General features: G+C 36.5%; 6 protein-coding genes and 1 non-coding gene across 14 annotated transcripts; 3 read left to right on the forward strand and 4 right to left on the reverse strand.

Annotated features, from left to right (window-relative positions):
- The first annotated feature begins 6,921 nt into the window (after positions 1 to 6,921).
- LOC136217873 (pentatricopeptide repeat-containing protein At1g33350-like) lies at positions 6,922 to 11,934 on the forward strand. Of its 3 annotated transcripts, XM_066004552.1 has the most exons (4): positions 6,922 to 8,652; positions 9,155 to 9,449; positions 10,398 to 10,486; positions 10,593 to 11,934. In XM_066004552.1, the coding sequence occupies exon 1, from the start codon at positions 7,215 to 7,217 to the stop codon at positions 8,511 to 8,513; it is 1,299 nt and encodes a 432-aa protein (XP_065860624.1). In that variant the 5' UTR covers positions 6,922 to 7,214; the 3' UTR covers positions 8,514 to 8,652; positions 9,155 to 9,449; positions 10,398 to 10,486; positions 10,593 to 11,934. The 3 variants fall into 3 exon arrangements, with proteins under 3 accessions (XP_065860624.1, XP_065860623.1, XP_065860625.1); XM_066004551.1 differs by having other exon boundaries at positions 10,398 to 11,934; XM_066004553.1 differs by lacking the exon at positions 10,398 to 10,486.
- A 1,344-nt stretch (positions 11,935 to 13,278) lies between these two features.
- LOC136217874 (ACT domain-containing protein ACR4-like) lies at positions 13,279 to 16,252 on the reverse strand. Of its 3 annotated transcripts, none has more exons than XM_066004556.1 (8): positions 15,860 to 16,252; positions 15,331 to 15,395; positions 15,193 to 15,238; positions 14,991 to 15,105; positions 14,829 to 14,896; positions 14,137 to 14,727; positions 13,940 to 14,044; positions 13,279 to 13,817 (listed from the first exon to the last, which is right to left on the reverse strand). In XM_066004556.1, exons 2-8 carry the CDS (start codon positions 15,384 to 15,386, stop codon positions 13,476 to 13,478), a joined length of 1,323 nt encoding a protein of 440 aa, XP_065860628.1. In that variant the 5' UTR covers positions 15,387 to 15,395; positions 15,860 to 16,252; the 3' UTR covers positions 13,279 to 13,475. The 3 variants fall into 3 exon arrangements, with proteins under 3 accessions (XP_065860628.1, XP_065860627.1, XP_065860626.1); XM_066004555.1 differs by having other exon boundaries at positions 15,331 to 15,398; XM_066004554.1 differs by lacking the exon at positions 15,860 to 16,252 and adding an exon at positions 15,609 to 15,816 and having other exon boundaries at positions 15,331 to 15,398.
- A 26,146-nt stretch (positions 16,253 to 42,398) lies between these two features.
- Positions 42,399 to 47,777, reverse strand: LOC136217875 (uncharacterized). Of its 3 annotated transcripts, XM_066004557.1 has the most exons (8): positions 47,619 to 47,777; positions 47,400 to 47,500; positions 44,477 to 44,556; positions 44,163 to 44,304; positions 43,939 to 44,088; positions 43,424 to 43,625; positions 42,739 to 42,851; positions 42,399 to 42,649 (listed from the first exon to the last, which is right to left on the reverse strand). In XM_066004557.1, exons 1-7 carry the CDS (start codon positions 47,680 to 47,682, stop codon positions 42,751 to 42,753), a joined length of 840 nt encoding a protein of 279 aa, XP_065860629.1. In that variant the 5' UTR covers positions 47,683 to 47,777; the 3' UTR covers positions 42,399 to 42,649; positions 42,739 to 42,750. The 3 variants fall into 3 exon arrangements, with proteins under 3 accessions (XP_065860629.1, XP_065860630.1, XP_065860631.1); XM_066004558.1 differs by lacking the exons at positions 47,400 to 47,500; positions 47,619 to 47,777 and adding an exon at positions 46,146 to 46,321; XM_066004559.1 differs by lacking the exons at positions 47,400 to 47,500; positions 47,619 to 47,777 and adding an exon at positions 44,712 to 45,911.
- Positions 47,778 to 47,811: 34 nt separating this feature from the next.
- TRNAV-UAC (transfer RNA valine (anticodon UAC)) lies at positions 47,812 to 47,881 on the forward strand. Its single transcript has one exon. It is a non-coding gene; the product is annotated as a tRNA-Val (tRNA).
- Positions 47,882 to 82,998: 35,117 nt separating this feature from the next.
- Positions 82,999 to 87,672, forward strand: LOC136217876 (D-aminoacyl-tRNA deacylase). The gene is made up of 9 exons (XM_066004560.1): positions 82,999 to 83,277; positions 83,347 to 83,527; positions 83,623 to 83,765; positions 83,872 to 83,935; positions 84,596 to 84,648; positions 85,137 to 85,192; positions 85,596 to 85,670; positions 86,080 to 86,253; positions 87,189 to 87,672. The coding sequence occupies exons 1-9, from the start codon at positions 83,176 to 83,178 to the stop codon at positions 87,274 to 87,276; spliced, it is 936 nt and encodes a 311-aa protein (XP_065860632.1). The 5' UTR covers positions 82,999 to 83,175; the 3' UTR covers positions 87,277 to 87,672.
- Positions 87,673 to 88,011: 339 nt separating this feature from the next.
- LOC136217877 (pentatricopeptide repeat-containing protein At1g18485) lies at positions 88,012 to 91,401 on the reverse strand. 2 transcript variants are annotated; one of them, XR_010683562.1, is made up of 2 exons: positions 88,346 to 91,230; positions 88,012 to 88,096 (listed from the first exon to the last, which is right to left on the reverse strand). XR_010683562.1 is itself a non-coding variant. In XM_066004561.1 (1 exon), exon 1 carries the CDS (start codon positions 91,102 to 91,104, stop codon positions 88,459 to 88,461), a length of 2,646 nt encoding a protein of 881 aa, XP_065860633.1. In that variant the 5' UTR covers positions 91,105 to 91,401; the 3' UTR covers positions 88,216 to 88,458. The 2 variants fall into 2 exon arrangements, 1 of the variants encoding a protein (XP_065860633.1); XM_066004561.1 differs by lacking the exon at positions 88,012 to 88,096 and having other exon boundaries at positions 88,216 to 91,401.
- A 4,068-nt stretch (positions 91,402 to 95,469) lies between these two features.
- Positions 95,470 to 105,766, reverse strand: LOC136217879 (serine protease SPPA, chloroplastic). The gene is made up of 13 exons (XM_066004562.1): positions 105,177 to 105,766; positions 104,881 to 105,064; positions 104,453 to 104,590; positions 103,580 to 103,750; positions 103,401 to 103,504; positions 101,858 to 101,925; positions 100,138 to 100,304; positions 98,724 to 98,793; positions 98,064 to 98,218; positions 97,495 to 97,600; positions 97,141 to 97,228; positions 96,882 to 97,025; positions 95,470 to 96,236 (listed from the first exon to the last, which is right to left on the reverse strand). The coding sequence occupies exons 1-13, from the start codon at positions 105,627 to 105,629 to the stop codon at positions 96,006 to 96,008; spliced, it is 2,079 nt and encodes a 692-aa protein (XP_065860634.1). The 5' UTR covers positions 105,630 to 105,766; the 3' UTR covers positions 95,470 to 96,005.
- Between the last annotated feature and the right edge of the window lie 38,413 nt (positions 105,767 to 144,179).

A 144,179-nucleotide genomic window follows, 5' to 3' on the forward strand; every position in this document is an offset into this window, starting at 1 on the left:
CAGCTCGCTGAGCTGGGCGAGTCAGCTCGCCGAACTGGCCTCCAGCTCGCCGAACTGGCTTAAAAAGGCCAGTTTTCAACGAGCGACATGCCCTGATGCCCTACGTGACTGTCGGGTGTTCCCGCGATGCGATTTTCGCCAGAACTTGTTCCTATTTTGATCTACACATGCACACAAACTCCAAATGACATTAGTTTTGGGGCTAAATTGACCCACCAATCGCTTGTTTTGAGTAAATACTCCATTTGGTGCGACTTTTGGCGGATCAATTAGCCATAAAAGATAATCGAAAGTTTACGTACATGCTATTTTGGCCATATTTGCCTAAAAATGATCAAAAAACGAGTCTAAACCACAAAAGTAAATAGAACATATACAAATTCTAACTAACACACACAAATGCATATAAATGCGAGAATTGCTCGCTTATTAGCAGAAAGTAAACTAAAAACCGTCCTAAAACCGTACCCAAAGATAGGGGTTTTTGACCCCCTATCAGTGGGTCGCCTACAGTTCTTCAAGACATCCTCCTTGTTGATATGAGTGGTACGAGTCTCCCTCATCGAGTTAGAGTTTAGTTTCAGTTTCTTTCTGTTCTGTTTGATTAGCCTAGTTTGTTGTTTTTTTGTTCCTTGGGGTTTAGCCTTTTCTCTGTTACAAAAAAAAAACTATATTAATCGGCTAAATTTTACCAAAAATCTTTATAAAAATAGTTAGTTAAATCTACCATACAAAAAGCTAATATAATTAACTCATAATGTAATTCGTTAACTGCTAAATTCTAAACTCTATTAACTAAATATCTAATAATAATATAACTTGCTAATGGCTCAATTCTAAACTCTATTGGTTATGTGTTTACCATCTTTTAAATCATCTGGACTTCTTTTCAAAATCCTAAAACACTAACCTTTTGTTTGGGAGTTGGGACGTTAATGAAGGTGAGAGTTAGAGGAGATAATGAAAGGAGAGCGGAAGTGAAGGAAATGAAGGTTAAAGGTTTATCTTGTTTTAGAGTTGATGAAATGTAAATGAGAGTTAAAAAAAGGTTAATCTACATTAAATAAATTCATTACTCTTATTAACCTCATTTGGGAGGTTAAGATATAGAGTTAATGAGAGTTAAATCTTCATTTCTTCTCAATAAAAAGCCGCAAACAAAATTAATTTAAAAGTTTACCGTTCCATTACCTCCATTAATTTCCATTCACCTACTTCCCAACAACAACAACTAAGGTTTAAGCATTCAATAGAGAGAGAGAGGGGGGGAGAAGAGGAGGAGGAGGGAAAACTCTAAAAAAGGAAGTTTGTCTTTCTTCTCTTCCTCTCATCTATGTTGTAATTTTAGATCATACGTGGTTTTGTCTTGTTTCTAATAACAAGTTTTGTTTTCTCTTGTTTCCGATAACAAGTTTTGTTTTGCTACATGGCATTGTCAAGTAGTATCAAGACTATGTATACCAATTTGAGTCTGGAGGAAGAGGAAGATAGAGGTATTCTAATTGATGATAGAGATCTCAATTCTGAGCAGGTGGATCTAAGATGGTGTCTGTTTGGTAGATTCCTTTATGATGTCCAAAAATCGCTTATGAGGAGAATAAGACGACCAACTAGAGATGGGTTCTAGGCAGAATTTCGCTACGAGAGAATCAAAAAATTTTGTTTTGTGTGTGGTTTTTTAGACCATACAGATTTCTCATGTCCAAAAGTTTATGATTCGATTGATGGAGAAGTTGAAAAGCTCTATGGCTCTCATATGCTTGTTTAGACCGGAAGGAAGCAATCCAACAAAGGTGCAAAATGGTTGGTTATTGAGGTTCGGTCAGACATCAGCGGCGATGATCAGGGAGTGGTGGTGGAGCGTGGTGGTAAGATCCAAAAGAAAGCTCTCATATTTAGTGGCATTAATAATGGGACTAATGGCGACATTAGCAGAATAATTAATATGGCAATTTATTATGAAGGATGAGTAAATCATGGATCAGTTAGTATGGAAAATGTTGAACAAACTCTCATATTTAGTGGCATTAATCGTGAGACTAATGGCAACATTAATGGAATAATTAATAGGGTAGTTAATTATGAAGGAAGTGTAATTCATGAATCGGTTACTAGGGAAAGGACCAAACGGTTTGACAAACTCCCATATTTAATGGCATTAATCGTGGGACTAATGGAAATGGTAATGGAATAATTAATATGACAGTTGCTTATGAATGAGGCATAAATCATGAGTCAAAGTTTGAGAAGATATTATGGTTATAGAAGTAAAACATAGAAGGAAAGAAGATGTTTTAAATGAGGGGGAGGAGGCAGTTTCAAATAATAGTCTAATTATAGATCCAAAAAACAGGTTTCAGGTGGGCTCTGTTGGACAAGCCCACCCATCATCATGAGTCTATTAGCCTGGAACTGTCGTGGACTGGGCAACCCACGAGCAGTTGGCATTTTAATGGATCTTGTCCAAAATTATAAACCATTTATTATTTTTCGTTCTCGTATTGCTGGAAACTTTTTGGTTAGGGAAGGTGAAGCTATTGGTATTCGAGAGGCTCTTAGGTGGATCAAACTCAAGGGTTTAGGTGGTGTGGAGGTGGGTTCAGATGCGCTGTTAGTGGTGGAGTATATTCATCAAGCATACTTTTGTTCTTCTTATGGTTCAATTATAGATGATTATAAAAGTCTTATTTCTAGTATCAATGACATTTCTGTCAGATTTATAGGTCGTTCTGCGAATAGGGTGGCTCATGTTTTAGCTAGGCCTTCTCATTCCTTGTTAGAACTTGTAGAGTGGGGTATTGTCCCTCCAGATTTTATTTTACATTCCTTGTATATTGATTCTGTTTAATGAAAAAAAAGCATTCAACCAATTATTGTCGATGGAATACGTGTTAGAAATCTGGGATAACAAATAGAAAATAGGGACGTGACTAATCACTGTCCTTAAGGAAATATTAGCCCCCACTATCATTTGCTATTTGGTTTCTGACTAAGTTTCCTCTAGGATTTCCCTAACATTAAATTAATGATAGCAATTCCATTAATACCTCTATGAACGTATTTGAATAATTAAAACACAGTAGTTGAAGAAATATGAAAGATTAAGGATATTTATAACCAAAAAGTTGATTGCCAAAACAATTAAAAACTTGTTTAATCTTATCCAAAAATTAACAATTATTGAAACTAACAAATGATCCCAGACAATATAAACTACACAATTTTCCTTCTTATTCTTTCCATGTGGAATTCCCACAACACCAATATTAAAGACTAATACCCAACAATCCCCCACTTAGGCTTTACATATTGGTGTTTAAACAAATATCAATAGAGTTATGCATAAATGTATATATCCTACGATTTGGACCTCCACTTGGTGTAATTCTTCAAGGAAAAACGAAATTAATGGCGGCTTGCCGCTTTTGAGCCATAATCCCTTTTGTTATACCGGAAGTATCACACACATAAATTCTATATAAATGTACGTTCATAGCAATGATAACACTATTATGGCCATGCACTCATCATAGACTTCATGGACACTTATAAAAGTAGACCACACATTCATTAAGAGCGACACCACTCCTTATATCCATATAGGTGAAGTTCAAATACTACACATGAAGCTTCATTAAGAGTCTAAGACTCACCCTAATAATAATATACTAGCTAAACTATTATAACCGTTAGTATATCAATGTTTTTACCATATTGAACCTTTACATAGTGGTAATGCTATATATAGGTTGGGTTTCTATTTTTGCTGATTTAATCGTATAGGTCTTAAACCAAGCTCATTGGACATTTTAGATACTATGTCCCTTGAAAGTCCATTTGTGAAAGGATCTGCCAAATTATTACAAGACTTAACATATACAAATGTTATAATCCTGTCTGATATTAAGTGTCATACATACGAATGTCTTAAGCTAATATGTCTATGCTTTCCATTATATATCTTGTTATAAGCTCTAGACAAAGTAGCTTCACTATCGCAGTTCAAAGAAATGGGTGACATCAGTTATGGCCAAAACTTAATATCTAATAGCATATTTTTCAGCCATTCAGCTTCTTTTCCTACTGCTGACAATGCCAAAATTCAGCCTCCATTGTGGAATGAGTAATATAAGTTTGTTTCTTTGAAGAACAACTCCTCGACCAAACATAAAAATCCAACCACTTGTGGACTTATTATCACCGATATTAGTTATCCAACTAGCATCTGAATAATCCTCAAGAACTGCTGGAAATTTATTATAATATAACCCAAGGTTTTTTGTTCTTTTTAAGTAACCTAACACCCTACCAATTGCTTTCCAATGTTCACGATCAGGATTACTCGTAAATCTAGAAAGTTTGCAAACAGCAAGTGTAATGTCTGGTCTAGTACTATGTGATGCATACATCATACTTCCTATCGCATTTGCATACTCAAGTTGAGCAACAACTCTTCCTTCAATGGGAGTTATCCTCTTTAAACTTTAAATGCTGATTTTTTTTTTTTTGATTGAAAGTGGGGGACAAAGGAAGAAGATCCAGTAATAGATGCTGAAATTTATTAAGCACCTTTTCAATATAATGAGATTGACTTAACATAAAACCCCCACTATGTTTTATAGCCTTGATATCTAAGATAGTATCAACTTTATTTAAATCTTTCATTTTAAAACATAAAGTCAAATATTTCTTAGTCTCATCAATTCCTTTCATATTGGTTCCAATAACATGCCATCAACATATAAACATATGATGACACCATAATCTTTTGTAAACTTAGAGTCAATTCACATATCGCCTGAGTTATAAGTAAAACCATATGACAAAATAACAGAATCAAATTTTTCATGCCACTATTTAGGCGCTTGGTTTAATCCATATAAATATTTAACCAATTTGTAAACTCTTTTTTTCCATTCCTAGGAAGAACAAAACCCTGAAGTTGTTTCATGTACACTTCTTCTTCTAAATCCCCATTTAGAAAAGTCGTATTTACATCCATTTGATGTGCGTGTAGACCAAAATTAGAGGCTAAAGCCATAAGTAATCTAATGGATGTAATTCTAGCCACGAGTGCATAAGTGTCAAAATAATCCACCCCCTCTTTTGAGTAAAGCCTTGTACTACTAATCTAGCTTTGAAAGAATTCATAGATCCATATGTATTATACTTAATCCAAAATGCCCATTTGCATCCAACAGTTTTAGACCCCGAAGGCAAATCCATAATATACCAAGTATTGTTTGATATCAATGAATCCATTTCATCATTGATTGCCTCTTTCCAAAAAGCTGAATTTCTAGAAGTCATTGCTTCTTGAAAAGTTTTTGGATCATCTTCTACAGAAAGTATAATGGGTATTTTTATTAGTAACCTCATTTCTATTTCCCTCTACAAGAAAAAGAATAGCTTGAGAATTAATAAAATCTAGACCTAAATTCTTCTATTTTCTAGCTCTTTCACTTCTTCTAGGTTCATTAGAAGAATCAGACACAACTCTTTTCCCATTTAGGTTTGAAGAAATTTGTGGTGCTATTGAGGTTTTCGTTCTTATGGAATCCCCACAAAATCTACTTTCAAAGAATACAACATCTCGTGATTCCACTATAACATTAGAATCCAAATCAAAAAACCTATAGACTTTTCAATTTTCAGCATATATAGCCCACATAAACACTTTTCAAAGCCATTGGTCTTAAGTTTTCTTAGGATATGGGATCTTGTAATATGCAAGACAACCCCCAAACTCTAAAGTAACTTATATTAGACTTTCTTCCCTTCTAAATTTCATAAGGTGAAACTTCAAATTTCTTAGAATGTATTCTATTGTGTAGATGACATGTGGTTAGCAAATCTTTTGATGTGTCCTTTGTCACCACAATTATAACAAACAACACCAAACAAATTCTTCTTAAACATTTTTTTTTGTTATTGTTGGGGTTATTCAGATAATTTTCTTTTCTTTTTTTGTGCCCCTTCTGATTATTACTAACATAATTAACTTTGGAACTATAAGCAACATCATGTTTTTTTATCACGAATTTGAGTTTCCTCTTCAATTCGTAAATGATTCTGAATATATTCCAAATTAAAATTCTCAAAAGTGTGTAACAGTTTCTTCGTATATTTATTCCAATTTGGAGATATTTGGTTGCGGTTGCCCCCACAAGTAACAAACAACACCAGACAAATTCTTTTTAAACTTTTTTTTTTGTTATTGTTGGGGTTATTCTGATAATTTTCTTTTCTTTTTTTGCGCCCCTTCTGATTATTACTAACATAATTAACTTTGGAACTATAAGCAACATTATGTTTCTTATCACGAATTAGAGTTTTCTCTTCAATTCGTAAATGATTCTGAATCTATTCCAAATTAAAATCCTCAGAAGTGTGTAACAGTTTCTTCCTGTATTTATTCCAATTTGGAGGTATTTGGTTGTGATTGCCCCCACAAGTAATTTCTCTGAAATGTCTATAGTAAGATCCTTAAATTTAGAGGCCTGGATAAGAAATTCGTAGACTTGATTAAGTACAGATGCAGAATTATTCATAGTAAATTCAAAAATTTCATAGTAATAAAATTATTTGCCCTTACTTAAAGATCCAAATATCCTTTGCCTTTGGACAAGAATGTACAAATCATAAAGATGATCACTGAGATGGTTCAAAATGTATTATCTACATAAAACCTCGTCTTCTTCTCGCTTCTTACGTTCAGCTACGAGCGCATCAATATCTTTACCATTCGATTCAAGAATAAAATGCAGATCAATGTTCATAATGTAAAAAAATTTCATAGTGATAAAAAAAAACTTAATAGTATCATTCCAACCAATAAAACTCGTCCCATCAAATCGATCAAGTTTACAAATATCACCGTCATTCTTTTGCATTCTCCATAATATTTCGTTAAAATTGTTAGAAATTCAGGATAACAAACAGAAAATAGATATGTAATTAATCACTCTACTGAAGAAAATATTAACCTTCATTATCCATTGTTATTGGAATTCCACAGGAGCAATGCTAAAGACTAATATCCAACAATAGGCTCCGTCCACTGAAATTTGCAGACTTGATTGATGGTTGCTTATGCTTACATGGAAATCAACCCAATACTAACTTAGCTTCCACACATATTTTGTCAAGAAATTCCTGCCAAAAGCTCTCACTTTTACAGGTGATGTGAGCTAGAACCAAGCAAATTATAGGCCATGCTAGTTCCTCTTTTACCCGCAAAAACCCTGGGCATTAAATGCTTTTCCTCATGGGCTTCCGCCATCAAGAATGCATCTTCTCCACATGTAGCCTTGGGCCTTTTCTCCCAAATGCACCGCCAGGCCATTCCTCTCGATAGCTTCTCTATTGTCTTCACCCTCAAATCATGTCTCCCTTTGCATAACTCCTCTATTTCTATCATTCGCCATTTGCATTCCCATATTATCAAAGCAGGAATCCATACTAACATCTATGTTGCCACTTCTCTCCTTCATTGTTACGTTTCCACTTCCTTTCTTGATGCGTGTCTTCTGTTTGATAAAATGCCCGAGAGAAATACTATTACATGGAATACAATGATTACTGGGTATGCAAGATCAGGGAATATCAATAAAGCACGTGCCATTTTTGAAGAAATGCCGACGAGGAACGTGCCTTCTTGGTCTTCTATGATCTCGACCTACATTGACAGTAGGAATTGGGATGAAGGGTTCTCTCTGTTTCGAGAAATGATGACGACTGGGGAGCTAAAACCGGACAGAGTGACAATAGGCACTGTTTTATCAGGTTGCACTCAATTGGGTACTCTTGGATTGCTGGTTGGGAAATCGGTTCACGGGTATTCAATGAAGAATGGGTTGGAGATGGACGTGAAAATTGGCACAATTTTGGTTGACATGTATGCAAAATGTGGGTACTTGAAGAATGCTAGGCAGGTTTTTGACCTGATGCAAGAAAAGAATGTTGTGACTTGGACTGCGGTAATTTGTGGGATGGCACAACATGGCTTTAGTCAAGAAGCATTAACCTTGTTTAAGATGATGGAAGAGGCTAATGTAAGACCTAATGAGCTTACTTTCACTGGAATTCTTAATGCATGTGCTCATTCAGGGTTACTTGAAGAGGGTCGCAAGTATTTCAGGATGATTGAAGAGTATGGTTTGGAACATAGAATTCAACATTATGGATGCATGATTGATCTGTTTTGTAAGGCAGGGTTGTTAGAAAAAGCTTATGAGGTTATTGAAGCTAAAAAATTGGAGAATGATGTCGTTATTTGGGGTTCATTTTTGTCAGCCTGCAAGGAGCACAAACAGTTTGACATGGCTGAAAGAGTGATTGAAAAGGTGTTGAGAGTAATTAAACCGGAGATTAATGGAGGCGTGTACACTCTCATATCCGATTTGTATGCTCTAAATGGGAAATGGGATGATGCAGAAAGAGTGAGGAAATTAATGCTTAGCAGAAGTGTGAGGAAATCCAGAGGATCTAGTTTTATCAGAAGTGGATTATAGGATATCTCAGTTTCAACTGTCCTTGGGGAACTTGTGAAGAATGAAAAACTAGTTCACTGATGATTAATCAGCTTCCGATTGGTGAAGCTATAGCTCTTAGTAGATGATAACTGCCTATTCATATGGCTCAATAGCTTTGGTACTATGAAATTCTCAATCTTCTTTGTTTAACAAAACATAACAAGATATAGAACATATTCCCCTGTACCAACAGCTAGCTTTTCGTAAACTGTTAAACTATAGTTAATACTTTCTGTTGATAACTACTGTTTTAATTGAAGCTCAATTATCTTGGCATGTTTCTTACACAATCAAGGTGTGGTCTTGTTTTATTTTCTAATCATAATTTGAAATAAAGGAATGAAACACTTTGAGGTTTCATTGAGCAATGAGCATTCATGTTGAGCAATATCTCATTGTTGAATATCATCTCTAAAGGTGTCTTGCTAAATGGAGGGATAGGAAAAACAGTAACAGCATCGGCATACTAATTTATGAAAGTTTCAACAAAGATGGTTCATATACAAAGCCAAATGGGAATGTAGTGTAGAACATATTAACTAACTCTACTGTAAAATAGAGCATTAAGTTAAGTATTTAGCACTGAGATTTTGCAGTATTCCCTTCTTGAATGTATGCAGGCTGGACCAAAGAAGGCGAACCGAGAGGTGAAAGCAATGGAATAGGATCTTTACTATGGTAAAACGAGTTTATTGAAGATACTGGTGTTGATGATGAAGCTGATGATGTTGAAGTGATGTTGCATCCAATTGCTTGAGGTGCACCGTGTTGGCTTCCAAGAATGTCATTTGGCTTAATCTGCAGAGGCACCGGAGCTCGCCTTTGCAACCGACTTAACGGCTTTCTGAACTCAAAATCATCTTTATGAATACATGTTTGGAAACCAGGAAAATCCATGCCAGAACCCTCCATTCTGTAAGCCTCTCTATAATCTCTTAGATGTCCTTATTATGTATATGCAAGTAAGGTTTTTTCTTGGATATAGTTATCCAATAAAACTTGTCTTATGACTACAACTACAAACAAGGAATAAAAAAAGCATCTTGATACATGTTGTAGCCCTGTACAATATCTTTCCTGCAATTAGCTGATGTGGATCTCTGGTCCAATAGAAGAACGACACGTCTTAAGTAGATTTTGAAATCTGAATTACCTTAAACTAATTACTATTTAAGCAATAGAATATTAAACAAGTTTCCCAATTCATGTGATGGGATGCGGTTGTTTCAGTTTTTGTCTGTGGAAGAAACTTGCAGTCCATATCATCCTCCATGTGAGGGAGGAATCAGTAGGAACATTTTAAAAGCTCCAAGTTTTCAGTGACAAAGAACCCACAAGGCACATGACACTTTATTAATTTCCCTATGCATCAGGATCATTTTTTTAAATGTTCTTCATTTATTATTCACAACTTGAAGGTTATCTTATTCCAAGAAAATAGACATGATTTTGCCATGATTTGTCATACCAATCAAGCTTCTTCTATAAAATCTGATCTGATAAGTGTTTCATTATCTTTATATGCCTGATATCACACAGACCAACTCTGAATTCTCTACATTATTTTAAGACCATTGACTGTTGACCAGTCCAGTGTATATTAAAAAAACAAAAATCACTACTAATTGTGGTTATTTTTTCCTTTTCTTTGCGAGATTCATGCCTATAAAATCTGAAATTGTTAAAAGTCATGAGAGCTCATATATCAATGAAAATTACTTCACTATTTCCGAGATAATAACCTAACAGTAAAAACCAAGTGTCATATTTAAATCATAAGAGAACAAAATTAGAATCTTGGTTTTGGGTCAGTAAAATTTAGGAGAAGTAAGAGAATTACCCAACCCAAAGATGTGTTTGCAGGAAAACTATGAAACAAAATGATGAGATGTTGTGGGCTAACACACGACAGGAAGTGACATAGAGATAACAAATGACCCAGTTCCTAAAAAGTAGGTAAAAAAGCTGGCTTTGATTGATGCAGAAACGTATCCAGTTGTTTCATTGCTAAGATGCTCTGCATATTATTGATATGTTCCCCAACCACTTGCTTTTCAGGACGCCCATGGAACCCGATGCTCCAGGAACTGTTGTTTTACTTTCCCTTACTTCAGTATGTTTGAAAATTTTCTTCAAAGGTAGGATGGGACATCTACAGGTGAATTACTCTGGTAACATTTTGAAATACTTGAGTGTAACTTCATCGCCAACAAGATAACTTTGAATCACATGCATAGATGGTTCTTTGCCTCTCCAGAGGGATCTTGATGTAGACAAGGGTTAGAAAGAAGGTTGTGAAGCTTTTAACCCTAAATCAACAAATAAATCCTCAAACTTACCCTGAAGGAATTGAAAAATCCTCGGCTGTAATGACCCGGTTCGGGAAGGCGGCTCCAGGATAGAAAGCCTGAGCAATAATCGTCCTTAAGGGATGACAATAGGCAGGAATAAACTGAATCTCATATCGAAAATAAAGAGAAAGTGACCAGACTTATTAGTAAGTTGAATTTCTAATATATGTAGATGTGTTTTAAAACTGTAAGGTCCAAAATGTTGGATTTGGGTCAAAGTGGATAATATATATATGATATTGAGCCAAGCTGATACAATAATTCCCCCCGTGTATTGACTTGGTGAGTCATGCTCTAACTCAGCAATTCAGGGCGTAATTAGGCTTCTTCGGTTTGTTTTCGACCCTCCGATGTTCCGTTTTGTGTCCCTCTTGATATGGTTGCTCCCAACAGTGTTTTATCATTTTCGTTTTTCATTCAATTAATTTAGACTGTAATATGGCTTAAACCAAGCAAAAAATCTAAGCTCTCACTTTGCAAAAAGAATTGTATTGAAGTGGGGAGTATTGGTGAATGGAATTCATAGTTTTTTACACACTTGAATTTCAATGGAGCATTAGGATGCATAGTGAATGGCATATAGGGTTTGGATGGAGACTTTTTAGAATTTGGGTTAGAGTCACATGAATCCAAAATTGACCAACTGAGGTGGAATCACTTCAAGACAGTGATAGCAGCCACGTGGTGCTGCCCCCTGCTATTGTCTATTTACTTACAGTGAAATTTTTAGAATACAACAAAGCAGACGCATTCTTTTCTTTTCTCTAATGTTTTTTCTCTATTCAATACTTTTAAGCTTTCACACCCTTCTTTTTAGTGATTTTTTGGTCAAAAAAGGAAGATTCCTATCACTTTCCATTGGATCACAAGTATTTCAATGGACTTTTCCAGTCGAATACATATCAAGAAAATACATCAATTCTATGGTTTGCCCTGTTTCCGCACTAGTCTATCATATAAATGCAAGAAAAACGATCGTCATGTTGTGTTAATGGGATTGTTTATGTGAATCGCGTTTATCGTGTATTTATGTAGATTGTATTATTGTATCAAAAAACTCTACTACTACTAAGCATGAGGAGTCGGCTGTGCGAAAAAAATAAAATACAATTTAGCACCTAATAGAATTCAATTCAATCATTAAATCATCTCTTTTTTTTTTTTTTTTTTTTAGTTCTCATACTTTACCTTATATTATTCTTTCACTTGATTCATAGTTGTTAAAGTTTTCCTTTACGCAAGCCTCAGGGGATTGGGCGAGGCTCAGTTTAACAAGCGCACATCTTGTACGTCTTGTTTGGGCTTCGGAGGCTCCTCTCAGGCATTGCCTCACTGGCACTAGTCTTTTGATTAGATCAATGTAAGCATTGCTGCTACAATTTAACTTGATGTTTTTTACATTTAATATTATATTTATGTAATATTATATTTATATAATTTTATTTTATTTGCGTGGTTATAAGTATGTTTTTAGTTTATCGTATTTTATATTTTAACTAGTAATAGAGTATTAGGGAGGTGTTTGGTTAGACAAATTTATGATAGGGAATGAGAATGATAATGGTTAATTTCTTTGTTAATGTTTGGATTTACAATTTTGATCTAGGAATAGGAATCACATTCCTTTATCTATGGAATCAACGCTTCCATCCTTCGTTTATACGATCAAAATAACTATCTTTGAAAAAAGATAAACTACCTACGTATATATTATAAGTTCTTAGTTTTTATACAATTATTCTTTTATTAGTTTATGGTTAATGATTTTGATATTTTAATACCTATTAAATGTATTATTTTATCTAATAAATTTTGATTTGATCCCGTTTTGCTTCTGATTCCAAAATTTGAACCAAACATGTCTAAAGTAATTGGATTCCGATTCCGTATTAAACCAAACAAAAGAAATAAATAATTATTTTGATTCTGATTCCCTAACATTCCGATTTCAATTCCAATTCCGAAGTTTAAACCAAACACTCCTTTTTCATCAGACGCATGCTATGGGTGAAATTAAATTCAAGTGACTTTAACATTAACAATATTTATTCTATTCCCATTAGTGTACACACTCGTCGGTGGATCTAAGTACATTCCAAATAGTGTTATTAGAAACAACATATTAGCCAAATTTAGAAACAGTGTTATAAATTACAAGTCATAATAACAACCTAACCTAACATATTAGCCGCCACCAAACAGCTGTTTTAGTTTGGTAACCTCCTCCACCTATCTATCTATATCATACTATATATTATTCAATCTTGTGCATTTGACCCTCTTCTTTTTCTTTTCTCTTCTCTTCTTTTCCCTTCTATCAATCAATATTTCCTATTAAATTAGTGTACAAGCATCCAAAACTAGAGTCAAATGTTGAAATTTCAGTCTTCCAATCAACTAAACAATTCAAACATCAATTGCTTCTTTTAGAAACTAACATTTTGATAGAATAATACTACCAAATTTCACATAACAGAAAGGGATGGAATTTACAGGCACCTCTACTTCTCCCTATGGCAGTTTTTTTCTTTCTTTTGCTCCTAAAACTTAAAACCCTATTGATTTACAATGCAAGTCAGCCAAACTCTGTTCATGAATAGGACCTGACCAATCCGAAATTAACAAAAGATCTTGACTTGAACAGACCGGAGAAGAGGAAACGGGTCGGTGATTCCTCTGACGCTGGTTTTGAGTCTTCAGGATTTCCTTTCACTTTCAGTATGGTCTGCCCGATTACTTTCCTGATTGAATCAATGGTCTTTGCATCCACGGGATACCCTGATGCATCTTGAACGTAAAATGTATTAACCGCTTTCCCATCTCTCGTTGTCACTTCCGCCCTTGTTACTGAAAGGCTATTTTCTCGAAAGATTCGTGTAATTTCAGATAGCAGCCCAACTCTGTCCGTTGTGCATAGCTCTAGCTTCAAACCCTGAATCACAAAATCAATATATAATCTCATATGAGACTTTCTGTATTTCATATACTAAAATCAACCATCACAAGTTTGGATTATAACATAGAGACAACTACGGATTACAAAAATAAAATCACCTCAGATACTCGTCTCTCAATAGCTGCTTCAAGACATTGTATCACCCTTTGTCTTTCTGCATCAGATTTCACAGGAGATCCATCTATGTGTCTGATGTAGTATTCCTACAAAATAGATACATACAACAAATTAGGCAACAATGAGATATTCAACTACTTAATATATATAAAAACATTGATGTAAAATGATGGAGCACCTGATAAGCTTCTGGCCTCTCTGCATCAATATTAGCATGAAAAACAACATATTCCATGTCCGTCAAAGTACAGACGGTGTCAAAGAGAAGTTTTGGCCTATCTTTACATTTTATAGTTACCACTGAGTAATCCTTGTCGTACCAATTAACAACAGTCACATTAGGCCTTTGCTTCTCGTCTAAGCCGTCATCATCGCCCCGTTCATAATCCCTATCAGCAAACATCATTTGGTGAAGCCTTCTTTCCTTATGGGTCAATCCGTGAGACACCACAGTCTTTGCTGCCCTAGACTTGTTACTACCCTTGAGTACATTACAGAGAAGTTGCTTAATCAAAGAAAGCCGTTTAGGGTCTGTAATTGCAGACCCAGTTTCGTCATCAGTTACTTGCATCACGGCTGCAGCCCGTGTATTATGTGTCCAGACCTCTGCATTAACCACATTGCATTTTAGGTCAGTGAGCACAGCACTCACTTCAGAGAGTAAACCTGGTCTGTCACTTCCTGTTAACTCAATTGCAGTGTGGTCCATTGAAGGTATAACCCCAACAGATCTCATTGAAGATGCAAAGCACGATTCCGGCCCCAACGACTGAAATGTTTAGATCTATTAGTATCTTGACATAGCAGCTAAGCAACTAAAGTAGAAAGAAAAGGTAAAAAGGCAGCATCAAAATACAACTCAGCACTCACCTTTTGGATATAATCTAGAATAACTTCATCAGTAATCTTATTTCCATCTTGATCCTTAACATTAAAAACTGATAAAGACACAGAAAGTAAAAGATCAACAAACATTACACTTCAAAAACTATAGGATTAATAAAATTAGACCCAAAAAATAAAAGTTCATACCATCCATGAACCAACCCCCATCAGAAGATATGTAAGCTTTAGTTATGATAAGGTTAAGATCAGTAAGGACTTGTACAACATCAAGAAGTATTCCATGTTTGTTTGCACTGTCTACCTGCATCACAAAGTGGACAAATTATTAAAATTCTGTGCAATAAGTACAAAAGATAAAGATAGAGAGAGACAGAGAAGAAAAGAATACCCTTATAACAGTTGCATTCTTACAGGATTCATTATCAATCACAACCCTGTCAGTCAGAAAGTAACAAAATTATCAAAAAATGCAATGATTGTTTCCAATTTGGAGTAAATTTCAATGGAATTTGAAGAAATTAGAAACCTGGGTGGATTCAATCTGCGAAATAGTTTCTCATACTCATCATTAGAAAAGCTCATGTTTGATATCTGCTGCAGAAGTTAAAAAAAAACAAAAGTATGAAATAAAAACATAACAACCATGACCAATGAGAAAACAGATACTGAAACTCAAGAAGAATGGACAATCAAATCCATCGAATTAGTTATAAAAACACCTCCAAAACAAGGCAGGAAAGAGATTAACAGAGGACAACCCCTTTTATTATATATATTTTAAAAGAGAAAAATGAATAACCATACCCACATAGCCATTGAAACACGAGCTAAAGCAGGCAGAGAGAGAGAGAGAGATTGTGGGTAAAATCAAGCACAAATTCCAGAGCAAAGAGGAAAAGTAATCAATTAAAATCACACTAATCCCATCATCATTGGCCGTAACAAATTAATAAAACCCCAAACGGTATCACTGCCAACCAAAACAAGAAACAACTCCACAATCCAAAAGGCGCGACAATCAAAAAGGGAAAAAAATAAAATCAGTACATACATACCCAAAGAAATTCTTGATGAACTGTGATCTCCTAAAAGCCCAACTTCTCTTCTCTTGGTTAACTGAATATAGTATGTATGTACATACACTCACTACATACATATATATATATAAACATGAAAGGAAAGGAAAAGAGAGAGATCATACCACTCTCTACCAAAAATTAAATTTTAATTATAAAACCCACAATTTACCATAAACAAAAAAAGAAATGATTTTTTTGCATTTCAAAATAGGGAAAAAATCAGACAAAACCCCGACACGATAATCCAAAAACCTGCAATTTCATGAAAAACAAATACCCATTCTTTCTTTCTTTCTTTCTCTCTCTCTCTAACTCCCTCCTTCTTATGGCACGCTCTGTTTTCCACTTGTGTTTCCCTGTATTTATCTGTAATAACTACTTTTTTTTATACTCTACTTAAAAAAGGGTGAGTCAGGTAAAAAACGAGGAGGGAAGGAGGGAGGGAGGGAGGGTGTGCGTTAACTGCCGGATGCGTATTTTAGTTAGTGGAGAGTGTTGGTGCTAGAATGAGCAGCTATGAGATTTGAGGTAAGTAGGGGTGGAATTATATAATATAAGCACGTGCTTTATAATGAAAAGGTAAAAAGGTTGTAGTAATAAATTTCCGACGTTTGTGGAGGTAGATTAGATGGACCATTTTATGTATTGGACGTGGTCTCTGTTATGGGCTCTGTCTGGTCCAATCCATGGGTATAGGATTATAGCCTTACAACTCGTGATTTGGGGGTTAGGATTCCCCCAAATCTTTTGTATCCATTTCTCAATTCTCTTACCCGATACATAATTATCTTGCTTTAATCATAGCGAAAAGAAACGAGAAGAAAAGATAGGAATCTCGATTTGGAGGTTAGGATTTCTCCAACGAGGTGTAGGAGGTTAGGATTTACCCGTGATTTGGAGGTTAGGATTTCTCCAACGAGGTGCAGAATCGATAAGTTGCTCCACCAATTTAACGAAAACTGGGAGAATTTACATCGGAGAACAGACCAATGGCCCAAAACAAACGAGAAGTAAAGATAGGAATCTCGATTTATTAATTGTCCAGCCTTTATGTCTCAAAACTTAATAATGAATTTATACTTTAACTATGTACTGTGTTGAGCGATTTCCGCAAGTGCACGGTATACGCTTGTAGTAATAAAAGATATCGATCCCACAGAGAACGTTTTTTTAACAAAAACTTATTTTGGATTGGTTAAATTTACTTTTAAGGTTTATAATATGGGAAATCGTTAAATTGGATTTGGTTTTGAAATTGCTAGAATAAGAATTAGATTAGAGTATAACAAATGTTAGAAATCACTTCTGATTTAGGGATAAATTTACAAAACAAAAATGTTTAGTTCTTTAGAAAAGTAAACAAATGTATTCGTTTGCATTAAGCAAAGAAAACAACTTCAAACTTTGTATAAATTATAACAATGAAATAAACGTCGATTCCTCTAATTTTAGGGCTTTGAACTGCAGTCAATCCTCCTACAGTCGGGTTAGATCGCTACCTTAACCAAATTGATACTCTACTGATGATATCAATTTGCCTAAGTGTTCAACAAAGTTTCCTTGTAAAGATTTTGAATTTAACTACGTTTTAATGAAAACACCAGAACTCACTTCGGATCATTTACCAAAGTGCTACATAAAAATCTATCGAATAGAATGAACTTTATTAGATGAAATATGAATTTGATACAAGTTTACAGAGAACAAGAAGCATGAAAACTTTCGACGGCTTGCAAGTGAACGGGTTGTCAATCATTTCCTTGGGTTTCGTTAGAGTTTGTCAGGCTCAGGGGCGGATCCTCTACTAAATCTTCTCGCTGTAACTTCGTAATAGAGATACGGTCGGCTACGACCAAAATGTAAACTAATATGAACAAATCTAAACGCTATTGTGTTTGTAATTATTGAATAAACAATGTGTGTACATCATATTGCTTTTTACAAAAATGAACTCTAAATTCTGAATCGCTTGACTCGGAATTCCTGCATTAATTCTATACTAATCTTCTCTTTTTTCTATATCTCCAACTCTCCATCAACTTTTTATTTATAGATGTTGAAGAGTCGTGATTGAAGTGTCGTGTCCGTTGTGAAGGGTCGTATCCTCTGCGAAAAGATGTTTTTATCCACCCGAATGAACGCGTTTCGTCGAAAACGAATGTGTACAAATGGCTCTCCAGGAATTTCTGAACTTGCCGAGAATGCAAATTCTCGGCAGAGAATGGGGGAGCAAATATTTGGTCTTCGAAATCGTCAAGGGAAAAAGCTGGTGACGCGTGTCGCGACCGAGAATGGAGGATTCTCGGTCACGACACGGAGTATTTTCCGTTTCTTCGACCTTTGTCCTCGTCCTCGTTTTGGCGTGTTTGATTTCCGTCGTCTTTGACTCCTTTTGTAGGGTTTTTCTTCTGTTTTTAACCTCTTTTCGTTCCTATTTGGATTTTACCAAATATTTTAGGTACCTTGCAAGAAAGAAACATATTTGAAAGTAAAAGTATTCTAAACAGGTATAAATAGTATGAATTCAAAGCAAAAACTGATGTAATTATTGATGATATTTTAGGTATATTTTGGGCTTAACATACTGCAACATAGTTTAACATATTGATCGTCCTGATACTTTAACCGCTAGTCAATTAATAACGTTAATCTGAAAAGAAAATTCTCAAGACGTATAAATTCTCTCTTGTATCAAGACGCATAAATGAGTTTACCTGAGCTCAGCTCCATACCAGAATGTCTACTATCTAGCCAATTCATCAAGATAGTTACCGACATACGGTAGTTCAGCTCCAGTTTGAGGCATACAAACGCCTAAAATGTGGAGTTGTAAATGATCTATTCAGCACATTGAAAAGAAAGATGGACATTTAGGCTTGTCCTAGACCACCAGCAAAAATGCACTTTTGCATCAGGTTCTTCATCTTGATCACATGACGCAGAATTGCATCAGCAACATCCCATCAGACGTAGCGAGTCATCTTGCATTTTTTTATCTCCTTTTGTAATCTTCTCAGCTTTGTGAATTGAGCAGGAGTCTGAGGAACCACTGGTGTTGTTTTGGTGGAAATCATTACTGCCAAAAAAGTAATGAAAACATTAAAAAAGTTTAAAGCACATATACACGAATGTCCTTTTTAATTCAAAATGCATTTCGATTGAGCCAAAAATGGTAAAAAATATATTTCTAACTTGTAGTATTTTTATGAATATTTTTGTCATTTTCTGGAAATATAAAAAATGTTTTTTGTAATTTATAAATGATTTTATAACACAAAATAAATAAAAAATAAATATTCTCGATATATAAAAAATTACAAAAAATATACCATAAAATCAGAAAAAATCCAAATCAGTCCCTGGAAAAAATGGGTTCGAGAAGGCTTCCCACGCACACCACGTGGCGCGATGTGGTTGGGAGTGATCGACCACCTATCATAGCATGATTGGCGTGTGCACTACATGCACGACATGTGACAATGCTTAAGGACATGCGCATCGCATCCGTAGGTGGCACATGGGGGCTACACGTCGCCTTCCCATCATCAGTTCATCTCGGAGTTCATTCCGATTTAAGATTTTCGGGGTCCCTCGTCACGATGGTGAGGTATGTTTGTCCGTACGATGAACGAAAACTAGAATCTGAGACTCAAACACTCTCGGTTGAGATTGGAATTTGCTTTAATTCTTAAACAATATACCCTAAAATACAAATAACATAATTTTTTGCGATTTTACAACCGTTTTACGCCAAAAACTGTTCGAAAAAATACGTATACATGCCAAAAAAAAATATAGATCTAATATAAATATTAATTCTAGTATGCAAAAGCTATGTTTTTCTTTATTTGCGGGGATCAAAATTGACAAAACACGAGATTTTTGGCTCTAGTACCAATGAATGGTTTATTCATTAAATAATATGAATATAAACTTGAGTTTATAGAGTAGAACCCGTTGAGTTCTTTAGCAATAGAAGAGTCAAATCTACCATGATATCGTATCACCGATCACGAATCACCCACATAGATATTAGCTCCGAGGTGAAAAAGGTGGATCCAATAACTAAAGCGGATGTTGAAGACGGAGTGAGTGAGTGGCGCAGGAGGAAGGATATGCACAGAAGAATTGTGTATTCTACCATTGGTTACCCTTTATTAGTCTTGATTAGGATTAGTGGCTAACTATTATAGCGTAGGTTTAGCTTATAATCTTAACCCTAATCCTCCATCTTTTTGGATGGGTTTGACCTGTTTCATTTATGGACGGATAAATATTTAGCCCATAACCCGAATATTTCTAAAAGAGATATTTACATGTTCACAAGTTAAGCTTTCGTTTTGTTTTTAAAATTTATCTATTTATTTTTTTAGGATATTTATTGATCTAATCTTGAGAAATACATACTAATATATTATTTAGGTTTCAGAATGATGCTAATGTATTATTTGAGCTATACCTTTATGAGATTGAAATTAGTTTACGTATAAAAAGAGTATAACAAATGAAATGAAGTACCAGGCCGATTAGTAGTGAAAAAAAAAAAATCATTCATTTTCAAGTTTTTTTTATCGAAGAATGCAAAAAGTATCCTGAGATCCCTAATCTTTTATTGGTGTATTAAACCCTCAATTTTTCATTTAGACATATTGAGCTCATGATCTTTTATTGTTTGGTACATTAAGCCCTCGATCTTTCATTTAGACACATTGAGCTCTTGATCTTTCATATATGGGTGTATTAGGTCATTCCTTAAATCAATTCATATATGGGTGTATTAAGGGTCTGTTTGGTTCAACTATTAGCTAATAGATGTTGTTGTTGATGTTAGTTGTTTGCGGTTGTAGTAAGTTGTTTGTTGTTGCTGTTGATTGTTTGTTATTAGTTGTTTAATTATTAGTATTTGATAAAATTACACCGAACTATTGTTGTTAGTATTTATTTCTAGGCTTAATACATACCCAGCCCCCTAAAGTTGTCCATTTTATTCATTTAACCCCCTTAACTTAAGGGACATCCTTTTAACCCTCTAAACTCCAAAAAAAACGCTACTTTTAACCCCATATCGTCCGACGTGGCATTGACCTAGTCAACGTTTGTGTCTCAAACACAGGAGGTGCGTGGGAGGATTTTGTTCTTGCCTCCAACGGTAAAAAAAATGCATACAGCCCCCTAAAGTTGTCCATTTTGTTCATTTAACCCCCTCACCTCACGGGACAACCCTTTAACCCCCTAAACTACAAAAAAATCCTAGTTCTAACCCAAGTACGGGCATTGGAGATAAAGAAGATTTAATTGGTGTCTTTCTAATTTTTAATTGGTGCTTTTTTTGGTCTCAATCCACGTTGGAATTGTAAAAAATGCTTTAACTTTGTATGAATTATGACCACAGTGTATATAGATACAGTGGAAGGCAATACAAAGAAAGAGTTAAAATCTGATTTGACATGAAGTATAGAATACAGTGGAAGAGAAGTGATGACTAAATGATATTTATAGCAATTTTTCAATATTAAGGACTTTCAAAAGAAGAAAGTAGGAAAGAAAAGAGCAAATCAAGTTTATTTCATCATATTAAAAAAAGGTAGTCATTACACAATATAATGCATACAAGAAATGTAGCTATTACACAAGATAATGCATAGGCCAGATAAGAACAACAGCAAAAAAGAAAGGTAGCCATTACACAATATAATGCATACAAGAAAGGTAGCTCTTGCTCGCCGAGCAGAAGTCCTAATTCGCTTGGTCGATGCCCTGAGTGCCTGATGAAGTTATACACACGGACAATATTATATCTCGACAGTCTAAAATATGGGGTTAAAAGTAGCGTTTTTTTGGAGTTTAGGGGGTTAAAGGGTTGTCCCGTGAGGTGAGGGGGTTAAATGAACAAAATGGACAACTTTAGGGGGCTGGGTAAATCGGAATACACACGTGTCACGCGCGTGATACACACATACAACATTATATCTCGGCAGTCTAAAATATGGGGTTAAAAGTAGCGTTTTTTTGGAGTTTAGGGGGTTAAAAGGATGTCCCTTAAGTTGAGGGGGTTAAATGAATAAAATGGACAACTTTAGGGGGTTGGGTATGTATTAAGCCTTATTTCTAATATGAACATGTTTTAAATTAATCAATAAATAAATTATAAAATAAAAAACATATTATACAAATTAATAAAAATAATTTATATAAAAAATAAAAAAATTATTGAACGCAGTAAAACCTTAAGCACCTCCCGAAAATGTGTTTTATTTAACCGAAGCGAGATTCGTTCATGGACCTCACTAAGAATAGACTCCAAGTGTTGACTTCGGCATAAAATTAGAACTCTTTGACTTACGGTCCAATTAAACGATACCATATCAATAGTTAATCATTTAAAAGAAAAATGTTACTCTTTATTATTTTCTTGATGCATTCACTATTTTCATCTAATAGGATGAGCTAAGCATTTTTATATACAATATATATATATATTTTTTTTTTTTTTTTTTTTCGTGAAAAGCTATTTTTTTTCCTTTTAGGTACGTATTTCTTTTTATATTTTAAGTAGTATCATAGTCTTTTGTGTGTTACATTTTATTTTCTAATTATAATCCATAAGATTAGTCCAACATAGGTCATAGACGAAGACTGTTGACTCTTATTTAATCTAATACTATTATTCTTTTAAAATAAAAATAAAAAATTAGAGTAAGAAAAAAGGGCTAAAAAGTGGGAAATGGTGAAGAAAAGCTTGGCATCCATTTCTGATATTTGGAAATGTAAGGAAAGTGGTGGGCATATAAGTATGTTTAGGTGGAACCGCCATATACGCGTGTCTTCCGGCCCATGCCTCCCTCTCACTCTCACGTGCTCCTTCCTTCCCTATTTAATTTAATTTTCTTCTTTTTTTCTTTCAAGAACCCTCAATTTAATATTCATTCCATTGCAAAAATAGTTTACAACCATACAAAACTAGAGAAAAAAAGTGATTCCAATCAAATTTAAAGGCTTGATACATCTTTTTATCCTTTTATATTAGTTGTACCGCAAAATAAATTTTATTTTTGGGAAGTATATTGTAAATTTTATGCTAAAGTATATAAAAAAAAGTCACTCCAGTATTCATTGGCCTCTAGTTTTTTCACCAGGTCCAAAATTTCTAGATATCCCGAAAAATTCAGGATATATTCGTGAGCTTAATTCAGATCTATATGGAGGGAGAAATAAATTTTGAAAGTTAGAGAACATGGATAGTTTTTAGTTAAGTTAGTTGTTATCTCTACTCTAACTCTAACTCTAACTACCGACTTTCCTAGCAACTATAAACTGAAAATAAGGGAAGTTATTAGTTAGTGGATGGAAATTAGGGGGTAGTTGCAACTAAACACGTCATCTTTAACTATAAATAGAGGCCACACTCCTCAATTCAACACAACCAACATCAAATAAAATCATGTATTTTTAACTTCTTGAGTCTTTTCCTTTGGCTTTTTGCTTTGATTTTCGAGTTTCCCCAGCTCTAAGTACGTAATTTTTAGTTTTCTTTCTTTAGTTCGTCTATTCCAAGTCCGGTTTTAGAGTTTTCTTTGCACAAAGTTCATAATTTTCGCTTTTTGTTTTTCTTTTACACATTCTACTCAGCCGTCTCTATGGCCTTATTTCGATCCTTTCAAGTCCATTTAGTCCTAAATTTGGCCTTATTCTTGTTCCTAACATCCTGAATTTCATTTTAGGTCGTTCCACTCAATTCTGTGTCCGAAAACCCATTTTATACATATTTTTTCATCTTGATTTTCTGTTTCAGCTTTAAAAAATCTGCTTTTTAGTTTTTACGACACCAAGTCAATTCAATCTAGAGCCGTCCCTCTTGATTTATTTAACATCGTTTAGGTTCTCATACACTTGATATCAATTCAAAAACATTTGTCAATCCTGATTCTTAAGCTTTCGCATTCAAGGCGTTCATATCAACAATCGTTCATTCAAGCTGCTCTCACACTCGTGGAATCAATGCCAACTTCAATTCAAGAATTGTCGAAGCTAGCCATTTAGGGGATCCAAATTTGTCGTTTCAAATTACTTTTGATTCAACATTTCAATTCCGATATTTCATTTTCACATTCAATTTGCTGTATTATTCATATTTTATTTTATAATCAAGATCTTCAATTGATTTACCTATTTTTATAGACATAAATTTGATTGTAACTGCTTTTATTTCATCGATTTCTTGTAATTAAATCATTCCTTATCAATAAAATTGATTTTTCCTCAAAATCATTGTGTCAATTTCGCATTTTATTTTTGGTAGCTATTATCATTCTAGTAAAGCTTCTATAGCGGCACTAGGATCCCAAGAGGGAGATTTTCTCAATCTTTGTGTCCCTCACCAATCGTTTCACTTAGAAAAATCAAGTTATTTACGCATTTATTATGTAACCGTCCAGATTAATTGGAAATTAATTTTCCTGGTGTACCTATACTCAAATCCACAAGTGACAAGGTTGAAAATGGAAATATTATGAAAATATCGCTAACAATATTTTTCTAAAACATTCAACTTCCCTCTATATTAAAAAAATTTCTATTTATCTCGTAAACTTGTTTAAAGTTGTTGGTTCCTTGTGAGATAGAATTAGTTCCAAATGAGGGTGAATGGAACTATTGGTTAATTTAGCCCTTTATAATTTTTTCTCACTTTTAGTTCAATAGCACAGCACAGAAGCAAGTTCAGAATTAGAGGCAAGTTCTATTTACTGAGTTAATCAGTCAACATAGCTTGATTCTGTTTCTGACCTTTTTACACAAAAGATAACTCACACAGAGGGGCTTCTGTAAAGACTTAAGGTTTACGACCTATTGATGCACAATAGTCGGAAGCTGTATTTATGAGATAATGATCTCAGAGCAAGCAAATATCAGAAGTAAGTAAAAGAAGGGTTAGAAAGAAGTTAATCATCGATTTATACTGGTTCAGCCTCCTGCCTACCTCCAGTCGCCAGAATACCTTATTCTGGGTTTTAATCCACTATTGAACTCTTTTAACGGCAGATCACAAACCTTTACAATAGATACAAATGTTCTGTAAAGTACTGTTCTTTACGCTCCACACTCAGCTATCTATCTGTTGTAAATATTTACATAAAACCGAAATAAACAGAAGAATTTCTGATCTTTTTACAATTGATGATTTTGTTCTAAACTAGAATACAAATTAAGAACTCTTTCAAATGAATTACACAAGTATGAACAATGAATTGTGTATCTCTTGCTTTTGCTCTTTTTCACTTGAATGCTTTTAAATCTCTATTTGCGTTTTTGGATCAACACCGAAAATGAGCTGTATGTTTGCCTTTTATAGTGAAAGCTTGATCTAGAGACGTTTGAATTTGAACTTTGCTGTGGGAGGAAAAGCTTCAAATGGCTTCTTCCTTTCAAAGGTCATAATGCACAAATCAGGAAAGGACTACAACGAAATGCTGATTCAAACTTTTCTGATATACACTTTATCCCTAAAATAAAATAATAAAAATAAATCTAAATCCAACAACCTGATTGAAAAATGCAACAAAGAAGAGAATTGAAAGAAGTAGGAAGGAGAGGTAAGGTTGTGGTGGATGTATCCCAATCCCATCCATCCCATTAAATGAGAAAAGACAAAACAAGTTGTAGTTGTGTATCCAAAGAAGTTGGAAATTAAAAGAGGTGAAAGTGGTTTCCACAAAGAAAGAGTTAATCTTAATAATGGAATCCTGCAACTTGAATTTGGGTGCTTCATTTATGCGAGTGAGTGCATCCCACCATTTTCAACTTATTCCTACATCCAATCCAATACCTTTATTTTCTTAATATTTTGAATTTGATGAAGCAAAGATCATTTGTGAATTAGGTGACTTTAATGATTATGATCAGATGATGGAAGTCTTAAAAATAGAATTAATGATAGCCTCTACTGTTAATACCCTCAATGCCAGGGAAGGATTAACCTCACCTCCATGCTAGGTATTAATACTCTCATTCATACTGGAACTATTTCTCCCTTTCTTTTATGTGAAAGTCTATAGATTTTATAATCCTTTCTAAAAACGATTGTAACGAAGTTACAAGGATTAAAAGCTTAGAGGATGTTCGGTATTGGATGGGGATAAGAATGAATGTTTGGATAAGGATAAAATATGGATGTAACATAAAACTAAGATTGTTGGGGATTATCATTTCATATTTGCAGAAATTAGAGATAAAATAATATATTTTACTATATTACCCTTACTTAAAACTACATAACACTGATTTGAGACATAAGAAAAACTTTTACGTCTCATTAAAATTGTAGGAGTTTATCACACCCCTTTATACCACCTTCTCAGGTATAAGAAGTGAGAAATGGCTTTGAGATTAAGCTTATAGTATATATATATAAGTTTTTTTCTATCCCACATAGAAAACTTACAAAAATTTCAAAGTGTTTATATTGATTTGTGCCTTACGAACCTTTAAATTGTGTTTAGTGAGTTTTGGTAAATATACCACTTGAATAATGAATTTTCTGTAACCTAATTTTCTTTCCATACATAACATTCGAGATTTATATCCAACCCCATGATAAACACCCTCTTAAAGTTTTGCAATTGTTCTATATAAATGAAATTAGTTAAACGAATTGTCAAAAAGTAATAAATGATGAATGGGCTAAAATTAAATGAGTAAATTGAATCAAATTTAATTGAAATTGCATGAAAAACTTGTATTGCGAACTGATATTTATGAAAAGAGCTTACTCTCAATTGATTTTGCTAATCCTCTCTCCGTACGTCCCAGTCTCTTTGCCCTGGAATTAATTGCTGAGTGGTCTATTGATCGTTAAGCTATTAGGGAAGATTAGTGGATACGTTGCACTTCAAAATAGGGTTGTGCAATTATTCAAGCCTAAAGGGCTGTGAGCAAGGATTTTTGCCTAGTTTTTATGATGAATTCGATTACACCTTAGCAGCTGATTTTATCAAACGAGCCAAAATACGAGCTCTATGCGATGTTTCATCCTCGAAATCCATCGCGAAGGAAATTTTAATATTTTATCCATTTTATTTTGAGGAGATATCACTTCATATCAAGGTGGGAAGGATTTCGGAACTTTTTGATTCATTTTTCAAAAAACCAAGTTATCACCCTCTTTAATTCATCGTGAAATGAATTTACAATTTATTTTAGATTTATTTCGGCATATGTGGCTCTATTTAAGTGAATTTTTTTCCTATAAATAGGACTTGAATTCACAGTCCAAAGGCCCCTCTCAGTAGAGAAAAATAATGTTTTTAAAAACCAAAAACATTTTTTTTGTGACGTCGGTGTCTTTAAGTATTAGTCATTATACATAATATTAAAGTATTAGTCATTATACATAATATTAAATTATATCATATCTTTTAGATAATTAATGAATTAATTAGATATGCTGGATATAGTTTTGAGGATAATTTCATGTTTTTATAAGTAATTAAAAGTTTAGGGTAAATTTAAAAAAAAAATAGATTTTAAGAGATCAAAATGGATATCTTCCATAATTAGAAAGACAAATGCCATATTTGAGAGCTGATTCTGCTGCTCATTCCACGAGATTCTCTCTATCTTCATGTCCTTCACCATTTTCTTCTTCATTCATCTTAACCTACTCAGCTGCAATAATATTATGATTTTGGACAAGAAATTGAATCATTAGTGTGTTCTTTTTTATGTGCAAGAGTAACTAGCAACTACCTTTTAGTTTTTATGTATATATAACTTTAGTTTGAGTTTAAACTTGTATTTATATATATATATAATTTAGATTTTGTTTTGATAAACTTTAGTATATTTGATTAATATAGTTGTGTAAGAATTGATATTTTGAAGGATAAAATTGAAGAAAAGTAATAACAACTATGATGTTGATTTATGAATAAATGATATATATAAATTAGGGTAAATTTCAAATAAAACCCATGTGGTTTCACTAATTTTCAGATAAAGGATTGTGGTTTACTTTTTTGTCAAAACGAGGATTGAGGTTTCACACTTGGATTAATGCTATTAAAACCATCTTTAACGACCTGAAAATGAAAATTTTCAATAACTAAAGCTGTTCAATGTCATATTTTTTATGGAACTACATTTTCAATTTTCGAAAATCATCTTTTTTAGAATTTTCTCTCTCTAAACATTAATTTTATCTCTCTTTACCAAACATCATCTAAATAATCTCAAAATAAAAAAGTTGAAGAATTAAAGTTGTTAATATTAGTAGTTCTTAAAATATGTCATTTTTGAAGTCGTCAATGGTGATTTTAATAGTATCAATCGAAAAAATCCTTATTTTGCTAAAGTTGAAAACTTCAATCCCCTTTTTGACAAAAAGTAAACCACAGTCCTTTATCTGAAAATTAGTGAAACCACATGGGTTTTATTTGAAATTTACCCTGTAAATTAAGATGTTTTTGGTATCAATCAGATGTAATTCGGACAGATGGTTTTTTTATTAAAGACCGTATTTAGTTAGAGATACGATATGTGTACACAATTGAAAGATTTATCGGGTATGGCAAAGAGGTGTCGGTAAGACCATGCGAGATTAGGCAAAATTATAAGATATCTTGATTTTATTGTGATGAATTGATATATACAAGGATTAGCTCTCGGATGGATACGGTTTACAAAGTATTTATTGATTTATGGTTGATTTGATTAAATGGTTAATTTGCAATCCTATAGCTTTATATAGTTGAGATTTTGAGCAAATAAATATGTATATATCTATTTTGAATATATTTGCTTTATATAGTTGATAATTGTCTTAGGAGCGGCCTCTTGCCAATTAAATTGATAAGGGAAGGCTTGCCCCCAATACACCCTTGTGGTGGGACCCCTCCCCAGACCCTCGCTCAGTGGGGACGCGTAATGCGACCGGACCGCTCTTTATAGTTGATAATTGTCTATTGAGATTTTTGTCTCGTACTTTCAAATGTTGTAATGTCTTTAGTCAAAAAAGTACAAGGTGCGAAGGAGGTGCTCAATGTTAGGACGATGATCGGATACCGCCACGAGCTCTCAAAGTCGTCTCTAGAGTATTGGATTTTATATTATGCACATTCATGAAGTGAATAAAAATGGAATTTTAGTTTTCTTTGTAGAAGTGTGTTTTAGCTAATATGTGACCATATGAATCACATTTAGAGTAGTGTTGTGTGTGTTGTTGATAATTGCATATTTAAATGCATTTGGGTTTAACTTGATGTTAGTGTAACCTTGTATGGTTATTTGTGTATTCTTAAGATGGGATATTGAATTCTGACCTTACTGTGTGAATTAAGGCAATCACAAACTTAAATTTTGGAGTTTGATGATTTTGTTATAGTTTAAGGGACAAAATGGGGGGAAATACGACGTTATAAAAGGTTAGAAATGAGGGCAAAGTTAGAATTTAGTTAATGAAATTTGTTAGTTTTGGTGAGTTTTTCAAAAGGTGTTAGAAAAGAAAACTAACCCCTTAAAAGGTGCTAGTTTTATAATTATCCCTTAGTTTAATTGTCACTGACTTTAATATCAGAGTTTATAGATAAAGCCCACTACACTCAACAATTAATTAAGGCCCAAGTAGTTTTTTTAAAATAAACGTAATTAATTTAAATTTTAAATGTGAAGAGTTTACAATGGATTTGAAATAGATTATTTTACATGGGAAGAAAAAAAATCTTTTCTTTTCTAAACCATGTTACGAAGAAAGAAATTAAGTGAAATTAGATTAATCTATGAAAACATTTTGTAGAATCTTAAGATTATTTATTCAAAATAAATAGTAAGTATTTTCCCCTTAAATCACGGTTGCAAGAGGCCATAAAATAAGATGAGATTGATAAAAAAAATCTTAGATAGATTTGAAAATTTAGAGTAGCAAATATTCTTAAAATGAAATAAGAAAAGGTCAAATCAAATGAAAGTGGTCAATCAAAGTATGGAAAATAGAAACCTATCATTCTACCCACGTGACTTCTATCCTCAATTTCCTCGACCCTATTCTAACTGTCACCCCCAAACTAACTCCAATTCTATTTCGGATTTTTCTCAAAAAATTTAAAAAATTCTAAAAAAATAAATATTTTAAAAACTGATTTTTTTTTTGTACGTTAAGGTGTAAAAATATCTCTAACGTTTGAAGCCAAAAGCAATTTTACTCCTAACGTTGATAAATTGGATCGATTCGAGAAATAATTCATCAAACTGTCTTCTCGGTCATGAATTTTATAGTTTACACTTCACACGTGCGTCATTTTATCAGTAACAAATGTGAAAAAGAAAAATATACTGTCTTTTATACAAATTGGACAAAAAAAATTCAAAAAATTCACTGAATTATAAATATTAATTTCTATTTTTTTTTTTTTGATAAAAATGTCATATTTCATTCCATAGAATCACAAATTACAAATACAGCACGATAAAACTTCTCATCCATACAGGCTATAGCCAGTATAAGAACCACAAAAGAAAGAAAATAGACTACAAATAGCAAGAAAAAGACTACAAAGAGCAGTAAAAAGACTATAAAGAGCAATAAAAACCCATAAAGGGTACAAATACAACAAAATAGAAATCATATACTTCTCGGAAGTCGAATCCAATCGAAAAACAGCTGTAATCCATTCTTCATCATCTAGCCTCTTCCGGACATTCGGATCTGAGTCCTTTCTTTTTTTGCAACCACGCAGATCTATAGATCTGCAGACAATATGAACCTTTTCCGCTCTTGCTAAGACCGAAAAAAGAATAAACGATAAAAGTATAGCTAATAGGTGTAGATCTGACGGAAAAGAGATTCGAGAAAGAATATAAACTTCAAACTAGGAAGAAAACACAAAACCGGAGCTAAAAAAACAAAGATTAAAACATAAATGGGATGAGGAAGAAGGAAGACAAGCTTCCTTCTTCCTCCTCTAAGGGAACCTGAACAAAAGAAGAAAACGAGACGGTGACGGTAGCGGAAAGCTGAAGAAGAAGAGAAAAGGAGAAGAAGAAAGCTTTAGAAATTTAGATCAGGAGAAAGACGAGGGAGAATTTCTAATTCTATTATTAAATTATTAAAAATGAAATTTTTTTGTAGAACAAATTGATATGTAATTGGTGCAAAATAAGGAACAAAAACATTTTTGTTTTATAATAGGGGTAAAATTGACCCAAAATATCAATATTAGAGGTATAATTGCTCTTGGCTACCAATGTTGGAAGTAAAATTGTATCATTTTAGATATTAGAGGTAAAATTGCTCCAGACCCAAAATCTTAGGATATTTTTGCATCTTAACTCTTTTTTTAAAATAAAAGTACATACATAGAAAACACCAGGTACAACAAGAAAAGTAAGGAATAAAATCTTGCATAAATATAGGCTATACCTAATACAAAATCCATAAAGGTAAAAAATGACTACAAATAGCAAAATAAACCATTAAAGGTACAAATAAAACAAAAAAATAGATGAAATATATATTTCCTTGAACTCCAAATTTGCAAAAAAAAAAAAAAAAAAAAAACACTTGTAATCTCATCTTCGGTATTTAAGCTCTTTTGAATCTTCGGATCTGAGTCATTTCTTTTGCAATCACATAGATGTAGTAATTTACGTATAAGATCTATCATTTTTACTCTTGCTAAAACAGAAAAAGTTGCAAATGAAAAAAATAATAAATAACATATGAAATTCAAGCATAATAAGAGATTTGGTGAAATATATGCAATCCAACTATAATTTATTGAACAAAGAAGAAAGAAAAATAAAACAACAAAACCGTGCAAGGACGAAAAAGGAAGACAATATTCCTTCTTAAATAGAAGACTGCAACTCGAAAAAGAAAAAAAAATTAAATATAAAACATTAGGTGATTTAATTATCGGGTTAAATATAAATGTTATGTTGTCGGATTGAATATTTATCACTGTATCAAATATATCAAATATCAGATTGCATTTGATATCTGAGATCATTTAATTTTTTAAATGATTGGAACCTTTTTTTTTTTTGAAGAAAAGATGCATTCATTAAGCCAGCTCAGAACAAATAATTTCCTGCAACCAGAACGGAGCAGAAAATGATACAAACTCGTTAGCGCTGGACAGGGCATGTCGTGCAACGGCATGGGCCCCCCTGTTTGCCTGACGTGGAGAAAAAGACATTGTATAATCGTGTCGGTTACTTAAAAGTAGCTTACAATCCTGGATAATTGAACCAAAAACTGAGAAATCTAAAGCAATAGAAGCAATACTGTTAACCACAATCAAGGAATCACTTTCAAAGCAGACATTGATACAGTTCAAGTGAAGACACCATAAAATAGCTTCGCGTAAGGCTAGTGCTTCACTTTCTCTAATACCTTCAATTAAGGGGAGGAGACGGCTACGGCATGCCATAAAAGAGCCATCGGAGGAGCGGAGTAAAGCCCCAACCCCACTGCGAGACTCAGAACTGAATAGAGCAGCGTCACAATTGCATTTTACTGTACCTGGCGGAGGGCGAGTGTAACATCCCTAAAACCCTAACATATACATCTTCTCACATTCATATATGTTTTCATGATTGAATACATACATTTTAGATTCATCTAATTGGCATTGGAAGTTTCGTATGCATAATGCGATTATCATGCGATTAGTAGACGATTAGTGTATCGTTAAGATGTAACGATTGGTTAATTGAGTTATGACTTAAATGAATGAATTAATATGTCCTTAATTGATCAAATTAGACTTGTGGAGGGCTGGAAATGAGTTTTGTGAGCAAGCACCTCACTTAAGCATGAGGTGTCATCCAAGATTGAGACAAAATGCACCTCTTCATTTCAAATGGATGTACACAACTCATTCTTTATGATTTCCAGCCACAATTTCGACAAAAGCTTCATCAAACCTTCCGTTTTCATACCCTAACATCCTCCAAAGAAAACTCTTCCAATTTCTTCCATTTTCAAGTCAAACAAGTCAAGTTAGGAAGCATACTAGGTGATAGACACAAGTTGAAGGTTAGTATGCTGTTTTAGCTTGTTTTCTATGAGTTTGAGATTCTGAAATATCTAGGTATGAGTATATGATTTGTTGTGGATGAGTTGTGATTGAGTTTGTTGAGTTTTGGTGTTGTTTAAAGTGGTTATAGGCTGTCCAAATAAAAGATATGTATCAAGTGCCCTAAACAGAAATCTAGGGTACTGCTTTCAGTCATATTGGAGCATGTTTTTCATCTTGATATTGTTCGAATTTGAAGATACATAAAGAATAAACTATGTTCCTATATGTGTTATGAAACCCTCTGTAAAATATGGGACTTTAATTCCATATGTAGAGGAAGAAAGCCTAGATGGAACATGATTGCCTCGAAATTGAATGTCATGTGAGGCATCCATGTTGATGTAGCATTTTGAGGACCTTAGAGTCCGAATTTGAGAAAGTTTCTTTATACAAAAGTGTTCCTAACTACTTGAAATATATGTCTGTAAAAGGATTTGGCAATCCATTGTGTTTAGTGTGATCTATGTTGAGTAAATTATGGTAGATGCAAATCTGGATAGTCTGTTTCTTGGCTGGAAACAGGACAGAATCATTTTGCATGCCATAAATTGTGTAGAAGTGATCTTAATATTAATTTTGGATATGTTATACCCATATATGTCTAGTTTCAGTAGGTTCAAGAAACATGGCATTTGGATTCATATAGAGAAAGTTATGGCAGAATGTGTGCAAGTAGGTCACGTGATGATCTAAGACAAAAGGATTAGATTGCATGAACTTTGTGGAGTTAGTGTCTTGTAAATCATATAGCATTCATTAGTTTATATTTTCATTAAGTTTATATTAAGGCTAATTGTATAAATTTTATGTGACATTAGGAGGGCAATGTGCAATTGAACGCACACCCGATCGTGTTGAATAGATCGAACCAAGTGCGACGGTAAGCATATTGCTTATATATGTGTATGACTGTATTGTGCCTTGTGACTTGTTGAGTGTGAGATGTGGTTGAATCTGATTGTGAATGGTGTGAATAATGTTTGAGTGTTTGCGATACGTTGTGATAGATATGAAAGTGGTATGATTGAGTATGTTGCAGTGTTATGAGTAAATACGGCATGTTAAGCCTTGTGCACATACTGGAACTGGATAATGGTTGGATTATAAATGAATATGAGCTTGCTTAGATGGATATGTGAAATGGTCCAAGTTGAGAGTGCTATCCGAATATTGTGAGCCGGAAGCACATGTGTTGAGATATATGAGTACGTGAGTTGAGTTTAACTCCTCCGTAGCGCAGATGATTGTATTCCGAATTTAGTGAGCCGGAATACAGATTGGGCCCAAGGACCATTTTATATATAGTGTCTAAGTATAGCAAGGCCTTTCTAAAATAAGTATTACTATAACAAGTGAAACAGGTGAATAAATTCTAACTTGGTATTGATGATATATTTTGATTTGTGCTATTTACATTACTTTTGTATATACATATATGCGTAATATGTTTATTGAGTAGGCAGCTCACCCCTTGCCAACAGATTTTACAGGTTAGGTGGAGTTCTTCTTGCTTAAGGTCGCACCAGAAGTGTCAGTCCATTCTCATCTAGGCATTTTGGAGTCTTGTGATGTACTTTTGTTTTGTAAATCCTCTATATAGGATAATGACTTAAACGTGTATTGTAAATGCTTTCTCTTATGTATAATATGTAAAGTTTATATGAGATTGAAGTTTATATGATTGAGAATTGAAAGCATGTCTATAACTGATATTGTGTGAGATATCATATGATCCAAGTGAGGGGGTTACAGCGAGTCCACCTTCTTCCAAGCATCTGTGCAGCCGGTGCAAATTTGACGTTGGGCTGGGAAGTGACGGGAAGAGGGCGGGTAGGAGCCGCGGTCTGGGGTAGTAGCGACGATGACGCCTGAGCGCTAGGGGGCAGGAGTGTCAGTGTCGGAGGAGCAGCAGGGGGCAGTATCATTGCCGGCGGTGCTGAGGTGGCAGGTGCATCGTGACGGGAGAGGACCGTCGTCGGGATGTCATGGTGGCCTTGGTTGTTGCTTCGGATCGGTGCCTTAACTTGGGATTGACGCCAAGTTGCCAGGTAAGTGGTCGAGAGCGGGATCGCTATCTCCGGTAGCTGTATCTTGCTTTCCCACACCATTTGATTCCTTTGATTCCAAATAACCCATAGGGTCATTGCCACCTTCGTTAAAAAGTCATCATCGTTAGACGACAAAACCTGCAAAATAGAAGACGTTAAATAATCAAGTTGGAAAACATCCGTATTAATCCCGGATAGGTTCCAACACTCTTGGGCATAGAGGCATTCCACAAAGAGATGGTAGTCATGTTCGACATCGGTGTGACAGAGTGGGCAATGGGTTGGTATAGTCATTCCCCGTCCAGCCAGCCTATGCCGCGTGGCTAAGCAGCCCGAGGCTAGCTTCCAAACGAACATCTTAACTTTCGGTGGAATATTCAATTCCCAAATTCTACTCCATCCCCCCATCAGGGACGGTTCCACTGTATCCACCACACTGCACTCTATAGCCTGATTTACTCGAATACAAACCATCCTTGGTGAAACTCCACATAATCCCATCCTCTACATCTCTGATGGGCAGAATCATCCTGTTAACCATACACGCATTAGCAGTGGTAAAAATGGCCCCGATCTTACCTCTATCCCAGATCTTCCTCCCCTGGACAAAAAGGTCAACAACCATTATCTCCCTCTGTTGCACCCCAACATTCCCCTGTACCATAAACGGAGCCACAGTATTCAACCACGGGTCCTTCCACACTGATATGGACTTACCATCCCCAATCCTCCATCTTACCCCACTCTTCAACACTTCAATAGCTCTCCAAACACTCCCCCAAACAAAAATAGGATTATTGCCCAATTTGGAGGATAGGAAGGGCTCCCTAGGAAAATATCTAGCTTTAAACAACTTCCCTACCAAAGAGTTTGGAGTAACCAATAACTTCCATGCTTGTTTACCTAGCAGTGCTAGGTTGAATTTCTGGAGGCTCCTAAATCCCATGCCTCCCTCACTCTTACTTCTACAAAGGCGATCCCAACTCTGCCAATGGATCGATCTCCTTCCTTCCGGTTTCATACCCCACCAAAAGGAATTCATTATTTTCTCAAGGTCCAGGCACAGGGACTTAGGCAGTTTAAATATACTCATACAAAAAGTAGGCAAAGCATGTGCGATAGATTTAATCAGAATCTCCTTACCTGCAGCTGAAAAGGAACCTGAACGTCCAATTGCTCAATCTTTTCTGCAGCCTATCTTTGAGAATACTAAAAATTGCCAGTTTAGACTTCCCAATTAGCGAAGGCAGCCCCAAATATCGACCCGTGTCCAATGGATTAGAGACCTGAAGAGACGTGCAGACATCCCTGTGCAGCCCATGGTCGAAGTTCGGACTAAAGAAAATCCCAGATTTCTGCAAGTAACAGCCTGACCCGATGCTAACTCATATTCAGACAGAATTGTTTCAATTTTTGTGCATTCATCCATATCCGCCTTGAAAAACAAAAAGCTGTCATCTGCAAAGAACAAATGAGTGATGATGGGAGCACCCCTGGCAATTTGACAACCATGGATGGAGCCCTCAATCGCCGCTCTATTAATTAGTTTAGATAAGACTTCAGCACATAGTATAAAAAGGTATGGGGACAGAGGGTCACCCTGCCTCAGACCCCTCTTAGGCTTAATTGGACCCACAAACTTTCCATTAAGTGAAACAGAATACACCACAGAGGATATACACAGCATAATCCACTCAACCCATGTCGCAGGGAATCCCAATTTCAGCATAACCAGTTTTAGGAAGGTCCAGTCAACTCTATCATAGGCCTTGCTAATATCAAGCTTCAGGGCAATCTCTCCCAATCTGCCCCTATTCTTCCTTTTCATAAAGTGTAATGACTCAAAGGCTACCATGATGCTGTCAGAGATAGACCTTCCAGGGATAAAAGTCGATTGATTTTCAGAAATCAGAGCTGGTAATACACTCTTGAGCCTATTGGCAAGAACCTTCGCAATCAATTTATAAAGGACATTGCACAGTGAGATAGGCCGAAAATCCTTCATTCCTTCAGGCTTATCAATTTTGGGGATTAAAACGATAATTGTATCATTCAGATGGGCCGGGAATTCCTTCCTTTCCAGATAACCTATACATGCTCGAACAACCTCCACGCCAATAACATCCCAGAAGTGCTGGAAAAAAACCCGGATGTAAACCATCAGGACCTGGGGATTTGTCCGGATGCATTTGGAACATGGCAACTTTAAACTCTCCATGAGTGAATTGGGAGCACAACTCACTCTGCATGTCAATTGTAACTAGCGGATTCAAAACATTAACCGATTCATAACAAGGGCTATCAGGGCTAGCAAACAGATCAGAGAAGTGCACACTAGCCAGGGACCCAAGGTCCTGCATACCCTGCACCTATAGGTCGTTGTTATCCTTGAGGCGCCTAATGGTATTTCTCTGTTTCCTAGCTTTGACACAAGCATGGAAAAATTTAGTATTCTGGTCCCCCTCTTTCAGCCAGAAGTTCTTAGCCCTTTGTTGCCAATGAATAGCTTCAGTTTTAAGGAGGGTGTTCAGCTCCTGCCTAGCCTGAAGGAAACTGACTACGTCGGTAGGTGCATGGCTGTCAACAAGGCGGTCCAATCTACTCTTGCACCCCTCAATCTGCTTTCTGAACCGCATGCGGTACTTGTTCCCCCATTGTTCCATACTACTAGCACAAGCCGATAACTTGTCTTCCAGATTGTAACATCTACTTCTCAGCCACCCTGTACGAACAAATTCTCTGAAATCCGAATCCTGGAGCCACTCTTGTACGAATCTAAAGTGTCGCTGACCCCCATCCCTCACCGGATTTGCGAAGTTCAGGAAAATCGGTGAGTGATCCGAATAAGGTGAGATCAAAGTCCGCAGCCTATGATTGGGGAATCTGTCTGCCCGGATAGAATTGACCAATGCCATGTCCAGTCTCTCTCTAACCCACAATCTCGTACCTCGGCTTCTTTCCCAAGTGAATTGACTACCCTGAGTCAGGATATCAAGAAGCATATTTTCTTCAACGGCTTCCTGAAATTTCTTCATCAACCCCCTAGGGTAAGGAAGCCCACCCATTTTCTCTGAATTCGAAAGAATATAGTTAAAATCCCCAATGACTAGTAGGGGTAGAATCGAACTGGAGCATAACTGAGCTAATAAACTCCATGAGCCTCCATGATTAGCCCGGTTAGCGTGACCATAAAATCCCACCAGCCTCTAATCACCTCTCTCAATATCATGCATCTGAACTTCAATGTGGTGATCCGAGAAGGAAACCACCGAAGCCATGTGCGGCTTCCTCCAAATGAGGGCAAGGCCCCCACTTCTAGTGATGAGGAAGGATTAGAGCTGGGGGGAGTGGGGGTGCGAGTTTGTCGAGTACTCAGGTGGGGGTGGTAGATAACATGGTAGTGGATAGTGATGAGGAAGGATTAGAGCTGGCAGATGATCGTAAACGTAGACGAGCGGGTCCGGATTCAATCTCAGTCCAAGCAATAGTGAGTAAATTACAGGGCAACGGATCCGAAGTAAGTTTGAACATTCCGAAGGTGACAGTTTCTTCCTCTCCGGTAGATTCTTCCACCTCTATTGACACAGAAACGGCGCGACCTGGGGAGCAGGTCCGCCGAGGATTATGAATTGTCTTAGCTGGAACTGCAGGGGGTTAGGGAACTCTCGGGCAGTTCGGTCATTCGGGGAGCTCGTTAAAACAAACAAACCGGATTTGATATTTCTGATTGAAACTCTGGTGACTAGTTTTGTTATAGATGGTTTGAAAAGTAAGTTTGGTTTCGAAGGCTCGTTCTCTGTTGACTGTAAATGATTGGAACCTAAGTTCAAAAATGCCAGTTTTTTACATTTTCAATCCAATTAAAAATAGCATTACAATGAAAAAAAAAAGTTTAACTAAGCATTATCTTCAGAATATGCATTATTCTGAGGGAAAATGCTTTTTTTTTATCTAAAAATTGCATAATTTTATTAAATGAATAATAATAATAATAATAATAATCTCTTATTTTCAAATAATAATAATAATAATAATAATAATAAGTTTTGACTCTTATTTGGTAAAATGAATTCTCAAGTCCATCATTCTTTATTTTTATTCATTGAAAATCTATCATTTTTCAAGTTATCACTAGATTATTTATGGTTATATATATAATCATGCAGCAGATTATACACTTTTAAATTTAACAAGTTTTATTTTTATTTGCAGCTGAACTTTTTAAAATAACATATTCCATTCAGCTATGCAAAGGATTTAAAACCAGTTCCGAAACTATCTAAAGACTATTTCTAAGGCATAGACGAATCAACACATCCCTCTATGTATGAGGAATCTACAGCCTTATCTCTCCATGGATCTGAATCCTTAAGTTTTGCAAGTCGTGCTCCCTTTTTGGGATAATTTCGCACACATGTTTACATTCACTACTCACGAGCTTTGTCCCACTTATAAGGAGTTATGTGTTATGCTGGAGGTTCCTTCTACCCGTTCTAGCCCTCTAGCTCTGCCTAACTCAAATTAAATTTATTAATGGGTTAAGGTGCAAAAATACCCCTAACATTTTGGGTCAGTAACAATTTTACCTCTAACATCTAAAATGGTGCAATTTTACCCATAATGTTTGTAGCCAAGAGCAATTTTACCCCTAACATTGATAAATTTGATCAATTTCAGACACTATTATAAAATACAGTCATTTTTTTCTTTATTTTGCACCAATTGCATATCAATTTCTTCTAAAAAAATATATAATGTTTTTTGTAATTTAATAATAAAATTAGAGATTAATATTTATAAATTCGGTGAATTTTTTGAATTTTTTTGTCTAGTTCGTACAAAAGACAATATATTTTTAATATTTTTTTCATATCCCAACATATGTTTGTGATTTGTTACTGATAAAATAATGCATGTGTGAAGTGTAAATGACAAGATTCATGACCGAGAAAACAGTTTGATGAATTATTTCTCAAATTGACCCAATTTATCAACGTTAGAGGTAAAATTGCTCTTGGCTTCCAACATTAGGGGTAAAATTGCACCATTTTGGATGTTAGAGGTAAAATTGCTCCTGACCCAAAACGTTAGGGGTATTTTTGCACCTTAACCCTTTATTAATCATTAGTTATCTATTCTTAAGTATTTGATGATTAAGACTCCTAAGGCAATGAACTGTTCAATTATGTATTTTCATTGTACTAAAACATAATATTTTATGATAATATTATGATAAAATATATACTGTAAGTAATTACTTGATAATGTTGCTGAACTAATCTAATATTTAAAATATATAGAGTATTAGATTATACTGTACGAGTGGTTTTTTTAGTTTAGTATCATGAAATTTTAATGTACATAATTTAATAATATAATATAAACTAATAGATAATTAATAATTAGCAATTTATTTAATAAATAATGAAACCCAGTACCGAACCGAACTGAATCAAATTGAAATATTCGGTTCGATTCAGTTTGCTAATATAAATCGGTTAGGTTCAGTTTTTATTTTAGGTATTATTCGGTTCGGTTTTCAAACCGAACCGACCGTTGAACACCCTATTATAAAGATTAAATTTGATCCCAACGTTTACAGAAAAGTGTAGATTCGATTCTAATATACGAAATAATACATATTTATTGCTAACGATTCTAAGCAATATTAATTTTACTCTTACATTACTGAAAATTTGAACATCCTGGTTTAACTGTTATTTAAATGTTACATCGAACCTTCTAAACTTTAATTATGTTTATGATATATAGTGCGTTACAAACATATTACAAAAAAAAAACTTGTTAAAGTTTTAATAACTAAGTTTGTTACATATAACCAAATTAACGTTGACTTGAGCGGTTAAAGGCCTCAAGTAGAGAAAGAAACACATAAAAAAAATTAGGAATTCAAAGTAATAAAATGTATAGTTTTTAGTTGCAACGTAATAAAAAGAGTCTCCTAGTTTTTTTCAAAACTCTACTTTGTTTTTTTACCCATTTAAAATTCTAAACACATTTTTTAATGGAGTACATGAATCGGCAGAATCGGTGGACTCGCCGGATTCACCATCGATTCGAGTGTCATGTCCGATTCAGGTATGATTTTTTCCGTTTTAGATATTTTTTATTGTTATTGTTTTCTCAATTCTCCGGTTTTACAATTTTCATTTTCTCAGTTTAAAAAATATCAAATTATGAATAACCACATTTTTTTAAAATTTAAATGAGATAAATAAAAAACAAAGTAAAAATATAGAGAATTATACGGGTTGAGTGGATTAGACGGGTTATTAAGATGGATTATGATAAACCATCAAATATAAGATTTATAACCCATCTAACCCATTGTAACCCACTTAACACTACAGTCCATGGATTGAATGGGTTGAAATTTGGTGGGTTATAATAACCCAACCAATTTTGAACACCCCGCAAGTTCATTCATTCAATTCAACTATTATTCAAATATCATTAAGTGACTAACATATATCTTTTTTAACAACCATTTTATTTTGTTAACAATTTAACAACTAATAAATAACAAAATCATAATAAATACACATAGGCTTGGACGGACGGATTTGAAATTCATATTTTAGACCTCGCCAAGCCCAAGCCAAACCCAACTCAATTTATTACAGGCTGGACTGGCTTGGACTCATCAAGTTTTATTAAAAGTCCGACAGGCCTGGCCCAACCCGACCCATGCCCAGATCTACTACTTAGCACGAACAGAGAGAATAAAAAAAAAAAAAAATCCCAGTCATCATTTGCCTCTTCCAATTTATCACTATCATTTTTACAATCGTAAGCTCTTTCTTCTCCATATCATTTTTCAATGATCTACAGGATGGAAATAATGAAGGGGTCTGCCATTGATATAATTTTTTTTAACACTGTTATACACATCTAACTTTCCTGTCAATGTTTCCATCAAAAAAAAAAAAAAAAAAACTTTCCTGTCAATGAGGGCTTGATCAACTAAAACTCAAAAGATCAAAAGTTTGATGTGTTTAAATAAATGATCAAGTGCTTTAACACACCAAAATTTGAAAGATCAAGACCTAGGATAACATTTTGCATTATAATTACTACTATAAGTAATCAGAATATACAATTTTAATCACATGGACCTTAATGACTATGTACTATTTGATCCATATGAACACTGTTGTCAATACCATGTAAGGGAAGTAACGAAATAACTTGCCAGTGTCGGATGCATAAATGATCCTTGAGAAAAGAAGGCTTTAGAGCATATATCCAGGAGAATAAGACATGTTGATTGACCTGTTTTGCAATTTCAATTTAGCTTTACTGCTAAGATGTCACCATAACTCATCTCGGACTGACCTAGTTCTGAATCCCTTCATTTCCCAGATGGCATATCAATAAAGCGAGAATGGAAATAAATTTAGGAGCATAAAGGGTATATTCGTAGCATGTTTCACATCACTACAGATTCATTATATATGACCCTCAAGAGAATTCACTTTTATAAATTCTGCTTTTCTCATGAACACATCTTACAAAATATTGCCAAAAAGAAACCAGCATGAATGAACATGAGGGAGGCATGCGACTTTTGTTGAGACGAGTTTGTGTGGCTCTCCAAGTATTTGGAACACCCTGCCGGCGCTTTTCTGCAGTGGAGAACAAATCGCAAAACCACCATATCAGTAACCATTGAACAGCAGGAGAAAAACAATAAGTGGAGATCAGATTTACTAACCTGAGATGAAATTCATAATTCAATGTCAGATACACCCAACAAAAATGAACTTGGCTCACTGGATCCAAGAAGTGGCATGTATTCTGATCCTCTTACATGGACATTAAAGCAAGCTGCAGCAATCATTCGATTAAAAGATAGCAAAATAAGGAAATCCATGGGTAAAATGCTATTCCCATAAACACAGAATTGTTTAATTTTCAAAATATGGTCACAAAGATATTCTATCGACTTCTTCCTTCAATTTATCTGAGAAAAAAATAATATTCCCCCATATATAAGTGCGGGCTATTAGTGTGAATATAATCAGCAGTTTGGGAAAACAACAGTTTATGCAGAAATCAACAAGCATGAACTCGAGGAAATCCAAACAAAGGCCACTCATACAAGGACACTATCATATCACTTTCCAGTAATAGTGTGACTGGATACACACATGCAGGCACAAATGACCAGCGTTATAGCACGAGAGGAATAGGAAAATTTTGAGAACTTGTTATCTATATCCCTTGTAAGGAATCATTTTGCATATCCTGTTTACACCATCAACACATGTAATCCAGAAGCAACTCCAGTTTCATAAATTCATATCAAAGTTCTAATAATATCCCACTAATAGATTGTGTGTAAGAGAGAGAAAGAGAGGGCATTCACAACTTCGTATAGAAAAATTTCAATAAAATACCAGTTTCTATTTTCTGCACGCTTTGAAGCATTGTGTCCATCTTGGATTTCATATCAGGACTATCATCCATGTGCGGCACAATCAGGGTCAATTCCCTGTAGATTTCACGTGCAAACCCACATATTCTCTCAGCAAATTCAGGTTCGCCATCTGAAATTCGACCAATTGCCAGCCGCATCAGTTCTCCTGTTAAATCTGCAAGCTGTGCAAGCATACTAAGCACCATCCTCCATTGCAGTTAAACTAGAGAGTGTTATGTAGAACAAAAAGGAGAAATATACAAGCACTCCAGCCACGATATTCTGCTACTCATAAGAGCAACTAATGGGATTATGTTAGTTTTAACAGAGCTTAAACAGCATATTCAAAATTAGTGCCCTTTCATGCATATATAAATTGCCTTGTTACACACATTATGCACTAAATCAAAGTAAACAGACAGAACAATGCCTCAACAATTCAACTTTACAATAGAAGAAAGCGTTCTGTATCAGTATAAAAGTTCAGACAATTACCCCCAAAAGGTAGTCAAGGATGTTTATTTGCAAAGGTTCATGAGATGGATCACTGAGTGGCAAAAGAATTGCATTTATCTCGTTTAGATGCAAAAGATTCCCTGTTCGGCAGAATTTACAGAATGCTGCAGCTTCAATATATTCTTGTACCTGCATAGAACCCCCCAACCGAAGCAATCAGTAACATCTACTTTGATCAGAAGACTGAAGAGACGAGCATTTACCCCAGGACTGTATGCTCGTCTTAGCTTCCAAAAATCAGTCCCTTGGAGTTCTTTAACCAATCGAGCCATGTACTGTCCTGTCACAGCTGCTAAATCCTTTTCTGCTTTGTCAAGAACTTCATCTCTGTTATATTTACTCATTCTGTCATTAGACAAGATTACAATACATATATCAGCGCACACAACAAGGTATCAGGAATGCCAATTCCTAAAGTGTTACACTTAACATTCCAAATAAAATAAAAGTAGAACTTCTACTTTGGGGGGGAATGGACATTCCCAAAGATCCCATGTAAACAGTGCTTTCTTATCACCTGTGAACTTGAAATATGACCTTCTTGCTGTTCATGGTGATATCACGACTTGCTTTTACAACTCTTTCCCGTTTTTCATTCTACAAGAAAATACAACATGATTATAAGGATGGTGTCATTTCTCTAATTAATGAATTGATTATAAGGCAAACCATGCAACACTTAAATAAAGCATGTCTCAAAATAAAGTCAATGTTTTTCAGAGTAGAACTGTTTACAATTTCTCAGTACCCACCCTTTGGATGTACAATTTCTTGGCAACCTAGTTCATACTGCATATTGGATAATTTCAATCTGAAGAAAGCATCTTCTGGGTCAACCACAACCCACAGCTGACATAAACTGATAATGGAGACAAATGCTTAACCACGATAAGTTTAGTGCTATCAGGTGACAGCTGGCCACAGATTAGAAGGCGCAACATATGACCAATAGCATGCCCACAAACCAATCATCCTTCCAACTCATATAAGATTATCAATGCCAGAAGCAAATTTAACTTACCAAAATAACCATAATATGATTTCCCAAAAGCTTCTATGTTAATATATGTTCACACTACTCTTGATAGTGGAAATGACTATAGAAAAACTTCATAACTAAAACTCACTGCTGTGTCTTGGAATACATTTCCACTTCTGCCATTACCAAATGAAATATTTGGTGTTAAATGAATGCCTTTACAAATAATTGACTGGAACCTTGGTAATTAGCAACAATAACTCATTCAGATTTTAATAACAAAAAAAATAAAGAAAAAAAACAGACAGCAGAAAACAGATTAATCAAAAGGTTGAAAGAAAAAGAGTCCATGGCCTAAAAATACATGTAAAACTGATCGTAAGTCTATTTATAGATAGGATTAGTTCACTTCATCTTTGAATTGAAAAACTTGAGGTCTTATTTGCCCTTAAAAATCTTCATTATTACTCAAAAATATTCTTTTAAACTAGAAATGTTAATATTAAGAGATCCATATTTTCTTACAGGTCAAAACAAAAATCAAAACTATTATAAATATGTATTTTTAACTTTGTGATATAATAATGAAAATAAAATAAAATAATGGCATCTTACAAGTTAGAAGAAAATTTTCAACAAATTCTCCAAAATTCCCAGTGAAATAACTTTCAGAGTGCAACTGTGAATGTCAGTGTGAGAGAGGGCAAGAGCCTAAACTGCTCTTTTTCTTCAAATAATAGGTTTCAAATAAAATAAAAACTTCCCAGATTAAAGGATATTGAAACAATTTCCTTTTCTCGCATCCGTAGTTATTAATGGTGTGCCTATGGCGCACAAGGCCCCATGCTTAGCGCCTTAACACCCTCAATTGCTGGCGCAGTCACCATGGCGCTCGCCAGGCGCGCCATTGTGTGCCAAGACACAGAGTTCAGAGGCGCGCCTTTGTGACGTGCAGTTTTAGGGTTTTTTGAAGTATTTAATGTAGGTGTAATGTTCACCCTTGGACTAGACACATCTAAGGGTCTAAAATAAGCAAAAAAAAAAAAAAAAAAAAAAAAACAGCCAAAGGGAGAGAATTGTGGAATGATGATGAACTTGCGTTTGAAGATGATAACCTAATATGGGATTCAGTTAGTGGGGCTGCTGGAGTTGAAGAAAGTGCTAATAACGGTAGACAAGTAGGAAAAATGGCTAAAGTATGTATCACCTTCTAGTGCTCGAGAAAAAGCTCCTTCTGTTCTTCGAGATAAGGAACGAGAAACTGATTTTGTTGATGAGGATGATGAGGATGAAGAGTTTGATGATGTTCTAGATGAGTAGTAGTGATGAATGATGAATTTGGAGAGTTATGATGAGGAGTCACTATTAGTCAACTTAGGATTTACTATTTAGTTCAACCATTGAACTTTAGATTTAGAATATGAGGTTTATTGCAAGTTAGAATTTACTTATGATTAAGAATATTGTCATGGTTTAGTATTCATTGCACTTTTAGAATTTATCATTTCTTATAATTTTGTTGAGATGGATGTGTGGTCATACGAAAAAGGACCGGGTGCGTAATGAAATAATTAGGACAAAAGTAGGGGTCACATCTATTGAGAATAAAATGAGAGAAAACCGACTAAGGTGGTTTGGCCATGTGAGACGTAGAGCGCTTGATGCGCCGGTTAGGAGAACCAAAGAGTGGCAAAGGGATGTAGTGGTGAGGGGTAGGGGAAGACCTAAGCAAACTTAGAGGAGGGTGATCGAGAGTGATATGAGTTTACTGGGAATTGAGGAAAATATGGTAGTGGATAGGACGGAGTGGAGGGAGCGAATCTTTGTCGCTGACACGACTTGATTTTCACGGTTTTATATGATGGTTCATGTTAGCCGACCCCGAATCATTTCGGGACTAAGGCTTTGTTGTTGTTGTTGTTTTATCATTTCTTATAATTTATGTATTATCATTTATAGTTTTATAAATTTTAGGTTTGTTAGTGCGCCTTGTGTCGTTCAGGCACCCCATGCGCCAAGGCTCCAGGACCCCTTGCGCCTAAGTGCCTTTAATAACTATGCTCGCATCAAATGTAGTGTCTATCATTAATCCAGAAATTCGAATGTAGTATTATAATTTGCATCCCCTTTTTCCAACTGCATTCTACAAGCTCTACTTCCTTTGGTTTTGACCAATAATCTCAACACTACTGATAAATTCTACATATTCCCACTACAGCTAAGTTCCATCAAGGCTCTTACAAATAACACATTGTTCCAATATGAGATATAACAAAATCTAACCAGTGATCTGGAAAAAAAAATATATAGTAGGCATCATCGGAATAGAGATCAAAATGGATTGAATTTCAAACAAAATATTTCTACTCGACGAACAATATCTCCAATGGTATACAAGTAAAATGGACAGACACAAGCATAATCGCAACGGCAACAGAAATTAGAAGGAAATAAAACATACGAGGTTATTGAGATACTCTGCATATTTGGAAAAGGCATCACTGAAAGAGGAAACTGTACTCATTGTTCTGGCTCTTTTGGAGGAGCTGAGCAATGCAGTACCTGAAGTCATAAAAAAAAAAAAAAATGCAGACGAAAACGAAAGAGGAGAAGATAAGTAAAAGCTAGGGTTTAAATATCCGCTTATTTCAGGCAAAAGTAGATAAGGAAGAAATGAAACCTTGATGAGGGCGTTGGATTTTAGAAGCCATGAGAAATGTGCTACGGAGTCCGCTGTATAACATCTACCTGTCTGTTTGTCTCTGCAAATTCCCACACCTCGTGCTTTGTTGCGGGGTTGGGGTGGAAGTTGTGAGTTGCCACTGTTTTCAGTAATTATTCGTAATCAATTATTCTGCATTTAATGAACATCTGATGCTGTGGTGTAGTGGTCACGTTAGTCTTACACACTAAAGGTCCCCAGTTCGATCCTGGGCAGCATCATCTTCCTTTTTTTAGACAATTTATATTGATTTTTTGGGTTAGAATTCTTATAGTTTTATAGTCTATACAGAATTGAGTATATAATATAATCTTATCATGCGAAGTAGCATAATGAAAATGAACAAATATATATATATATTTTTAAGTCAAAAATATTTCTAATATTGGAAAGTATGAGTCAAAATTATTTGGCCTATTAATAAAATAAAAAAAAAATTATTTGGCCTGATACATCAATAGCTTCCCGAACTTGTCCAAAATAGTAGATTGGCTCCCTGAACTTTGCAAGTGTCTCACCAACTCTCTAAACTTACTTATTCCATATCAATAGCTCCATAAACTTGTCCATAAAAATACATTAACTCCCTGAACTTTGCAGGTGTCTCACCAACTCCTCAAACTTGCTTATTCTGTAACAACTAAATACAAAAACTATAATACTAACTCTCGATCTTTATCCATTCAATCTCTCAAACCTACAACATTAACTCTTATAATAGGTTGAAAGGTAGGAGAAGCGAAAAAATTACCTCTCGAATAAATGAAGACGTATTTTTAGAATTTAGGTTTAATAAGTTTTTGTATTTAGTTGTTACAGAATAAGCAAGTTCAGGCAGTTGGTGAGACACTTGCATAGTTGATGGAACTAATCTACTTTTTTGGACAAGTGTAGGGAGCTGGTGATATGAAATAAGCAAGTTTAGGGAGTTGGTGAGACACTCACAAAGTTCAAAGAGTCAATCTACTATTTTGGACAAGTTCAGGCAGCTGATAATGTATTAAGCCAAATTATTTCTAATAGAAAGCTTAAAATTTTACTCCTAACCTGTAACCTGGGTCAATTGAAGACCTAATATTATTAAAGTGTTGTTTGATAAAACTGAAAAAATAAATGATGAATTTTAAGTGTTGAATAATATAAGTGCTGAAAGTATTAAATGATACGACTATTATAAAAATATTAGTTAATAATGTTTAACTTAAAATCTTAAGTTAAATATTTTGACTTATTAAAATAAGTGATTTTAACTTAATTGACTAATTTAAGTGATGAAAAATAACCGTTATCAAACGCATTTAAATTAAATAAGTGTTTAACATTTTAATTCAAGCGATTATTAAAGTTATCAAACAAAACCTAAATGTCTTTAATATTATAATAAGTGCCTATTTATTTCCATTTTACTATTTTCTACTTTTTAATTCTAAATATGAGATAAATTGTTTAGTTAAATTTTCAAATAGTCGCTTTTGGCAGAAAAATTACTAACATATACTACATATCAGCAAACAGCTAAAAGCAACAATGAACGAGAGCAGGTGAATCAAACGAGCCCTTAGTAAGTTCAATTACAAAATTTAAACTGTAGCTTAAAAAAATACAAGATAACCCACGTTGGTAGTACTTCCGTTTGGAGTAACGGAAATCCAAGGATTGATGATATTTAGGAGCGACTTGATAGAGCGTTGGGTATGGTTCGCTAGAATTGTTTTCTTTTAGTCTGTGTTTCCAATATGGTTTGCTTGTCCATTGATCATGGCCTGATTCTTGTTCAGTGGCAGTGCTGGAATCAATATTTGGAGGGGCTAATTTCAACCCTACGAGTAATGTCGAGGTCAGTTATATAGAGTTGGAAATAATTTTCTAAAGTCCAACCTTTTAGTGCTAGGCAAAAAAAATTTGGCCTACAACACCGTAAAATTTTATTGTTTTGGCATGTTAGTAGCTAAAAAGTTAAAAATGGTCAGCCTAAAAGGAATAAACATATTTTAATGTTTTATTAATTTGATGCTAATTTTTTAAAAGTTATAAAACTTTTTATCTTTTTACTTTTAGTTTTAAATTTCTTATAAATTTTATAAATTAAAATTCAATTCAAGCTTTGAACCTCGATGATAAAGCATATGATTTTGAAAAATAAAAAAAAATGTTCAAATGGTAAAAAAGTGTTTGCACCGTAAATTTTTTTTTTTTTTGCTTTTGTATGTTTTTAATATATTAATTGAGTACATTTAAGTATATTTTTTTACAGTGGATATCAGTGGAGACTTGAAGTAAATTTAGAGAAACCAAATGTCATTTAATATTTTAATGTGTATTTTATGAACCAATTAAAAAGCAGGAAAAATAGAAAGCGTCAGAATCAATTTATCTTGGAAGTCAAAGTGGAGCAGTTATTCAAGACGTGATCTGAATGTGGAGAACATGACTTAATAGAAAGAAGCGGGAAGTTACCTCCAACGTCTATAAAAGAAAGAAATCATGATGACAGTGAGACAACTCAACACATCCAAGCAAAACTCTAGCAAATTATCTCTAGACTTCAGCATTTTTACAATTCTCAATCATTTCTTTAGTCTTAATTTTCAAGTTCAACGTTCATTCGGAGAGCGGCGATGAAACCCTAGCGGCCTCCTTTCTCCTTCTTGCCGGCGGCGACCTCCATGTCTTCTCCTCCGAGCAACCCTCCTAGTGATCGCCATCGCTCACCTCTTCTCTCGGGATTCGTTCACTCGCCATTGCAGGCCAATCGCAACCAATACGCCGGAACGCTCGGCTGCCCCGGAGCCTTGTATCTCCAGGCTATTCAGTCGCGATGCTTTCACCAGATCGTAAAAGCAGGATGATGCCACCAAACTGATTAAGGACCGCTCCTTTGCCGCGACCCTGAAAGCTGGAATCAACTCCGAATTCATCCAGGAGGAGGACAGACCTATTATCACAGAAGAAGGAGGTTTCAAAGCTGTGAAAATCCAACAGTCAGTTTATAAGGAACGCATTCAGGCGTGTCAAAACTCAATAATCGGTAGAATCACTCTCCTGAAAGGGGAAACCCCATGGAAGCACAGCGAATTAAAGCTGAAGCTCAACTCTATCTGGCAAAGGAACATGGACTGGAAGCTTATCTCGCTGGGAAAAGGCTTCTACCATATCATCTTGCCTTCTGCGGAAGCCAAGAGTGCTGTTTGGGGGCAAGGAGCAATCCCGCTCAAACCAGGTATTATTCGCTTTTCCCCTTGGACTCCTGGATTTAATCCTGCGTCTCATAAATCTTCGTCTGCTCAAGTTTGGGTCCGCTTTTACAACTTGCCATGGGAATATTGGGATAAAAGAATTATTGTTAGCATAGCCAGGGCTGTAGGTATTCCTTTGCGATTTGACAGAAATACAATTGAGGGTGAACTGGGTCACTTTGCCCGAGTCTTAATCTATGTGGATTTAACACAGGAATTGTAGTACAAACTGCGGGGTGGATACTGACAGTAGGATGCAGTGGGTTAACTTAGAATATGAAAACCTTCCATATTTTTGTTCTATTTGTAAAACTGTGGGACATTCGGCAAGTAGTTGTCGCAGGAACCCTGGCTATGAGGAGACACAAAACACAATGAAACCACAGAGAGAGGGTAAGCAACACCAAGGGGAATTGTAAAGAGGGAGACCCCCTACCCGTCACCCAAATCACTCATCCATCTGGCAGCAGAAACCTAATGTCGCTAGCACTTCCAAAATCATGCCTATACAGACTCAACCAGAGACTCAGGGTTCCGATCCACCACGTAATAACTAGGCTGATTATAGTGAATCTGAAACTGAAAGTAGAGTGGGTGCAGAATCGGAAGAGACCAATACAGAGATGGCTATTCAGATTTACTCAGGGCAGGCCACCAAGTTACTCGGCTCCCTAGATAACAGAGAAGGTACAGTAACAGACAGAGTACAGGGTTGGAATTGGGAGATTCCAATTCAAATTGCAAAATCAACTCTCACAGAAGGAAACACAAATCCAATGGATTTAATGGTGATTGAGGATCAACCTAACCAAAACGAACCATGTGCAGATAATACAGACAAAGAAGAAGGTTGGGAATCGGTCAGGAAAAAGAAGACAAGGAAACAGGTACAGGTTCACCAAGGAGTGGCACGAGCCAAAAGGCTCAACAGACCGCCCAAAAGATATTTATGAACTTCCTTTATTGGAACTGCAGGGGGATCCTTCACCCCAAGACTCAACGGGCACTTAAGTTACTTTGTCAGACGCACAAGCCGACCGTCCTTTGCCTGGCTGAACCGATGGTCGACTTTGATAGTATTCATTACAGATTCTGGGATTCAATGGGGATGTCGCTAATAGCTTGTAATGACAGACCGAGTCCGTCTCTATGGGTGCTTGCTGTTCCGTCGGTGCAGATTTCAAATGTGGTTACCCATGATCAGCATGTATCTATGGAGATCTCAGAAGCCGGGTCCAGGCAGCGGATTTCATCAGCACTATCCGTCGCCTAGCTTGTGGGAGAGCTTACTGGAATTTACATCTGACCCAATTAAGCCATGGATTGTGATGGGTGATTTCAACACAATCACGGGGGTGCATGAAAAAACCGGAGCCGCACCTTCAATCACCTCCTACAACGACTTTAGAGGTTTCATTGGCCTTGGTAATCTTTTGGAAATGGACACTGCAGGGGCCCAATTTACTTGGTCAAACGGTAGAAGAGGGAACGAACACGTAGAATGCAGGCTTGACAGAGCCTTAGTTTCAAAGGAATTCTTGGATCTTTGGGACACGGTTAGCTTCTCAGCATTGCCCAGACACTGTTCGGACCACTCTCCGCTGCTCCTAATTTGTCAGAAAGGTGAGACACGGGTGTCGCGATTTCGGTTCAAACCATGTGGCTAACTCATCTATCGCTTAGGGAGGTGGTTCAGAATCACTGGAACAGCTCCACAATTTCTCTTCCCCCAGGTCAGTTATTATGCCACAAACTTAAAACGCTCAGGCCGGTTCTACGCTCTTGGAACCAAACAGTCTTTGGTCGGGTTGAGGAGAATATCCGCCAGGCCTCCAAGAGGATTGCAGAGGTTCAGCGTGATATCAGTAATTCGGGGTTAACACCCGAGCTTCAGGCAAGGGAACTCATGGCGAATGGTGACCTCGAGCTTCAATTATTGCGCCAGGAGATCATGCTCCGGGAAAAAAGCCGAACAAAATGGCTGATTGCTGGCGACCGTAACACAGCTTACTTCCACAGAACAGCAAAATTAAAGAAGCTCAGGGCTAGGGTGCACTCTATGATGATTGATGACCAAATCACATCAGATACGGACACAGTCGCTCATCATGTAATTACTTTTTACTCTCAGCTGTTCTCAGCCAACTCGGACAGCGTTGACTTGAGTGTTGTCAGAGCAACCATTCCCGATTCAGTTACTCTGGAGGATAATGAGGGGATAACTGTGATGCCTGCTTCAGGTGAGATTCGCTCAGCTGTGTTTGGTCTAAGCAGGGATAGCGCACCAGGTCCTGATGGCTTCGGCGGCTCATTTTACCAGGCTTTCTGTGATGTAATCGGGCAGGACGTTTGTAATATGGTCCAGGATTTCTTCAGAACTGGCTGTGTATATCCGGGTATGAACTCGAACCTGATGGTGCTTTTACCTAAGGTTGAAGGTGCAAATAGAATTGAAAATTTCAGGCCTATTGTGATGAGCAACTTCTGCTACAAGATTATCACAAAGATTCTGGCGGACAGACTTGCAATAACAGCGGCAAAAATTGTATCTCCCACCCAATTTGGCTTCATTAAGGGACGCAGCATCCACCACTGCATTGCAACCGCCTTTGAGGGAGTCAACGCTTTAAACAAAAAATGCTTCGGTGGGAACATGGCTCTCAAAATTGACATTCGGAAAGCATTTGATACTCTTAGCTGGGATTTCCTGATTGCGGTTCTGGAAGCTTTTGGATTTTCTCTTCAATTTAGAAGCTGGATTCGGAACATTCTGGCCTCCTCTCGAATTTCTGTTATATTAGGAGGGGTTGCGAAGGGGTATTTTGGTTGCTCAAGAGGAGTCAGACAGGGAGATCCTCTATCTCCCATCTTATTCGGCATCGCGGAAGACTTCTTTTCCAGATGGCTCCATAGGGCGGAGACGGACGGTTTCTTCGACCCCATGTCTTACACGTGCAGCTCATCCTTCCCATCTCACCTGCTGTACGCTGATGACATCCTCCTTTTTGGGAAAGCAACTATCAGAAACACCAGGGCTATCAAGGAGATCTTCACATTTTATGGTTCTCTCTCAGATCAGACAGTAAATTGGGCTAAATCATCAGTCTATTTTGGCACAGGGGTCTCGACTAGCAGGAAAACTCGGCTCGCTGGAATTTGGGAATAAAGCAAGCTGAACTACCTTTTATCTATCTCGGAGTTCCCATGTTCTTGGGAGCCCCTAAAAAGATGCATCTTCAGGGGATCACTGACAGATTTCTAAATCAATTCAGCAAATGGAGGGGTTCTTCTCTTTCTTTTGCAGGTCGGCTAACACTGATAAAGTCGGCTGTAACTGGATCGTTCGTACATGCATTTACAATATACAAATGGCCCAGCTCACTTCTAAAATGGGTTAACAGACAACTCAGGAATTTCTTCTGGACTGGTTGCACTGACACAAAGAAAATCGTCACTATCCCGTGGCACATCTGCTGTCGCAGCACCAGAATGGGAGGGCTCGGTATCAAGAATTTTAAGGAGTTCAATCGGGCTCTGCTCGGAAAGTTAGGTTGGGAACTCATCCAAGGAGACTCAACTATGATCAAAATGCTTAGAACCCGTTTTTTAACCCCCTCTGGTCTACCGAAATCTCAGATCAGTAATTCCTCAGTTTGGTCATCCGGTAAAGCCGTTTTTCAAACAATTCGAGCGCATGTTATCTGGTGGATCGGACAGGTTTCCGCCCTGAATTTTTGGTCGGATTCATGGATATCACCTTCGATGGCAGAACAGGCCGGTTTATCGCGTATGGTGCAACGGTCCCTAACGGATAGTGTTAATGATTTCCTGGTTGGGGATGCATGGATCGATATTCAGCAGCTCCCGGAACATGTTCAGACGAACATTCGCTCGGTCTCCCGCGGTTGGAATGACACGGATTGCTGCATTTGGGAACCAGACCCTTCTGGCGTCTTCTCTGTCAAAAGTTTCTACAATAGCTTACAACAGAGCTCATCTGAGAAACCTTGGTCCCGTTTCGTTTGGGGAACTCAAGTACCGCCCTCGCGATCCAGTACCTGCTGGAAACTAATATATAACAGACTGGCCACTCAAGATAACTTACAGAGTCGCGATTTTCAGCTTGCGCCCAGGTGCGCGCTTTGCCTTGGTTCGGGGGAAACGGCGGATCACCTTTTTGTGCATTGCGAATTCGTAAGGAATATTTGGAATTTTCTCGGATCAAAATTCGGGATAATTATCACAGCCACAGGTTCTTTCACAGACTTCTTCTCATCTCTGATCAATTACCACTTCGGCAAGCAGGTGCAATATGCATGGCAAACTGCGGTAATAAGCACAATCTGGTTAATATGGCGGCGGCGTAATCTTGCCATTTTCGAGTCTGAACTCCCTTCAATCCAAATCACAATTAACAGGTTACAATGCTTTATCAGAGAATCTCAGGGGCTGCGCAAAGGATTTTGCAGTAGCCAAAATGACAGAAGAATTCTAAGAAACCTTCAAGTGGATCCTCTGCCGCCGCCCGCTCCCAACATAACCATCATCCGTTGGATCGCTCCCCCTGCGAATTGGCTTAAAGTAAACACAGACGGCTCCGCTCTAGGCTCGCCGGGTCCAGCAGGGGCAGGGGGCATTTTTCGAACAGCCAGGGGCTTCGCTAGGGGCTGTTTCGCCTTTCCAATTCCTTCAAACCACGCACACATTGCAGAAATTATGGCTGTGGCATTCGCTGTGGATATCGCTTGGGAAAAAGGTTGGTTGCACCTATGGATTGAATCTGACTCTCTATACGTTGTAAACCTGTTAAAGAAGAAATCTGCGGAAGTCCCATGGTCTATCGGTTAATTATGGCGCAAGTGCCTGAAGCAATGCTCCAACATGCACATCATTGTCTCTCACATCTTCAGGGAGGGGAACCGTGCAGCAGACGCTCTCGCCCGTTACGGGGTAACCACCTCTGGCATCAAATGGTGGAACTCCTCACCATGCTTTTGTCACTCTTTCGTTTTGGACGATATTTGTAATTTCGTTAATTTTCGCTTTTAGTTTTCTCCTTCCTCTGTAAGACTTTTCTATTTATTTTATTCATTTGGGGTGGCAGGTCTAGTTTCTCGGGGGTGCCGACCTAGTTGGGATGTCCGATGACTAGTGCTGCTATCACCAATTTTTACTCAAAAAAAAGTTCAACGTTCATTCATCTTTCCTAGTACAATTTTATTTTATTTGTTCTTTAATCATTTTCTGTAAGGTCGGCATCATTTTGATAATTGAATCCTTTAGGAATTTTCGGTCTCTTTATTTCTTACAATCTTTTGTTACGCAGAAGTAAAAAAGCGTACTCAATACAATTTTGTAGTTCGAGAACACTATAATTCTCTGGCACGCCCATATTTCCCACGAAAGAGCCAAACAAAAAGATAAAAAAATATTAAAAGTATATATAATAACGATAACACATAATCCAATATCGAGACCAGCTTCCCTCAATTCCATCTCCTTTTGGCCAACACCTTTATTCCTCATAGATCTTTCCTTCATATGCATTGAGACTGTGTTTTTAATCTCCTCCACCTCTTCATCTCGTTCACTAGCATCATCATGTTCAATTTCTGCATATATAATTAATCATCTGTAGTGTTAAATTCAACTTCAGATCCAAAATTAGAGCCACCTTCATCATCTGATTGTACTGGTTCATCGTGATCATCTACACCAATATACTCAATATTAATGTCTTCTTCATTCAATTCTTCAACAAATATGTCTTTTATATTCAACACATCAATAACATTTAATTCTCTAGTAGTTGATTGGCCTTCTTTATTTACATTTACAACGTTAGAGCCTTTAGTAGATGATGTCTTAATAACCATGTTTGCAACACTTGCCAAGTCATCAGCCTTGTGGGACCCACCTACCATGTTATCCATTCCATCCAAAGCAACTGAGTCCACAAATAAATCAACAATATCCCATTTTCTCAACCCCTTCATCATATCCCACAAAGAAGCATCATTCATAAATCTCAATGAAATCTATTTTGCCCTCTTTTTAGTAGTAAAGAGGACCACTTATTTGGTACTTAAACTTTTCTCTAATAATCCAAATAAGATCTATTTGAGAAAGTTTATCAGAATCATAATTACCTAAAACCTCATCACTACCCCCAATGTAATTTTTATACCCTCCATTTTTTTTAGATTTCTTCTATGATGTCACCTAATATTGAATAATGATTCACCCATATTTTCCACTGAAAAGCAAATAAAAACATATACATGCTATAAGAATCTTGGAGAATGTAGACAAAAGCAATTAAAATAAGTAAAGACTATTTTAACATTATAACAGAGGTACTGTGACGCGAACCCACAAGGAACAGTGCCTCGAAAACCCGACAACTAGATTTGATCCCTAGAAAAGCTAACGAATTAGGGTCAGACAGAAAAGAACCCTGTTAGCGATATTTTCGAAATATGCTAATTTCAACCTTGTCACGTGTGGTTAGGGTGCGGGCGTGCCAGAGAAATTATTTCTCAATTATTAAGGACGGTTAAGTTTATGGAATTACGCGCCAAAACTTGAAATCTTAAACGAAGCGATTGGCGAGGGACGCAAGGATTGAAAAAGTCCCTCTTGGGTCTCTAGCGCCGTTATAAAAACTTTGCTAGATAATTATTTTATTTAAGCTAAGCGTATAAATTGAAGACGGGTAAAATAAGGAAATTAAAAGTACGAAATTGACACAAGATTTGGTGAAAAAATTGGTATTTTATTGATATAAATCAAGGTTTGAATACATATGTTCAACAAGCATGAAATTGGATAAAGAATTACAATTGAAAATTTTCTATACTAAACATATAGACAATCAATTGAATTGGGAAAAGACAAATCAATACAAATTCAACGACAAACTCGGAGCCACAATAGCTATCTCGGCTGGACGTTGAACTTTGGTGTCGGCTTGGAATTCTCGGAGCACTGTGGTCGGTCGGGCCCGTATGGTATACGATATTGGCAATGTCAAAACGTGTGGTAGGCAAATGGGGCAGATTTAACCTTTGACTTTGGTGGGCTTGTTTGAGTGCTTAAGAACACGGATTTGGACGATTAAATAGGCTAAATTTAACTTCAGGAGGTCAGGAACAAACTTCTATAAGAGATCGAAGGCTAAAACAGACTCTAAATGGACGAAATTGAGAGTTGAAAATAACTGGTCGAATCTGGAAAAATCTGGAAACAGAATATCTAAAACGATTTGGGCTGTAAAGATTGGCTTGTAAATATAGTTTCTGGGCACGGAATTGGGAACATAAATATACTAGATTGAGATTCAAGATGTCAGGAACAACTTTGTTGAAGGGATCGAAAGCAAAAAATGAATTTAAACAGACGAAATCGGGCTTTGAAAATAGTTGGACGAATCTGGAAAACTGAGTTTGAAAATAGAATTCTAGCTAAGGATTGAACAAATTAAAGGCTTGGGAATGCTAAATTGAATTGAAAAACCTGGAAAGAGGCTATTGGAACTTGAATTAAGGCTAAAGGAGAGCTAAAGAAGGAATTGAGGCTAAGAAAAAATGAAGAACTAAAGGAAGAACTTGAAGAACTAAGAGCAAAAGAACTTAAGAACTAAGAACTTAAAACTAAGAACTAGAGAGCATTGGAAGGGACATTAGGAAGGGGTTTTTGTGTGTGTTGAGTGTGTTTTTTTATGAAGAATGGAGGGTCTATTTATAGTTTTTTTAGAGTGGCATTTTGGTAATTATTTAATGGTATTTTGGTAATTATTTATCAACTAACCCTTATTTTTCTCTCTAACCTTGCCCACTACCTTGCCACATCATCAACTTCCTCAACTTCCTCCAACTACCACTAACCTCCACTAACTTCCATGCCACATCACCCCACTACCTTGTGGTTAGAGAAAAGATGTGGGGATGGGGCTAAGCTTGTAGGCTAGCCCGTGGCTGTGTCCGGATGCGTTCTAAGAAATCGGTGATCGACAACGGGCTCCGGGTGAGAACTGACCTCTAGTTCACCGAGAGAAAGAACACGCCCCGCGTAAGTCTGGCTATGACCTGCGTAGTGCTTCTGATCCTGGAGCGTCTTGTTGATGCGTTTTACGCGTGGCGTAAAGTAAGGTACGCCCCGCGTAGTGGAGCCTTTGAAGTGGAACGTCTTCGGATGGCTGGTATACGCTCCGCGTATAGGAAGGCACACCCCGCGTGTTTGTGCTTCTGATCCTGGAGCGTCTTGTCGATGCGTTTTTACGCGTGGCGTATAAGAAGGCACGCCCCGCGTAATGGAGTCTCTGAAGTGGAACGTCTTCGGATGTGTGGTATACGCCCCGAGTATAGAAATGCACGCCTCACGTACTTGAGGTGAGTTTACGAATGCATTTTTATTTTTATTTTACCATTATTATTTTTCTAGAAGAATATAAAATATACCCTAAAATTAAACCCAAGCTTTCTATATACATAAAATAAAATTTATTTTATTTTGGGCCAACAATTGCCCCCCATTTTTTGTGTATAAATTGACTAGGATTGAAAATTTGTACGCAAAAGAATGTACTTAAGATTTTTTCTTTCTCTCTTTTTTTTTTGGGAAAATTGAAAAATAAAGCAGGAAAATTACAACTTGAAAAACGTAATTTAAACGAACAAAACAAAGCAATATGTACGACGAAATTAATCGAGATAATTGTGCAAAAATAATAAATAATAACAAACTTGACCTCGTGACCGATGAATGGTCTTAGTGGTTAGAATAAATTTAAAGAAATAGTTGTTCAGAACAGTTGTTTGATGGAATTAAATTTGATTTTGAGATCAAATAAATACCAAAAGCTTGGTTCTGAGATAATTGGTACTTTAGAATCACGGATTGCTTTTGAAAAAGGTATGGAAATGGTTTGCAACAAGAGAATGGCTCGTAATAATGAAAAATAACTTGAAGCTATAATAATGATTAATTTGGACACAACTGGCTCGAATTGAGGAGTGGATAATGTTTATCTAATCTAAATGGACTTCTAGAATAATCAGATTGGAATCTGTCGAATTGAGAGTTATGATTTGGATATCAACGAAGAAATTGAGATTGGTTTTGAAGGAAAAGGTGGTTTATGGCGGATGAAATCAATTTTGGGAAAAAAGCTAACCAGAACAGTTGTTTGATGGAAATTATGATTTTGAGATCAATAATTACCAAAAGCTTGGTTCTGGGTATTTTAATTAACCGGAATCAACTAATAGATAACAAGTATGATTTAGAAATGGTAATGATTGAGTGTTCTGGTTTGTGAGTTAAGTTTGAAGCAAATGAAGAAGATGCGAAAACAAAAGTAGAAAATATGAACCAAATGGAAGCATGAACATAAATAATTTATTTTGAAAACCGAAATATTTTTTCATTTTCTCTTTTTTTTTGTGCTGGCAAAAACGCCAACTTATTTTGACCATGAATGGTCTTATGGGCTATGTTGTAAGTACAACATTATGTTATCGCCTCATACAATAAAATGCTCAGTAACATCTCTACAAGAGGGATATGAGTTTCCCTGTCTAGACTCTTATTTTCATGACTCTTTCCGCATAATAAAAAGTATTTGTAAACTAGAGCCTAAATGAATAAACACGGTTAAGAAGTAAAAACCTTGTGACTTGTCTGGATGGTAGGACAACTGAAGTAGACTGGTGACAAGTAGAATCATGGATTGCAAACTTGATCTTCTACTCGAGTTAACAAACTTCATAGTGATCATAGGCTCTGGAAAAACATGAGTTGTTGGAAGAATCATTAGAGATACTTCTAGGGTGGATTCTCGATTAATCTCTTGATCTTGACTGCCCCCCAAACCATGATCATAGAAGTTTTCTTCATCATGACTGAGTTGCGACTTACAATCGTAGAAAATATCTTCTTTATTTTCCTGTGTTTCTGAAGCCGCTTCTTCTTCGATATCACAACTTTTGATAAGGTCTTCTGATTTTAAAGACTTCACAAGAATGAGAGATTCTTCTAGAATAAATTCTTGCACCTCTTCTATTTGGATGCCCCCCGGGTTGGATACCTCATCCTCTTGACTAGATTCTGAATCATAGCTCCAAGAAACGTCTTCCTCATCTTCTTGAATTTCTACAGGTCCTTCGTGGATTCCCTCCGAGTTAGAAGTGCTTGATGGGTCGTCACCCTCCCGACTGAAATCCGAATTGAGGTTATGAGATATATTTTCCTCCTTTTCCTGGGCTTGTACAACTATCTTCTTGTTCACGTCGGGACTCTTTGGAAATTCTATTGACTTTGGGGGATTTGCATCTATGGGCAATACTTCTAGAGTGGGTTCTTGCTGAATTGCTTCCTCTTTACTGCCCCCCGAATCAAGATCACTAGACACGACATCATCCTCTTCGCTGGATTCTAGAACGTAGCTCCTAGAAACATCTCGTTCTTCTTTTTGAATTTCTATAGTAGTTTTGTGGATGCCCCCCGAGTTCGGAGTATCTAATGGGTCATCATCCTCCTGGCTGGAACCTGAATTGAGGTCATGAGATACATCTTCATCCTCGTCTTTGGTTTGCACAACTTCCTTCTCGTTTATGTCGAGGCTCCATAAAAATCCCATTGACCTTTGGGGATTTGCATATATGGGCAGTACTTTTAGAGTGGGTTCTTGTTGAGTTGCTTTCTCTATGTTGCCCCCCGAATCAAGATCACTAGACACGACATCATCCACTTCGTTGGATTCTGAGTTATAGCTCCTAAGAACATCTCCTTCTTCTTCTTGAATTTCTATAGGAGTTTCGTGGATGCCCCCCGAATCAATATCATTGGAAGTGGCGTCATCCTCTTGCATGGACCTAGAATCATAGTCATAGGGATCGTCTCCATCCTCTTGACTTTCTATCGCCGTCTCACTATTAGGAATCTTCGTTTCTGGAAGAGTCGGGCGTGTGGAAAATGCTTCTAAGTGATGAAGTACTCCATCTTGGATGGCCCCGATACAGCCTTCAATGCAGACTCTGAGAGAAGCTGCTATATTAGCCCTCTGTTTCTCGAGTTGATCCAAAAGTTGTTGATATGCATCGTCTATTGATCGCTCCTCCTTCATAAGTAATGATTCGATTTCTCCATCATCCTCAACAACTTGGACTGCCTCCATATTTACAACATGACTAGAATCTTCGAAAGAATTTTGGTCGAGGCTCATAGCGGAGCACTCAAACTTTTCATAGGTCTTATGCTCGACTGGTGCAACGATCGTACTTCTTTCGAAGCAAGATTGCCGACACGGACGATGAAAATGGAGGTTTTCATCCCTATAATTGCAAATATAATTATTTCGGCAATGAGGATTACTCATCCGTAGATGCTCCCATACTTCAATATAATCAGGACCATGTGGATTTTTATGGGACTCCTGGACTTGCTCCACGTAGCAACCATATTGATCATCATAGAATGACGCGGTTTGAACGTAAGCACAACACTTGCAGTCGATATTATGTTCGTCGCTATGAATAAACTAAACATAGCCATCGTCGTAGCATCTAAAGACGGTGTACCAATGGACCAACAATCCGGTTGTACTTATTGTAAAATGTCGATCTCGATTGAAACCACCAAACTACACCGGTATCGTAGCATCCCTTGCATTTTCGTATGCTGTCCTCGTCATGGTTCGATTGCTTTGCACCTATTGATATTCAGAGGCATTCTCCGTGGATAATAGAAAAAATGATTAAATCAAATTTATTACGAAAATAAAGCGAATAAAATTGCATAAAGTAAGAGCATGGAATAATAATAAACTAAATTGAAAAGCTGAGTGTGAGAAAAAAAAACGTGTGTGATGGGTTTTGCAATTTTTGGTAGCCTAAAAAAACAAAAAGGTCCCACTGGGCGTGCCAAAAATTGTTAGCGTTAGCTAATAAATTTTGGTAAGGTAAAGTGGGGCGAGAAAAATAAATGTGATATGGAAAAAAGTTACGAAAGAAAATAGGCACAAAAAACAAGTTTTAAATTTTTTGGCAAAGCTTAAAAAAAGGTCCCACTGGGCGTGCCAAAAATTGTTAGCGATATTTTCGAAATATGCTAATTTCAACCTTGTCACGTGTGGTTAGGGTGCGGGCGTGCCAGAGAAATTATTTCTCAATTATTAAGGACGGTTAAGTTTATGGAACTGCGCGCCAAAACTTAAAATCTTAAACGAAGCGATTGGCGAGGGACGCAAGGATTGAAAAAGTCCCTCTTGGATCTCTAGCGCCGTTATAAAAACTTTGCTAGATAATTATTTTATTTAAGCTAAGCGTATAAATTGAAGACGGGTAAAATAAGGAAATTAAAAGTACGAAATTGACACAAGATTTGGTGAAAAAATTGGTATTTTATTGATATAAATTAAGGTTTGAATACATATGTTCAACAAGCATCAAATTGGATAAAGAATTACAATTGAAAATTTTCTATACTAAACATATAGACAATCAATTGAATTGGGAAAAGACAAATCAATACAAAGAATTGAAATGCAATTAAAATAAAATTGAAATTCAACGACAAACTCGGAGCCACAATAGCTATCTCGGCTGGACGTTGAACTTTGGTGTCGGCTTGGAATTCTCGGAGCACTGTGGTCGGTCGGGCCGATATGGTATACGATCTTGGCAATGTCAAAACGTGTGGTAGGCAAATGGGGCAGATTTAACCTTTGACTTTGGTGGGCTTGTTTGAGTGCTTAAGAATACGGATTTGGATGATTAAATAGGCTAAATTTAACTTCGGGAGGTCAGGAACAAACTTATATAAGAGATCGAAGGCTAAAACGGAATCTAAATGGACGAAATTGAGAGTTGAAAATAACTGGTTGAATCTGGAAAAATCTGGAAACAGAATATCTAAAACGATTTGGGCTGTAAAGATTGGCTTGTAAATATAGTTTCTGGGCACGGAATTGGGAAAATAAATATACTAGATTGAAATTCAAGATGTCAGAAACAACTTTGTTGAAGGGATCGAAAGAAAAAAATGAATTTAAACGAACGAAATCGGGCTTTGAAAATAGTTGGACGAATATGGAAAACTGAGTTTGAAAATAGAATTCTAGCTAAGGATTGAACAAATTAAAGGCTTGGGAATGCTAAATTGAATTGAAAAACCTGGAAAGAGGCTATTGGAACTTGAATTAAGGCTAAAGGATAGCTAAAGAAGGAATTGAAGCTAAGAAAAAATGAAGAACTAAAGAAAGAACTTGAAGAACTTGAAGAACTCAGAGCAAAAGAACTTAAGAACTAAGAACTTAAAACTAAGAACTAGAGAGCATTGGAAGGAACCTTAGGAAGGGGTTTTTGTGTGTGTTGAGTGTGTTTTTTTATGAAGAATGGAGGGTCTATTTATAGTTTTTTGGAGTGGCGTTTTGGTAATTATTTAGTGGTATTTTGGTAATTATTTATCAACTAACCCTTATTTTTCTCTCTAACCTTGCCCACTACCTTGCCACATCATCAACTTCCTCAACTTCCTCCAACTACCACTAACCTCCACTAACTTCCATGCCACATCACCCCACTACCTTGTGGTTAGAGAAAAGATGTGGGGATGGGGCTAAGCTTGTAGGCTAGCCCGTGGCTGTGTCCGGATGCGTTCTGAGAAATCGGTGATCGACAACGGGCTCCGGGTGAGAACTGACCTCTAGTTCGCCGAGAGAAAGAACACACCCCACGTAAGTCTGCCTACGCCCTGTGTAGTGCTTCTGATTCTAGAGCGTCTTATTGATGAGTTTTACGTGTGGCATAAAGTAAGGTACGCCCCGCGTAGTGGAGCCTTTGAAGTGGAACGTCTTCGGATGGCTGGTATACGCTCCGCGTATAGGAAGGCACGCCCCGCGTGTTTGTGCTTCTGATCCTGGAGCGCCTTGTCGATGCGTTTTTACGCGTGGCGTATAGGAAGGCACGCCCCGCGTAATGGAGTCTCTGAAGTGGAACGTCTTAGGATGTGTGGTATACGCCCCGCGTATAGAAATGCACGCCTCGCGTACTTGAGGTGAGTTTACGAATGCATATTTATTTTTATTTTACCATTATTATTTTTCTAGAAGAATATAAACTATACCCTAAAATTAAACCCAAGCTTTCTATATACATAAAATAAAATTTATTTTATTTTGGGCCAACAAACCCTTACAAAACTAGGTTGTAAAGACCCAATTCCAGTCTCCAACAATTAAGGATTTAATCCCGAATTGTTCAAAGTAGTGCCCCAAAGAACACAAGAGAAACCACTCACAAACTCTTAAGAGTAATATTTTTATTGATAGCAAACTTGTCTTACATATGAAAAAGCTCACCCTTAAATAGGTAAAGCAAATACAAACAATGACTTGAATTTCCCTTACATATCTTTGATAACAACAATAATACAAGGGCATTTAAGTACTTTATTTAGTCAACCATTAAGAAAAAGAAAATCAATACCCATAATTTAACAAATGCAAATGAGAAAACAAGACTCAATTCTCATGGAATTGATTAGGTTCACATGGTTTTTTTGGAAGTTGTAATTTTGACCATTGAAAGAGAATTAAATTAATTCATATTGAATTGATTTTATTTTCCCCATAAATCCAAATGTTAAAATTCGTATGGTGATTTTTGACTCAATTTCACCGCTTGTTTTGTTTAGTCCATGTTCGGTTTCTTTGATGTGTCCGCTTTCCGAATAACCTGAGAGGTATGAAAAAGTTATAGCTTCTTGAATTCCACCCGTGTCAATTTGGTCCGACATATCTAACATTTGAACCACATATGTTTGGAGCTCCTCTTCAAACTGCTTAGCACGTGCTCGAGTAACATGTCCATCCGGTAGACGTATTCGCTCCATATGAGAATCCGGATTTTCAACCCGGGTTATATCATTCCCTCCCTCCTCAGAAGGATTTGACATCGAATCAGAATCTGCATCATAAAAAGATAAATCAGTAACATTAAAAGTAGCAGATACATTATACTCACCAGGTAAATCAATTTTGTAAGCGTTGTCATTAACACGCTCCAAAACTCGAAAAGGACCATCGCCTCGGGGTTGAAGCTTATTTTTACAAAGTCCTGGAAATCTCTCTTTTTGAAAATGCACCCACACCAAATCACCAGGTGCAAACACAACCCGTTTACGATGTTGGTTTACTTTAGAAGCAACTCGTCTATTTTTTCTTCAATGTGCTTGCGAACCTTCTCATGAATGGATTGCACTAATTCTGCTTTCTTAACGCCATCTGTACTAGACCTGGCATCCACAGGTAAAGGTAGTAAATCCATAGGAGTAAGAGGGTTAAGACCATAAACAACTTCAAATGGTGAAAACAAAGTAGATGAGTGAATACTGCGATTATATGCAAATTCTACCATAGGTAAACACTCTTCCCAATTCTTAAGATTTTTTCCAACCACAGTACGCAAAATTTGACCAAGAGTTTGATTAACGACCTCGATTTGTCCATCCGTTTGAGGATGACAAGCAGTAGAATACAAAAGCTTAGTACCCAATCGACTCCACAAAACACGCCAAAAATGACTTAAAAATTTAGCATCTCGGTCGGATACTATAGTTTTTGGTATTCCATGCAACTTTACGACCTCTTGAAAGAAAAGGTCAGCGACATTGGTAGCATCATCGGTTTTACTGCATGCAATGATAAGGATGATGCTCTTGAAATTGAAGAACTAACAAAGAAAGATGAAACGCCGCCGAATAAAAAAATTGAAACAAGATCTCGAGTTGAGAATGATGTAGACAAGGTTGAGATTCAATATGTATCTGCATCTGACCAATGTTATGTTTCAGGGAAGATCTAATTAAGTTTTTGTAAGAGAAGATGAGGTGAAAATTGATGAACAACTGTGTGGAGTTGAAAAGATAAATTTTGTTGATTTCGTGGGTGTTGAAAAGATACGTGCTCATACTAACAAACTTGACATTTGTTTGTTTAGTGTTCTAGATTCTAAATTTCAGGTGTTCAAGTCTATCCACGAACAACATTGCGATTCGAGGACGAATCGTCTTGAAGAGAGGGGGAATGATGAGAATCAGATTCATGCCAAGAATGAGATTATATTTATGAATTTTAGTCCTTTATTTGATAATCCTATGAAGCGTGCGAAGTTCAAAATGAAATAATTTAATCCCGTTCGAGTTACACGAATATCAAATTGAAAACAGATCAATTAGAGTTAATTCATTTTGAATTTGGATTTTGAGGGAATTGAATTTGGATTTTAAGAAGATCTAATTAAGTTGGATAATAAGTTTTGGATGGTGGGAAATTATTTGCAATTTAAAGAATTGCACAATTTTTCTTTGGTATGGGACTACATGATGAATTATGAGGAAGACTTTTACTTTGACTTTCTAGATAATAATTTTGACTAGCTTAGTTACTTTTTTACCGTTATATTTATTATGTTTATTTTAGTTATGTAAGGGAAAATATGTCCAACATGATTTAGTTTTAGTCTTTAAATATTTCCAATTTTCTAAGTTTGTAACAAGTTTCATCTTAATAAAAATATTACTCTTAAAGAGTTGTGAGTGGTTTCTCTTGTGTTCTTTGGGGCACTACTTTGAACAGTTCGGGATTAAATCCTTAATTGTTGGAGACTGGGATTGGGTCTTTACAACCTAGTTTTGTAAGGGTTCTTTTCTGTCCGACCCTGATTCGTTAGCTTTCCTAGGGATCAAATCTAGTTGTCGGGTTTTCGAGGCACTGTTCCTCGTGGGTTCGCATCAGTTTGGTAGCATCATCGGTTTTATTGCATGCAATGAAATGTGCCATTTTACTAAACCTATCAACCACAACAAAAATGGAATCACGACCTTTCTTTGTCCTAGGTAACCCAACAATAAAGTCCATAGAAATATCTACCCAGGGTTCCGTAGGCACGGGTAACGGGGTATAGAGACCTTGGGACAAAACCTTAGACTTAGCCTTTTTACAAGCGATGCACCTAGAACAAAGTCTGTTGACATCCTTACGCATCTTTGGCCAAAAGAAATGTTCATGCAAAATATCTAAAGTCTTATGAACCCCAAAATGTCCCATTAGTCCACCATCGTGGGCTTCCCGGACAAGCAATTCTCGATATGAACATTGGGGCACATATAGTCTATTTTCACGGAATAAAAAGCCATCAAATAAATAGAATTTTTCCGCCGCAGACTTACCGCATGCAAGATACATATCACCAAAATCAACGTCACCTTTATACAACTCCTTAAGATGTGTAAATCCCAAAAGCTTAGTATTCAAGGAACTTAAAAGAATATACCTGCGCGATAGTGCATCAACCACCACATTTTCTTTACCTGGCTTGTATTGAATAGTATATGGAAAAGTCTCAATGAACTCCATCCATCGGACATGTCGTCTATTCAACTTACCTTGTCCCTTGAGGTGTTTTAGGGACTCGTGATCAGAATGAATAACAAACTCCTTAGGCCAAAGGTAATGCTGCCATGTTTCCAACGCCCTCACTAGAACATATAACTCTTTGTCATAGGTGGGGTAATTAAGTGCAGCCCCACTCAACTTCTGACTAAAGAAAGCAATTGGTCTTTTATCCTGCATCAAAACAGCACCAATACCTATGCCGAAGGCATCACATTCAATCTCAAATCTTTCTCAAAGTTAGGTAATGCAAGTACAGGAGTAGAACATAATTTATCCTTCAAAATATTAAAAGCATTCTCCTGTTCTATTCCCCATGAAAATCCTACTGTCTTTTTAATCACCTCAGTGAGGGGAGCAGCTAAAGTGCTAAAGTCCCTCACAAATCGTCTGTAGAATGATGCTAAGCCATGAAAGCTTCGCACCTCAGACACACTACTAGGTGTAGGCCAATCACTGATTGCCTTAACCTTTTCCTCATCTACTTTAATTCCTTTAGCAGACACAACATAACCAAGGAAAATAATTTGGTCTGTGCAAAAGGAACACTTAGACAAGTTAGCATATAATTGTTCTTTTCTAAGCACATCAAAGACACTCCTTAAGTGACCTAAATGCTCTTCTAAAGACCTACTATATACCAATATGTCATCAAAGTAGACCACCATAAACTTGCTTATAAATGCACGCAACACATGATTCATTAAGCGCATAAAAGTTGACGGTGCATTGGTCAGACCAAAAGGCATAACGAGCCATTCATACAATCCGCGTTTAGTTTTAAATGCAGTTTTCCATTCATCCCCTTCTTTCATCCTAATCTGATGGTATCCACTTTTCAAATCTATTTTACTAAACACAATAGCTCCATGTAATTCATCCAACATATCATCTAACCTAGGAATAGGGTGACGATATTTTACCGTAATGTTGTTGGCGGCTCTACAATCAACACACATTCTCCAACTTTCGTCTTTTTTTAGAACAAGAAGCACAGGTACAACACATGGGCTCATCGACTCCCTCACGTACCCTTTAGCAAGTAAATCCTCCACTTGACGTTGTAACTCCTTCGTTTCCTCAAGATTACACCGATATGCTAGACGGTTAGGAATGACTATCCCAGGTACTAGGTCGATCTGATGTTCGATGCCCCCAAATAGGTGGCAATCCTTTAGGCAATTCCTCGGGCATGACATCTTGATATTCCTGCAAAAGAGAAATACAAGAACGAGGTAGGACATTATCAGCTTGACTTACATATGCTTCTCTATAAACAAGTAATAAGACAGGTTTATTTACAGAAAGAGCATACTTAACCTCGGTGGACCTTGCAAAGAAATTAGCCTTACCCCGCCCCACACTGTTATTCTCTCTTGACTCTCCTTTTGCATGTGGCCCTTCTCCTTTTGTAATTTCAGAATTATTTTTACCTCGACTCTCTCGCTCTTTGGCCACATCATTATCTATTCTCTCATTTTTTTTAATTTTACTTTTCTCTCACCAAATCCTCATTTTCATCACTCTTCTCACCATGCTTTTCTGTCGACTCTAGGTTATCATCAGATGATATATGAGTTTTATTAGAAATAGCCCGCTATGATTTCTAAGCTTAATTTGGTCTTCATAGACCTCTATAGGCGTTAAGGGAGCTAAAACAATTTTTTTACCAACATGTTCAAAATTGTAACGGTTCTTTCTCCCTAAATGCATAGCATCTCTATCAAACTGCCATGGTCTACCCAATAAAATATGACCAGCCTGCATGGGTACGACATCACACAGTAGTTCATCCTTATTTTGAGGGACACTAAGACTTGTCTATTTACTTTAATCTCCCCACAATCATTTAACCATTGCAATTTATAAGGGCGCGGGTGCTTTGTGACTGGTAACCCTAGCTTCTGTACTAAGGTGGTACTAGCTACATTAGCACAACTACCACTATCAATAATCACACTACATACCTTACCTTGCATGAGACATCGAGTGTGGAAGATGTTTTCCCGTTGTATCTTGTCCTCGGCAATCTTCATTTGAGAATTCAATAGTCGTAGGACGACTAACGACTCCCCTCGTTCGGCTCTAGTGAAGCATTCCGCCTCCTCAGAGTCTTTGTCTTCTTCTTCGACCTCATCACAGTCACTTTCAGTGTCAGTGACTACTTCTCCGCCCCTCATGATCATAGCTCGTCTATTTGTGCATTCAGATGCTATGTGACTGAATCCCAAACATTTGAAACACTGAAGTTTGCTTGGTCTCGGTTTCTCTTCTCCCTTCTGCTTATTTTTGTCAACCGAGTTTGACTTATGTTTGGCATTGTCAAACTTTGAAGGAAATCTGCTTCCTTTCTCTTGGTTACCCCACCGGTTCTTCCAATTAGAGTTAGAAGATGATGAACCTCCTGTGTAGGATTTATCATACTTTCTCTCCTTGAGTTGTCGTTCTACTATCTTTACTGCATGTACCATGTCTTCCACGTCTACACAGCGTTGCAACTCGACAATATTAGCTATGTCCCGATTAAGACCGGCTAAAAACTAAGACTTATTAGCTCTTCGATCTTCAACGACATCGACTCTCAACATTGCTATCCCCATCTCCTTGAAATATGCCTCTACACTCTTTGAACCTTGTTGAAGGGCTTGCAATTTTCTATATAAACCTTCATAGTAGTCATTAGGGACAAACCGCTTTCTCATAACAGTTTTCATTTCATCCCACGTGTCAACTTGCGGCTCTCTACATCTGGTTCTCGTGGTGACAAGTTGATCCCACCAGACTAATGCATAATCCGTGAACTCAATTACGACTGCTCTCACCTTCTTCTCATCTGAATAATTGTGACAGTCGAATATGAGTTCAATTTTTTTTCTCCCATTCTAGGTAAGCTTCAGGATCGCTTTTACCATTGAACGAGGGAATTATCAGTTTTACTTTTCCAAGTCCCCTGTCGTCTCTAGCATTATCATCCCGCTGTCTATTCCGCCTTTCTTCATTATCACGCCGGTTTTCTCCACCAACTCGATTTGCTTCTAGAGCAACTCGATGATTTTCCTCCATGATGTCCATACGTTCCATCAAGCGGTTTAACATTGTTAACACTTGATCGTCTGCCATATTATTGTGCAAAAGAAATTCAAATGGATCAAATAAAATAATAAAAAAAAAAACTCACGATTCACTCGGTGTTTCGCTCATTTTTTTTGGCTATTCTCTCTTATATGCTCACCACTCTATGCTTTTTACCGCTCGATTTTCTCTTATAGTGTTCTTTAAAGAACTCAGTCGAACAAATTCAGTTTTATAACCCCAATAGTCAAAAACAAAAATTCGACCTTACAACCTAAGAAGCGAAACGTTAAACAATGAACGGAACGCAGATAAGCAACTCGATGACCAAAATATAATGTTGACGTTAGAAAATAATCAATAGAAAAAAAATCATAGAGTAAAAAATTAATTTTGAGAATTATGGTTCTATAAACCCGGCCGAAATATTAACTGTGTAAGATGTTTTTTTTTTGAATGAGGAGAAAACGGAACTGCAACTTGGATTTTCATTTTTTGCTATGTAAACAATGTATACTAGTCGAAAACCCGTGCGATGCACAAGGTATGAAAATTTATATGCAATTTAGATAAATAAATAAATTTACATATTTACTTTTAAGTAATTTTATATCATACTATGAAAAAAATTATATTATGTATATTTGAAATCAATATATATTTTTTATTGATAATTCAAATTAAATTAATTATGAAAATAATTGATTAATTTTTTATATAGAATTTTAATTAAAGGTGAATGATTTATTTATTTTTACAAAATTCAATGATTTGTACTTTTTAGGAATTTTAATACATTTTCATATTTTGGAATTCTGTGAAACAATAATAATAAAATAGGAGATTAATTAAGAAATGTTTAAAATATAATGAAAAACTAAAAATTGAATTAAACTACAATTAAAATTAAATACTATATTTACGATACAAAAGAATTACAATGTATGTTAAAATGGAAACAACATCAATATATTATTCTATAAACTATTACAATCAATACTTTTCTAATGTTGCATATGAAGAAACTTTATTTTTTTTATAAAATATGAAGAAACTTTATTAATTCAATATGTTACATATAAAAAAATAAAATTCGTAAGAATTAGTCACAAATTCATCTTGATGATAATCATTTTTCTTGATGGAATTTCATGATCACCAAGTATTCGAATTCAATTATTCATTCTGCTACTATAACCCAATATATCTAATTGAATTAGTTTAAGGTGATGATTTCTCTTACTTTCATCTCGCAATATCTCATCAAGACATTCAATCAATTTGTTCTTAATTCTTTCACTATATAGAACATCAGTCACGCTCGCAGATATCACTTATTTGACTTCATTAATATTTTCTAATAATTATATATTCTTGAATTTCGTAAGCAAGAAAAACGAACAAAAGAATAGAAAATAAAAATGAAGGGACAAAAAAGATAATTAGGAGAGAACTATCTTCCTCTCAGTTTTTCTTTTGAAAATAAGAGAGAATGTCGAGATATAAGCATATAAAGAGGAGAGTGAAAATATTTTTTGCTTATTAATTAAACATTTTATTTTTTCTTAATGAAGTATTAAGTCCATAAATTAATTTTAGTTAAATAGAATTAAATCGCAATTGTAACCACTCAGTACAAAAAAAATGTTTTATAATTAATATGTGAAATTAATTATATTAATTAGAATCATTATGCTCAACATTTGAGAATTTGAAGAGATTCAAATAATAATATTTTTTAATTAATATTTTTCAACAACTTGTTCTATGATCATGTTTCATTTTCATCTGTTAAAAACTCTTGAAATACTAACTATTTTGTACGAACCATAATATAATAGTTAAAAACTATATAAGCCAACATTGCAAAAGCAATTATCCCAATATCGCATAATTAATGTACATTTTTAGGATTTTGAGCATCAAAATTTATTTTTATTTACCTTCATTTTGAATTCGTATCTAGCATAATCCACATTCTTCAAGAATAAACATCTTATCAAGTGTATTAGACGCTTACAATCTTTTATCTAGAAAATTAGGAAAAAATAACCTTTTGATAATAATAATAATATAACATAATTTATAATTAAAATAAACTTTATTGTAAGTATAATATTCTAATACCTATTTAATATTTTATTCAATATGTCTCAAAGTTCAATGAACAATTATTATGTGAAACTTTATATCTATTTGTACCAAAATACATAAAAATAAAAAATACAATCTATATCAATTAGATAAACTCAAACTAAAAAAAAGAGTGGATTTCAACAGGTTCCGAATTAGAAAAATTAATCTAACTTCAATTAAAGCTAAAAATTGAGTTCATATAAAGCCAAAAATCTAAATTTTAGTTAGAGTTAACAATTGGAACTATAACACCTAGCAACATATACTAAAAAAGAATGTAAATATACAAAATTTTTATTTTAGTCATTTTGAAAAGAAAAAAAGACAAATAAAAAAGAAAACATGGATAAGGTAGCGAGAGGTATGGAATCTGGGTAATGACAGAAATGGAATTTCATCTCTGAAAGATGAAACTATAACAACTATTGTTTAATAAAAATAAACAACAACACAATGAGAAAGCTAAAAATTAAGTTCATATAAAGCCGAAAATCTAAATTTTAGTTAGAGTTAACAATCGAAACGATAACACCTAGCAACATATACTAAAAAAGAATACAAATATACAAAATCTTTATTTTAGTCATTTTGAAAAAAAAAATAGACAAATAAAAAAGAAAACATGGATAAGGTAGCGAGAGGTATGGAACCTGGATAACGACAGAAATGGAATTTCATCTCTGAAAGATGAAACTATAACAACTATTGTTTAATAAAAATAAAACAACAACACAATTGAGAACAAAAATAACTACAACATATGAAAAAAAATTGAATAATTACCTTCAGAAACGTAAGAATTTCTTGTAATTTTTGACACTTTTGTGTTTTCCGATTTTAATTGTCCATGCATCTTCTATTTCTATCGGATTTCTTCAATTGGAGATATCGGTTTGAAAAAAAGACAAATAAAAAAGAAAACATGATTAAGATAGCGAGAGGTATAGAACCTGAGTAACAACAGAAATGAATCTGAAAGATGAAACTATAACAACTATTGTTTAATAAAAATAAAACAACAACATAATTGAGAACAAAATAACTACAACATACGAAAAAAAATCGAATAAGTACCTTCAGAAATATAATACTATTTATCATGACCAATGAATATAATAGTGGAATACTATCTATAATGCTTTATATAGAAGTTTATTTGTGACTTTTGGATTTCCTTTGCTTTGTGTTTTTTCATCTTCCCGTAAATATTGCTTTCTTTTATTATTTTAATTAATAGGTTAGTAATTGTTTAATATATTATAAATATAAATCTATTATTTTTAATTAATTAAATCTTTTTAATCTGATTTTTTACTACGTTGACAACTCATCAAAAAGGCCTCTAGAACACTTCTCCTCATTTCTCTCTGCTTCTGCTATTATATATAGTATAGATAGATATATAAATATATTATATATAGAAAGGAAGTTTGGTCTTCACCTGAATTGGATATGCTGGAAGATATTTGAATTTTTTTTATCACTAACAATTTTTTTTCCCGAAATTAGGACAATTTTTTTTTAACTTTTAACAGAAAAAAAACAAAAAATAGAAAAATTAAAATAAAATAGTCAAAGAATATTACGAATAGATAAAACCTGAAAAGTTAGAGCTCGGCTCTGATACCAAACTGACGCGAACCCACGAGGAACAGTGCCTTGAAAACCCGACAACTAGATTTGATCCCTAGGAAAGCTAACGAATCAGGGTCGGACAGAAAAGAACCCTTACAAAACTAGGTTGTAAAGACCCAATTCCAGTCTCCAACAATTAAGGATTTAATCCCGAATTATTCAAAGTAGTGCCTCAAAGAACACAAGAGAAACCACTCACAAACTCTTAAGAGTAATATTTGTATTGATAGCAAACTTGTCTTACATATGAAAAAGCTCACCCTTAAATAGGTAAAGCAAATACAAACAATGACTTGAATTGCCCTTACATATCTTTGATAACAACAATAATACAAGGGCATTTAAGTACTTTATTTAGTCAACCATTAAGACAAAGAAAATCAATACCCATAATTTGACAATAATGCAAATGAGAAAACAAGACTCAATTCTCATGGAATTAATTAAGTTCACATGGTTTTTTTTGGAAGTTGTAATTTTGACCATTGAAAGAGAATTAAATCAATTCATATTGAATTGATTTTATTTTCCTCATAAATCCAAATGGTTAAAATTCATATGGTGATTTTTGACTCAATTTCACTGCTTGTTTTGTTTAGTCCATGTTCGGTTTCTTTGATGTGTCCGCTTTCCGAATAACCCGAGAGGTATGAAAAAACTTTATCAATTCAATATGTTACATATAAATTTTTTTTATAAGAATTAGTCACAAATTCATCTTGATGATAATAATCTTGCTTGATGGAATTTCATGATCACCAAATATTTGAATTCAATTATCCATTGTGCTACAGTAACCCAATATATCCAATTGAATATACTTAAGGTGATGATTTCTAATATTTTCATCTCGTAACATCTCATCAAGACATTCAATCAATTTGTTCTTTATTCTTTCACACTGTATAGAATATCAGTCACGCTCGCAGATATCATTTATTTGACTTTATTAATATTTTCTAATACTTATATATTCTTGATTTTCGTAAGTAAGAAAAACAGACAAAAGAATAAAAAACAAAAATGAAGGAACAAAAAAGATAATTAGAAGAGAACTATCTTCCTCTAGTTTTTTTTTTTTGAAAATAAGAGAAAACTAGTCGAAAACCCGTGCATCACGGGATACAAAACTTTTATATAATCTAGATAAATAAATAAATTGACATATTTACTTTTAAGTAATTTTATATCATGCAAAGATTTTTTTTATATTATGTATATATGAAATTAATATATATTTTTTTATTGATAATTCAAATTAAATTAATTTTGAAAATAATTGATTAATTTTTTATAGAATTTTAATTAAAGGTAGATGATTTATTTATTTTTACAAAATTCAATGATCGTACTTTTTAGCCTAGTGGTTGAGAGCTTACCTATGACTTGGGAGGTCATGGGTTCGAATCACATCTGGGTGGGGTGGGGATTTTTCTTTCTTCTTTAATGTAAGCGCATTGTGCGCAATTTTTTTTAAAAAAAAAAAAGTAATTTTAATACATTTTCATATTTTGGAATTTTATGAAATAATAATAATAAAATAGAAGATTAATGAAGAAATATATTAAAATATAATGCAAAACCAAAAATTGAATTAAACTACAATTAAAACTAAATATTATATTTACGATACAAAAGAATTACAATATATGTTGAACAAAAATTGAATTAAACTATAATTAAATTAAATATTATATCTACAATACAAAAGAATTACAATCTATGTTAAAGTGGAAGCAACATCAATATATTATATTATGTTATAAACTATTATAATCAATACTTTTCTACTGTTGCACATGAAGAAACTTTATCAATTCAATATGTTACATAAAAAAAAATAAAATTCATAAGAATTAGTCACAAATTTATCTTGATAATAATATCTTGTTTGATGGAATTTCATGATCACCAAGTATTCGAATTCAATTATTCATTCTGCTACAATAACTCAATATATCCAATTGAATCAACTTAAGGTGAGGATTTTTCCTATTTTCATCTCGTAATAGCTTATCAAGACATTCAATCAATTTGTTCTTCATTCTTTCACTATATAGAAGATCAGTCACGCTCGCAGATATCACATATTTGGTTTCATTAATATTTTCTAATAATTATATATTCTTGAATTTTATAAGCAAGAAAAACAAATAAAAGAATAGAAAACAAAAATGAATGGACAAAAAAGATAATTAGGAGAGAACTATTTTTCTCTCGTTTTTTTTGTCGAAAATAAGAGAGAATGTCAAGATATAAGCATATAAAGAGGAGAGTTGAAATATTTTTTGCCCATTAATTAAATTTTTTATTTTTTCTTAATGAAGTATTAAGTCTACTCAGTATAAAAAAACGTTTTATAATTAATATGTGAAATTAATTCTATTAATTAGAATCATTATGCTCAATATTTGAGAATTTGAAGAGATTGAAATAATAATATTTTTAATTAATATTTTCCAACAGCTTGTCCTATGACAATGTTTTATTTTCATATGTTAAAAACTCTTGAAATACTAATAATTTTGTACAAACCATAATATAATAGTTAGAAACTATATAAGCCAATGTTGCAAAATCAATTATCTCAATATCCCATAATTAATGTACATTTTTAGGATTTTGAGCATCAAAATTTATTTTTATTTACCTTCATTTTTAATTCGTATCTAGCATAACCCAAATTCTTCAAGAATAAACATCTTATTAAGTACATTAGACGCTTACAATCTTTTTGTCTAGAGAACTGGAAAAAATTAACTTCTTGATAATAATAATAATAATAATAATAATTGAAATAAACTTTCTTGTAAGTATAATATTTCAATACCCCTTTAATATTTTATTCAATATGTCTCAAACTTCAATGAACAACTATTGCGTGAAATTTTATATCTATTTGTACCAAAATACATAAAAATAAAAAAATACAATCTTTATCGGTTAGATAAACTCAAACTAAAAAAATGAGAGGATTTCAATAGGTTTCGAATTAGAAAAATTAATCTAACTTCAATTAAAGCTAAAAATTGAGTTCATATAAAGACGAAAATCTAAATTTAGTTAGAGTTAACAATCGACACGATAACGCCTAGCAACATATACTAAAAAAGGATGCAAATATACAAAATCTTTATTTTAGTCATTTTGAAAAAAAAAAACAAATAAAAAAGAAAACATGGATAAGGTAGCGAGAAGTATGGAACCTGAGTAACGATAGAAAATGAATTTCATCTCTGAAAGATCAAACTATAACAACTATTGTTTAATAAAAATAAAACAATAACACAATTGAGAATAAAAATAACTACAACATATGAAAAAAATCGAATAATTACCTTGAGAAACGTAAGAATTTCTTGTAATTTTTGCAACTTTTGTGTTTCCTGATTTTAGTTGTTCATGCATCTTCTATTTCTATCGGATTTCTTCAATTGGAGATATCAGTTTGAAAAAAAAGACAAATAAAAAAGAAAAACATGGATAAGGTAGCGAGATGTATAGAACTTGGGTATCGGTAGAAATGGATCTGAAAGATGAAACTATAACAACTATTGTTTAATAAAAATAAAACAACATCACAATTGAGAACAAAATAACTACAACATATGAAAAAAATTGAATAATTACCTTCAGAAATATAATACTACCTATCATGACCAATGAATATAATGACGGAATACTATCTATCATGCTTTATATAGAAGTTTATTTGTGACTTTTGAATTTCATTTGCTTTGTGTTTTTTCATCTTCTCGTAACTCTTACTTTCTTTTATTATTTTTAATTAATGGGCTAATAATTATTTAATTTATTATAAATATAAATCTGTTATTTTTTATTAATTAAATTTTTTTAATCTTGATTTTTTACTACATTGACAACTCATCAAAAATGCCTCTAAAACACTTCTCCTTATTTCTCTCTGATTCCGCTATTATATATAGTATAGATAGATGTCAATATATAAGCATAAAAAGTGTGAAAATATTTTTTGTCTATTAATTAAAAATTTTATTTTTTCTTAATGAAGTATTAAGTCCATTCAGTACAAATAAAAAACGTTTTATAATTGATATGTGAAATTAATTCTATTAATTAGAATTATTAAGCTCAACATTTGAGAAATTAAAGAGATTCAAATAATAATATTTCTTTAATTAATATTTTCCAATAACTTATCCTATGATCATGTTTCATTTTCATCTGTTAAAAACTCTTGAAATACTAATAATTTTGTACAAACCATAATATAATAGTTAAAAACTATATAAGTCAATGTTGCAAAAGCAATTATCTCAATATCTCATAATTAATATACATTTTTAGGATTTTGAGCATCAAAATATATTTTTATTTACATTCATTTTGAATTCGTATCTAGCATAATCCAAATTCTTTAAGAATAAACATCTTATCAAGTGTATTAGACGCTTACAATCTCTTTGTCTAGAGAACTGAAAAAAATAACTTCTTGATAATAATAATAATAATATAACATAATTTATGATTTAATAATAATATAACATAATTTATGATTGAAATAAACTTTATTGTAAGTATAATATTTCAATACCTCTTTAATATTTGGGCAAAGTACGAAGAAAATGCTCGTGGTTTGCTTTATTTGCAAATAGAGATTTGTGGTTTAAAAGTTTGCAAATAGAGGTATGTGGTATGTTTTTTTTTTACAAAACAAAGTATTTAAAATTAAACTTTTATGTAATTGAGGATGATGCTATTCGGAATTTGGCCCTGGATTTCTATAAGGATTTATTTAAAGAGGAACCTGTTCAGCTGGAGAGGGCTCATTTTGTGGCTACCTTTCCTATGGTGGGGGAGGAGGCTATTCGGGATGCTTTCCAACCTATTTCCTTGAAGGAAATTGATCAAGCTATTTTTAGTATTGGGGCTACTAAAGCTCCTGGGATTGATGACCTGCCTGCTGGCTTTTACCATAAGCACTGGGAGGTGGTGAATGAGGGTATCTATAACTTTATCATAGGTATTTTTAATGGCTCTCAAGATATTGGGCTGGTGAATAGAACCCTTCTGGTTGTTCTGATTCCTAAAATTGAGAAGCCTTCCTCCTTTTTGCATATGAGGTCTATTAGTCTTTGTAATGTTCTTTATAAGACTGTTACAAAGATTGTGGCTAACAGAATTCGCTGCATTCTCCCGGATATCATTTGTCAGAACCAGGGTAGTTTTGTGCCTGGTAGACAAATGATGGATAATGTGGTTATTGCCCAAGAGATGGTCCACACTATGAAGATTAGGAAGGGGAAGAAGGGCATTGTGGCTCTTAAGTTGGACCTGGAAAAAGCCTATGATCGCATCAAATGGAGTTTCCTGATGGAGAGAGCTAGGATCCCTGATAGTTGGAGGAGTCTTATTAAGGTGTGCATCTCTTCTCATGTTTTTCAAGTTATGATTAATGGGGATATGTCAGAGGAATTCTCTCCGGGCAGAGGTATCCGTCAAGGTGATCCTATGAGTCCCTTCCTTTTTGTTATCGCAATGGAAAGGTTGTCTCATCTGATCCAAGATGCTGTTGATAGTGGGAATTTCCACCCGGTGGCTATCAATCGTTTCTGCCCCCAGGTTACTCACCTTTTCTTTGCAGATGATGTTCTAATTTTTCTGGAAGGCAATGAAGAGCAGTTGAGTTTGATTATGGACATCCTTGAGTGTTTCTGTTCGGCCTCGGGTCAGAAGCTCAATATCCAAAAATCTAGGATGTTGTGCTCTAACAATATGGATAAAAGAGTCTGTAAGAGGTTGAGTGATATCTCGGGTATTCCTCTGACCAACTCTCTCGGGAAGTATCTGGGTGTTCCCCTTCATAGTGCTAGAGTATCTAAAATGTCTTTTAAAGATACTTTGGATAAGGCTAATATGAGATGTGCCACGTGGAAAGCTAAGACTCTCTCTCTCTCTCGCTGGCCGCCTTACGCTAATCCAATCAGTTAATTGTGCGGCCCCCAACCACATTATGCAGGCTTGTCATCTTCCTAGCCCTGTGCTTAAAGATCTGGATAAAATTAATCGTAGATTCCTGTGGGGCGAAGCTGAGGAAGGAAGGAAAATCCACCTTGTTCCTTGGAGGGAGGTTTGTCAGCCTAAGGCTATGGGAGGTCTGGGCATTAGGAGAGCCGAAGACAATAATAAAGTCTTATTAATGAAACTCCTGTGGCGGATGTGGCAGTCCCCTTCGGCTCTGTGGGTCCAGCTTCTCTGTGGGAAGTATCGAAAGGATAAAGTTTTTGGGGGTCCTAAGGATAGAATGCTTAATTGCTCCTTTCTTTGGAAAGGCATCAATGCTATTTTTGCTGAGTTTTGTCATGGTATTGGGTGGAACGTGGGTAATGGCAGGTCAATCAGCTTCTGGAAGGATACTTGGATAGGGAAAAAACCTTTGTTGGAAGTTTGTACTTCCTTGCCTCCTTTGGACACCCAAGACTGGAGGATTGCTGACGTTGTGAACTCTGAGGGTGAGTGGATGTGGGATAAATTTGAGGCTTTCCTCAATCTGGAAACGCTCCTAACTATCAGAGGGATTCAGATTAGTAATCATTTGGAGGACAAGGATAGTTACTGTTGGGTCCTGAAAAACAATGGGACCTATTCGTGTAAATCTGCTTTTCATGCGTTTTATCAGGGTTTGGAGTCTTTTTCCCCGGGTGTGTGGAAGACGATTTGGGCCTTAAAAGTGCCGTACCGCATGAGAAGCTTCCTGTGGATGGGAGCTAGGAATAGGTTGCTTACTAATGCAGATAGAAAAAGAAGACATCTGGTAGATTCTGGAGCCTGTGGGAGATGTAGAGGTTTTGAGGAAACCCTGTGCCATGCGCTCAGGGATTGTGAGGAAAGTAAAGAGGTGTGGAGGAAAATTCTCCCGAGGTATGTGCTTTCTTCCTTTCTTACCCATTCTGAGAATGATTGGTTTGTTGATGGAATCAAAGGGGTTCTTCTGCCTGGGGAGAAGGAGGTTCTTCTGTTTGTGATGGTTTGCCATCAGCTTTGGAAATGGCGGAATGAGGAGATCTTTGGAGGTGGAGTGTCTTTTCAGCCTAATGTCCTTGATTTCTTTTCTAAGAAACTTAATACCATGGTTGATAGTTTTGCTGATGACCCCTTGGCTAGAGCTGTTCAGAGGAAAGAGGTTAGTCTTTTAGGCTGGCGTAGGTCAAGGGAAGGGGTGGTTAAGCTCAACACGGATGGGTCTTGTCTTAGTGATGGGAGAATTGCCGCAGGAGGTATCATTAGAGATGATGGTGGTAGATGGGTTTCTGGCTTCTCCCAGAACTTGGGCATTGGTTCTTCCTTTTCGGCAGAACTTTGGGGTATTTTTTCAGGTCTAAAGCTTGCTAAGAATCTAGGGGTGAAAAAGATTCTTGTCGAATCAGACAACCAAGAAGCGGTTAGAATGATTTCGGAAGGCAATACTATTTGCCGAAATAATCTGAACATCATTAAAAGTATTATAAGGATCGGGTCTTCTTTTGAGTTTATTGAGTTTGCTCATATCTTTAGAGAGCAAAACCGCGTTGCGGATCGTCTGGCGTTGGAAGGGCACTCTGTGTTGTTGGGTTTTTCTACTTTTTTTTCTCCTCCGGGCTTCATCTCTTCTTTGATTTTGGAGGATATGGTGGGAGTCAGTTTCCCTAGGTTGATCCCGGGTTGAGCGTTTTTTGTTTTTTTTCTTTTCCTTTCCTATAAAAAATAAAATAAAATAAGGGACTAATAAATTATTTACCCTTTGGTTTAATCTCCGCTATATGTTTCAATAGTACGCCAATCGGCAGAGAAATAGAATGCCTCTGCTTTCTTTGTATGACGCTGCATCGCACCCCAAATCTATGGGCGTACCATTACCCACGGGATCGGAGAATATGGTCTGCTACATATAAATATCACATTCCCAAGGAAGAAAAAAGCAATCACATATTAGGAATCCTAGAGAGAGACCAGAATACCAAATATGGTAACGTTACTGGTGGCCACAACCACCGATCCCGCCTCCATCAACCCTGCTACCGCCCTCTTGGCCATGCCCGGATGGCAACCTGGCCCCTCCCTTCAGGTTAACCTTTCATTTTCCAAACTTCAAGCATTATTTGTACTCAATAATGTATAATGAAAAACTGTGCAGGAAATGAAAAGTTTTAGCATACAACAAGTGAGACTATTGCAACATGATAAAAGTATCGTGGTAGAGGACGACTTGGACCGCCGGTGGGAGGACGCCACAGGTGAGGTGGTCGATGAGGTAATCTTTTTCAGCAAACACACTGCCGTTTCGAATCGTCCCGCTCTTACCATTCATCCAATTGGTATATGCTTAGCTCTTTTTCTCTCTTTGTGCGTCCATGTTTTAATTGAAATTGGAAATGTAAGTGATTTTTTTTTTCCTTTCCTTTTCTTATAGGAGTGCCTCACTTGCGGGACGGAGATGTCCCGCCACAAGGCGGGAGACCTGGATGGGCTGCACCACCTGATCCGAGGATGGGGCCATGGCTTAGACTCTTGAAGAAAATCGCCCAATCTCATAATTTAGTTCCTGAATTTGAGGTATTATTTCGTTTTTACTTCTTTTGTTGCTGCAGTGTGCAGCTTACTGTAAAATGCTTAAGTGGCTTAATATATACACTATACATATATTTTGGCTCGAATGTAGATTACTTTGGAGGCTACTCATCATGGGCCAGTGACTAGTAAACCGACTATGTTCATTGAAATTGGTATATTCTCCACCATTTTAATATAGTTATACGATAGTGTATTTCTTTCCTAGTTGCTGTTACTGTTATCTGAAACAATTTTAGAGCCATTGTTTTTGTTGAAACTTAACAATACGGGTTGTAATGAAGCATAATGCAGAACTGACTAGGAGATCATAATGATCTTTTTTGGTTTTCCTCCTCAAAAGACTTAAAATGAATCATTATATATATATTCTTATAGATATATTTAAAAGATTGTTACATGGATTGATTATGTTCTTTATGATATGATATATTTAGCAGTTAGGATCAACACCAGTTGCCAATGCATTGTTTGTTTTCCTTGACCATTCAGGTTATGTTGCAATTTGTTGAACGTTAGCTGTAATAATTTCAATATGATTCAATAAGAAAAGCACATCCTTGTCAGAAAATTACACAATGAACACAGAGGAATAATAGGATTCCTTCACTTGCAAATATTTAGGCTCCATATGAAAATAGCTTGTGTTAAGCATGTGTTTGTGAGAAAAATGTGAACCTAATCCACTGATACAATAACTAGTACTTTCTCTAAATGGAAAAGGCGAAGTAATAGTTGGTTGGTGCATTTTCTAATTAATCTTTATCACTGTGAAACTATTTTATATCTTTGACTGGGTGATTGGCTGGATATAGGTAGCACCGAAGAGTATTGGAAGAGGCTGGATGCGGCAAAAGTTGTTGCTCTAGTTGAGTATACTCTTGATACTTTTGATCTTATTCAGATTGAGCAGCAGTTGTTCAAATTTCAACTACTAGCTTTAAGCTTTTCTTTTCTTTTGCAAAAAAAAAAAAAAAAAAAAAAAAAAAAAAGAAAACTTGCTCCGGATCTTGTAATATGATAGTTTTTGTTTAAAGACTAGAAGCTAACAGAAGGATGTCATAAAATAGAAGCAACCACATTAAAGTAGTTTAGCATATTCATACATCCTGAAGGTATTTTGATAAAATCATCTGTAGTGAAATGTTGATTTTGCTTGTGAAATGTGATTCGTTCAAATTTTGCTTAAGGATATGAAAAAAATCTTTTCCCTCATTTTTGACATAGATATTAAGTGCTCAAAAATCTCTTCTCAGCTTTTAGCTAAACAAACAGCTTGCCGTGCTAGCATAATAGATATGCTTATGAAAGCACGAATTAACTTTCCTGATAAATTGGTGCTGTTTGTGCTTGAAGTTAGTTTGGGAAGGACTTGGGCTTGGAGAAGGTGGCTCAATAGGAAACTGGAGCAGGTAATAGCCTCAGATGCTAACCAATATGCTTTTCTCAAGTGATATAATGTAGGGTGACATAGTGTTCAACTCAAATATTTACTTACCAGCTTAACATGCTTAGACTAGGAGGTCTTTCTTCCTGTAACATTTTAAGATCCTCCTCTGTGCGATATTGATGTGCATTTTACATAATGGGTAAAAATTTATTGTGATACTTCTTACGAATATTCTTGTGAATGCGAGGTAGTGAATCATACATAAATGTGTTGTCTAGAACTAGAATGGAAGTAAACTTTCAGTTGTATTAGATATTGTACTCCACGACAGTTTTCTTTACTTTTTTCTTTTTTAAATTATTAAAACTGTTAGCTTCTTCTCAGTGATGCTTCTCTAAACTTTGTTCTCATCTATTTCTACTTAGTGCAAATGACAAGAGAAGGGTCCTTCTTGGAATAGGTGGTGGACACTATGCACCTCGACATATGGATATAGTTCTGTAAGTTTTACTTAACACCTCTTAGCATTTCTATAGAAGTTCAAACTTGATATTTTGCACCACTTATCTGCTTCCTACTTTATGCCACTAATGTGCTTGCTACTTCGCACAACTTATGTTTGTGATACTATGTTTTAACATTTTTTATCTATTTGTATAATGAACGCGCCTTTATGAGCATATTACAGCAGTTCATGTGGAATGGGAATTGTTCCATGTTGTATATTACTTTAGGCTTCACCTTTTCGTTGCCTGCTGTTTTGTTTTCATGAGTCAAATAACACACTTGTCGCTGTTAAGAATTGAGATCTGATATATCTTGCTGTTATTTGCTTGGTGCAATTTCTATTTATGATTCTCTGAGATGACATGTTGCCTAATAAAAATTATATTTGTTTTGTAATTGTAGAAAAGATGGTGTCTGGGTCGCCCACCTACTTTCAGGGTACTCTTTACCCATGGAGGAGCCAAGTCAAACGAAAAAAGATATTGGCGGAACTTGGAGAGAATCAATTAAAGCAGCATTTGAGGCTACCAAATCAGCTTTCCCAGGTGGGGAAATTTTGGCACATCTTGATCACAAGTAAGTTCTATGAGAAGATTCTTTGGATGGTCTGCCAGACAATGTTGTCAGTGCACTCTGAATACTAAAGAGTGGTATTTCACAACAACAACAACAAAGCCTTAGTCCCGAAATGATTCGGGGTCGGCTAACATGAACCATCATATAAAACCGTGAAATCAAGTCGTGTCGGCGACACAAATTCTCTCCCTCCACTCTTTCCTATCCACTACCATATTTTCCTCAATCCCCAATAAACTCATATCACTCTCGATCACCCTCCTCCAAGTTTGCTTAGGTCTTCCCCTACCCCTCACCACTACATCCCTTTGCCACTCTTCAGTCCTCCAAGTTTACTGTGTCGGTTTCCATGTCCACTTCCATGTCTGTTTCCGTGTCAAAGAAGATAAGAAGAGGTTGAATTAGTTTCGCGTTTCCATATTTACCTGAATTGAAGTGTTTTGGTTAGTTGTGCAAATGCTTTCAAAAGTAATGGCTAGTGGAGACTTGAAGGGTATGTCTACCCTAAACACTATGGAATTCCTTTTTTTTTTTCTAGGTTGTTATTGACTTAGTGTCCAGGGCATTAACATCGGACCGATTTCAGTACTTGTCTACACCAATGGACCTAGAAATTTTACCATATTTCTTCCCATGGACCAAATTCAGTACTTGTCTACACCAATGGGCCAATTTCAGTACTTGCAAATGATGTTATCTCTTGGTTTTGCCAAGAATAGCGGCTGATATCTTCCAGCATGACAAGCAGTGGAAAAAAGGAATACAAATACTGGGAATCCTAGAATTTTGTTTGTCATTATTTAAAAATGCTTTTGTTTTTAACTTCGGAGTTATGTACATTTCATAAGCATTCTGTAGATTTTCTTGCAAATGCATTGGTGTTGGATGAATTTTAGTTCAATAATATCTAACTTTATATGTATTATTGACTTCAGGAGCTTCAAGAGCTGGCAAAGAAATGCTATTACAGGATTTCTAGGAGAGCAAAACATTAAAATTGGGAAGCCTAATGATTTCTATTGATCACGGTGCTGGTGCATAAGGACTTGCTTTATAATTCTGTAAGCAGGTAAGGGTATGTTGGATGGGAAGGCACAAGGATATATAAAGCCTTTTGCTAAGAAGAAAGCACCACATGCAGACAACTTGTAAAAAGTTCACCCCGAGTTATTCAATCTAATTAGCATTGTATACATCTGAAAAGAAACAGATCCTTGGTGCTTCACACATGTATTTTTAGTATAAACCTGAATTCATGAGTCTTTAATTATAATTTATCAAAATAATAATGTTCTACTAAGGGAAAAATGCTCTACGGATCTGGAAGCATGATGATCCATTCAGTGGAGTTGCTATAGATTTCTCATGATATTAAGCTTTAAGCTTTATTTATCTTTGATGATATTGACGGTTAGGTTTTATCAATCTTGTGAGATTAGAGTGCATACTTATTTCCCATATGATTGAATCCTTATCTGGTTAGAATGATCCTGTCGGCAAAAGCCATTTTTTTTATTCTTTTTTGTACTTGCCTGGATTTTTTTGAATAAGCTATTGCACTTTGATTTGGTATTTGTTAGCCCTATACATGTAAATTTTGGATAATCTAACCCTTGACTGATAAATCTGTCTGACATATTTGTCACTTTCCGTTAGACGTATCTCCCATTCCCAGTCAACTTGCGCCGCATAATCCACTTCAGTCAAGGGGTTGATTGTCTGAAAATAGAGAGGCGGAAAAAATGGCTTTTGTCATGACTATTCATAGGGATTTCTCAAAGACTACAATTGAATAATGGAGTCTTAGGCCTTTGATTGCATTCCTCATTTTCTGAAAACATCCCTGTCGCAGCAAAATCAGGTTATGGCAAGGATTCAATGGGTTCACTGTTTGTAGTTTAGGGTATAATTTTAAATGGTGAATAAGCATAGCATGTGCTCGCGGAAAACACAAAATGATGCTAAGCTTAGCTCCGTATAACAATTCCAAATGTTATTTGAATTGGGAATAAAGAATACCAATTCAAAGCTGTTAGGTACATAGTATGCATATTTACATATTAGGAACAAATATACAAGTTGTTGAATGTACCTTGGATCTTGATAGTCTCAGTTTGATCTTTTTGACAGGATCTGCAGGGTTGGAATAATCATTTATGCAATAAAGGATCCTCTACCTCGCTAACAATTTATCGGAAACTCTCTTCACCAATAATCTCCACAAGAACAGGTACCATTTCTAAAGTGATGAAAACGCTTGTTGTCTCTCATGATTATCTCCCTTTCAACTACCTTTGATATTAACTTAGCAGCGTTATGACAATCTATACAAATGCGAAGATTCTTGAAAACTCTGAGAGTTGTACCCTTTCTTGTCTTTAACAACCCAAAACATATTGCAAGCTTCTCACTGTGCCCTCTTAATATTTCAATCTTCTCCTCTTCCTCCACCTCATGAAGAACACAACTTGTGTGAGGTTTGTATCCAATTTTCCTTATCTTCTTCTCCATTTGTCTCCACACGGTTCTTATGTCTTCTGACTCCGGCAGCAAATTGTCACCAGCAATGAAATTATATATCTTACCTCCAAGTTCAATCCAACTGCGTCCCGCATCCTTCTTAAGGCCCTTATTCTTCATTGTTCGCCTCATCCTTCTTACATCTTCCCACCGACCTGACTCAGCATACAAGTTCGAGACTAGTACATAGTTCTCTACTTTCTTTGGTTCTAATTCTAACAGCTTTTCTGCTACTTTCTCCCCCATTCCTAGAGCACCAAAAATTCTGCAGGAACTTAGCAATGAGCTCCAGATTCCACTATCTGGTTGCTCAGGCATCTCGTTGAGAAGCCTTAAAGCATCGTCCAATCTTCCAGCACGGCCGAGCATATCTATAAGACATGCATAATGCTCCAGTTTTGGTTCTATCCCGTGTGAATTCTGCATCTCACTGAAATATTTCAAACCTTCTTCAACTAACCCTGCATGACTGCATACTGTCAAGATACTGATAAATGTGAAAAAGTCAGGGTTTTTGCCAATGTTCTTCATTTTCTCAAATAGATATATTGCCTCTTTTCCCTGTCCATGAATTGCATATGCAGAAATTATAGCATTCCATGATGCCACATCCTTTTCTCTAAGTTCAACAAAAACACAGCGAGATTCTTTTATGCATCCGCTTTTTGCATACATATCTATTATTGAACACGCCACAAAAGCATCTTCTGTACCGAAAGTTTTTAACGCATAACAGTGAGTTTCTTTCCCAAGCTGCAAAGCTGAAAGCTGCGAACAAGCCCCAAGAACACTCACTATAGCAATGTCACATGGTTGAATTCCATTAGAAAGCATTTTACGAAATAAAGTCAGAGCTTCCTCTGGAAGTCTGTTTTGTGAGTAACCGGAGATCATTGCATTCCAAGACACTGTTGTTTTTTCTTGCATGCCATCAAACAAAATACGCGCAGAAGATGATTTTCCGCAATGGATATAAAGGGATAATAATGAGATGCCAATAAATGAATCATTTTCTAATCTATTTCTAAGCACAAATCCATGCACCTCTTTGCCATAACGCAGGGATTTTAGGTGGGCACAAGCTAAAAGCAGACCACCAATGGTAAACCAGTCAGGTTGTAATCCACTACTAGTCATTTGAATATACAATTCTAAGGCCCTCCTGGGATCACCATTCTGTGCAAATCCACCAATAACTGCATTCCAAGAGTTAACAGTCTTTATTTCCATGCTGCAAAAGACACGCTCAGCAGAACTCAGCACTCCACACTTGGCATAGGCTGCAACAGTTGCATTCGCCACCAATTCATCGTAGTAAAACCCCTTTCGAATTGAATATCCGTGAAGTTCCTTTAAACTCAGCAACTGAGACCTCCCTGAAAAAATAGGTAGAATGTTCAGCACAGTGACATGATTAATCTCTATCCCTACCTGCATCTGCATTTTCCTTAGAAGATCAAATGTCTTGCAAACATATCCTTCTTTAGAGAAACTCCCAATTATTGTGTTCCACGAAACCACATTTTTGCTCTTGTTCCTGTGAAACAAAACTTCCGCTTCAGACGTGCACCGACATTTCGTGTACATGTCTACCAAAGAGTTATTCACCATTACCTCTTCACTCAACCCCAGTTTCACAGCCAAACTATGGATTCCCATTCCCATATCAACTGTTGCTTCTCTTGCACAAACTGGTAATACAGTCACTATAGTGGCATTATCAGGCAAAAGCCCCTCCTCACCCATCATCATCATCTCCACCAACACATTAAAACATTCTTGAGAATACCCATTCTCAGAGAAACCACAAATCATTGAATTCCAGGAAACCAAGTTTCTCACTGGCATATAATCAAACACTTTCACAGCTTCCTCAACTAACCCACATTTCCCATACATTGCAATCAATGCATTACCCACAAAAACATCCAAAAACATACCCATCTTTATCACCATTCCATGAATCACCTCCCCAAACCCAGCATCTGAGAGCAAACCACATGCCTTAATCACACATGGGAATGTAAAATTATCAGGTTTAAACTCTGAATCAGTTATCAATTCTACAAACACATTAATTGCATCACCATAGAGTTCGTTTCTAGTATACCCACTAACCATTGCATTCCATTGAAACAAATTCTTCCTCTGCAAATTATCAAACAGTAGACGAGAACCCAAAATGTACCCACACATGGCATACATTGTAATGAGACGGGTATTAAGAACATAGTCATTGCAATAAAGGTTTGATTTTGAAACAATGTCATGTATTTTTGTACCAGTCTGAATATCTTTTCGACGGCCACAGGCCTGAAGCAAAATACCCATTGCTTCTTTTGTTTGTGATGAATTGGATGTAGCATCTTGTATGCTTGACTTAACAAGGGATAAAGCTTCAGCTAAGTTGCCGGTTTGGCAGAGGCGAGTAATCTGAGGTAGAAAAGAGAGGTGTTGGGAAGGGTCCCTGATTGCAGAAGGAGAGTGGGTTTGGTGAGTTTGGGAAGAGAAATTGAGAGATGATGTTGGTTTAGGAGATGATTGGAAGAAATGGGTTCTATAGGGACCAAGATTGGTTCTTTTTATGTGGAAGTGAAACTGGTTATGATAATTGAGGTGTTGCAGAGAAATCATAGTGGAGGTTGCCAACTGACTTCCTCCTCTTCCAACTTCTTGTGATCTAAAGCGGATAAAATACTAACGGTTAACAAACTTTGAGGTAAAATACATCAATGACCCTTCAACTTTGAGGCTGCAAGCATAATAGGTATTGAATTTCAAAATCGGAATTTTGCTATATAATAACATAGAATTTCAATTTAGAGTTGAACATGCATTTAATCAGTAAAAAAACATACAAAAAGTGTTAATATATATTATTTCAAATTAGAGTTGAACATGAATTTAACCAGTATAAACACGGATCAAATTGATCCTTAAAGTTGGAACGAACGATCAATTTAACCCAAATCAATCTTAAGTAGTCATTAAAATTAGTGTGAAATGTCAAATTAACCCAGCGATCAAATCAGCCTTTAAAGTTTAATATATTTTTGATACATGAACTTTATAATGTTTACATTTTGATATCCGAAATCTATTTTTATACTTAAAAAATACTATATTCCGCATAACTACATAATGCTTTGACATCGACACATTGCTTTATATGCCAGTGCAGAATATCGATGCACCAATACTATTTTGAGGGGTTTAGTGAGGTTTTTTTTTACCTCTGTTTTGAGGAGTTTCTATCAGAATTAATTGTTCATGATCCTATACTCATATTTCACGGGAATTTTAGAGATTTTCTTTATTAGTGCAGTTTTGATCTCTATTTATTTTTCTCATATTTTATCACTTTTTTTAAACACATTTTATCACTTAATTTAATTACTTTATAAGTATTTTTTTTAAAAAAAAAATTGAATAGATTTAAAATTTAATTAATTCTTATATAAAATTAGATTCTTTTTTGTAAATAAAATATATCCGAAATTTATTTTTGTCATATTTTACTAAATATTATTATTTCATTTGGAAAAAAAATTATTTAAAAGAATAAACTCCGCACAACATTCATTATTTCAAAAGGGTTATGCATCAATGCATAATATTAATGCACTAATACTATCTTGAGGAGTTGAATGAGGTTTTTGCCTCTGTTTTTAAGAGTTTCTATCAAAATTAATGGTTCATGACCCATACTCCTATTTCAAGGATTTTTTAGATAATTATGGTTTCAACACCTTTTAAATATAAAAATACACTTCAAGTATCAAAATATAAACATAATAAAGTTCGGATATAAAAAAACATATCATACTTTTAAGACTAGTTTGATCATAAGTTAATTTCACTATCTATACCAACTTTAAGGACGGGCTTAATACCCAAAAATTGATTTGGAATAAATTGACTCTAAATATAACTTTAAAGGCCAAGTTCACCTTTATTTGTAAAAAAAACATACAAAAAGTGTTAGTAAAGAAATCATCTATATATAATATAAAACAGTAACGATGGAGCTGAGGTGTCACTTCCTCTTTTTTTACTGATAAAAAATATAATATATTAACTTTAGTTATATTATTATATTTATTTATAAAAAGATTATTTTATTCGTACTATATCTAAGAGTTCTACAGAATTTAAATTAATCCCTAAAATCTCTCTAATTCTCTGCATATCTATATCTAAAAGTTCTATAGAATGTAAACTAATCCCCAAAATCTCTCTAATTCTCTGCATATCTATATCTAAAAGTTCTACATAATTTAAATTAATCCCTAAAATCTCTCTAATTCTCTGCATATCTATCTATATATAATATAAAACAGTAACGATGGAGCTGAGGTGTCACTTCCTCCTTTTTTACTGATAAAAAATATAATATATTAACTTTAGTTATATTATTATATTTATTTAAAAAAAGATTATTTTATTCGTACTATATTTAAGAGTTCTACAGAATTTAAATTATAATTATTAAATTATATTTTTATTAATATTTATATATTAAGATGAATCCGTACATCGCACGGGTCTAAAACTAGTTCTATTTTAAACCATCTCCTTTCATAGTTTATCCGGAACTTTTTGATAATTTAATTAATTTTTTACTAGATAAAGAAGAACCAGATAAAGAAGAACCAAATAAAATAAAGATAAAAATTTTAGAACAATTTGCAGAGTCCCATTAGTAGTTATAATACAGTTTTATGGTTTTAAAACTTACAAACATGGGTTTGTATAGTTTTCAAACTCAAACATTTTGTCAAAAAATGTTATCGTAATTTTTTCAAAAGGGTCGATTTGATTCAAAAGGTCTGATTTTACAAATTACCTCTAGGGGTGGGTACGGTTCGGTTAATCGGTCCATTAGGCAAAAAAATTTAACCGAACCGTTATCAACGGTTTTTTAACCATTCAAACCGAAACCGGTCCATATCAATCGGTTAACCATACAACCGGTTAACCATTAATTTCGGTTAGGTTTTTCGGTTAACGGTTTTTAACCAATTCTCACCAGTTAACCAAAAATCAACGGTTAACCATAATTTTTACCCAAACCTAAATCTTTAAACAATATTAAAATACACATCATTTCAAAAATTCAAACGAAACGAATTCATATAAAAGTTCAGAATTCAAACATAAGTACCGAACTAAAAAACAATCCATCAAGTTTACATTTAAAACATAACAAAATGTAAATAATATTTCGTCAAAATACTTATTACAAGATTAATCCATCAAGTTTACATTCAAGTATAATTTATGCTATATATTTATATTAATATATGTTATAATCTATGTTAAAGACTTTTTTTTAATCTTATAATCTATGTTATATAATTATATATTAATTTTTTTTTTAAAATTATATTTTTTAAACGGTTCGGTTAACCGTTAACCGCGGTTTTTGAAACTTTAACCCGAAACCGAAACCGAAACCGGGTACCTATATTTTTTTTTACCCATTAAGAAAACCACCGGTTCGGTTAACCATTTTTTTCGGTTCGGATTACCGGTTTTTGGTTCGGTTACCGGTTTGACCGGTTTTTTTGCCCACCCCTAATTACCTCATGTATAAGTAGCCCTGTTTATGAGCTAGATTGGGTCAGATTTGGATTGGGTCTAATCGGGCTTTTTACTAAATCACTCTATCCAAGTCCAACCTAGCTTATACTATATTTTTATCGGTTTCGGTTGGGTTGGATTAGGCTAAAAATAACTAAATCCTATGCCCAGCCCCTCTAACTAATTAATATTGTTTCTGTGATTGTTGAGTTGCAATGGTAAATTCATTACGTGAAAAGAGCAAGATTAATACCTGATTGTTTTTTATAGTATTAAGTTATGACAATAAAATATTTTTTTCATTTAGCAATGACCAATTTTTGATACATTGCTATGTAGATCCGTAGTAGTTTGAGGCTGAATTTAGCATGCATATGTTGTTTTACCGATTTTATTCATAGGAAGAAATCCACTACGGATATATCCACTACCGATTTTTGTTTTACCGATATATATATATATATATACACGCTTCTGTTTGTATCAAGCTCTCTTTCTATATTTGTACATTTTTTCTTTTATTAATTTGGTAATTTAGTATAGTTAGATACTAAATTGTTTGTTTCTTTTTTATTTGATTTCCATTTTATAAATTTCAACTTTTAAAAAGAAACATGTAACATAAAATCAGGCTAGACTTGGACTTTTGAAGTAAATCCCAAATTCAATCTATTTTATACGTAGTCTGTACAATCTATTTTATACATAGTCTGTACAGGTTTGGGCTGGACCAAGCTAAACATCAAAATAAGTGTCTAAAAGCCCAATCCATGAATAGTACACCTGTAAGGGCCAATGGATATATAAAGGGTAAATTATACAATAATCTGGATTGATAAATTATTTACTAGTGTCTCATATTACTATTCCTAAGTAAATTTATTTAAATGTTAAATCTGATAAAAAAATTTTAAAACAGTTTTTTCTCCTATAAGTAACTAACTGAAAATTTGACAAAAACAAGAATAAAGTTATGATATTCTGATATTTTAAGATTTAAAATCATATAATGATAAAATACACAAAAACGATTTTGATAAATATAAATAAAAGTTAAAATCTGATTTTTCATATATAAACAGGTCTATATATAAGGTTTAACTTGCAAATTAATTCAACTACAAATATGAATCTATTCTTTAAGGCTTTCCACAATAAAATAAAAATTGTGATGATGTTTCGTATCTTTCATCCTTGAATAGTATTTATAAGTATTGGTACAAGAATATATCTGCATAAGCCCCTATTGGCATACATGGTTATTTTTTATTCTCTCACAGAAATTGATACCTGTGCAATTCTTTCAATTCGCATTCTCCTCCTCCGCTGTCTTCATATTTACAATTATTACACACTGAGCTTTTTGAAATCGTGCTTTGCTCGCAGAGACATCTTCAACCGGAAAATACCAAACTGTATCTTTCACTTTTGGGTAGCTTGAACTCTTAAGTAACAACTCTGGAAAGAACAAAGTCTAGATTAAACATTTAACCACCTTCTGGAACAGAGTAGACTCCATCCTCTGGGAAGAGAGATCATAATCATGGTCGTCCTATTACAAATATATTATGATCATTAAAATGATTAACTCCAAATATATTCTGCCCAAGATAATAAGCAAAATGAATATAATTGATGATCAGTTTAGCTCAAAGGGAGCCGAGGTAATCTTTTATCAAAGTTAGAATGGGGTTGCCAAAAGAAGCGTCCTCTAAATTCTGGAAGATGATTCCGTCCATTCGGGCTTGAACACCATCAGAAAGTGTCAAGTCTTGTAGCAGTTGTTTTAATGTCCTGTCCACGCCTGTAATAGAACTTCCTATGCCACTTAAGAGTTGTGGCAATGTAGTAGAGGGTCTTGACAGCTCAACAACAGTTACCTGCGCAATCAAGAACAGGGGTCAAGCTGGTTGAGGCGAATGATTAGAAAAATCACCGCACTTCTAACAGGACGTAAGATGCAAAGATCACTTGACTTTGAGTGGATAATAATTAACAAATGAGTATATAACAAGGAGGCCACTTCTCATAGATGACTAACTTCTGTTTGATGATAGCTGCATCTAAAACTGTTGAGTGAGAAAACACAACAAAACTGGAACTTAGGATCTCTGATACAGGGAGAAACTCAAACTAGCTTATATAGGCCTCATTTGCAAATATGTTAGTGTCTTAGAGACTAAAGATTATATCAAGATCCAGACGAGGCACAATTCTAGCTCCTTGGACAAGGGCTCCACAGATAATATCGAACCCCTTTACATCAACTGTTGATTTGCAGAAAAAAGCAACTGCTATGAATATCCAAATTATAACTTAAGCTTAGCATCGTTAGGAATTCCCTCAAAGATCATAGTATCAATAATCTTGAGACTTCCAACATGAATGTGATGCAATGGGCATTTGTGGTCATCAATGAATTAAGCTACTGCAACTGATGTATAAACTAATTATGTTATTTTTTGAAAGAAAAACAATTTGGTAATAAACATGAAATATTAGATGGATCTATAATCAAAACCCACCTTTTTTTCTTGGGGTATATCCGCCTTCTTTTTTGCTATGGCAATAGCTCTAGAAAGCCCACCAATGGCATCAACCAAACCTCGTGAAGCAGCGTCCTTACCAGTCCATACCCTTCCCTGTGCAACCTCTTCCATCTTGTCCACCTACAGCACAATTGATAAGGAATTCTGGGGAACTTATCTTTGCTTTTTGTAGTTCATACTTGCTCACTGCTCCAAATTAAAGAAATAAAGAGGAAATGAACAGTAAAAGAATTACAGGCATTGATCTTGAAGATGCTGCTTTATCTCGAAATTGCTTATATGCATGCTGAGCAGATCTAGCAAAAAGCTCTGCTTCATCCGGTCTGGAAATGAACTCTGCTTAGTGTCTTTCAGTTACCAAAGAAAATAAAAAAAAATAAGCTATTATTGAAAAGTACTATCTAGAAGCTGCCTCCTGACAATAAAAAACGACTCCTACAAAACAAAATCAGGCAGTGGATCCACAATAATATTGCAAAATCTCATCTAACACAAATTAAAAAACATAAATTTGATAGTAACTAGAGGTACAAAGTTCTATTTTATTAGATTACAAGAAGATACCAGAAAATGCAATAAAACCTCTCACCTCAAAGATCGTTGGTCAGCTGCAAGGAGCTCAGCATATTTACCCCTGGATATGATCTCTTTGTTAAAGCCAATCTTTTCATATAGTTTCCCCAAGTTAAACTTCCCTACAACGTATGAACAGACATTTTAAGAAACTAAAAAGGGCAATTATAAACAAAAAAAAAAAAAAAAAAAAACAAACTAAAAAAGGACCAAGAAGACTTCATTTGGCAATTTAAAATAGCTTGATATATTTCTTTCCCTATTCTTTTTCTAGTGTGTTCTACCATTAAATTTATTGTTTGTTGTGTAGAAACTTAGATATCTTTTCACCCTTTTATCTCGTGGATGTGGATAAGATAAAGTGTCCCAATATTTATTTCCTGAAAAGTTTATCCCCTATAAAGCTTCAGCAGCATTTTGCAGAAGCAATTTAATTTACCTACCAGCCTGGCTAAGTGCAGAAATTAGTAATCCATATACATCTAACTTCATCTAATGTCTCACTCGTGCAATCTCAAACCATCTCTCATATTTCCCACATCACCCATTTCCATATTTGAAAACATCTTTGGTTACTTAGTTCACCTGTCACAACTCCGATTGAACCAGTTAATGTTAAATCCTCTGCAACAATAGCCCCTGCTGCCATTGCCATATAGTATCCTCCACTTGCTGCCACATCAGACATTGACGCAACTACAGGTTTTGTTTCAGCCAGAAGTCTGATTTCCCTCCACATTCTGTATATGATAAACACACGAGGTCATTAAATGGGGGAACGAAAACAATTTATTTCTAAGGTTTTCATCTTTATTTTTTTATACAAATATTGAAAATAATTATCCCTGTCAATATTTTAGGTTCAATGCAAGAATTTGATTTATATCTTCCCAAGCTTCTATCACTAAATTTGCAGATGTCAAAATGAAAAAGTTTCAGTGGATAAATATTAATTTTTTGAATGACTAACAGGGAATTTTTTTCAGAAATGCATTGGACATGCGTACTCATAGTTGCCAAATCAAGTTGAGTCATGAATATAACACTTAACGTAGAAATTTTTCACACCAGTTTGAATCACATAGTTGAAGACCAATTTGCAAATTACCAATATGCATGAAACATATAAGAACAAAGCAACCAAAAAGTGTTGAGAAATAAATAAAAATTGAATGTTCATGTGGCCTACAATTACTTATTCACGCAAAGCACTTGGTATGTAAAGGAACAATGAAAAACACTTACAAATCAGAAGCCAGGGCATCACCTCCAGGGCTATCAATGCGAAGAATGACAGCTTTATATCTTTTTGACTCTAGACACAATTAGAAAAACATTGACAAAGAGAGATAATAAGAGCTCAGCAGTTGCCAGTACTGAAAAATATTACAATCAAATATGTAAACAGCAACTAATTAGCAAACATCAGGATTATGATAAGGTCCTAACTTCCTTCTGCTCTAACTGTTTTGTCATTTCTTTTCTTGTATCTATTACTTCATGGAAAGAAATGATCTCAAAATTGGCATGTCTCAGATTACAAGTGGCTTTTGCATTCTGACCTTTTATGTCTGTGATTTTGTGCTCACTCTGTACCTACATGTGCTTAGGAGTGGTAATGGGGTGGGTGAGGCATCTTTTGCATTTACCAACTTGCAAGGAGATCAGCGCAGAGTAGATAGTGTGTGGGTTCCCCTATCTTGATTTATAACTTCATAATCAATAAAAAACAGACCTTTTATGGACTTTTTATAGGATAAGGGTCAATTTTGCCTCTAAGGTTATTGGGGAAGTTCAATTTTGCCTTAATTGTAGGAACTAGCTCAATTTTTCCCCCATAGTAAAATTCTAGCTCTATTTACCCTTTTTCCAAGGAATCCCGTTGCTATTTCTGTCGGTATTTACTAAAAAAGGGGTAAAATTGAACTAGGTTTTCTATCATGAGGTAAAATTAAGCTAAAGTTTCTAGCATGGGGGGAAGTTTAGGTTATTTTGTACTATAAGGATAAAAATGATCTACCCCCATAACTTTAGGGGCAAATTTGACTGTTGTCCATTTTTTTAGATAAATATATCTATTTATATATATTATTTTACATTTCTTTGCGACTAATATAAATTACAAATTCTAAATAATATTTTTAATACAATAAAAGTTCATTGTATAACTCAAAATTGTATTACAAAAAAATATTACTACATTATAGTTAGATTAAATAGGGGACCAGATTAGGGTGGCTGAGTACCATAGCAGGGTGAGAATTTCCATCGGTTTGATGCAGAATCAGATATTGCCGTCACTGTATGTGTTAATTATTTATATTTGAGTTTGATAAATGGTGTGAGACAAAACGCTCTCCTTTTCCACAAGCGATCATGTGAATATCACTAGCAGTTGCATTCTCAAAAGCAAGATCCTAGTGGCTTAAATATCCTGTAGAAATCTTTCATAAATCTTTCACAAACCCAAGCTACTCTAGAGATGAGTATATTATGCCTATAAATTGATCGTAGGGGAAAAGAAGAAAAAGGACAAAAATTCTTGCATCTAACATAATATTGTCTAGTTAAAATGCAGAAATTGAAAGAAAAAAAAAAGTGTTAAAACAGAACAAATTACATATTGGATTGATGAAAAGACTCAGAATATCAAGTGTACCTCTTACTTGACGTATCTTCTCAATGAATTGCTCCCCAACAATTGAAGAATTGGGTGAGCTTAAGGGACCTCTTACACGACTAATGCTTCCAGAAGCTCTGATCACAGCTATTTGATCCTTGCCACCAGTTAAACCAAGTGTCCAACTCCGGACTCGCGAGTATTTCCTGGACATATAATGGAGGACACGAGAAAGAGTCATAAAAATATGGCTTATACATTGTTTTCACTTGCAGAAGATGGTGGTTTTTTGTACTGGTTGCTTGCCTTAGTTTACTCCAGGTTCTTACAGAAAAAAGTAAAAGAAAATCATTTTTTCTATTCCTTCTAATGCATAAACAAGACACTACAAATCACTCAAAGAAACATAAATATTGTAACATATTGTCTATCAAATAGGCAGGAAAGCCAAAATTTTGTCTAGTAACTTAAATGATCCCTTGTAGGTTTGCTTAACTTAATCCAGCATTCCAAATTTTACTTGCATAATAAATAAAGGGTGTTGTTATATCCAGCCACCATTTCCCACCCCCTAGCCCCATGAAATGACGAAACTGCCCTTATTATTTTAGTCTTTGTAAATTTTTGTTTTTTTCTCTCTACGGAACGCGGGCGTGTGGCTATCACGCCTCACCAATTAACATAGATAAGCAATTCAAAAATGGCAGTGAGCTACTTAAATTAACATCATTTTAAGCAGTATAAATTGAATTATCAATAGAAGAAAGCAGCATGCCATGAAACCATTACAGCAATCTTTAAACAAAAGCAACATCAGATTTTGGTCTCTCACGCTTCTTCTCTCTCAAACATCACACATGCAGGGTAAATTAAAAACTTAAGAACGCTGGAACTAACAAACTTCCTGATCTTCAACTCTAAGTTATGTTCAGAACCTCAGATTTTTAGTGTTCTTAGGGGAAAAAAAAAAAACTGAACCAGAGTTGTAATGCTTGAATGCCAATCCAGACTATCAATCCTTCAGAACAATGAGCTAAAACAGGTCACAGGGTGTTATGCTGTGATCACTAGTAGTGCTAACCACACTATAATATTGGTTAACGGCCTCCAAATCAGATAATAGTTGTTGGGATAGGTAATGCGTAGGGGTAAAGATAGGAACTTAATTTGAAGTTAGCGCCTCTTTCGGCCTTCTTTCATATCAATGAGAACATTATAACACAAAGAAAGCATGTCCTCATGCCGTTATACAACTTCATAATTTTTTGAGCTATCTCACAGTACAGGATTATGACATTTTCTTGTGAGAATCAATTCACAAAAGACAGGAACATCACATACATTAGTAACTGCAGTTATTGCAGGAAGATTCACATGTTTAAGAACAGGCAGTTAGTGTAAACAAAGCAATACCGGCAGAATAATGTTGCTTATTCAAAACACATTGAAAGAATGAACGCTGAATTTCAGATCTATTGTCAAGCTAATAAGGTTCTGTACATTTGGAAGATGAGGGAAAATGTGAGGTTTGAGTAAAGGAAGCTAGGAAATTCTAGAAGCACATATCATAAATCAGCCTATAACTAGATAGTTGATGCACATTGTTGACATTATCTGTATCTAATCTAATATGACTAAAGCATTACTAACTGGAATTTCAGATTAAAGGATTAGCTTAGTTGCATCAAATGAGACCTCAGGTCAATAAAGTGCTTAAATGGATGCGGAAATGTAATTCAAGGCATAAGAAGTAGATTACTTATAGTCAACTGTTGGAAGATTTTTATCTTTTTGGACTCCAAGTTTCTCTTTCAACATTGAGATAACCTGCAGTTCACATATTAGTAAGACAATACCCAAAAACCTACTTAGCTCATTAAGAAAAAAGAATCCAGGAATTAGAATATCCTTAAACCTTTTTTTTCTACAACAACAACAAAGCCTTAGTCCCGAAATGATTCGGGGTCGGCTAACATGAACCATCATATAAAACCGTGAAAATCAAGTCGTGTCAGCGACACAGATTCGCTCCCTCCACTCCGTCCTATCCACTACCATATTTTCCTCAATTCCCAATAAACTCATATCACTCTCGATCACCCTCCTCCAAGTTTGCTTAGGTCTTCCCCTACCCCTCACCACTACATCCCTTTGCCACTCTTCGGTTCTCCTAACCGGCGCATCAAGCGCTCTACGTCTCACATGGCCAAACCACCTTAGTCGGTTTTCTCTCATTTTATTCTCAATAGATGTGACCCCTACTTTTGTCCTAATTATTTCATTACGCACCCGGTCCTTTCTCGTGTGACCACACATCCATCTCAATATACGCATCTCCGCCACCGACATCTTATGGATGTGGCAGTGTTTCACTGCCCAACACTCCGTACCATATAACAATGCTGGTCTAATTGCCGTCCGGTAGAATTTTCCCTTCAATCTATTAGGCATGCCGGGATCACAAAGGAAACCCGTAGCACTCTTCCACTTCGACCAACCAGCTTTAATCCTATGAGCAACATCTCCATCTACTTCTCCATCCGTTTGGATAATAGATCCTAAATACCGGAAGCAATCCGAGGCCTGAACAACTCTCCCATCTAGGATGATTGTCCCTGCCTCCCTACTCCTACGGCCGCTAAACTTACACTCCAAATATTCTGTCTTACTTCGACTCAACTTAAAGCCTCTAGATTCTAGAGTTTGCCTCCATAGTTCCAACTTCATCTCCACTCCTTCTTTCGTCTCCTCAACCAACACAATATCATCTGCAAACAGCATGCACCATGGTATACCATCTTGAAGTGAACTTATTAGTTCATCCATAACGATGGCAAAAAGAAATGGGCTTAGTGCGGAACCTTGATGCACTCCAATCGTAATAGGAAACTCTTCAGTCTTCCCAACACTAGTACGTACACTCGTGCATACTCCCTCATACATGTCCTTTATGATGTCAATATATTTCCGCGAAATGCCTTTCCTTATCAAGGCCCACCAAAGTACTTCCCTTGGTACCTTATCATATGCTTTCTCCAAGTCAATGAAAACCATATGCAAGTCTTTCTTCTTATTTCGATAGTGCTCCATTAATTGTCTCATTAGATGGATGTCTCATTAAACCTTTTTTTTCTATTTATCAGAAAATATCAACATTTCCTTGATGGATATTTGAAGACTCATTGGTTTTTTATGGATGTTCAATTATCCATTGAGCATTAAATCAATTACTATTGGGCATTACTAACTAATAATACCGATTGCTTTAGCAAAAATGTATTATGCAAAAACATTTTATCTACCTCATCATCATAATGTATATTTGTTATCAGTCCTTCTTGTTTCAATCTTTCTACTTCAAAGACTCCTTGGTTAATGAAGTTCTCAATTTCTTCTTGTTTCTTTCCTGCACAAAAACTTGCAGACCCATAAATTAAACTTATTACTCTCCAATTGAGTAAAACTATAAGGTAAAACAAACCTTTTATAGAAGAGATCCTATCCAGCCAATTTCCATAAATGTTATCAAGCAATGTTGTCAGCATCTCACAATTTTCCTCTGACATACTTGTCCGTGTAAGTTGATCCCCAGCACTTTTATATTTACCAATCCTTTCCACTTCCGGCTGAATTCCTACTTTCTCAAGAACTCCTACAAAATTATATAAAAACAAACCTCAAATAATCATAATTTGCAAGTCATATCACTCTATATGTAAACATTGAACACAGCCAATAAACTCATACTTTAATGATTAACATCTCTAAGAAATGGAATGTGTCATAAAGAGTCAATGCTCCTACAAGATTTTCATACCTCCTCTTTCTCTATCTTAGGATGTTCTAAAATATCTCAGGAAGGGTTGGAAAAATTCCTTTAGAATAGCTATCACAATTTTTCAATGGTATATGATAGCTATTCTAAAGGAAAACGTTGAGCCTTGGCGCAACGGTAAAACGTTGTTGCCGTGTGACCTGAGGTCACGGGTTCGAGTCTTAGGAGCGGCCTCTTGCCAATTAAATTGGCAAGGGAAGGCTTGCCCCCAATACACCCTTGTGGTGGGACCCCTCCCCGGACCCTCGCTCAGCGGGGACGCGTAATGCGACCGGGCCGCCCTTTTTTTTTTTTATATGATAGTCTTTTACATATCTAATAGCACAATTAGCTTTAAGAAAGTCATAAGAATTCAAGTTAAGGTAACTTCAGCCAATTGACAGCACCTAACTACTCCAGTTAAGGTAACTTTAGTTATAGTTCATCACAGCTAAGGTGACTGCATGTAGACTACTAAAATTTCTGTTTCGTAAGATCTTAAAAGAAATTATGTAATTACTTGAAAACTGCAGAACTAACCTCCAAGAAATTGTGCTTGAACTGTCAAACCATATAAAGAAAAATAAGCACTTGGAGGGACATATATTTCATCGCAGGCACTGGCAAGATAATATTCCTTCTCTCTACAAGTAGGGACATAGCAAACAATGAATTTACCTGAAAATATCATCAAAAAATATTAGCATTGACATCTAATGCATACCATAAAGTTTCTATAAGAACATTCATAAAGGGATTCGAAATGTAAAAGGGTCATAGTGAAACGGTCAACAATGAGAAGCACATTCAGCTATTACTTTAAATAGAATGCAAATAAACAGCATAAAGGGATTCGAAATGTACTAGAAAGTACTAATTTGATTCAGCTAGAAAAAATGGGAAATAGTCCAACCAAGAACCCAAGAGAGTACAGTGAGAAAAATTCATTAATACATCCAAAAGCCTACCTGATTTCTTGTAATTGAATATGTGTCTGCAAATCTCTTCAACTTTAGCCCACCCACAATTCAAGGGGTCTATGTGAAGATAGATACCAGAAATACGAGGATCATAAGCAGCTTTTGTGAAATTTTCACAAATTTGAGGTAAAGATAGCCCTGAAGAGAATCTACTCTGTAACTGATCAGATATCTGAACATAAAAAGGAACAAAGGTAGGCAAATTTTAACTTCACATAAGAGATCCCCATAGAATGCCATTACAATACAATGCAGAAGAAAAGGAAAGGAAATAGAGAGAGAACCTGGCCGCGCAAATTCATATTCAAGACACTGCCTTTACGAACACGTTCCCAAGGGAAAGCAACGAGCATACGAAGTTTAACAAGAAAACGATTCCAAGCACTTAATTCCTTAAACTCAAACTCCCCGCTAGGATAATCCTCTTCAAATTTCTTGAAACTTCCATCTTGAGACTCGGATAATTCTTTCTGTGCCGATTGTTTCTCTTCCTCAGTTTGGGTATCGGAGGAAGAATCAAAAGCCCGAACAGATAGGTTTCTGGAGCGAAATGGTGGAGAGGGAGAAGGAAGGAAAGAAGTAGAGAGGGAATCATGGAATTGGAGGTGGTGGTGGTGGTGGTGGAGAGGGAGGAGAAAAGGAGAAAGATGGAGGGAAGGTTTAGTAGAGAGGAAAGAAGTGAAAGAACGGCGGCAGACAGGGGTGAAGTGAGGAGAAAATAGAAGTAATTTGGACATTTTAGAGAAGAGAAGAAAGAGCTTCTTCTTCTCTTCTGTTATTCTCTTAGAGCAAGGAAATGAGGAAGGAGATGATGGTGGTGGTGAGGAAGAAGGAAGGATGACTAGGTGAAGTTTAGTCCACGCCAGCACACTCTCATGCCAATGCCTATTGTTACGTGGCTCCTATGCTGCGGTTAATTTAGGAAATCCAAATGGATATAACTCAAATTATATATTTTGTGTGTAATGCTATTTCCACGAAAGTTAATTTGTAGGCTAAGTATTTTTATCTATCTATCACTCTTACATACGGAATTTAATAACGAAACACTCGCATGTATCTCTTCATTAAACTTTCTTCCATAAAAACAACTCGAATGAGGGTTATTCATTAACCTTCATTGAAGAATGAGACCATCGAAGAAAGTTAATAAACTCTTCTCATCCTCATTCTGCTTGTACTAAGCAGGATGAGGACTTAAAGGCATCATTGAAATAAATTGAGAGAAAATGAGTAATTCATTTTATTGAAAAGCTTAACAAACTTATGATCTGTTTATATACAAGGGAAATTGATAATTATAAAAAGCAAATTGATTTCCTACTTTACAGCTATCTAACAAATTAATAACTTTACAAATGTCGACAACTGTCTAACTAATAGCTAGGATTCTCTGCTTTACTGTATATATTAATAGTGATGTTGTAATGGACTTCACCTTGACACTTCATCATTCCAACACACCCCTTTCGAGCTGAAGTAGGTATAGTAAAAAAAACCAAGCTTAGCTAGCTAAAACTGTTTGCAATCGTGGCCATGTCAATCCTTTGGTCAAGAAATCTGCAAATTGCTCAGATGTGTTGACATAGGATGTTTCAATGAAACCTTCAATATATTTATCTCTGACCACATGACAGTCAATGTCAATGTGCTTGGTTTGTTTATAGAAAACTGGATTTGCAGTAATATAAATTGCTGCTTGATTATCACAATATAGAGGGATTTAGTAAGTTCACTTGTATATTCAACTCTCCAAGTAGAAAACTTAACCATTTCATCTCACAAATCGTCGTAGTCATAGCTCTATACTTTGCTTTAGCAGAGGATCAACTCACTGTGGTCTGTTTCTTGGATTTCTAAGATATCACTTAGTCTTTTAAGAAAACGACCTTAGTCAACATCGTAGTAACTCTAAAGTTTTAAATCATTGTTTGCTGAGTAAAATAAACCCAGATAAGTTGTCCCCTTTAAGTACTTCAAAACATGAATTGCCACTTCCATGTGTAGCTATGTTTGGCTATTTAAGTATTGACTCAATTGTTTAGTTACAAAAGAGATGTTTGGTCTTGTAAAGCCCAGATAAAGCAACCTTCCAATATTCTCCTGTATTGTTTATGATTTGGACACATATAGGAGAATAATTATCAAACTGCACACCACTTGGTATTAGGCTGCTTAAAAGATTTGCTTATAATAAACCTGCATCTGTGATCATTTCAGCTATATATTTGTGCTGTGACAACACAATTCATGCCTCTGATCTTGTAATCTCTACCCCCAAAAAGTACTTAGCAGGTCCCAAGTCTTTTATAGTAAAAGCCTCATGTAAAGTTTGTTTCACTTTAACCACAAAGCCCTATTTTGTTTGTCTTGTAAATAAACAATAATCATGGCATGACTTCATATAGCCTAAGGAAAGCAACTTTCTAGTAAATTCCTTATACCGCTATCTCCCTGACTGTTTAAGGCCATATAGGGACTTTGTGAGCTTACAAACTTGATCTGGTTTAGCTTTGGTATACCCTGGTGGTGGTTCTAAATAAATCTCTTCATCCACATACCCATGTAAGTAGGTGTTATTAATGTCTACTTGATGTAGATGCCATTGAAAAGCTGCTACTAAAGTAAGAAAAATTCTGACTGTTGTTGTTTTAGTGATTGGACTGAAACTCTCAATGTAATCTACCCCAAATTGTTGGTTGTATCGCCTTGCTAGTAAACGAGCCTTATATCTTTGTATTGTACCATCTGCATTGCACTTTACCATATACACTCACCTTGAAGTAATAGTTTGTCAATCATCTGCTAATTCAGTTAGAACCTAAGTTTTTTTTCAATGCATTTAACTCTTTAGCCATATCATTCACTTAATTTGGGCCTTTACAAGCCTTTGAGTATGTTGTAGGTTCACGAATCTTGTTGATTTAAGCTTAATAGGCATGGTGTTGTGGCGAGAAAAGAACTTGAGTATTGGTTTCAATAACTAAACCGGCAACATTGTTAACTACAAAATCTTGTAGTCATTTTGTTTTTTTTTTTGGATTTGAGAGACTATTTAGGTAGTGTAGAGACTAGATGATCAAGTTCTACATTTGATAGGATAAGGAAAGAGCCAAGTGAATTCAAACTAGTAACTGGTTGAATAAGTGTTTGGGATTGGGTATCTAATGAAGTAGGAGTTGAAATGGTAACCTCTGTACATTCTCTCTGAGGTGATGAAGAGAAATAAGACTCATTTGTAGAATCTGTAGTACGTGTAAGATATGGATTAGGATTGGTAGGAGGGTTATGATTTAGGATTGGAATGGTTGAATTTGTAGTTGGGATGAGATTAGAATTTGGTTGAGTAAAAATTTGAGAGTATGAATCACCCGTATTAGGAGAAGGGGTATTTGGGAAAGAAACTAAAGTATTTGAGTATTTAAAAGGAAAGGAAGTTTCATAGAAAATCTCATCTCTAGAGACTAACACTCTTTTAGTGTCAAGATTGAATACTTCCAATCCCTTTTGTCCAGCGGACATACCCAAATAAACTGATTTAAAAGATTTGTCAACAAGCTTCAACTTGTGAGGTTGAGTATTAACAATGTAGGATAGACAACCAAAACTCTTGAATAAAGACAAATCTGATTGCTATCACAAAATACAAAATAAGGACTTCTCCAATTCAACACTTTTGTAGGAAAAATGTTGATAATATTTACTGTATGAAGCATATCATCACCCCTAATATTCTAATGACAGTTGTGAATGCTTCATTAAAGCTCTAGCCATTTCACAGAGGTGTCTATGCTTGTGTTCTACCACACCATCTTGTTGTGGTGTGTAGGTGCAAGTTTTATCATGTGAAATACCATGTTGGATCAAAACTATTTATGTAGCTTGAGACAAAAACTCACTACCATTATCTGTTCTTATTCTTTTAACAGAAACACAAAATTGATTATGTATCATTCTAATAAAACCATTAAGCAATTCGACAACTTGAGTCTTAAAAGAGAATAACAACAACCATGTAATTCTACTGTGGTCATCTGCAATTGTCAACACATATCTAGCTCCATTACAAGTGGGTTGCTTATAAGGACCCCAACCATCAATATGTAAGAGTTAAAAACAAGCATGTGTTCTAGTGATACTAACAAGAAACATTGTTTGAACCTGTTTGGCCTTGTGACAAACACTACATGGATCACCGAGAGTTTGAATCTCTGGGAACTTGCTTAGAGTTGAATGAGATGTGTGCCCCAATCTATGGTGCCAAAGAAGTTATCTTTATTATGCGTAATAACATCTAGACATTTGTTGGTTTTATTTTTGGAAAAGAACTTCTTTAGTGTAGCTAAATCAAAAAAAGAATGCATAAGTAGGTAAAGTATTGCTTGAAATATTCTAGCTATAGTAGTTAGATTAGTATCATGGTCCTGTAATACGCAACAATCAGTATGAAACTATATGTTGATGTTAGAGTTATCTTTTAGTAATCTTCCAATGTATAGGAGATTAAGCTGGAAACCAGACACATATAACACTTCTTACAAATTTAAAGCTGAAGTTATAATGATGTCACTTACTTGAGAAACCTTCTGCATACTTCCATCAGGTAAATAAACTTGCCTAAGTTTAGAAGATGTGTATACTTTGTGGAATAATGACAAGTCTTTACACATGTGTAGAAGCACCTGTATCAATCATCCATTTAGAATCAATACAAGATAATGATGGTGGAAGTGAATTACCACTTGCTGCGAAAGCAGTGAAATCTGTGTTGAATCCAGATGATGAACCTTATGTTAGACCTTTACCTTTCATTAGCCTTTGCACTTATTGATTCAGTAGACGTAGAACATCGTTCTCTGAGTAAGAGTTTTGTGAAGTAGAAATGTGCCTCTCAAGTTCTTCATCGTTAGTAGAATCTAGTGGAGAAATGATATCTCTGTTATAGAAAGTAGTATTTTGAGTTGCTTGCTTATATCTTGATGATTTATTGTCTTTAAACCATTTAAAAAAGCCACACAGTTGAAAACACTCCTCTTTTGTATTCATGTGCTTCTTGTAGTGAGTGCATTATTTATCCACCTTATAGTATTTATATTTGCTCGACTTTTTCTTATGTGAATCATATCTGGAATCTATAGCCTTGGGAACAAGATTAGCAAATTCTAACAAATTTTCAGCATTATAACCACGTTGTTTTCAAATCGATGAACCATTGCATACACATTATTAAGATGAGGCATATGATCTATCAACAAAATTTGATTAGCAACATGTTCATAATCAAAACTCAGTCCATAAAGAAACTTCGTAACTCTTTTTTTCATATAGATCTGCTATAATCCTACGAGATCCTCCACATTGCAATTAGTTAATGGTTGAACTACATTTGTTTCATCCCATATTTGTTTCAATTTTTGAAATATACAGAGATAAATGAACTTCCCTGGGTAACTTTACCAAGCTCTTGTTTTAGATGAAAGAGTTGCATTCCTAAGTTTTCTTTATATCGTTGTTGTAGCTCTTTCCATAACGCTTGAAAAGTTGTTGCATATAGGAAGGCTGCAGGAATATCCTTTGCCATAGAATTAACCAGTCAAGACGACATCAAACTGTCTGTTGAATCCCATTTATCATACTCCGGTGAGTCCTCTACTGGCTCTAAATCATCTTGTTGAACATAATGAAGCTTGAGTTTAGCCCGTAGTGCTTGCATCATTGAATGACTCCATGGTAGGTAATTATTACTTCCATTTAACAGATCCATAACCAGAATTAGTCCTATCCTGCTGTTGAATATTGATTTTCAAAACCAAATTTCTCATTCTCTTTTGCGTGTGGTTCTTTTATGCCTTTGCAATTTCTGTCTACATTACTTCCAGATGTCTCAGCATTTTCTTCATTGTTTTCCTCATTATTACCTTGAGAATTCATTGTAGCATGAACATGGCTTAATTGAGCCAGTTTTGAGAAAGTAGATTTTTGCAGAAAAAGCCTTAGGCTACCATGATTGCTATGATACCATGAAACGAATTGAGAGAAAATTAGTAATTCATCTTACTGAAAATTTTAACAAACTTACAATCTGTTTATACACAAGGGAAAGTAATAGTTACAAGAAGCAAACTGATTTCCTATTTTACAGCTATCTAAAAAATTAATAACTTTATGATAACAACCCAAAAATTAATAGAAATAATGGCAAACCATTATTCCTTATAAAAGTGGAATTTATGCATGATTAATATGGAATTAATGATAATTAATACAGGATTAATGCATGGGTGAATATGCAAATAATGAAGAAAAAGAAAGGAGTCTTTAGCATTATGCTATGCCACGTGGACCACGACGAGACACGCCATAACAAGATACGCCCGATGAGAGTGAGTAATGGAGACCCGCTATTGTTCTCAAGGAGAGTGTACATATGCATCGACGGTTCTAAGAATACCAAAAGGCGCACTTATAACCTTCTATGAATGGGAATAAATACAATTAAATGGGAATTAATAGCCATTAAGGGGAATAAAGACTTGACTATTCGAATACCCCAACTCTGAGGTTTTCAAGGATAAAGGCTGAGATTAATGAAGAATTGATAGCAATTAAAGATGAGTAATGACATGACTCTTCACCTGCTTCCCCATTAATATTGAAGGTTACAGAAACCTATATAAATACCCCTATTTCCTAGGATCAAAGGTACACACATTATTCTAACCATACTTTATTATTACTAATTAGTCTCTTAAGAATATTACTGACTTTGGCATCGGAGTGTCCCCGACCGATCTCAACGGCGCCTCATAAGGAAGTGCTCCGATCAAGGATTTTTCACAAGTTATCAATTGGCGCGGTGATCGTGGAATTATAAGATTAATAGAATTTGCACGACGAACATAAAATATCTTCAGAAGGGCTCAACCCTCCCACTAGAGGAACCTCTACATGTTCATTAGTGATTTTTACTAATAATATGCATGTAACATAATTTACTTGCACAATTCAATTATCCAATGTATGTTCTATATATATATATATATATATAATACATGTTTACTTTGATCCTTTTTACTGATGAAATACATGTAAGCTAATCTCATAATATGTATTTATTTTCACAACTCAATTAGTTGGAGGATAGGAAATAACTTTGATGGAGTTGTAGACCTCAACTAGAGTTGTTCCATGTGATAAAAATTGATGACTTTTACATGGCGATTGTTGAAGTATGCATTATTTAAAGCAAATGGATTTGTTTATACAAAATGCATATGCTCTTTGATTCTTTTTACTTATAAAATAATGTTTGTATAACGCATTTGGTTTCACTCGTTACATATGCTAAAAATATTGAACTGGATACAATTGAGATATTAGATAAAAAATTTTAAACTGGAGATATATGAACCCCGACCAATTGAGACATTAAGATGAAACTGTTTAACCTCGAGACATATGAACACCTTTAGATAGACATTTTGTATTACAAACATTGATGTAGTGAAATGAGAAATTAATTTGTTATAAAGAGATGATTTGTCAATCAAATCAAATATACAATAAATTATCCTTAAGCATACAAGTATCAACTGTAAAAGCTTTCACAGAAGTAGGACATGGTAAAAAAAATCAAAACAAATACCATAATATATTTTACATAGGAAATGTTACAACTGTATATATGGTGATTACTACATTAACTATATGTATATGGCTCGACATTAGTAAAAATGATTAACAATACCAAAATCTCATTTCTCCAAACTTAAAAGGTAATTGGTATACGGATCAAAGAAAACATACCTCATGCAAATTTAATGAAGGGAATAACTAATCATAAAAAAAACTTTTAGATAGTAAAATCTCAGTGTCATTAGATAATATCTCAAGTCTACAATTGTGAACGTTCCTTTCATATTGAATTTGAGAAGTAGTCCCCCTAATTTTTTTAAAGACATATAATGAAAGCATTGAAAAGATAAACATTAGTGCAACACAGATAGTTGAGGGAAGTTTCCTTGTCTAAATCACTTTTACTTTTAAAAAATTATTGCTAGCATCATTTGATATTAGGCTTTGTGTAATGGATACTCGTAATTACGAGGGTGTTTTAAGTGCTATCATTATTTGATGATATTTCATGGGGTGGAATTAGTGTTATCATTGTTTGATGATAGGCTTGTTGTAATGCACACTTGCGTAACAATAGTTACCATAGAATGATGATATCACTTAGGAAAACTTTGCTCAAATATATAGTTATTAGTATAATAACTGTATGTATATATAGCTTGAAATTGAATTAATTTTGTCTCACCACTCGAAGATTTCCATGAAATTCCCATCAATGTTGGATATAGTGCAATTCGAGAGCCGTTTTATGACAACAATAGGTTATGGGTTGTGTGCTGGTATGACAGGGTAGATACCAAGAGTTTGATCTTAAATGAGCTTGCAAGTTTTATGATGTTGAAGAATCGAACTTTGAATTCATCGACTATAAATGAACTTAACACGGTTTCTAGGGGGCTGCAGAACTATATGGCTAATGGCTTCTAGCTTAGCCTAGATGTGTTTAGTTTTTATTCAAGAGCCTATAGTTTGAAGCACAATTCCAAAATACCGGTTGAACTTGCAAATCTCTAAAGGGTAATTCATATGGTCATGGGAATGCAGACAAATTGAATAATGAAGTTTAAAATGCAGCACCAATGACGCTAGATATGGATATAAATTATGTTTTTCTACCTTGATTTTGATTATATTGTGAGTAACATATGCCAGACTTTAATATTTATTCTCTTTTAGTATGTTAAAATTGAATAAGTTCAATATTATCATGATCGATTAATAACAATATATTACAATGTTGTTTTACTTGTTAAAAAATTGTAGTTTGATCTTAGTAAAAATTGTCAACAACATCAAAATCTCATTTCTCCAAAATTAAAATCTAATTGGTATATGGATGAATTGATATGGACGTTTTGTCCCTATCTTTTAGCATGATTTACGGTTTAATTTTGGACTAAATAAGTAAGTTTAATTACAAAAATAATGTGTTTTTAATAAAATAACAAAATAAAAATAAATTTTATGCTTTTGGTTAATTTCCTCGGTTTTTTATTAATTTTAGAAAAATAAACGTCAAGCTAACTCGGCTCTCGAGAATTGTACTTCGCAGGTACGAGTTAAGGAGTAAAACTCACCGACACACGTGGGGCGCAGAAGCAACCACGCAGGGCATAGAACAATGCCCTCTCAATCACGGCAGTCAGACTGCATGGTCCCACTAAGTCGACAGATATCACGCGGGGCGTCTGCACTTATACGCGGGGCGTACAGGAGGAATTCTTCAATCTAAAGTCTCAAGAGCTCAGGTACGTGGGGCGTTTTCCAAGCCACGCGGGGCGTCAAAGACATGATTCAAGCTATTAAACTCCAGAGGCTCAACCACGCGGGGCGTACTCCAACCTACGCGGGGCGTGGTTGAGACAACAAGTCTGAATCTGATCCACACGCAGGCAATTATCAACGGAATGGGCAAACACACGAGGCGTCTTCCTGTCCACGCGGGGCGTGGTTGAGACAACAGGTCTGAATCTGATCCACATGCAGGAAATTATCAACGGAATGGGCAAACACGCGGGGCGTCTTCCTGTCCACGCGGGGCGTGTCATAGGGAAACTGTAGAAATAATGTAACTCGTGTATTTACGATTCTACCCCCGAGCTTGATGTATAAATAAGAGTGATTAGCACTCATTTCCTCATTCAATTTTCTATGTACTAAAGTTCCTCACACCTTGAGAGCTTGTATAATCCTCCCGTTACTCCGCCGAAGTTCCGTTCCATCCGCATTTGCCAAGCTCGAAAGTTCCACCTCCAAGTTTTAAGAGACGACTTTGAGTCCGGTTAGCTAGTCCTAAGGGCCGATTCTTCTTCCCTTTCTACTTGTTAATTAGCTTGTACTCTTTCTATGTACTAGGCTTGGTTGTATTCCGCATTATCGCATTTCAAATTTATAATAAATGATTTACAATTCCGTTTTCACCATACGTGTTATTACTTATTACTTGCTTTAATACTTATAATTGATTATTGTGTAGGTCGTTTACGAGCTCCGAAATCTGTTAGGAACCACATAGGTGTTGCCTTACTGGAATTGACAATCCGGAAACCGTAGGAATTAACGAGCCACAGAACTTACGGGCCCTAGTTTGTGGTCCTAAGAATTAGAGTCGCCTTAAGGGGAAACCACGACTCTAGAACCTCGCGGAGTTGTTCGGTCTATAGACAGTCGTCTTTGTAAGAGTAAATTGTTAATCATATATGTTCCGTATTGTTTGTCATATGTTATAACTTATCATTATCCGTATCACTCTAAGAGGACTTGAAATACATGAAAATTGTCTCACCCATAGTTTAGGAGTAGTTTGTAGTTGTCACCCAAACCAAACTAAAGTATTCATCGCTTAGATAACGTGTAAAACCGAGTAGTTTAATACTTGTAAATATAAATCCCGTAGATTCGATACCCGGTCTTAACCGGATTATTACTTGATACGACGAGGTACACTTGCCTCTACATAGTAGCGTCTAGTAGAGTTAGAGCGCCTAGAAAGATCTTAACCATAACCGTTGTAGACACCGAGTCGGAGGACCTGTGACGAAAACCTATAACAAGACGGTTGGAGCGGTTGGTTCCGGGAGCTTTAAAGCAAAAAAATATAATAAAAAACGAGAGGTCAATAAGAGTTGCGGTCGTCGAATGGACGGCTCGCGAGTGCTCAGCGACGTGGTGCGAGCGCCTAGCGGCGGTCGGCGCGCGCCCGACAACAGTTGGACGCGCGCCCGACAACGCGGGGCGCACGCCCGACAGCCGTTGGGCGAGCGCCCAACGACGTGGGGCGAACGCCCAACATCGTTGGGCGGACGCCCAACGGTCGTTGGGCGAACGCCCAACATATGTTGGGCGCGCGCCCAACTTACGTTGGGCGTTCGCCCAACTGATTTTGGGCGTCCGCCCAACATTTTGGGCGTAGGCCCAAAACATTTTGGGCGTAGCCCGACACCCGTCAGGCTACGCTCAAATTTTTTTGAGATCCGTGCCTATAAAAGGCACGGATCCCCATGCATTTGAGAGAGAGATTTTGGAGAGCTTTCTCACTCTAGACATTTTTAGAGAGAGAGTGAATTTTTTTGAGAAAAATATTTTTTTTCTCAAAAAGTCCGAATTTCCTAAAAGTTAAATTTTCACTAAAAAAACTGAAAAACACAAAAAGGCAACTCGTGGAATCAACCGACTTCAGCTGTCAAATACCGATCTTGAGGTATTATCCGAAGACTAGACTCGTTTTATTTATTTCATTTATTTATTCGTTTAATTTATTTTCTTATTTTATTTTTTAGAATATAGTTTTTATTTATTTAGTTATTTATTTATCACGTCTTATTTAATTTCCCGTATTTATTTATTTTTGTCTCGTATTAAATAAACATTCGTTTTTGTTTTGAAATAAAAAACCTCGTTTCAATATCCCAATACGAACCGTGATCCGATTCAAAGGTAGTTCGGGATTAAAAAACGTTGTAATTATAAGTTTTGAAAATATTTCGAAATAACGTTTTAAAATAAAACATCGTTTTAGGATTCTCCGTTATAGACTATGATCCTATTTGGGTAGTTCGGAGATCCAAAACGATAGAATAGATCTAATTTAAAGTGTTTGAACAAATCTGGAAACTGTTGGAGCAGTTCTGCCGTTTTCTGTCACTAAAGGCTGTTTACCGACGGATTTTCCGTCGGTAAAGCTGCTGAAATGTAAAAAATGCTGTTTCGGTCCCTCTTTCTCAAATTTTAGACTTTTGGTCCTTGTATATGTATGTGTATAATTATATAATGTATTTTATTAAAATCATTTTGGGGTATATAACTAATAATTATCTATTGTATATTTACTCATTTTGTGTTTGGGTATTATTTATATTAATCTAACTTTGTAAAAATATATATATGTATATATAGGTTTTCTTTAAGTTCATTTAAGCTATATCTAATTATTATTTTTGTGGATCATTTGCTTGGCCCATTTGGGATGATTTATAAATCCTTTTGGGTTATTAGATATTATTTTGGGTGTTGATATTGAGATATACTTTTAGGTGGGTTAATTTCCATATAGCTATTGTGTAAAAACTAATTTGGGGGTTAAATGTTATTTTCTCATTCATGAACTTTATTCATTATTTTTACATGTTTTGAATTAGGATAAAAAGTATACTATACTTAGTGTTATTTTCCTTTTTATTAGCATATATCAATAACTATAGTACATATTATGTTCTTACCTTATTTTTAATCTATAGGTGTAATCACCATCTTTTTAATAAAAAGGTATATATATGTATATATTCTTTTTTATTCTTTAGACATTTATATGTATATTTTAAATGGGTTTTGTTTGGTAATTGTGATTTAATTTGTTGTGATTATGATAAGTAAAGGTTCAATTGAGTGAAAAAAGGGAAATAAACCACAAAAAAGAGACTTCAATTTGATTATTTAAACTAAAGAGTTTTTTAGAGATTCTTAATGTAAATAAAAAGGTTTTTAGTTGTTTTAAATCGCTTTCTAAAAATATCACGTTTTAAAACCTTAATTCGTTCCTATGACGGATTAAGCGAACCTTGTAATTAAAATCGTTTTCATTGTAAATAATGAAATTTTGAATCGTTTTCCTAACTAAACAGTTTTATACAAAATGAATGAACTTGTATGCTTAATCACGTTTTTGGTTAAAACTTCTTGTTCAAACGTTTTCAAACGCTCGAGTCGTTCCAACGGCGATTCGAGTCGATGTCATGTAAATTAACGGAGTTTTGAAACGTACCTAAATCGTTCCAACGGCGATTAAGGTACGAACCATGTAAATAAACTCGTTTTTCGGGGAGTGAGATTAGCTTAGAGTTAGTGTATAGTCTAAAGCATGAAATCACATTGTGAATAAATCAATTCTCTCTTCTCCCCCTCTCTCTCCTGTATACTTTAAATTTATGCAAAATGGGTGATTCTTTACTAAAATGGCTTTCAATAACATGCTCAAAACGGTTTTTCAAAGCGAGAAAGAAAAGGTTTCAAATGAATTTTAAACTTAAAGAAATATGCGATTAGTCTGTTATCGCCTAACACGCTGAGTAGGAGGCCGGTGGTTCATAACCAGGCGATGTCGGGGTGCCTAGTAGCCTTTCTCTGAAAAGGAGCTAGCCTTCTCGGCTCGTACCTAAGTTTCCCGAACCCTCACCGGTCTCCCGCAAGGGATCGGTGTTCATTTTCCCATTCGTGGGTGGCGACTCTTCCATACTCCGAGCTCTGATCCTGCCGAGCAGCTTGATTCCACGATTGGTTACTTTCGGCGCCAATCACCGCTTACGTCGCCATGAGGTGTCCACCCCCCGGTCCGCCCGGGCGAGGCCGTTTGGCACATTGTCTAACAAGTGGCGACTCTGCTGGGGAAGCGAGAAATTTGATTCTGGAAGGCGTGTATTAAGCCCTTAACGGGGACGGATCGTATTATTTCTTTTCGTATGCATTCATAAGCATTATTGCAAACCTTTTGGGTAATTTCCGCGAAACCTCTAGCGAGAGTCCATTCGTCGCTCGAAAGAGGCTAGTGTAAGTTCCCCCTTACAGTAAGGCGCCAAAGGGTCCCCATCCATTCGTTAGGGGCGAATTTGTGCGGTCCTATGAGGTCCCGCGATCAGCCGTGTCAGCATATAGTAGCCTTAGAAGTTGCCATAGGATTACCCGTTACTATTTTTGATGTGATGAATGAATCAATTCGTGTTTTCAAACTGCCATGATACGTGTCTAATCCTAAAATACATAAAGAAAATGAAACGATACGTTAATATATACTCTTAAACCGATATACAAACTACCCCAAAACATCGAAACGATTCGAACTAAAGACGACTTAGTCATCTCGTATGAATGAACTTATGCGACCCGCCTGGTCCCTTTCCGTGTCCCGAAGAAGGCACATGTTCAGGAAATGCGCTATGACGTAAGCACGTATTAGTATGAATTGGTTTGGTATTAAGGATAGTTATATCTCGATTCAAAAGACTATATTAACAGTAGCCGTTATTCGCATTCTTTAAATAGGTTGGGATAAAACGAGATTATGACGAAATGAAAACAAAGAACATTTCTGTTTCGAATGACCCTGTGGTAACGTAAAGAGTTTCGCAAACGTGGCCCGTCCCTTCCGAATAAAAGACGAGCTCTTACGTTATGCCTTGTATTGTTCTTAAGAGAAATGGACGTATTCGCGAAAGTGACTAAGGAAATAAAAGAAAAGTAAAAAGATAAACAAACGATCAAAGTCATTCTGTATCTACGATATATATCCATCCCGAGGGTAGTTAAAGAAAACGAACCAATGCCGTTAAATACATGCCTCGAGCCGGTATGTACGCCGTTTAAAATCATAAAGCCGAATTAAGCTAAACTGCATAATTGCGCCATATGGACGAGACTGTGGGTTTGACTAATGGCTCGATCATTTCGATCGTCACCAAAACTACAAGAAGTATGGCCCGACATGCGTGTTTGCTTAACTCAGCCTAAATGAAAAAGAACGGTATTATCCCTGCTTCGAATAAGCATGCGATTCAACGAAACGTTGATTTTCTATAACCACGCTAGAATGGTATATCCCGTAAATTGGAAAGAAATAAAAGTTGTTAATAGCCGAAAGATTACCGTGCGCTCGAATAAGACTCGCCGTCTTTTTACGTAGCCAAAACGAGCAAACGAATTCTTAACGCTAAAAACAAACACGTTACGCGATGAGTCCATTCCCTAAAACAAAATCCAAAAGTGATTTCATCACTAAATAAACATGTGGTTACGTCTCTCGATAGATCCAAAAGATCCCATCGTAATCCAAAAGTCGAAACATGAACCCACGCGAATAAAAGGGAACGAGTCATTGTTAATAACGAACGATTGAACCTAAAGAATAACTCGTACCACGTCTAAAATCCGAGATACGCTCAAAAGGGAATCAAAACCCGAACTAATGCATCTCGCGAAATAACGAAAGACGAGTTATTCGAAAGGACAATCCATTTGGTCGATATCTTAGTCACTAAATGCTGATACGTTAAAACGAATTGTATTGTCTGATGAATGATTTACTTTCCGCAATAATCGATGGCATCACGCGTCCCCTGGACCGCAATGTGAGCCCCAAACCAAAATCCTAGGAAAGAGACTTGGACTATCGAGTGTGTGGAGGAATAAGGGTGGAAGAGAGATGTTGTGTTACGTGTAATTAGACTGACGTTTGTTCTTCTTATCTTATATATCCGTAAATAATAAACGCACACACCACGAATCATGCATATAAAATCATGCATACATGCTAATGGATACTGTTCGCGCAGACGTCATCATTAAGCAGTTGTGGTTCCGTGAGAGTAACCGGCTAGTCAGGCAGTTTGATCGGCTACAGATTGATAGTTCCGAATCAGCAGTTGTGGCTTTTGAATCACCTTCGTCCAAGTATACTCAGTCTTCTGCCAGTATGTCTGCGACCGACGAAAAAGTGGCCAAATTAGAAACCTCTGTGAACAACATTAATGATCAGTTGGCCGCAATTTTGGCCCAGCTCACTGAACTAGCGTTGAAGGATAACAAGAGTGGTAGCAAACGCGCTGAGAATGAAGTGAACACCGGTCCCCGCTTTGGGAACGAGGATGACTATCAGGATTATATCCAGAAACAGCTTGAGAAAGAGAAGGCTAAGGAAGAGGAGTGGAAGCAGCATATCACTCAGGAGGTGCAGGATCTGCGTGGGGGAAGCTCCGGGAGTCAGGACTTTTACAATTTGAAAAACTGCTTGTCGGCGACTGTTTTGCCTTTGAAATTCTGGCTCCCGGACATGAAGAAGTTTGATGGAACTGGGGATCCTACGGCTCATATGAATCAGTATGTCGCGGTAATGAAGCACACGATCCTGACTGAGGATCAAGTCCTGGGGCTGTTTAATACTTATCTAGAAGGGGCTGCCCTCGTATGGTTCCATGCGTTGCCGATAGTGACAAAGAGAGATTGGAAGGAGTTGGAAAAATCATTCATCGCTCAGTATAGTTTCAACACTATGCTTGAGGTTACTCTAAAGGAACTGGAAAGCACTAAGCAACAAACTAGTGAGTCTTTTTCCGATTTTGTGAGGAGGTGGAGAGCCAAGGCGGCGGTTATGAAGCAAAAGCCTCTCGAGCAGGATCAGATCCGAATGGTAATTGGCAACACGTTGCCGTATATTAAGAATGAGCTGCAGTATATGCCTTTTACCGATTTCAGTCAGATGTATAGCTGCGCCTTGACAGTCGAGGGGGACGAAGAGCTGAAGAAAGCTTATACCAAGTGGACAAAGTCTGGATATAGTGCCGGAGGGCCAAGCGCGAGTACAGAATCGGCTGCAGTGAAAGTGCTTGATCTTAACGCTATCGAGAAAAGGCAGTTCGCCAAGTTTGATCAGACCTACGCAAAAGTTTTCGAACGATTGCAGAAAAAGGGATTATTGAAAGCCCTCACTCATTATAACAAGGCGCCGCCTGCTCCGCAGATACAAGCGAGGGGACACTGCGAGTTCCATAGTAATTACGGGCATACTATTGAAAACTGTGAGAGGTTGAAGCACGAGATCCAAGATTTGATTGAGGAGAAGAAGATAGCTGATCCTTCGTCAGCGAACCCTTCCACTAGGCGTAATCCACTGCCTAATCATAGGGTGAGCATGATCGGATTTGGGCTGAAAGAAAGCGTGGTTATGGAATCCTTCGAGGAAAATGAAGAGGAGTTGTTGGACTCCGATGAGAAGAGCAATGTGGGAAATGGTTTGTATGTGTCCTTCCTTGGCAAGGAGCAGGAGGGTGAACCGATGGATGAAGGGTTAGACGGTGGAGCACCGTATGATGAAGATAGTGCTAAAGAGACCGGGGAAGGGTCGTCTCGAACTATTGTACCAGAATTGAGCCTATTTAGTGGAGGAGAGAATCCCGATGTGCACTTGCGCGAGTATATGCATGATATGTTTGTTGAATCCTTCGGGGTGGACGAGATTGCTCAGTGGTTCCACCATTCGCTGATAGGCGAGCCTTTGGGGTGGTTCCACTCATTACCCGACTCTTACAAGCATGATTGGGAACAATTGTCCGATCTATTCCTTGAAAAGTACCAGAACACTAAGAACAGGATGTCAGAGCACTTCGCGTTGCAGATTGGGCCTATCAAACGCCCGTTGCCGATGGTCAGTAAGTATAATGGCAACAAGGATCCAATGGAACACCTTCACTTCTACTTATCGGCCATGGGGCCTTTGGGTTTTAAGGAAGAAGAGATCACCAGTCTGTTTTGCAATTCACTGATGGGGGAGCCGCTGATGTGGTATATGTCTCTCCCGATGCGTATTAAGTGTGATTGGGCCGCGATGACCAAGAGGTTTATCAAAGAGTATACAGTGTGGATGCTTGCGGAACAAACCCCAGACTCACCCTCTTATGAAACACCTGAAGCGGTGTTAGCAACCATATGTATGACACTGGGTTCCCTCAATGTGAATTACATGAACATTTCTCGGAAACTCTCATGGGAGAAGCCTTGTTGTGGCACCAAGGCCTATCAGAGGAAGAAATGGGTCATTGGATACCTCTTAGGGATGCGTTTGTGTCGAGGTATGAGATGTATGTTCCATGGACGGGATCCCTGGAAGATCTGGATAGGATCAGGCAATTCCCAGAGGAACCGTTTGTGGATTATGCTAGGAGGTGGAGGTATCGCTACGAGCAGTGTCATGAAATGATGAGTGATAAGGTGCAGCTCATGTGCATACAGAGAGGCGCTATTCCGATGGCGGCAAGAAGGATAAGCAGAGTGTCCCTCAGGGATTATGAGGAGTTGATAGGCTGGGCCATGTATGGATCGGCGGATCCCTTTTGTTTGAACTCAAACGTCCCTCATGTAATGGATTTGATGGTTGTGGACATTTGGGAGAGTTCCTCGGAGGAGGAAGATTCCGATCAGAGAATTCCTATCAATATCTGGGATGAATCTGATGACGAGCCGGAGATCGCCGTCATGACAAGATCAGGTCGGGTGGCCAAAGGGAAAGCACCCATGGTTGAGACAGAAATAGGGGAAGGATCGGCTCCCAAGCCAGATGACCAGGTCCTCGAGCAGTTGAAGAAAACACAAGCTAAGTCTACGGTGTGGGAAGTCCTATGTCATTCCAAGTACCACCGTGAGAATCTGATGAAGGAGCTGCAGAATTTGGTCATTTCTACCGATACTGAGCCGACAGCATTAGTAGGGGCAATCATGGCCCGAAAGAGAACTGAAATCACCTTCACCGATGAGGATCTCCCAGAAGAAGGGAAGGCGCACAACAAGCCTTTATACATCCGAGCTGAAATTAATGGGAAGAAAACCAGCTGTGTAATGGTTGATGATGGATCGGCCATTAATGTTTGCCCGCTGAAACTCTTGTCCAAATTGGGAGTAGAAAGAGGAGATCTGACGGCCTCGGAAACCGTGATCAGGGCTTATGATGATAGCCGTAGGCACATCGAAGGAGTTTTTAAAGCCAAGCTGAAGGTAGGGCCGCATGAGGAAGAAATTGAGTTCACTGTGCTGGATATACCAGTGACCTTTGCTATATTGTTGGGACGCCCATGGTTCCATAAGCTAGGAGGTGTGCCCTCCACGCTACACCAAATGATCAAATTCCCCTTCGGGGAGGAGATAGTGACGATCAGAGCTGAGAAATTGAGTTCAGTGGCGGCGTTGGGAATTGAGCCTCAGCTTTTCTCCGGATTCCAAGTTTCTAGGATCTACGAGTCTAGCATGATCACCGATGTGGTGAAGATGATGAAAGGGGGTTTCATCCCCGGTATGGGCTTGGGAGCACACCATCAAGGGTTGCCAGAATTTCCGAACTTCAAGAGTCAGAAAACCCGGAGGGGTTTGGGATATGAGCTCGGAGGTCCGTCCAACACAGGTGGTGAGGGACAGGTGGGCCTAAAGAAGTATTTTGTGAATGAGGGGCACGAGAAGGTTTATTCTGGGACTCCCGAGTCATGGACTAGCACCGAAGGGAAGATTCTGCCAGGTTTTGAGATCTTCAATGATGTTACCGACTGGGGCAAAGGAAAGGCAAGCTGTTTCGTCGAGGAGATCATGATGTTAGATATGAATGCTGAGGAGCAGGTCATCACTATTGAAGCAACTGTGGGAGCGGTGGACGAGCCCAGTACCTCCAAGGCTTATGAGAAACCCGAGAACCCGATTGATAACAATTGTATTACTGCTTTATTTAAATCCGATGATGTACTCGCCAACACTATCAATGAAATGAATTCTGATTTTGCTTACTTGCTTGATGTTGATTCTGATCATTCCATGCATTCTCATTCATAAAACATGCCTACATTTGAAATCAATACAATAGAAATGTCAACTTTCAATCTTGGCACGGATGAAAATCCTAAACTTATACAAATTGCTCAAGAATTAACTACTGAAGAGAGGAAAGAATTTGAGAGAATAATTAAAAAATACGAAATAGTGTTTGCTTGGACATACGAAGACATGCCAGGAATCGATCAATCAATCGTAACTCACCGTATTCCGACATACCCTGATGCTAAGCCCGTGAAACAGAAACTCCGACGCATGAGGCCGGAATGGGCAGATAAGATCAGAGAGGAAGTGAAGAAACAGTTAGAAGCAGGGTTCATCGAAGTGATCGACTATCCCCCTTGGGTCGCAAATGTAGTGCCAATCGCTAAGAAGGACGGCAAAGTGAGAATGTGCGTCGATTATAGAGATCTTAACAAGGCGTGCCCCAAAGATGAATTCGCATTGCCTCACATCGACGTATTAATCGATAGTGCAGCATCGAGCGTCTTGCACACAAATGTGGACGGCTTCATGGGCTACATGCAGGTTCAAATGGCAGAAAAGCACAAGGCAAAGACCTCGTTCACAACTGAGTGGGGAACGTACTGCTATAGGGTAATGCCATTTGGTTTGAAAAATGCCGGGGCAACTTATCAACGAATAGCTACGGCACTGTTCCATGATATGATACACAAAGAGGTAGAAGTTTATGTGGACGACATGATGGTCAAGTCGGAGACAAGAGAGGGGCATTTCGCGGCACTTGAAAAGTTTTTGGCCCGAATCGCAGAGTTCAAGCTAAGGTTGAACCCGAAGAAGTGCTTCTTTGGCGTTTCATCGGGAAAGATCTTAGGTTATGTGATCAGTAACAAGGGGATTGAGGTGGATCCCGACAAGGTAAAGGCCATACAGGAAATGCCAGCACCCAAGAACGAGAAAGAAGTGAGAGGATTTCTGGGGCAGGTTCAGTATATCAGTAGGTTCATAGCACGACTCACTGCGATCTGCGAGCCGATCTTTAAGCTGCTACGGAAAGATCAACCAACGGTTTGGAATGATAAGTGCCAGCAAGAATTGGAGAGTGTCCGGAACTATCTGTCTAATCCACCGGTTTTAAGACCGCCTAAGCTTGGAAAACCGCTTCTCCTCTATGTAGCAATCGAGGAGCGATCTATTGGGGCAATGCTGGCCCAAGAAGGGGACACCGGTGTGGAGCACGCGGTGTATTATCTGAGTAAGAAGTTCCTGGAATAAGAGCTTAAGTATAACATGATCGAAAAGACGTGTGTGGCAGTAGTATGGCTAACAAAGAAACTACGGCACTATTTTCAATCTTACAAAGTGATCATTATTTCTCGGATGGATCCCGTGAAGTATCTGTACCGAACTCCGTCTCTAACAGGGAAGCTAGCTCGATGGTTGTTGCTCTTGTCCGAATTTGACATCGAATATGTAACGAAAAAGGTTATTAAGGGAAGAGCCGTAGCGGAATTTCTGGCCAATCAGCCTCTAAATACGGAAGAGGAAGAGATAAACTATGATTTCCCCGATGAGCACTTGAACGCGATAGAAGTTATACCGTGGAAAATTTTCTTCGATGGAGCGGTTAACTCAAATGGAGTCGGAGTAGGAGTGCTACTTATCTCACCGGAAGGAGAAAGGATCCCAATGGCAAAGAAGCTATCCTTCCCCCTCACCAATAATATGGCCAAATATGAAGCGTGCATCTATGGGTTGGAGTCATTAGCAGCCCTGGGAGCATCATATGTTGAAATCTGGGGCGACTCAAAACTGATTATCGAACAAGCACAGGGAAACTGGGAAGTAAGGGAAGAAAGGTTGCGTCCATACCTAGACCAGTTGGAGGGATTGGCGCAGAGATTCAGCGAGTGTCGTTTTTATCATATTCCTCGAGCACAGAATCAGGCAGCAGATGCTTTGGCCACTTTGGTGTCGGTATGGGATAATCCCCGTAATCTTGCCTCAAAGCCTTTGGTATTGAGGAGGTCTCACAAACCATGCTACGAAGATGTAATGCTGTTGGGGGCAGATGAAAAGCCTTGGTATTTCGATATCGTAAACTTCATGAAAAGTGGAACATACCCGGTAGAATCTGAACTTAGGGATCGGGCTGTGATTAGAAGGTTAGCTCAGCAGTTCGTCATCCACAACGACTTGCTTTACAAAAGGCACACCGATGGTTTACAACTGAGGTGCTTGGATGCGGGAGAAGCCCGTGAGGCAATGGAGTCAGTACACTCGGGAATTTGTGGTGCCCATATGGGAGGAGCAGTATTGGCAAAGAAAATCATAAGGCAAGGCTTCTATTGGCTCACCATGGAAAGAGATTGTAATGAGTATGCGAAGAAATGCCACGATTGTCAAATCCACAGAGATTATAATCACTTACCTATGGAATTGCACGTGTTAGCACCCATTTGGCCGTTTGCGGCTTGGGGCATTGATATCATCGGGGAGGTGAGGCCTAATGCGTCAAACGGACACAAATTCATTGCAGTCGCCATTGATTACTTCACCAAATGGGTAGAGGCAGAATCATTTAGCAAGTTGGGGTCTAAACAGATGAGGAAGTTCATTGAAAAGAACTTGATCACCAGGTTCGGAGTGCCTCATCACATGATCATGGATAATGGGGTCCAGTTTCAAGGAGAAGTGAAAAGTCTATTCCAAGAATACGGTATTGAGCATCATAGGTCTTCTCCATATCACCCACAAGCTAACGGGGCAGTAGAAGCGGCAAATAAGAACCTGAAGAGGATCCTTGTAAAGACAGTGGAGTCGCATCGGAATTGGCATGAGCAGCTTCCACTTGCTTTGTGGGCCTATCGCACCACCATTAGAACATCTACCGGGGCAACGCCGTTCTCCTTAGTATATGGTGCGGAAGCCGTTCTCCCAATTGAGATTGAAAAGCGATCGTTGAGAGTCGCCGTAGAAGCAGAGATTCCTGAGACAGAATGGGTAAAGAAATGATGTGGGCAGTTGGCATTGGTGGACGAGAAGAGGATGGATGCTCTTTACCATGTGTAGTTATATCAGAGAAGGATGGCCCGAGCCTTCAACAAAAAGGTCAAGGTCAGCCCCATCAAAGAAGGGGATATGGTGCTGAAACAGATCCGAGTGACGCACACCGACCCTAGGGGCAAGTTCAGGCCAAACTGGGAAGGGCCATTCCTCGTGAAGAAAATCCTAAGCAAAGGGGCGGTTAAACTTAATACTATGGACGGCATGGAGTTCTCCGAACCTACCAATCTGGATAGGCTTAAGAAATACTTTTCGTAAAAAAAAAAAAAAAATTCCCGATAGGTTGAAAACCCGCAAAGGGCGACCTATGCAACAATAAGGGACATCCCAATGGGTGAAAACCCGAAAGGGCACTCATTTGAAAATTCCGGGATAGTAAAAGGAGAGGTGAAAAATCGCTGGGATCTGAAAACCGAAAAAAGGTGGATCCTGGTAACAGTAGTTATATTTTGAGCAATTATGAGAATAATGTATAAGCGGCTAAGTATTCCTATTGTTTGTAAATAAATAAAGGCATGAATATATTCGAAGAGGATAATTGGAATCATTACAATCTACTGAATGCATTGTATTATAAATCATGAGTTATACATTTCCTACCTCTCTCACGTAAAAAGCCTACATCCTATCCACCCCCCTCCCTATATACCAGCTATACATCGAGGTAATACTAATGAGAAAACTGCAAATAATAAGCCTAATAAGGAGGAAAATCCCAGACGTCCTCAAAGTCCCTCAAACGAGAAGCCCGCTCCGCGGATAAGGCCTCCTCAGTAACCCGACGACCCTCCTCGGCGGCAAGGCGCCCCGCGGTCTCCACTCGGCAGTAAGACGCCCCTCGGTCTCCGCTCGCATCATCCCCGACCAATGGGCATTCCTCTCCCGATAGACCTGGCCGACCCTGGCATCGGCATCCCGCAGTGACTCGCTCCGTCTCAGCTCATTTGCATGGAGATCGCTCTGTAAAAAAATATATATATAAGAAAAAGGAAGAAGAACAGACAACAACAGAAGTCATACATACATATGTGCATACATTCCACTACACTAAAATAAAATAAGAATACTCACCAGGTGGCTGGTGCAACGCAGGCTGAGCCGCTCTCTGAGATAACCAGACAACCCCACGTAATCAGTGCATGTCTCCCTCGAAGTATGGAGGGCATCCGGGGGATCAAACGGCACCCTCGATGTGAAAATAGGAGGAGCTATCTCAACGCCGGCATAGGCCACTCCTGTCTCGTCATAATGAACTACCGAGAAATCCCTCCCAAAGTCAGGGATAGGTACGCCTAAGTCGGGCCTCTCTGGCCGGGCGGCGCCTGAGGACTCACCCGCATAATAGGAAGGCTCGCTCGCAGGCGTCTGGGCCCGAGTATCGTCGAAAAAGTCGGACATCCGAGCGCTCCTCAGGGAACCCTCCTGCATATAAAGATACAATAAACATCCCTAACCACCTCGTGAATAAAGAATAAAAAAGGGTCAAGCACTCACCGGGATCTCCTCTCGACCAAAAACCGCAGCAACAGCCTCCGTTGAAAACACGTCTGTCCTGGGGTCCACGTCCATCGCAACCTCGGGAGCGTCCGTCGGAGTCAACAGCGTCGATAAATAGCGAGCACGGCCCCCTGCATGGTCCCACACATCTCGAGGGGCAAACTGGCGGGTCAAGTCGCGATGAATGTCCGATAGAGGCAAGATCCTCACTGCAAACATGGACACTGGGATCTCACCGGGTGTCCAATGCGAGGCGCTAACCCCGGTGATGCCTCGGTCGCCGAAGTACCATGCCCGCACATAGGGGCCTGTAAGTACGCACTGCTGCCCCTGGATGCGGGTAACATAAGCGCAATCAGGACCAAAGTCAAGGTCATCCCATCTGAATCGAATCTGAAAGAAAAAGAGAGAAAAGTTAGGTCTGATCAAGCGAAAATCCAGCATAGTTAGAAGATGTTCACCTGCCCCAAGGTCCGCGAGTCAATCCACGCTAGGAATCGCGCCACTGTCCGCCTCTCCTCGACGCCTAAATCAAAATCACCCCATCGAGCCATAAGTGGAAGCCTAACCACCCGAGGCCTGCTCCTGCGTGTGCATGGGAGAATCCGCCTCTCGTAGGCCCAAACCTGCTCGTAGGAATGAAGGTTAAAAGCAGAAATCGCGAAAATAATAAAGAAACAAGCCAAGGATGAACGACGTACCATGAGAGCAAAGGTGTAACCACCGAAATCCTTGCGCTTCCGGCAAGTCAAATCCAAAAACTTGTACAGAAAAGCTAAGCCGGCTCCTGCCCAATCATAAGACGATGCCACATCCAAGTCACGGAAGGCTTGGATAAGACCCGCATGTACCGTCCCGCTCTGGGTGCGAAAGATCATCTCGCCCAAGGCGTATAGAAGGAAGCTGCGAACGGCCCGATCCGTGTCGTCTCGATCGCAGAAGTCCCTGCGACTCAATAATCCGTAGGTAGTGATAAACCTCGCCGGGGTGGACTTGACCCCCGTGTAGACTCCTGGTCCAATCAGAGCAGCTAACTCATCGCGGTCAACCCGAGGACGCACCATGTCAAAGAAGAGAGGAACCGGGATACCGCTACCTCGCAACCCAGTCAACAAGGAGAAGTCACGGGGCGAGATCGTCATCTCCCCGAATGAGAAGTGGAAAGTATGGGTCGAGTCCACCCATCTCTCGCACAAAGCGCGCAGGCCGTATCGATCGCATACCCCGTTGGCGCGAGGCAGCGCCAGGATAAAGGGCTCGAAGCCCAACTCTCGTACCCGGGCTTTGGCCGCCGGGCTAAGCATGGCATGCCAAGCGTGGATGTCCTCCGTGGTCCCAGAAATGCCTATGATCTGGAAAGAGTAGAACGGGTAAGTTTAAACCTCGCTCCTAGGCTCACGTCCAATAAAGGTTTGTTAACCTAGTTATTCTTTCGGTCATGTTTAAATCTAACCTAGAGACTCCTTGTCAATTAGGACCATCATTTTGTGAGATTTCGTTCTTAGGGTCGTTTGTACAAGATTTGATTACTTCATTATTCTTCGATGTTCCACTCTCCCGCGTGTTGGCAAAGAGATTGATCCAATTTTAGCATTTAATTTGGTCATTTATGTTTTTTACTATTCACGTGCACTATTCACGTTTTACTATTCACGTTCACTATTCACGTTTTTACTATTCACATGCACTATTCACATTTTTACTATTCACGTGCACTATTCATGCATTATTCAATGTTTCACTATTCACGTGCTATTCATGTTTTTACTGTTTGACATGCATTGTTCATATTTTTACTATTCACATGCATATAATTCACATTCTTTCAAAAGATAAATAAAACATTGCTTGCGTGCATAGAAATTCGCGTTTTCTAACTAAAGGTCTTCTAAACAAACTTAGAGGTTGGCATGCAAATCACGTTCAAAGCAGGGCTACTAAAGCCTAGAAGTCTAGTCAAAGGATAAAAGGGTAGAAGGGTACTTACCTGGTTAATGTGGGTCCGGCTCATATGAGAATCAGGATCCTGAAAGGGGACCACTCTAGTCAGGTTCTCGAAGCCCGCATCCATGCCCTTCGTGCCATCGTATTTATCCGAATCCATCACAAGAATACTCAAAGATAAAAGCTAGAGAGAGGGGGAAGAGAGAGAAGGTGTGGGGTTGAAATGAAACCCCACCACCTTATATAGGAAGAGGGAATGACATTCCCGTAAATAGTGAAAAAGGTACGATGTGACATAAATGTGAAAAGTAAATAATTAATTACCAGGTGCACAGACCTCCGATTCGCAGTCCGTTTCAGCCTGCGCTTCTGCCAGACGGCGACCAATACCACAGAGATATAACTCCAGACGACAGCCGAAATTTTACAGAACAGTGGCACCAGTCAAAATACAGACAACAGTTGATAGAAAAATGATTTTAATCAAAAGCGTTCCAAACAAACGGGTAAGCGCGTTCCTACTAAACAACTCAAAATGCCCGAGACAATAGCTCCAGTGAAAATACAGACGACAGTATCTTAGAATTCAGAATGGCTAGAAAGAACCTTTTTGCTTTTAAGCCATCTTACCTACGGTCCACGACCAAGGTTACCTTTGAGCCATCTTACCTACGATCCAGGTTGCTTTTGAGCCATCTTACCTACGGTCCATGACCGAGGTAGCTTTTGAGCCATCTTACCTACGGTCCACGACCGAGGTTGCTTTTAAGCCATCTTACCTACGATCGAGGTAACTTTTGAGCCATCTTACCTACGTTCCACGACCGAGGTAGCTTTTGAGCCATCTTACCTACGGTCCACGACCGAGGTTGCTTGTGAGCCATCTTACCTACGGTCCATGACCGAGGTTGCTTTTAAGCCATCTTACCTACGATCCACGATCGAGGTAGCTTTCGAGCCATCTTACCTACGGTCCACGACCGAGGTAACTTTTGAGCCATCTTACCTACGGTCCACGACCGAGGTTGCTTGTGAGCCATCCTACCTACGGTCCACGACCGAGGTTGCTTTTAAGCCATCTTACCTACGATCCACGATCGAGGTAGCTTTCGAGCCATCTTACCTACGGTCCACGACCGAGGTAACTTTTGAGCCATTTTTACCCGCGATCGATTTAGAGACTAGGGTCGCTAGAAAGAGCTGTTTACCCGCGGTCGATTTAGGCTAGGATCCTTAAGGAAAACGTCCGCTGGCAGCCGATTCGAAGGCAAAGACGGAGGGGATCGAAGACGAAGCTGGAGCGCCCAGCGCAGAGACCAGGTATTCTTCCTCCTACTCTATATGTGTCTTTTACTTTAATATATTTCCATTGCATGTGCCGTGTTAGCAAAAAAAACGTTTTCAAAACACACACATCACTGTCAAAATAGAAAAGTAGGGGCAACTGTAGACACCGAGTCGGAGGACCTGTGACGAAAACCTATAACAAGACGGTTGGAAATAAAAAACCTCGTTTCAATATCCCAATACGAACCGTGATCCGATTCAAAGGTAGTTCGGGATTAAAAAACGTTGTAATTATAAGTTTTGAAAATATTTCGAAATAACGTTTTAAAATAAAACATCGTTTTAGGATTCTCCGTTATAGACTATGATCCTATTTGGGTAGTTCGGAGATCCAAAACGATAGAATAGATCTAATTTAAAGTGTTTGAACAAATCTGGAAACTATTGGAGCAGTTCTGTAATTTTCCATTTTCTGTCACTAAAGGCTGTTTACCGACGGATTTTCCGTCGGTAAAGCTGTTGAAATATAAAAAATGCTGTTTCGGTCCCTCTTTCTCAACTTTTAGACTTTTGGTCCTTGTATATGTATGTGTATAATTATGTAATGTATTTTATTAAAATCATTTTAGGGTATATAACTAATAATTATCTATTGTATATTTACTCATTTTGTGTTTGGGTATTATTTATATTAATCTAACTTTGTAAAAATATATATATGTCTATATAGGTTTTCTTTAAGTCCATTTAAGCTATATCTAATTATTATTTTCGTGGATCATTTGCTTGGCCCATTTGGGATGATTTATAAATCCTTTTGGGTTATTAGATATTATTTTGGGTGTTGATATTGGGATATACTTTTAGGTGGGTTAATTTCCATATAGCTATTGTGTAAAAACTAATTTGGGGGTTAAATGTTATTTTCTCATTCATGAACTTTATTCATTATTTTTACATGTTTTGAATTAGGATAAAAAGTATACTATACTTAGTGTTATTTTCCTTTTTATTAGCATATATCAATAACTATAGTACATATTATGTTCTTACCTTATTTTTAATCTATAGGTGTAATCACCATCTTTTTACTAAAAAGGTATATATATGTATATATTCTTTTTTATTCTTTAGACATTTATATGTATATTTTAAATGGGTTTTGTTTGGTAATTGTGATTTAATTTGTTGTGATTATGATAAGTAAAGGTTCAATTGAGTGAAAAAAGGGAAATAAACCACAAAAAAGAGACTTCAATTTGATTATTTAAACTAAAGAGTTTTTTAGAGATTCTTAATGTAAATAAAAAGGTTTTTCGTCGTTTTAAATCGCTTTCTAAAAATATCACGTTTTAAAACCTTAATTCGTTCCAATGACGGATTAAGCGAACCTTGTAATTAAAATCGTTTTCATTGTAAATAATGAAATTTTGAATCGTTTTCCTAACTAAACAGTTTTATACAAAATGAATGAACTTGTATGCTTAATCACGTTTTTGGTTAAAACTTCTTGTTCAAACGTTTTCAAACGCTCGAGTCGTTCCAACGGTGATTCGAGTCGATGTCATGTAAATTAACGGGGTTTTGAAACGTACCTAAATCGTTCCAATGGCGATTAAGGTACGAACCATGTAAATAAACTCGTTTTTCGGGGAGTGAGATTAGCTTAGAGTTAGTGTATAGTCTAAAGCATGAAATCACATTGTGAATAAATCAATTCTCTCTTCTCCCCCTCTCTCCTGTATACTTTAAATTTATGCAAAACGAGTGATTCTTTACTAAAATGGCTTTCAATAACATGCTCAAAACGTTTTTTCAAAGCGAGAAAGAAAAGGTTTCAAATGAATTTTATTGTTAGTCTAAGCATTCTTTTTGTATAAATTGTTTATATCAAAAAAGTTTTATTGTTAGTCTAAGCATTCTTTTTGTATAAATTGTTTATATCAACTTCTACTAACAACATTCTTCGTGTACTTAAATTTTCTTTATTTATTTCTTTAGTTTATGCACACCCGATCTCGAAGTGGTACTCTCGTTCCTATTGATCTTGAAATTGAACGTACTCTTTGTAGGATCCGAAGAGAAAAGATGGCCAACCTCAACAACGAAGCTAACCAACCCGAGGCAAACCAAAGACCGCCCGTCCAACCCGTGAACAACATCCGAAATGGAGGGGGTGAAGGAAAATAGGCTAACGTTTGGCAGCGGAAATATAAAATTTTTGACCTATTTCCATTAACCCAAGATCCGTTAATCGTTATTTCATATAAAGAGGGATAGAAGGAAATACCTTTTGGAGTTCTATCTACCGTTGCAATCGTAGTGCCCACAACTGTTACTCCGAGTTCCTGAGCACAAAACAAAACACAATTCAAAATCAAGTTAGCACTCAACCGTGTAAAACTGAAGGAAATTAGGGCTAAGGTATAGCAGCGGAAATATAAAATTTTTAGCCTATTTCCTTTTAACCATAGGATCCGTTAATCGTTATTTCATATAAAGAGGGATAAGAAGGAATACCTTTCGATGAACAATCTACCGTTGTTAAAGAAGCGCCCACAATTCTTCTCCGAGGTTCCAACCGCAAAGTAGAATACGGTGAGGTTAAGATAAAATCAACCCTTATGAGATGCAACCAAATTAGATTGCCTCTAATTAACCAACACAAGATCAAGGAGAAAGAGGGATGAATAAGATTAATCAATCGATGGAATGCCGTATGAATTCTTGTCCACGAATTAGGGGATGGGAATTCTTTTTCTCTCTCTAATTAGCAATTTCGAAAATCACTATAAGGGGGAGGGATAGGCTTAGTCGAAATTCCTATAGGGAGGGGGTATATATAGTTGCTTGTATCTAAACCCTAGTTAGATAGGAATAGGTTACTTAATAGGAATCCAATTCGGAATAGGATTCCTAATTATTATCTCACTATATATCTAATATATTTAGGATAATAATAAATAACCTAATTGGATAATAATAGGAGTATATTAATCTAATTAAAACTCCTAATTTAATTATCTCTTAATTAATTTAATTCATAATCCTAATCAAATTAGGATTAATGGAATAAAATTAATTCCTTATTTCTATATATAAATTTCGGCCCCCTCCATATATTTGGGCCTTACTGGGCTCCATCTATTAATCATATCCATCTCTCTTTTGGTTCCAAGTCTTATGTGTGATCCATTAGGTCCTTACTACTTCTGGCCGTATGCAACTATTAAATTAATTTCTTCAAGAATTATATTTAATCCTTGCATAACGGAATGATGTACTGAGTATGTTATAGGCAAGTCTGTAATCATTCCCCCAGAGTCCGTTAAGAAGACAGGTTGATTCTGTCGTTAACCCTTCCGTATTAGTTACGGTATAATACGATCCTTTATCAACTACATCCTTGAACTGAATCTTATGACTATGGGTAATGTCAAGTCACATATAGCGAGACGTTCGTTTTACTTGTTCTTGGATGAGTCAACTCAAAAAGATAGGTTAAGTGAAATCTGTATTTCTACTCTTAAGCTATCACCTTGCAAGGGTTTAGAGTCGAGTCTTCCACAAGCGATCCTTGGATGTATATCCCATTAATCGGGAGTGATAAATGCTCAATCCAATGTATAACTACCCTGAAATTACTTCCTGTGACACCCAACCTTTGCAGTTCACACCCCAGAGTCATCTCTGTTAAGGATCGTGGGACCGCAGGATCAAAGTCTCACATTCAGTAATTCAGGATGACCAATTAACATTCTTTTGAGTCAGAGGATTAGTTATACCTAGTAATACCAATGAGATGAACAGTTGACAAGGATGAATCTACCCATCCTGTTATCTCAAGTCGGATCCCCAATCCTAATGAACAACGTTTCACCGGATCTATGTAACTGTCCAGATATCTATATATATGAAGCTTGTGAGATCAGCTTTCTGTCGGACAGAAGACATTGTTACATACAAGTCTCAACTGTGATATATCAATCCTAAACATATCACTTGACTTGGGGTGGTTTTAAGTTTATTAGTTTATTATAAAGTTTTGTCTCACTTCATGCTTGTATGAACACTTTATAATCACTTTAAACAAACTTACGGATTTCCTTTTATTAGACTTTATTTAGTGCTTAAAAGGGATTGCCTTTATATAGTTATAAAACATATATCTCATTAAAACAAATGATATAAAGAACAATTCATTTACAATAAGTTTGTATCCCGCAACAATTGACTATAGGACACTAAACCCCAACATACTCCCACTTGGACTAAAGCCAATTGTTTCTAAAACTTATCCCAGTAGAAGTTAAATGACGATCATGTACTTTCTGGGTTAAAGGCTTTGTCAATGGATCTGCAACGTTTTCCTCTGTAGGTACTCTTTCTATTCTCACATCTCCTCTAGCCACAATCTCTCTAATGATGTGGTATCGCTTTAGGTAGTGCTTGGATGCATTATGAGACCGTGGTTCCTTTGCTTGCGCAATGGCTCCATTGTTATCACAGTACAGAGTAATGGGATTGACAATGTCAGGCACCACTCCTAGTTCTGTAATGAACTTTCTAATCCAAACTGCTTCCTTTGCTGCTTCCGCAGCAGCGATGTACTCTGACTCGGTCGTAGAGAAAGCTACGCTTCCCTGCTTGGAACTTTTCCAACTGACCGCGCCCCCATTTAGGATAAACAGGTATCCTGATTGGGATTTAAAATCATTCTCATCTGTGAGATGACTAGCGTCTGAAAATCCTTGTATTTTCAGATCTCCTTCTCCGTACACTAGGAACATATCTTTAGTCCTTCTCAAGTACTTAAGAATGTTCTTGACGGCAATCCAATGCTCGTCTCCCGGATTCCCTTGGTAACGACTCGTTACAGATAACGCGAACGCTACGTCAGGTCTAGTGCATAGCATAGCATACATAATCGAACCGATCGCGCTGGCGTATGGGACTATAGCCATGCGTCGTTTGTCATCATCAGTTTTAGGACATTGATGATTGTTTAACTTTACTTCATGTACCATGGGTAAGTTACCTCGTTTCGATTCAAGCATGCTAAACCGATTTAGCACCTTTTCAATGTATGTAGCCCGTGAAAGACCAAGCAGTCTACGCGATCTATCTCTGTAGATCTTTATACCAAGTATATAGGCTGCTTCACCAAGGTCTTTCATTGAGAAGTTACCGGATAACCATATTTTCACCGATTGTAATAGAGCAATGTCATTTCCCATTAATAGTATATCGTGCACATATAGTATGAGAAATGCTATAGAGCTCCCACTTGCTTTCTTGTAAATGCAAGCTTCTTCGCAATTTTGTTCGAAACCAAATTGTTTTATGGTTTCGTCAAAACGCTTGTTCCATCTTCTAGATGCTTGCTTGAGTCCATAAATGGATCTCTGAAGTTTGCAAACTTTATTTGCATCCTTTGATATGAAACCTTCAGGCTGCATCATGTATACATCCTCAAGCAGATTTCCATTTAGGAAAGCTGTTTTCACATCCATTTGCCAAATCTCATAATCAAAATGAGCGGCAATTGCAAGCATGATTCTGATTGATTTAGACATAGCAACAGGAGAGAAGGTTTCGTCATAATCAACACCTTGTTTCTGACGATATCCCTTCGCTACTAACCTAGCCTTGTAGGTGCTAACCTTTCCATCCATGTCAGTCTTCTTTTTGAAGATCCACCTGCACCCAATGGGTTTTATCCCTTCGGGTGGATCAACCAAAGTCCAAACTTGGTTAGTATACATGGAATCCATTTCAGAATCCATGGCCTCAAGCCATGCTTTAGAATCTGGACTAGTAAGAGCCTCTTCGTAGTTTTCGGGTTCGTCGTCTAACACGGGAACCTCGTCATCATCTCCCACTAGAAAACCATATCTAACTGGGAGTTCACGAACTCTTCTTGATCTACGAATAGGTGCCACTGGAGTCTCATCTAATGGGACTTCTTCGGGTACCTCAACCGCTTCTGTTGTTTCAGTCGTTGTTTCTTCCTCTTGAACTTCATCGAGTTCAATCACGCTTCCCTTTTGTGTTTCTTCGAGAAACTCTTTCTCTAAGAAGGTTGCATGTTTGGATACTATTACTTTCTGATCATCTGGATGATAGAAGTAATACCCTATGGTTTCCCTGGGATATCCAATGAAGAAACATTTATCAGATTTAGAATCTAATTTGTCGGACGTAACACGTTTGACATATGCTGAACAACCCCATACTCTCATGAATGAGAACACAGGTTTCTTACCAACGAACAATTCATATGGTGTGGAAACAGCGGATTTAGTTGGTACTCGGTTCAGGGTGAAGAGGGCAGTTTCTAAGGCATAGCCCCAGAACGTCTTTGGAAGTAAGGCCATGCTCATCATAGATCGTACCATATCTAATAGGGTACGGTTTCTCCTCTCGGATACACCATTGTGTTGTGGTGTATAGGGAGGTGTCCATTGTGAGCATATCCCACATTCAGTTAGATAATTCAGAAAATCATCAGAAAGATATTCGCCACCTCGATCAGATCGAAGTGTTTTTATTTTCTTTCCTAATTGATTTTCCACTTCATTCTTGAAGCATTTGAACTTGTCAAAGGCTTCTGATTTGTGCCTCATCAAGTAGATATAACCATAGCGAGTATGATCATCTATGAAGCTAATGAAGTATCTGAATCCTCCTCTTGCTTGGACTGACATAGGACCACATACATCTGAATGAATGAGTCCTAGAGTGTCTGATACACGCTCACCTTTATTGCTAAAGGGTGTCTTTGTCATTTTACCTTTTAAACATGATTCGTATGTTTCCAATGATTCAGAATCGATTGGATCTATAAGCCCATCTGAATGTAGCTTTAGCATGCGTCTCTTGTTTATATGGCCTAAACGACAATGCCACAAGTAAGTTGAATTATCTAGCTTATGTCTTTTGGTATCAATTGCAAAAACAGGAGTTTTATCATCTAACACATAAATCCCATTTTGTGATATTCCTGAAAAATAAAAGATCGAATCTTTATAAAAATTGCAACTATTGTTCTTTATTGAAATATGAAAACCGTCGTCAACGAGACGGCTAATAGAAATAATGTTACGAGACATCTCAGGAATGTATAAACAATTCCTTAATTCTATTACAAGCCCAGAGGGCAAAAGTAAAACATAATCTCCAATTGCGAGGGCGACAACTCTTGCTCCATTTCCCACTCGCAAGTTTATGCTTCCTTTCTTTAGTTCCTTAGTCTGTTTTAGCTCCTGCATATTTGTACAAATATGAGATCCACATCCGGTATCAAGTACCCAAGATTCAGACAATGAAACCGTATTTATTTCAATATAGAACATACCAGATGCTGAAGCACCGTTATTTGCCTTCTTGTGGAAGGTTAGGTACTCCAGACAGTTCCTCCTCCAATGCCCGAAATCACCACAATAGTGACACTTTCCTTTGGGCTTCTTTGGTTCCTTTCCCTTCGTTTCGGTGAGCACTGCCCCATTGCATTTATCAGGATGGTTTGGATCGGGAGCGACCCCTTTCCTTTTTCTCGATCCTTCAATAGCAAGGGCCAACATTTCCTCGTTTTCTTTTATAATGGGCTCGACTGACTCGAGCATATGTGCAAGCTCTACAAGAGAGGTTTGCAAGCCACTCATCTGATAGTTCATGATGAACTGTGAGTAGCTCTCAGGGAGGGACTGTAGAAGTAAGTTTTCACTTAGTTCATGGTCCATCGCATCTCCAATACTAGAAAACTTGGTTATGAGGCTGATCATCTTGGCACAATGTACCATCACAGATGTGCCCTCCTGCATCTTGCTTTTATATAACTCTTTGGTTATTTCGAAGCGCTCGCACCGAGTTTCTATCACAAATAGCTCTTTAAGGTGCTTGACCATGGAAGAGGCATCCATATCTGAATGCAGTTGCCTTTTAACTTCCGGTGTCAATGATGCAAGTATGATGTCCCCTACTTGATCATCATCAGCTTTATGCTTCAAGTAAGCATAAACCTCTTGGTAGGGAGCATCATCCATTGGGTAAGGGGGTATCGGTGTATCAAGTACATACCCTTTCCTTTCGAACTTCAAAACAATTTTGAGGTTACGAAACCAGTCGGTGAAGTTTGAACCATTCAATTTGTTATCGGTAAGGATGTAACGCAGATCGGTGTTAGTCATGATTTTAAGAGTGTGTGTTTAAACAAAATCTGAGAGTGAGAAAGAGTAAACGTATGTCATTCATTTGCTTTAAAGTATAACAATCTAAAATTATAGGCCTTTTAATTTATTTCAGATTGCTCCCACTATTTTGCCAAATTAATAACCCTCCATATTAATTCGAAGAATTTCACAAATCCTTTAGTGAGCTAGGATCCTAACTCCTGAGATTTCGCCTTGAGTTTGCTCAACAAGCTAGTCCCATTTGTTAGGTAGATTCATGTAATCAATCACATCTTGAATGTGACTCCTAGGTTATTGGGTTACTAACCACATTAGTAACTAATATGTTACTCATATTAATCCCAACCATATTGCCCATTAGTTTATGACAACATGAGTTTGCTCATCCAATTATCATAATCTAATTTAAGTATTACCCCATATTCATGAAAGAATAACTTTCGATAATTCAGGTGTTACCATAAGACCCCGAGCTTGAGTTTGCTCAACAACCCAAAGGCCCCCAGTACTGCCGGCTGAATTATAATATTAGGGAGGGGCAACCGATTTTAATAACTTGCTTATTTACTTAACTTTTTAACGAGGGATTTTATTTAAGTCTCATAATCTAACTTAGTCTTGATTTGCTTTAGCATACATTAGACATACATACATTCACATACATTGGCGTTATGGACATATCATCTAAATTATTCCGTCGAGCCAGAGACGGAATAAAAGGCCAAACCTAAGGAAATACTAACTATTACATATTTCTCTTTAGGTCCTCCGTCTTCTCCATGGCGCCTTGAAATTACATATTAATTTCTATACTACTATAAGAAAACTTCAATTGAATTGAAGGAAATCAGATGAGAGGACAAATTACAATAGATAGTAGAAAGGCAAGACGCGCAGGCCCTATTTCAAAAATACCAAAAGACTAAAAGAGGGTCCAAATATGTCCATAACTCCAAACATGCATACACTCAATTAAATAAATTTAATTGGTTGATTACATAACCGGCTTATGTAATATTTAGGTTAATCACATTAACTCGTCAAATTAACTTTCATCCAATTTTACTTCTAATCGTTTTGTATCTTTATATTAATCTTTAGATTAATATAACCATATAAAACGTTGATTATGCACGTCCCAACTATTTTGATTTCAATTCATTTAACACTTTGATTTACATATTGGTAAAAACAAACATTTAAACGAATTTTTCATTCGATAATCAAAACAGAAAACTATTAATTTCTGAAACATATATATACATTTAATACAAAACGATTTTAAACCATTTAAAATCAAGTGGGTATCGGGCCGGGCCCGAGAGCGGGCTGCTGCCGATTGGCAGCAGCCCTTAGGGCATGCGGGACGTTGCTGCCTTGCGGCAGCGGCGCCCCTGCGCCGCACGCGGCTGCTGCCGCGAGGCAGCAGCCGCGCGACAGCGGCCAGTCGCGCCGCGAGGCGCGACTCAGCTGCTGTCGTTATATATAAATTTTTTTTTATTAAATATATATATATATATATATATATATATATATATATATATATATATATATATATATATATATATGTATATATATCAGTTCTAAAACAATTTTAAAACGATTTTCAGAAATAGGAAAAACTACAATAGATTTCCGTTTTATCATTTAGAATTAATAAAACTAATTTTATCAACCTAACTATAAAACTAATAGATTTTGTTATAATGATTATCAACCAAAATAATTAGGAACATAAGCATAATCAGTTTTAATTAACAATTAATCAAAACTTTATTTATCTTTAGAATTAGTTAATCAAAACTATTTGTCAATTAATTCTAACCATACATATTTATTCAATCCTATTGAAAACTTCTATATTTTCATATATGAAATAACGGATTTAACGATGGCTCTGATACCACTGAAGGAAATTAGGGCTAAGGTATAGCAGCGGAAATATAAATTTTTTAGCCTATTTCCTTTTAACCATAGGATCCGTTAATCGTTATTTCATATAAAGAGGGATAAGAAAGAATACCTTTCGATGAACAATCTACCGTTGTTAAAGAAGCGCCCACAATTCTTCTCCGAGGTTCCAACCGTAAAGTAGAATACGGTGAGGTTAAGATAAAATCAACCCTTATGAGATGCAACCAAATTAGATTGCCTCTAATTAACCAACACAAGATCAAGGAGAAAGAGGGATGAATAAGATTAATCAATCGATGGAATGCCGTATGAATTCTTGTCCACGAACTAGGGGATGGGAATTCTTTTTCTCTCTCTAATTAGCAATTTCGAAAATCACTATAAGGGTGATAACTTGCTGGATCCGATTAGATGATCTCCACCGTAGTTACCTGCAAAACAGAACCGGAGACAGGATCTCCGGGAAAACTCTCCGACGATCAAGTCAGTTTTTGTAGGAGGGTTGGTAAATTGATAATAGTATTGCTGGAAAAATATGAACGTACCTCTCCCTCTGGCCTTATGGCTTTTTATAAGTGTTCTGAAGTAACCGCCGAGGGCGGTTACTCCTTCTAGGCCACGTCCCTTACGTGGCAACAAACGTGTTTGAGTGGGAGTTTTAATGCTCCGTTTAGGATGTCGGGGTGGTTATTCGCTTTACCCGCTTCCTTTATTCGGAGCCCGTTTGATCTTGGACCATGGGTCTAAGTGTAGATTGGGCCCGTGTTTATGATTCGGCCCGTTTTGGCTTCGCGGACCATCACATGCCTCCCCTTTAGTTTGGCAAGAGCCCTTTAGGGTCTTTTCACATGTTATAGGGGACTCTTCATCTTTGTCTGGATATTCGAAAGTTGTTCTTTCAAAATTCGAAAGTTGTTCTTTCCTTCTCCTGTCATTTCTTCTCCGGCGTCAACCCCTTAGTGTTCGTTCTTCTATGTATTCTTTCCCACATGTAAGTTTTCCTTTCCGTTACTTGTAATTCGTTCGGCTCTTTACTTCTGTTCATTTTTCTTCATCAATATATCGAACCTTGACATTGATTTCGCACCGTTCGATGAAAATTACGTCCGCGAGGTGTCTCATGAGGTCGATGAGATGGTTGATGAAGCTTCAACCAGCTCTCCTGGGTCTGATTCCCATCCCGCCGACTTCCTCCACCTAGCGAATACAACCGATGAGGGTCTAGGTTTTGACCCTAAGAAGTTGATTCCGCCACCTGTCCCAACCCCCCGTTTATTACCGAAGAAGGACCGGTCAGGAAGCCTAGTTTGTCGCGAGACAATTGATGATTTGCGGGAGCAGTATCCTTGGCTTCAAGGTCTCGAGACCATCATTCCCGGGGAGGATAGAGGACCGGGCGACTACCCAAAGGGGTATTTCACCATTTTCATCGCCCAGATTATCTGCGGTTTCACGTATCCGCTGGCGGATGAGATTGCTTCCGTCCTGGGCGGTTACGGAATCGCACCCGGTCAATTGCATCCCAATGGATGGGCCGACTTAACTCTGGATAAATTTCTGGCGGATTGTTTGGAGGTTCCCTTCTCGCTCAAAATTTTCTCCAAGCTTCATCATTTCAAGAGTTCGGCGGGGTATTTCACTTTCATCCGTCAGAGCGGTTACTATGGTTTCGATGAGAAGCTGAACAAGATCCGCGAGTGGGACCGATCTTACTTCTTTATCAAGTTTAATGAAGGGAATCCAAACTTCCTTCGCTGCTGGGGCCGGCCCAATGTAAAGAGTTTGAACTTCGGTTACCCCAGTGAGGAAGAATCCGCTGTTATAAAGTTCTTGAAGAGTACGTCTCCTTTTGTATGGACGTATGATCAGGCCTTCCACATGCTAAGAAGTCGAGTGGCGATTGCCTACCGCGAGGGAGATCGCGTTGTCTATATCCCT

This window comes from Euphorbia lathyris, chromosome 2 (genome assembly GCF_963576675.1).
Source record: "Euphorbia lathyris chromosome 2, ddEupLath1.1, whole genome shotgun sequence".
Lineage (NCBI taxonomy): Eukaryota > Viridiplantae > Streptophyta > Magnoliopsida > Malpighiales > Euphorbiaceae > Euphorbia > Euphorbia lathyris.

Coding starts and splice junctions, on each gene's coding strand:
- LOC136217873 (XM_066004551.1), top strand. CDS start 7,215: ATGCTAGTTCCTCTTTTACCCGCAAAAACCCTGGGCATTAAATGCTTT.
- LOC136217874 (XM_066004554.1), bottom strand. Junction 15,106..15,192: donor AGAATGCAACTGTTATAAGG/GTATTCTTTTCT, acceptor TTTGTGATGCAG/GTAGACAGTGCAAACAAACA. Junction 14,045..14,136: donor AGAGGCCAGAAGCTTATCAG/GTGCTCCATCAT, acceptor TCTATTTTGTAG/GAATACTACATCAGACACAT.
- LOC136217875 (XM_066004557.1), bottom strand. CDS start 47,682: ATGTTATACAGCGGACTCCGTAGCACATTTCTCATGGCTTCTAAAATC. Junction 44,305..44,476: donor GTCATATTTCAAGTTCACAG/GTGATAAGAAAG, acceptor GTCTAATGACAG/AATGAGTAAATATAACAGAG. Junction 42,852..43,423: donor CGTGCAGAAAATAGAAACTG/GTATTTTATTGA, acceptor TGATTGCTGCAG/CTTGCTTTAATGTCCATGTA.
- LOC136217876 (XM_066004560.1), top strand. CDS start 83,176: ATGGTAACGTTACTGGTGGCCACAACCACCGATCCCGCCTCCATCAAC. Junction 83,278..83,346: donor AACCTGGCCCCTCCCTTCAG/GTTAACCTTTCA, acceptor AAAACTGTGCAG/GAAATGAAAAGTTTTAGCAT. Junction 86,254..87,188: donor TTGGCACATCTTGATCACAA/GTAAGTTCTATG, acceptor TATTGACTTCAG/GAGCTTCAAGAGCTGGCAAA.
- LOC136217877 (XM_066004561.1), bottom strand. CDS start 91,104: ATGGGTATTTTGCTTCAGGCCTGTGGCCGTCGAAAAGATATTCAGACT.
- LOC136217879 (XM_066004562.1), bottom strand. CDS start 105,629: ATGTCCAAATTACTTCTATTTTCTCCTCACTTCACCCCTGTCTGCCGC. Junction 104,591..104,880: donor ATTCAATTACAAGAAATCAG/GTAGGCTTTTGG, acceptor TGATATTTTCAG/GTAAATTCATTGTTTGCTAT. Junction 98,219..98,723: donor GATGCCCTGGCTTCTGATTT/GTAAGTGTTTTT, acceptor TATCATATACAG/AATGTGGAGGGAAATCAGAC.